Source organism: Vigna unguiculata, chromosome 6, assembly GCF_037176805.1.
Source record: "Vigna unguiculata cultivar grain cowpea cultivar isolate G323 ecotype 2 chromosome 6, ASM3717680v1, whole genome shotgun sequence".
Lineage (NCBI taxonomy): Eukaryota > Viridiplantae > Streptophyta > Magnoliopsida > Fabales > Fabaceae > Vigna > Vigna unguiculata.
The window spans coordinates 40,168,132-40,312,310 of NC_140797.1; the positions used below are offsets into that span (position 1 = coordinate 40,168,132).

General features: G+C 29.6%; 13 protein-coding genes, 1 long non-coding RNA gene and 1 pseudogene across 22 annotated transcripts; 11 read left to right on the forward strand and 4 right to left on the reverse strand.

Annotated features, from left to right (window-relative positions):
- The first annotated feature begins 4,346 nt into the window (after positions 1 to 4,346).
- Positions 4,347 to 6,065, forward strand: GT72B1 (UDP-Glycosyltransferase superfamily protein). Its single transcript, XM_028076439.2, has one exon. It carries the CDS (start codon positions 4,516 to 4,518, stop codon positions 5,962 to 5,964), a length of 1,449 nt encoding a protein of 482 aa, XP_027932240.2. The 5' UTR covers positions 4,347 to 4,515; the 3' UTR covers positions 5,965 to 6,065.
- An 11,773-nt stretch (positions 6,066 to 17,838) lies between these two features.
- LOC114186663 (NADPH HC-toxin reductase 1-like) lies at positions 17,839 to 19,621 on the forward strand. 2 transcript variants are annotated; one of them, XM_028074637.2, is made up of 5 exons: positions 17,839 to 18,000; positions 18,079 to 18,248; positions 18,339 to 18,554; positions 18,844 to 19,223; positions 19,306 to 19,621. In XM_028074637.2, exons 1-5 carry the CDS (start codon positions 17,886 to 17,888, stop codon positions 19,439 to 19,441), a joined length of 1,017 nt encoding a protein of 338 aa, XP_027930438.2. In that variant the 5' UTR covers positions 17,839 to 17,885; the 3' UTR covers positions 19,442 to 19,621. The 2 variants fall into 2 exon arrangements, with proteins under 2 accessions (XP_027930438.2, XP_027930439.2); XM_028074638.2 differs by having other exon boundaries at positions 18,342 to 18,554.
- Positions 19,622 to 27,037: 7,416 nt separating this feature from the next.
- Positions 27,038 to 29,125, forward strand: LOC114186665 (NADPH HC-toxin reductase 1-like). 2 transcript variants are annotated; one of them, XM_028074640.2, is made up of 5 exons: positions 27,038 to 27,209; positions 27,285 to 27,454; positions 27,570 to 27,794; positions 28,170 to 28,555; positions 28,815 to 29,125. In XM_028074640.2, the coding sequence occupies exons 1-5, from the start codon at positions 27,095 to 27,097 to the stop codon at positions 28,948 to 28,950; spliced, it is 1,032 nt and encodes a 343-aa protein (XP_027930441.2). In that variant the 5' UTR covers positions 27,038 to 27,094; the 3' UTR covers positions 28,951 to 29,125. The 2 variants fall into 2 exon arrangements, with proteins under 2 accessions (XP_027930441.2, XP_027930443.2); XM_028074642.2 differs by having other exon boundaries at positions 27,573 to 27,794.
- Positions 29,126 to 29,480: 355 nt separating this feature from the next.
- On the reverse strand, positions 29,481 to 31,747 carry LOC114186664 (putative WRKY transcription factor 46). The gene is made up of 3 exons (XM_028074639.2): positions 31,198 to 31,747; positions 30,982 to 31,110; positions 29,481 to 30,479 (listed from the first exon to the last, which is right to left on the reverse strand). The coding sequence occupies exons 1-3, from the start codon at positions 31,512 to 31,514 to the stop codon at positions 29,807 to 29,809; spliced, it is 1,119 nt and encodes a 372-aa protein (XP_027930440.2). The 5' UTR covers positions 31,515 to 31,747; the 3' UTR covers positions 29,481 to 29,806.
- A 6,098-nt stretch (positions 31,748 to 37,845) lies between these two features.
- On the forward strand, positions 37,846 to 40,441 carry LOC146885890 (uncharacterized). Its single transcript, XM_085674175.1, has 2 exons — positions 37,846 to 39,130; positions 39,238 to 40,441. The coding sequence occupies exons 1-2, from the start codon at positions 38,281 to 38,283 to the stop codon at positions 39,270 to 39,272; spliced, it is 885 nt and encodes a 294-aa protein (XP_085530301.1). The 5' UTR covers positions 37,846 to 38,280; the 3' UTR covers positions 39,273 to 40,441.
- A 12,345-nt stretch (positions 40,442 to 52,786) lies between these two features.
- LOC114187893 (endoribonuclease Dicer homolog 2-like) lies at positions 52,787 to 59,772 on the forward strand. Of its 2 annotated transcripts, XM_085674367.1 has the most exons (10): positions 52,787 to 52,945; positions 53,043 to 53,311; positions 53,989 to 54,416; positions 54,507 to 54,610; positions 55,203 to 55,396; positions 57,482 to 57,691; positions 58,088 to 58,504; positions 58,723 to 59,004; positions 59,169 to 59,498; positions 59,659 to 59,772. In XM_085674367.1, the coding sequence occupies exons 1-10, from the start codon at positions 52,933 to 52,935 to the stop codon at positions 59,677 to 59,679; spliced, it is 2,268 nt and encodes a 755-aa protein (XP_085530493.1). In that variant the 5' UTR covers positions 52,787 to 52,932; the 3' UTR covers positions 59,680 to 59,772. The 2 variants fall into 2 exon arrangements, with proteins under 2 accessions (XP_085530493.1, XP_027932097.2); XM_028076296.2 differs by having other exon boundaries at positions 59,169 to 59,772.
- A 948-nt stretch (positions 59,773 to 60,720) lies between these two features.
- On the reverse strand, positions 60,721 to 66,327 carry LOC114188222 (Glycosyl hydrolase superfamily protein). Of its 2 annotated transcripts, none has more exons than XM_028076789.2 (8): positions 66,042 to 66,327; positions 65,855 to 65,928; positions 64,644 to 64,724; positions 64,126 to 64,210; positions 63,056 to 63,153; positions 62,412 to 62,499; positions 61,644 to 61,998; positions 60,721 to 61,275 (listed from the first exon to the last, which is right to left on the reverse strand). In XM_028076789.2, exons 1-8 carry the CDS (start codon positions 66,279 to 66,281, stop codon positions 61,025 to 61,027), a joined length of 1,272 nt encoding a protein of 423 aa, XP_027932590.2. In that variant the 5' UTR covers positions 66,282 to 66,327; the 3' UTR covers positions 60,721 to 61,024. The 2 variants fall into 2 exon arrangements, with proteins under 2 accessions (XP_027932590.2, XP_027932589.2); XM_028076788.2 differs by having other exon boundaries at positions 60,721 to 61,281.
- Positions 66,328 to 69,788: 3,461 nt separating this feature from the next.
- On the forward strand, positions 69,789 to 75,249 carry LOC114186877 (alpha/beta-Hydrolases superfamily protein). Of its 3 annotated transcripts, none has more exons than XM_028074936.2 (6): positions 69,789 to 70,074; positions 72,449 to 73,167; positions 73,321 to 73,836; positions 73,926 to 73,985; positions 74,073 to 74,489; positions 74,608 to 75,249. In XM_028074936.2, the coding sequence occupies exons 1-6, from the start codon at positions 69,972 to 69,974 to the stop codon at positions 75,028 to 75,030; spliced, it is 2,238 nt and encodes a 745-aa protein (XP_027930737.2). In that variant the 5' UTR covers positions 69,789 to 69,971; the 3' UTR covers positions 75,031 to 75,249. The 3 variants fall into 3 exon arrangements, with proteins under 3 accessions (XP_027930737.2, XP_027930735.2, XP_027930736.2); XM_028074934.2 differs by having other exon boundaries at positions 69,790 to 70,080; XM_028074935.2 differs by having other exon boundaries at positions 69,986 to 70,120.
- An 846-nt stretch (positions 75,250 to 76,095) lies between these two features.
- On the forward strand, positions 76,096 to 83,202 carry LOC114187010 (uncharacterized). Of its 2 annotated transcripts, none has more exons than XM_028075111.2 (9): positions 76,096 to 77,059; positions 77,236 to 77,424; positions 77,923 to 78,015; positions 78,131 to 78,313; positions 78,389 to 78,491; positions 78,579 to 78,764; positions 79,157 to 81,579; positions 81,769 to 82,355; positions 82,636 to 83,202. In XM_028075111.2, exons 1-9 carry the CDS (start codon positions 76,826 to 76,828, stop codon positions 82,643 to 82,645), a joined length of 4,008 nt encoding a protein of 1,335 aa, XP_027930912.2. In that variant the 5' UTR covers positions 76,096 to 76,825; the 3' UTR covers positions 82,646 to 83,202. The 2 variants fall into 2 exon arrangements, with proteins under 2 accessions (XP_027930912.2, XP_027930911.2); XM_028075110.2 differs by having other exon boundaries at positions 76,098 to 77,059; positions 81,766 to 82,355.
- A 2,918-nt stretch (positions 83,203 to 86,120) lies between these two features.
- LOC114188765 (cyclic nucleotide-gated ion channel 1-like) lies at positions 86,121 to 90,885 on the forward strand. 2 transcript variants are annotated; one of them, XM_085675182.1, is made up of 9 exons: positions 86,121 to 86,491; positions 86,799 to 86,894; positions 87,430 to 87,982; positions 88,231 to 88,440; positions 88,540 to 88,820; positions 88,981 to 89,092; positions 89,198 to 89,434; positions 89,523 to 89,917; positions 90,262 to 90,885. In XM_085675182.1, exons 2-9 carry the CDS (start codon positions 86,866 to 86,868, stop codon positions 90,560 to 90,562), a joined length of 2,118 nt encoding a protein of 705 aa, XP_085531308.1. In that variant the 5' UTR covers positions 86,121 to 86,491; positions 86,799 to 86,865; the 3' UTR covers positions 90,563 to 90,885. The 2 variants fall into 2 exon arrangements, with proteins under 2 accessions (XP_085531308.1, XP_027933201.2); XM_028077400.2 differs by having other exon boundaries at positions 86,121 to 86,323.
- A 266-nt stretch (positions 90,886 to 91,151) lies between these two features.
- LOC114188552 (non-specific lipid-transfer protein 3 pseudogene) lies at positions 91,152 to 91,586 on the reverse strand (annotated as a pseudogene).
- A 6,644-nt stretch (positions 91,587 to 98,230) lies between these two features.
- Positions 98,231 to 101,115, forward strand: LOC114188146 (Ubiquitin-like superfamily protein). The gene is made up of 3 exons (XM_028076691.2): positions 98,231 to 98,975; positions 99,087 to 99,582; positions 100,713 to 101,115. The coding sequence occupies exons 1-3, from the start codon at positions 98,338 to 98,340 to the stop codon at positions 100,857 to 100,859; spliced, it is 1,281 nt and encodes a 426-aa protein (XP_027932492.1). The 5' UTR covers positions 98,231 to 98,337; the 3' UTR covers positions 100,860 to 101,115.
- A 1,787-nt stretch (positions 101,116 to 102,902) lies between these two features.
- On the reverse strand, positions 102,903 to 105,117 carry LOC114188726 (putative RING-H2 finger protein ATL21A). Its single transcript, XM_028077353.2, has 2 exons — positions 104,399 to 105,117; positions 102,903 to 103,629 (listed from the first exon to the last, which is right to left on the reverse strand). Exons 1-2 carry the CDS (start codon positions 105,066 to 105,068, stop codon positions 103,187 to 103,189), a joined length of 1,113 nt encoding a protein of 370 aa, XP_027933154.1. The 5' UTR covers positions 105,069 to 105,117; the 3' UTR covers positions 102,903 to 103,186.
- Positions 105,118 to 129,290: 24,173 nt separating this feature from the next.
- On the forward strand, positions 129,291 to 130,175 carry LOC114189026 (extracellular ribonuclease LE-like). Its single transcript, XM_028077724.2, has 2 exons — positions 129,291 to 129,587; positions 129,700 to 130,175. The coding sequence occupies exons 1-2, from the start codon at positions 129,318 to 129,320 to the stop codon at positions 130,117 to 130,119; spliced, it is 690 nt and encodes a 229-aa protein (XP_027933525.1). The 5' UTR covers positions 129,291 to 129,317; the 3' UTR covers positions 130,120 to 130,175.
- An 8,805-nt stretch (positions 130,176 to 138,980) lies between these two features.
- Positions 138,981 to 139,689, forward strand: LOC114189167 (uncharacterized). Its single transcript, XR_014995534.1, has 2 exons — positions 138,981 to 139,255; positions 139,352 to 139,689. It is a non-coding gene; the product is annotated as an uncharacterized LOC114189167 (long non-coding RNA).
- Positions 139,690 to 144,179: the final 4,490 nt, after the last annotated feature.

A 144,179-nucleotide genomic window follows, 5' to 3' on the forward strand; every position in this document is an offset into this window, starting at 1 on the left:
TGAGTGATATAAAATGATTAATTATCACAGTAATCAATTTAGATATTAATATATAAATTAAAAAGTATTAATAATTAAAATAATTTTTAAATTTATCTCTAAATTGATCATTATAAAATATTAGTCTCTAAATTTTTCACTACATAAACAACTAATGTTTTAACTACCATATACAAATTTGTATCTAAATTGATTACTAATAAAATAAATTTAGAAACAATTTTTTTAATAATAAATGTTAGTGATCAATTTAAATATTATTTTACCATTAATGTAAATGTTATTTGAGTGATCGATAGTTTTTAATTTATAAATTATTATTATAATAATTAATTTTTTTTATTCGTAAAATGGATAACTAATAACGTATTTTCTTGATGATGTAAGTCAATATCAGTTAGTGATAATTTGAATGATCTAACGTTTTGCATTTTCATAATTTTAGATTTTAAAATATACATTTATATGTCCTTCAGTTTATTCAAAGGTTAAAAGTTGAAACGTTTAAAGGTATACTATGATATTTTTAATTTTTAATGAATGTAATATGCTTTCTGCATAAAAATATAATTAATGTTTTTCAAATTGTTGCAACTGGTGAGATATACACTTTTGTTCTTAACTAGTATGAGATATACACTTCTGCATAAAATACTTTTTTTTTTTTGAATTATCGGTGAAAAAGTATACTTGATAATTTGTGACAATAACATTGTGACATTTAAATATCGTAATTAATTTACTTGTATAAAATGATTATATAATTCTCTTTGGAAATATATATCAATTACGATATTTGTTTCATAAGATTATATCTTCTTTCAATCTGATTGAGATTTTTTTCAGGATTTGTTCTTGGATATACTTTTCCTTCAGGAGTTGGTGTGTCTAAACAAACACTTCAATAAAATAGTGAAAAATATTTGAAAATAGTAAATACGCAATGAATAATACATTTACAAATGGCACTCTATTTATAGAATTATGATAATTTTTTCTACTTAAAATTGTTTAGACTAACATGATTAATTCAATCGTTTTTATATCTGAGCAATAGTTTATTTATTTCATGATTACGTTTGTAATTTTACTTATATCATTGTAAGTGACCGGTAAATTTAAAATTATTATATTTTTTAATATATTAATTACGACGTTCTTAAAAGCAATATATTCACTATGCTATTTATACTTACTGATAATTGCATTAAGAAGGTTTACTAGAGTGATATTTAATTTAGGCTACAAATTTATAATAGATAAATATATTATGATTATATTTTTTATTGTCATCTTTTATTTTTTGATGTAATTTAGTGTGAATTATTAATTAATGTACTTGTATTTTTTTACTTTTAAACGAATCAATGGTCTACATTAAGTTACGTTAGAAAATAAAGATGTAAATTAAAATATGGAAATCATAGTATTATTTACTTTATAATAAAATATAATTTTGAAATAACATCAAATCATCGTCGTGTTAAATATCATTATGAATTTAAGATCTCAATTACTAACATTTTAAAATATTAAAAGAAAAATAAAATACAAAAACACGAGAGATCGATATAAAAATAACATTTTATAAAACATAGACAAAATATATTTATTTTAAAAAATAATATAAATAAATACATTAAAATAAAATATTAGACCACTTTTATAATCCCTATAAATCAAAGTTAAATATTTGCTAACTTATCAACATACTTATTTTATTTATATAAAACATAAGTAACTTTAAACCTTTTATACTTATAAAAACGTAAGCATCAACGTCACTTGCCTCGAAGACCTAAAAAATCAAATAAAATATATTTTAATACAAATGAAAATTATAGTTATGCTGATATTGAATATAAAAGATGAATTATTTATTGTAGTGACCGTTGATTGAACTCATGCTTATTTCATTTTAGTAGAAAACTGTTTTATTTTATATAATATACATTTCAAAGTTCAACAAGGATAAAGATGAAAAAGAACATTCTTATATTCTATTTTTTTTCAATTTTTAAAACTAAATATATTTTTTGAAATTAAATAAATGAACGCTAACTCTTTCATTTTTAAATTTTGATATGTTTTATGGGAAATGCTATTCTCCTTCTATTTAATTTTTTGAATTAATTATGTTTAATTATTACAGTGGACTTAATCACACTAACTCATAAGCTTTTAAAAGTAGATATATTTTACAGTTATAGAGTGATGGATAATTGAACTCTTTTTTTCTTTTAAGTGTGGGAAATGTCTTATGTTTTTAAAAGTTTGGTTGTTTTCTCTTTGGTGTTTCTTTTACTATTATCTTTCCCTCTCTGTTTAAAATTTTATTGTTTCTTTTATAGATATCTTATGTGTCAGCACATGGATGTAACTATGTGATTAAGATTTTTAGACCAGGAAAGGTGGACGTTACTGTCTAATTAAGGCTTTGAATATGGAAACAAATTGATATGTTAGCTTTTCCGTGCATGAATGTTGTGTCCTACTTATTTTACACAAACTGTTAACTTTTGTTTCTGTCTAAGATGAAAAGTATACAAATTACTCTAAATTGTAATATAAACTAACAATAATTTCTTTAACAAATTAATTCAAATAAGAGTGTAACTATAGTATTAATTTAGTTCTTTTTTTTAATGACAACTTCGATACTAGAAAAATGTTTATAATTTTTCAATGAAAAGTATACCATGTTTATCACAAGATTATAAATAAGTATTCACAAATATTAGAGAAAAAAAAGTTATAGTTTTGTGTAGTATAAGTTACGTGTATCATTCGATACTTGGTATTTATTTTTCTCATACCAAGTAACAATATGATATGTGAACAATATATACCAATTATATATTACATTAAAGAACATAAGTTTATATTAGAAACACTCATACCTAAGATTACATGATCCTTTAATTTTACTTCAATTTTTTGTACTAATTTCTCACACATAACACGTGAGTATGTTCCACCAAACTATAATATATGGTTCATAAAATCACATTGTGGTTTGTTACACTTGCTTTATAATAGTATGATACACAAAATTTCTTGTAATTGATGTTTTATTTTATGTGATTCACACCATTAATGAAACTATAATATAAATCACATATGATGTAAATCACATATAATATTGTAAATCACACACAGACAGTTTCCTTGCTTGAATAACTTTATATTGTTTAGTAGATAGTTACTTGAACAATCATAATCATCTTTTATCATTCAAACATGACATCAATGTTTAAATGAGAAAACTTCATATAATTGCACAACTTTTAAAAAAACAAACTCATGTTTTCGTTCCATTACCAAGGGATAACTTAAAAGATATAATTTATACTAATGACATTCAAAAATGGATATAACTTTAACTACACTGAAACAATAATCCATTTTAATATGCCCATAACCATGACATTATGAATTCATATCACAATGATTATAGCTATCTTTTAAAAGCAAAATTAATATATCAATTCCAACCTCGATCCCAAGTTCAAAAACTATGCATAGTCAATATTTAACAACTACATTACTTTGATAATATTATTAATATGGCTGAATACATGAATAGACATACATGATTATCTACTTTAAGAAAATAACTTCCATAGTAAATGCATAAGAAATCAAATTATTTAATAAAAAGAGAGCATTCTATATATTAAACAAACAATTTTATATTAAATTAAATGAGCACAATGCAGTATTGTTAAATGTGATTTTATAAGGACAAACATATTTTGACATTTAAATTTTTTTCACAGCCTTTAATACCATCCTTCATTCTTTCTTTTTTTACAAATACAAAAATTTGCGTGATCATTTTATTTCTATAATAGAATGTCAAATGATTATTTTTTTAGAGTGAAAGAATCTTTTTATTTTTATTAATTGTTATGTTAATAATAGGATGTTAAATAATTGTTTTTAGTGTGAAAGAATCTTTTTGATTTTATTAATGGTGTTGCAGAGGAAGAGTTGGAATGTGAATGTATTCTAAGTTGGAGGGCCTTGACCAGAAGAAGGTGGACACCGCGTCTGTGTTGTAGAGAGGGAAGAGGAAGAATGGCACATGAATGAAACCACACCTTCCAACACCAAATGCAAAATACTTTTTTGATCGCATAAGCCTTACGTTTGAAGTGACATCATCCATCCCCCGCCACTTCATAAATTCACAAATTCCCCACCCAACCCTCTCCTTCTAGATACATATTAACTCTTCTTGCCTCCTTCTCCTCCTTAAATACCAACAAAACCATACCCCAATCATAAAACAATCACATAATAATAATAATAATAATACTTTTATTAAAATAAATACTGCTACCACTCTCCATTAGCCATCACAAATTTTAAATATCACAATTTTCACTCAAATTCAAGACCAATTACTACACCCTCACTATATATACACACTCCCTCTCTATTCTTCCTTCATCTTCACAACAACAACCCAAAACAGAGGAAACAGAACACATCATTTCACAAGTTGCTGCCATGGAAGTTCCAAAACAAGAAGCTCGAGTGGCACCCGCGCCTCCCATCGTGGCCATGATGCCATCACCTGGCATGGGGCATCTAATCCCGATGATCGAGTTCGCCAAGCGAGTCGTCCGCTACCACAACCTCTCCGTCGCCTTCGTCATCCCCACCGACGGTCCACCTTCCAAGGCCCAAATCGCCGTCCTCCAGGCCCTTCCCGACTCCATCTCCCACACCTTCCTCCCTCAGGTTAATCTCTCCGACCTCCCGCATGACGCCAAGATCGAAACCCTCATGTCCTACGTCGTCCTCCGCTCCCTCCCTTCCCTCCGCCAGGCCTTCCATTCTCTCTCCTCCACCCACACACTCGCAGCCCTCGTCGTCGACCTCTTCACCACCGACGCCTTCGACGTTGCCGCCGAATTCAACGCCTCCCCCTACGTCTTCTTCCCATCCACCGCCACTGCCCTCTCCCTCTTCTTCCACCTCCCAACCCTCGACCAGGAGGTCCACTGCGAGTACCGGGACCTCCCCGAGCCCGTCAAAATCCCCGGCTGCATTCCGCTTCACGGCAGGGAATTACTCGACCCCGTTCAGAACCGCAAGGACGAGGCCTACAAATGGGTCCTACACCACGCCAAGAGGTATAGAGAAGCCGAGGGAATAATCGAGAACAGCTTCTCAGAGCTTGAACCGGGCGCCTGGAGCGAGTTGCAGAAGGAACAACCAGGGAGGCCTCCGGTTTACGCGGTCGGGCCTTTAGTCAGAATGGAAACCGCTCCTGCGGAGTCGGAGTGTTTAAGGTGGTTAGACGAGCAGCCGAGTGGGAGCGTGTTGTTCGTGTCGTTCGGAAGCGGTGGGACCCTCTCCACTGCTCAGATCAACGAGCTTGCCCACGGGCTGGAAGCGAGTGAGCAACGGTTTCTGTGGGTGGTGAAGAGCCCAAACGACAAAATCGCAAACGCTGCTTATTTCAACGCGGAGAGTGCGGCGGATCCGTTTCACTTCTTACCCGAAGGTTTTGTAGAGAGAACGAAAGGCAGGGGCTTTGTGGTTCCCTCTTGGGCTCCTCAGCCTCAGGTTCTGGCCCATCCCTCCACCGCCGGATTCTTGACCCATTGCGGGTGGAACTCCATTCTGGAGAGCGTGGTGAGCGGCGTGCCCTTCATCGCATGGCCTCTCTTCGCGGAGCAGAGGATGAACGCCTTCATGCTGACCCACGACGTGAAAGTGGCGCTGAGGCCCCAGGTTGGCGATAATGGGTTGGTGGAGAGACAGGAAATAAGTAGCGTTGTGAAGTCCCTGATGGAAGGTGAAGAGGGGAAGAAGCTGCGTTACCGAATGAAGGATCTGAAGGACGCTGCCGCCATGGCTCTCGCTGAAAACGGTTCCTCCACCAACCATATCTCCCATTTGGCACTCCTCTGGGCCAACAAAACTGCCGTAACACCACCACCTCTGTAATAATATCTGCACTTAACTTATTTTTATTTTTAATTATAAATATGCTTGTATTTTTTTTAGTTGGATAAAACGGCAGAGGTATATAAATAAATAATTGGGTACATGTGAAGTGTAAAAGTTATAATAAAATTGAATTTCACGTGGCGCTTCACATCCCGATGATAATGACCAGGGGTGCTGGCCAAAAGGAGCAGGGTCCCAGTGGACACAAAATTGGTAGCTCCACCGTGAGGAGTCACAATATATCCAAAACTGGACGTGGCTAGCATTAGACATTGGAACTTTGAAGGAGTGTCTTGTGACATCCCAGAATGATTGTAGTAAGGAAATTCATTATGGTTTTACCTCATTCAACAACTTTTTTTAAAACGTCTTTCAACCTAACCTTAATAAGCCCAGCTAACGTGCGTTAATTTCTTGAGTTTGGTAAAATGCCTTCAACATAATAATATTTGTCTCGTAATCCAGGATTAAGTGGTTGAATCATGGTTGTGGAACAGGTGATAGACTTTTCCTTGTGTCTCTTTATTTTATAATTTGTTGGTGGTGTGAACTTTATGACATTGTTGTGGGAACTGCTCGTGAGTGCTCGTATTCTTTTGTCTCTGGCCCCGTCCCATGCGGATGCCATTTTTCTTGGTCAGCCACACTATGTCTGTGCTGCTTTCACCATCTTTACATCATCCACTTTTTATTTTTATTTTAGGGTTAAATATGTTTTTTGTCTCTTAACTTTCAGTAAATTTTGGAATTAGTTTATTTTGAAATTTTAGACCAATTTAGTCCTTCATCTTTTGAAATGTGTGGATTTAGTCCTTTTAATCAAATTTTGTTAAGTTTATTTGACATTTCAAGCGCGTTTCATAATAGTATTTGACTTAACATTAAAGCAAAAATGTGTCAAACAGTATAAACAACTCAAATACAATCCTGAAATGCGTACGAAACATCCAATAAACCAATCAAAATTTGATTAAAATGACTAAATTCACGTATTTCGAAAGATCAATGATTAAATTGGTTCAAAGTTTCAAAATAAACTAATTACAAAATTTATTAAAAATTAAGGAACCAAAATCATATTTAAACCTTTATTTTATTCCTGCCTGCTATTCATAAATTTTCCTCTTCCAAAAGGAACTTTATTTTCCTTTTGGCACTTTAGTTTTGTTTGCTTCATAATATTACTAACTCACTCACATTTTCCAATGTTTCATATTCCTTAAAACAGGGTACACCTGCTATAATACAGTACAAAATAATGGGTAATTTTATTTTGAGACTTGTAAATACAAAAATTAACTTTTTAATAACCAAAATAACCTTAAAAATAATTTGTCAACTAGTTCGAACGGTAAAAAACATATTTTCCTAAAGTTATTTTTAAACTGAGAATATAATTAAAACGTTGTACCCGAATTAATTCAACAACATGTTTTACATAAAACACGTATACATATTAAAAAAGAATTGTTAAAAGAAAGTGACACTTAAAGTTATAACAACACCATCTACCATCCGATGTTCGTACTCCGACTAGATATTCGTATATAGATGAGTCATTCAAAGACCGACTTAAATTTAATGAATTTATAAATTGGACTTAAGTCCATTTTATGACCGATTGATATTTTATTAATAAATATTATTGTATAAGAGAGATTTGGTATTTTATTATTATCTTTGTATTTTGTTATTGAAATATTCTTTTATTATTAAAAAAGTAGACAATTTGTATTTATTTTGTTTGTAAATAAAATATTAACTCACACGACTAAAAGATAAAACTATTTTGACTTAAAAGATGGTTATTAACTTAAAGTCAGAATTCACTATACTTTTGTTCATAGGTAGAAAATACCTAATTATTTTACTAAAATAAATATGATAAAACTAAATTTCAATCTCACATAACATAAACTCATTGTCATAAGAAATACAAGAAACAACTCCAACCACAAGAAGAAGATGAGAATGACAACACTGTGAATTCTGCCTCCATAATAATCACCTCTAACATGTACAAGTCATGAAAAGATGGTGGATTTCTCCTTGTTCTCCAATTACAACTCAATTATTAATCTGTTATGTGATTGACAAGGATACTAAATCGTACAAGTAATAAAGTGTAAAGTCCAATGTTGTTTCCTAATAGATTTGTGCAACAGTTAACAACTCTTACAATCATAACTCTATTGGACAACAAATTTTACAAAAAGAAAAACATTTTTTTTTTGTATTTTTATCAAACATATGGTGTACAATAATATACAATAAATGCTACATTGGAATTTAGTTTCATGATTCAACTCAAAGCAAAAGCACCAAATAATATACTTCTAGTTCATTTTTCAACATTCACACATTTTGTAACAAATCGTAATGTCTTATCGACAAGTCTAAAATTGAATAATAAAAATTCTATATCTAGTAATTTTTATTACAAGTTCACATTAATGATCAAGATTATGATGTTATGAATGACTAAATGTTTTATATTTATGTCTAGCATGTGAAATATATTAGTTATTTTATCCTAATCAAGTTTCCCAAAACTATATTTCAATCTACATGTACTCCCACATATACAATCAATCCAAAATATGTCGCTAAAACAAAATTAGAACACAAGGGTGATGAAAAAAACTATATTGAATAGTGGAATTCACAAAAAGTTAAGAATACATTACACCCAACTCCTATAAATAAGGGTTGTTGTCTCCAACCTCTGTCAGGCCTCTTATTTGTAGATTTTTCGAAACTAAGAGCTCGCTCGACGAGTTACAAACAAACAATCCATTGGGCGAAAGGACCTTCACTCAGCGGCTTGAATTGGATTGAGCTTGCAACTTTGTACTTGATATTGTACTAGAGTAACCAATATTATCAATATTTCCTTCTGCTGATAACTTTGATAACCAAATTTTGTTGATATTTTTCTTAATTTCTTTGATATTTTCATTTATCTACAAAATATAAAAATTGTAAAACCAATACTTATCCTTTTCCAATTTTATTAAATAAAACCTAAAATATCTAAAAAGATAATAATAAAATAATAAAAAATAATAAAAAATAAACAAAATAATAAACGTGATGAAAAGAAAAAGTATCAAGTGTCTCTATCTTTTGACGTCAATAAAAAGAAAGTTTGAGAGAAGGAAAAAAAAAAGACAAAAAGATAGATTAGAAACATGAAGTTAAAGAACAAGAAGACTAAAAAATACATTATCGTTGAATTTTTCATGTATCAAAGTTAGTGTCTCCCTATTATAATTTATGTTAATATGTGAAAATCGTGAATCTTAAAATTATAGAATAATTTTCTGGAATTGAATTAGAAATATAGGAAAACTAGAAATAACTTACATGTTAAATGTGTATCAAAGCCGAGTTATTAAATTTGTGATCGTCTATGATATTTGTTCCCAAATTTAGGTTTTTCTCCAAATTTATTTACCAATCCTAATTATAAGATTTGGGAATTTTATGATGAAATTATATTTTTAACAGCTGAAATTTTGGAATTAATCGAAAGCATCTTGTCACATGAATCGAAAAATTGCTTTGGAGTGTATGGCCTTGATTGAAAAAATGAAACAATTTCCTCTTATGCCAATTGAAAATTTTGGATATATCTTTTTGAATTAATTGAAAGCATCTTGTCACGTGAATTGAAAATTTGCTTTGGACTGTATGGTCTTGATTGAAAAAAAAAACAAACAATTTCCTCTTTGCCAATTGAAAATTTTGGATGTACCCATGTTATGAAACAAAATCCCTTAATTGATCATAAATGTTTTGGATTGATCGCATGGATTCAATTGAAAAATTATTGTAACTATTACTTGAATCCAATTTTCCCTTAAGTGAAAGGATTGAATTTCAAATTGAAATCTTAAATGCATGTTGAGTTGTCTTCATCAATCAGAAGAATTGAATAAAGAAAAAGATTTGAGTTTCGGACAAATTCATAAACTTTCAATTGAGTTTAAATTTAAAGTACGAAGGATTATATGGTAGAAGATTTATGGACAAAATATTATAGAAAAGAAAAATTTTATATAAGATTTTTTTGTTTTAAACTTTTTTAAATTTTATTTTCTGTTAATTTTGTGTGGTCTATCGAGTGTTCAAAATTTTAAAGAATTTTCAATTAATTTTTAGAGTTATATGCTTATGTTAATTTTTGGTGACTTCATTTGCACTGTCACTTAACTTAAATATTGTCATATAATATTTTTTTATAGGAGACTCATGATGATGAGATCTTGCTCAAAAATGTAGTGTATTTAATGAAAATTGATTTAAAATTTAATTAAAAATATAAAATACAAAATAATAAATACTTTAAAAATATAAAATATGTAACTATTAAATTATAAAATTACGAAATTATAAATTATAAAATATAAAATTAAATAAATACAAAATTAACACATTACTAATTTATAAAATTATAAAATTATATAATTTCATAATTACGAAATTACAAAACAAATAAAAGATTATAAATATATTATTATAAAACTATAAATTTACAAATATAATTTAAGAATTTCGTAATTTCATAATTTAATAATTTCATATTTTCATAATTTCACAGTTTAATATTTCATAATTTTATAATTACATATGTTTTCTTTATTTATATATTTTGTATTTTGTATTCTATAATTTTATAATGTTATTTAAATTTAAAACAATTTTTGCTAAATACAATAAATCTTTGAGGGAAATCTATTCATCATGGTGTCTTTAAAAAATATTATTTTATGACATCTCTAAGCAGAGTGACAGCAGTACATAATAACTGTCACATCACATGGTTAAAAGAAACAACTAATTGGAGGACTCAATTCAAAAGTTTAAAATTTGGAGGACTTAATAGGTCACAAAAATTTAATGGGAATTTAATTGAAAGTTCTCAAATTAACCGGAGACTCAAAACATATTTAAGAACAAAAAAACACTTATTTTTAAAGTTGTAAAGGGTGCAACTGGTCTTCCCATTCATTAAAGAGAATTACAGCATAACAGGAGCGAGTTCTATCTCAACTAAAGAAAAAGAGAATCTCAACATGGTTGTGAGCGGGTTCTCACCCAGCTAAAGAAAAAGAGAATTCTAACACGGTTGGGAGGGGATTCTCACCCAACTAAAAAAAAAAAGAAAATTCCAGCACAATTGGAAATAGGCTATAACTTGACCAAAAAAACAACATTATAGCTTGGTTGGGAATAAGCTATAACCTAACTAAAAAAGTAACATTTAAGTCCAGTCAAGAGCAAGTCATAGCCTGACTAAGAAAAACAACATTCCAACTTTGTCGGGACCTAGTCATAGATTGATGTAAAAATAGAAATGTCATCTCTTGTGGGAATATGCCATAATCTAACTAAAAAAATATTTCAACTTGGCGGGAGATTGACCTAAAAAGTCTGTTTAAATCAAGTCTAATACAGTTGAGAATTATTTATTGGTTTGCTAAAACAATTACAATAAGTTGTTTATTTTGTAAGTAAAATAAATCATGCATAAATTTTTACGTAGGTCATAAGCGGACGTGAGAGTGGAGCAAAGAGTGGAAGTAAAAACGATTACATGCAAAGTGAAGACACCAAATTTAAAACCAACAAAAAAAAAAGTAGTTAAAACAAAACAAGTGAAAAAATTTGAAAAAGAAATATCTAGAAATGAAATTTTATTAGCAAATAGTGAAATTTAATATTTTATTATTATCTTTACATTTTGTTATTATTTTTGGTAATTAAAATATTTTCTTATTATTAAGAGAATAGACAATTTATAACTATTTTACTTATAAATAAGATATTAACTCTAGTGATCATAAGACAAAACTATTTTGAGTAAGGTGATAATTAACTTTGATTCAAAATTTACTAAACTTTTTTTTTTCATTAGAAGACACCAAACTTTTTACCGGACACATTACATTAGAATCTTTCTATAAAAATGAATTTGTATTCTGCACCCGGAGTTAGTGAAAGGCTTTGCCTTTCTTTAATATTTCAAAAAGAGAAAAAGCGCAAAAAGAGAAAGGAATCTCAAATGATATATGCCATTTATATCCTGGGTTTATATAGGAAGGCCACTACTTCAAACTTTTCCTGTCAATTATTGACCCTGCAATAATTTTTTACTTTTATTTATTTTTTCCAAATTTCATTCATTTTTTAATGTCCTCTTGTTTGAAATAATAAGATTTGATTTTTACGATAAATGTTATAATTAAAAGCATTTAGATAAACAGTTGATTTTCATACATTAAGATTATTTTTAATTAATTATGTTTGAAGTTCATACAACGCGCGGTGGATCTTGCGATAGTCTTTCATAAGACTAGTTACGATATTATCTTGTTGGAAATAATCTAAAAGTTAATTAAAAATTTTACTTTAAATAAAATAAATAAAATTAAACACTATATAAAAATAAAAATCTATAATATCATTATTTTTAAGTTTTAGGATAAAATTAATATCAAATATCTTACATATATAAAACTAATATTATCTATATATAATCACAATTTCTCGATAACAATATAATCAATAATCCATATCAAATATAATCTATCATATTTTCGATCTATCTTTACCTATTTTACATATGTTTTAAAACTTTTATTATATATAAAATATTAAAACTTAAATAAATTCAATTGATAAATATAAGTCAGCAATTTTAATTTATCTAAATAAAAACATTGGTTAATCATTTAAAATTATGTAAAAGAAAATTATGACAGACTTGACAAATTGCACGAATGTCTGTTGGAAATATTTGATTGGATAAATGATATACTTGGACCCATTAGGTATCATAATTCGTCTGTCAATGCTCGTTTTCTTTTGGGTACGTGTTTCCTTCGTAGTACTCACCAGAACTAAATATTATTCGAAATTCGAACTATATATATCACCACATAATTTTGAAATATACTACTATAATATTTATAGTTAAGGATTTATTTTATTTTTTTCTAATTGCATGATAGCACAGAAATTAGAATGGATAAAAAAAAGTTAGAATATGATGGGTGTTGAAAAGTAAATTATAATGGTGGATGAGTTCAGAGTTTACCTACTCTGCCTCCAAGTGAAACTCTTGGGTGCCTCTCTTACCTACTAAATGCAATAATAAGGCATTATAGACATTTATAATAAGCTTTTTCGTTGAATCCTGAGCTTCAAAAATTTAAAGTAAGCCCAATTATTACTCCTAGGCCTGTTGTCCTCTTCGATCTGTCCATCAAATCTTATCAACCTCATTTCCATATCAAAATAATTGATTGCCATTAAAATCATAAATTTCCACATTTTTTCTCTCAAACAAAATAAGTTTATCTTTCATTAGGTGTAGAGAAAACTTGGTATATGTAGATATCAATGAATAAATATGTAATAAATATTTATTGATAGCAAATATGAATACTTAAATTCTTGTTTGTTAATGAGATCAACATGTGTATCATGATATTTAATTTGTGGACACCGGCTATTTAATTTGTTTTTAATATCTTATGGCATTTTATTTAAATTGTACTTTATATTCAATTTTGTATGGGAGTTCATATTTTTAAGATTTTTTTATTTATTTTATTTTAAATTTAATTTATAAATTTTAAAAGTATTTGCATGTAGATATATATGGATACAGAGAAACTTATAGACATTTCTCGAAAGATATTTGATAGATAACAAGTTGAATTTTTTAGACAGAGCAAGTAACGGATCAATATTATTTGTATCTGGACGACATGTTGTCATGTTAAAATTTATTTTATTTTTATTGAAATTTGGTATTGACTTTTACTTTATGAAATACAGTTTCTTTTAATCTTTCTAATTGAATAATGATAGGACAAATTTTTAATAAGAAATAAATGAAAGATATCTAAATTCATAATAATAAACTTAAAATGTAATTGTGTTTTTTCGTTAAAAAAAACGTTACTAATGATTATATAAAAGAAATATCGTTAATATAAAACGATATAAATTTATAGAAAAAATTAGAATTGAATTAAGTATGAAAATATCAATATGCTGGTAAATTCTGTAGACTTTAAATACGACATTGATTAGTCAATTGTGTATGCTGATGGAATGGATGGATGATTTGGAAGGATTAGGAAATTAAATTCCATTGATGGTAGTTGTACATGTTTAGTTCCGTGGGGTTGGAGGAAACTGAATGATTGGCTATTCTCACTTTATAAATCACACTCACATTCCAAATCTTGAATGCTTGAACTCCAACTTTTTAGGTTACATTTTAGATTTAAATCTCTTCAATCCTTGATTTTTTTTTTCAGACATTTAATCATTAACGTACGTGTGAAGTAGGGTGAAAATTTAAAACTTACATCTCGTTTTTCATGTTTTTATAGCGTCTGGTTTTAGGTTATTTGTGTAAGAGAGAAAATGTTTGTTAATTGTAAAAGGTCATGTCTGAGATGATAGTAAACTCAACGAGTTCTTCATTTCCCAACAATTATCATGACTTTGAATTTTTAAGCAAGTGCATTCAAACCAAATTTTCACGGCATCATAGTTTTGAGGTTTGTGTAATTGTTACTACAGCAGCTGCAATTTAGAACCTTAATTAAGTTTCCACTGTTATAAATTATGGTATTTTTCTTTTTGTGTGGCTGAAGTTAATTCATTTATAGCATGATGATTGAAGGTTTGGATGTGGCTGTTACACGTGTTGCATAATATCATATGTGCTCCACACTTTTTCAGCCAAACATGATGGTTGATATGAAAGTTTGGCTTTCCTCCACTTCTAGGAATTGGAAAAATATATGCTTTTTGTCACTAATTTGATGCAAATATCTATTTTTTTCAGCCTTTGTTAATCATCTATAAATGGAAAAGATATTCAAAATTTCTTATTTATATAAAATTCTCATTATTCTTTTAATTCCGTTAAGCAGAGGTCAAAATCCAAATCACGACCATATGAATTGTATCCGTTTACTGTTGAACTTGGAATAACTGTCTAATCTATCCCGGCATTATCTTATCGGTTTCATCGTAGTTTGCGTCTTTTTGCTTACATTTTTGTGCCTGTCTGTCGCCTTGTCCAATCTTTGGATAAGTTCATTTGAAGCATAATAATATCCGTCACTTCTACTGTGTGTTCATGTGCTGTGATTTAATCATTTATTTTTTATTTGTTTTACTTGTTAATTTAATGCTCAACATTGGAATAGAGTTCTTAGAACATGTTCCGATCACATTTCGGGAGCGTAACAAATTATTAATTTTCAGTAGTCAACCCATTATCATGATTAGATTCAACCAACATTCTATTGCTAACGTTTGTATTATCATCTTATGCATAATGGGCCTCTCTTCTTTTCTATCTACAAAAACCAAGTCCAACGTGGGTATCCGTCAGCTCACCCGTTCCCCATGGGCACTTCTTTCTACACGTCCATAGTTTCTTCCTGCACCTTCATAGATATACAAATTAATATGTTTACACTCTTTCCAAATCACATTTTGTGTATACACGTAACATCTAGCAGTTTGAAATTAATAAACTCGGATATTTTATTATAATGTTCAAATAATCTAATATATAAAGTATAATAATATAGTTTTTTAGAAAATAACATTATAAAAATACATTATTTATATATTAACTAAACTAATAAATTTATATAAAATTGTTTATTCACTAAATTTGTTGAGATCTTTCACTACACTAGCCGATAATTTGTTATTTAAGATTACAAATCTTAATACTTGGAGTTTTAAGTCTGCAACTTTGTCATACTCACCGATCACTATTTCACGCGTATTGCTTATATAACATTTTCTACAAGTATTGATAAAAGAAGAGAATAATATAAAAATTAAATAACCAAACACTAAAATTAGCTTGTGAGTGAGTTAATTCAATATAGCATGGCAACTTAGTTGGGATTTTAAATCACTGCCTCTTAATATAGGGAATAGTAAATCCGCTTAAGAAAACATAATGTTAGTATCTCTTGTTAGGAGAAAATTTTCTGAGCTAGAAATACTTCATTTAAAAATTTTATACGTATTGATATATGGATAGTTTTTCTTTATTAATATTAAATTAGCATTTCTAATTTTTTCGTTTTATTATTATATATTGTCACTTATTTTATATATATATATATATATATATATATATATATATATATATATTATTTTTTATTTTTTTTTCTGATATGAGGTGTCATCTAGTTTGAGGTGTTGATATATACTTTTATTTATTTTAATTTTATCTCCTGGGCAGTTTCGAGTACTATGGGTAACTGAACACGTGAGTAGATTACTGTCGTTGTCATACTAGGAAAAATTATGTCCACCAATATATTTATTGTTAGATTCTTAAGTTATAAAATAGAATGTCTTTTATAAACATAGGACATAATTCTAATAAAGAATTTCAGTTAGATTCTTTAAGTTATAAAAGAAAAAGATCTTTATAGAATGTGTTTTATAAACTAAGGATATAGTTCCAATAAAAAGTCCACTCGACAATTCATCATAAGAAAACCTATACAATGTCTTATTTTGCTATAAAAAATTAAGTGAATTAAATAATTCATAACTACTTCAATTTTAAATTTATATTGTTATCATAAAAAGTATTATATCACTAACATAAAAAATTAATATTACATCTTTTTAAAAGTTATTTTGCTGCATTTTAGTGTAAAAGATTTTTGGTCTATTAAAAAAATATAATCTCTTAGACAAATGTAACAGTTTTTAACAAATATATCATGTATTAGAAAAGGGAGATAGTCATATTTTTTCTATTTCCATTTTATTTAAAAATATCATATTGACTTCATATTGCCTAAATTTAAAAATATCACTAACATAAATGAAAATTTATAAAAAATAAATAAATGTTTTAATTTTCAATGTATTATCAGTCACTTTCAAAGTTTCAACTCCTGCCAAAGAAAAGATAGAGGGTTTTTTCCGTACGCAACTACATTGGTCCCCAAAGAGGGTTTTCTGAGAATATATAAATGTTAATTAATAGGATAGTGGTAATTTGAATATTAAGTTTTGACAATTTCTTTTTATAATATAAGGTATTATAAAAAATAATATTAAAAATGAAAAAAAAAGTAAAAAACTATTTTAAAAATGACACTTAAGATTTAAAAGAAATTATCAAAATTTATCGGTGAAAAAGTCATTTTCCTAATTAATATTAATTAATATTATCGAAGAATGCGCTTGAAATCTGTAATATTTATTGAAATATTATAAATGCGGCACACCTTTTAAGAGACTTAGTGAAAATAAATAATCTTAAATATATTACCATATTTATTGATTGAAATGTCAAAGTTCTCTCAAAAGTAAAGTCAGGATATTGAACGTATAAAGACTAGTCGGCATAGAAAATTACTCAGCACATTTACCATGAAATTGTTAATGCATATCTGAGTCTTTCAGTACCTAACTTCTTTTATAATCATTAAATTGCAAGAACTTTTGTATCGAAAAACAAATTATGAGTAATATAATATATACCTTAATTATAACATAATATTATTAGAAGAGAAAAGAAATATAAACATAATAAATTATCAGATATGATTAAAAGAAAGATAAAAATTATAGTAAATAATAGTAATGAAGTGCATAATATATAGAGACATCCATGTTTATCACTTTCCGAATTTTGCTTCGTCAAGTTTTAGGTCAAAATTATTGGTTCCAATATAAATCCAAATTTGAATTAGGACCATAGTTTTTAAATAAAAAAAAAGAAGTAATTCCGAAAATAGTGTATTTAAGGAGTGTTTTGGAAAAATTTCTTCAAAACCTATTTCAGTATCAAGTTTAACTGCTTGTGGTGTGAGTCTCTGTGAAGAAGAGAAAGAAAAATGGGGGAAGGGAGCAAGGTATGTGTGACAGGAGGAAGTGGTTACATAGGTTCCTGGCTCATCAACAAGCTACTGGCCAAGGGTTACACTGTTCATGCAACTCTCAGAGACCTGAGTTAGTATTTTCTCTCTCTTTCTCTTTCTCTTTCTGTCAATGTGAGTTTTGATTCATATTTTGGAACATAATGAACAGAGAACGAGTCAAAGGTAGGGCTGTTAAAGAGCCTTCCTCATGCAGAAGGCAAACTGGTTCTGTTTGAAGCTGATATTTACAATCCAACTCAATTTGATCCTGCAATTCAAGGATGTGAGTATGTGTTTCATGTTGCTACTCCCCTCGCCCATGAACCAGGTTCTTCTCAGGTTCGTGTGTTTAACTCAATCTGTTCTAAACATGAAATTCTTGAAAAAATAATTTTAATATGTTAATAGTTTACATGCATGCATATGTAGCAGTACAAGGATACTACCGAAGCAGCAGTTGCAGGGGCAAAAAGCATTGCCATGTCATGTGTGAGATCAGGGACGGTGAAGCGTCTGATCTACACTGCTTCTGTTGTAGCAGCCTCTCCACTGAAAGAAGATGGGACCGATTTCAAAGATGTAATGGATGAAACTTGTTGGACCCCTCTCCATGATTCCTTATACCTTCATGATCCTTTTTTCAAGGTTAGTTTTCAACTTTTCATTTTTATCCCTTTTCTATTTGCACATGATTCACTTGTCTGATCATGATAGATACCAACCCATTGAAACAAGACAGTGAGATGTATGGTTGCAGTTGATAGATAAAAGCAGAACTTCTTCTCACGTGTTTTGACAATCTTACAAGAGTACAGAAATAAATTAATTATATATCAAATATTTTATGCCAACTAAAATATAATTTTTAATTTATTTTTCTTAGTATCAAGTTTCTTGCTGTTTTTAAAAATCGTATCTGGTTTTTGTTTTGAAGGACTATATTTTTTCGAAGACAACGTCTGAGAAACATGTACTGAGCTACGGGAATGATGAAAATGGTGGTGGATTAGAGGTAGTAACACTCCCTTGTGGACTGGTGGGAGGTGACACCCTTCTATCTACACCCAGTACCAGAACAGTTTGCATCGCACAGATTGTGCAAAATGAAAGAGCCTACAAATCACTAAAATTTCTAGAGGGATTGCTGGGTAAGATTCCTCTTGTGCACATTGATGATGTCTGTGATGCTCATATCTTCTGCATGGAAACCCCCTCCATCACTGGAAGATTCTTGTGTGCAAGTTCTTACATCTCATTACAGGAGATGGCTAACCATTACGCTCTTTATTATCCAGAATTCACCGTCAAACAAGAGTAAGTGATTCTCTAGATTTATCATTTCATTTCTCTTCTCTTATTAGTTTTTTACAGTTTTCATCTGAAAATTGCATTTCAGAAATGAAGATGGAGAGAGGAAGGATATCAAGTGGAGCTCAACAAAGCTGTGTGAGAAAGGATTTGTATACAAATACGATGCCAAGATGATATTGGATGATTGTATCAAATGTGCAAGAAGGATGGGTGAACTCTAGTCTCATTTGCTCTATCTGCTTTGCCCATGTTATCTTTAATACTAGTGTTTATAGCTTGTTGATTAAAACTCTCAGTTCTAAATTAACTGTGAGAAATAATGCTACATTACTGAGAGAACAAGCGTTGTGATAATTGTCTACAGAATTCCTGTTTACAGAATATTTATTTTTTCTTATGTATTTACTAAGCATTTCCCAGTATTGCATATTTGAATTAATATTAATTGAGAAAGTTTTCCTTAAAATCAACCCAAAATACAAAAAAGTATTGTTTTTGAGACTTGATGCTCTTTGGAAGATCCAAAATACAACATATGTAAATATTCTATTTATACGGTAAATATTCATTTAATTTTGCATTCATTTAAATTTACATTTTATTTTTAGAAAGAAAATCTTTTAGATAAATAATATTGTTATTTTATTTTTAAAAAATTACGTAAATTCATTTCACTTTATATTTGGTTATATTTTATTATTATTATTATATATATATATATATATAAATATTTTTTTTACCATATTTTTTATATTTATCATATATTTTATATCTTTCATATGTTCAAAATTTTTACAAAATCTTAACACTCGTAATATTTTATAGTGTAATATTACTCTTAAAATTTCATAAATTCATATTTCAATTAAATTTGCATTAAACTATCAAAATCAAAATACACAAAATTAAATGAATATTTACCTTTTTTTTAAAAAAAACTAGTTGGGATAGAGGATGACTTCATCTTTAATATCGTCCTCCATCCTGACGACTTGATCTAATTTTGCAAAATAAATTCACCAAACTTATTTTTACAAATTTTACTTAATATATAAAATCATTTATTTATGGTTTGAGATCCATTAAATTCACGTTTTTTGGATTATTTGAAATAGTCTAAAATTACATAAATTTTAAAGTTCACAAATTATTTTATAAATTTTGTAATGTTTAAACAAATTCTTAAAATTACAAATATAAAAAATGTTTTGTGATATAGATATTTTAAACATTAGTATTGTCGTTAAAATAGAAAAAAATGGTTAAATATTGTCAACATTAATTTCGTTCGGATAAATAAAAAATGTTCTTTTAAAGACAACAACAAAAATAAGTGTTAATTAAAAAATAAAAATTAATTATAATAAAAAGGATTAAAAAAATGTTTCTTTAATTTATGTTTTTAAGTTAAGTAAAATAAGGTTTTTATTTTTAGATTAAAAAAATTATTATTAATTATTATTATTTTTTTCGTTTTGTTTAATTAAAATAAAATAAGATTTAATAAAAAATAAAAAATTAAAAAAAATTAAAAAGTTAAAAAATTATTTATTATTAATTACTTTTCGTTTTTCTATTAATTAAATTAAAAAAGTAAAGATTAAAAAACACAAAAAGAGTTTTTCTAATGGTTTCAACTTCCTTTCACGGTTCCAACTTCCTCTCACAGTTTCAACTGCCGCTCACGTAACAGTTTTTTATTGAATTAGTGAACGATTATTTTAAAAAGGGGAGAGAATTTTTGGAGAGAGTCACTCGTTACTGTTCCTGCAAGCACTTTCATCTTCCTAACATCCCTCGCCATCACCAAACTTCACATTTTCCATTCATCTTCGACTTTTGTATACGTGATTTATAGATATTCAACACGCACTTCCTCCAATCTTGGTTCATCCTCATCTTCATCAACACATTTTCAATTCATTAAGACCATAGTCATTCAACGGTGAGCAACAGAAGATATTCAAAGAATCAAATTCAATAATGAAAAATAATCTACTGATGTATTGAGATGAAAGTTTGGAATAGAGGAAAACGAGAGGTTTGTTGACGCTGGTGTGATGATTCCGACAGTGGATAATGGAGGCACGGTGGGTGGCAGTTGGCATGGTGACGGCATTAGAGGTCGACGCTGAGGTGTTTCGCACGAGTGGCATTGACGGCGACTTTGTTCGACCGCTGTGGCGTCATCGACAGTAACTGTGATTCGATGTTTTGACTTCGCGCGAGCATGGGAAGCTTAGACGCTGTGAAGAGTTGTACCGGTGCCGGTAAGGCTTCCGACGGTGGCTGGCGCTGTCATCGGTGGCCGTGCAAAGAGCAAACGTTGGTGGGCAGCGTTGGTGCTTTAGCGGAAGAAAGAAGATGAAATTTGGGTGAATTATTAAGTGCTGGGAAGGTAATTAGATTAGGGTTTGGACAGATTCCATTTTTTCTTCATGCACCCCCATGATTAACTATCACACCTTCCTCTTGTTTTTCTTATTTGGCAGATTCATTTTTTTTCACACACCCTCATTATTAACTATCACACTTTCTTCTCATTTTCTTGATTAGGCAGATTCATTTTCTGTTTTCACGTACCTCCATAATTTAAGTCGCACACCTCTGCTTTTAATTTGGGTTCTGGATATTTATTTACTTCATGGACTTCTCAATAATGTAATAATTTCACTCCTTTAATTTCCCTTTTTAGGCTAGTATATGTTTATTTTATAGTTTATTTTATACGCCATGCGTTTATCTATGTGCACCCCATTCTTATATGTGCAGTTTTTCTCATTGCACCCACATATTCACTTATGCACTCTTATTTTCTATTTCCAATTTTACCGTTTTTTTTAATTAAATCTCACATTTTAATCACATTATTTTCTAAAATAATAAAAGTATTTTAAATTGAAATAAAAATTAAAACAGTTTTTGAAACATGATAAAAATAAGAATAAAGAAAAATATAAAATTATTTTCTTTATTTGTTTTCTTTTAGTGTCTAATCGACCGTTTGCGTCCCACGATACTTCTTTTTAAAATAAAATAAATTATGAAAATTGTTTTGGTGTCTAATCTACCGTTCACGTCACAACACTTCTTTTTTAAAATAAAAATTATAAAAATAATTTTAGTGTCTAATCGACCATTCGCGTCGCATGACATTTCTTTTTAAATACAATAATTATAAAAATAGTTTTGGTAATCGACTGCTCGCGTCGCACGATACTTCTATTTTATATAAAATTATAAAAGTTGTTTTTTGTGTCTAAGCTACCGTTCACATCGTAAGACACTCCTTCTCAAACTAAATAAAAAATCATAAAATTATTGTTTTGGTGTCTAATCGACCGCTCGCGTCGCACGACACTCCCTTTCATAAATACAAAGAATAAAAAAATGATTTTTGTGTCAACCCAGCCGCATGTGTCGTATGACACTTATTTTCAAAGATGTCAAAAGACAACTTTTAAAAATTAAATATTCTAATCAAGTTTTATAAAGAACTACGTGATCCTTGATTCTTCATTGTGAATAGAGATACGTAGGAGCAAGGCAAGTTCTTGAGATACGTAGGAGCAAGGCAAGTTCTTGAGATACGTAGGAGCAAGGCAAGTTCTTGTCAGGTTCACTTCCCAAAAATCAAAAATTTTCCAAATCATTTTCAAATAGTTTGATAAAGAACTAAGTAGCATTGATTTCTCATTTTTTTTAATGAGAATACGTAGGATCAAGGTTAATCCTTGTCAGGTCCTTTTTACTAAAAAATGATTTTGTTCAATATTTTCTTATTTATGGGAAAAATAAATATTTAAAATAAACAAATCTCTTTTGCAAATTTAATTAAAGGTACCACCGCCTTTGGGCGGGCGCTGTAGGGTGTTAATACCTTTCCGTAATCGACTCCCGGACCCTAAATTTGATTTTCGTAGACTTTATTTTATTTTTATGGTTTTTCATAGTTTTCGAGAATAAACTATGGTGGTGACTTTTAATCTCTTTTTCCAAATGAATTTATTTATAGTTCGTCGTCCCGTCGCGATTTAGGTTGCGACAAATATGTTTTTGATCCTCAAGTTTAAGTGAATTTTGAAATTAGTCCGTCTTCAAAACTTTTGACCAATTTAGTTATTTATTTCTATAAATGCGTGAATTTAGTTCTTTTTACCAATTTTTGTTAAGTTTACATGGTCTTTCAAACACATTTTATTATATTATTTGAATTGTTTATATTGTTTAACATATTTTTGCTTCAATGTTAACTCAAATATTATCATAAAACGTGTTTGAAATGTCACGTAAACTTAACAAAATTTGGTTAAAAGAATTAAATTCACTCATTTCTATTGTTTGAGGACTAAATTAGGTCAAAGTTTCGAAATTGGCTAATTCCAATTTTCACTAAAAGTGAAGGGAGCAAAAACACATTTAATCCTAGAAAAAAAAAATATCACTTATATTTTATAGTATTTTTATCACAATTTTACGATTAAAAACGTGATAAAATATATCATTATTTTATTGTCTTTTAACATTTATAGAAACTTTAAAACTACCAAAAACTATTTGATATATATTTTAAAAATTTTAAAATTCTAAAAAGTATTTATAAATTATTTTTCATTAACTTTATAATCAACATTTTAATTAATTGTTCTATTTAAAAATATTTTAGAAGATGATAAACTACTAAATAAATTTTTTAATAATCAATAATTATTGAAACAATCAATTTCACAAAGTATTTACTACTCCAGTATTAGGATTAAAATAAAACAACTCCCATTATTTAATTTCATCATGAATTTCAAAATCATTTTGACCATAACACAAATAAATAAATAACTTCAACATCCAAATTTATCCTTCTTTTCGTATGTTATAATAAGTGCAATATATATTTCTTATCAGAAAAACTATGTCTCTCAACCCAAAATACAACCCAAAATACCAACTGCATAGCCTGTTTTTTTATCAGTTGTTATTCATACAAATGTAGAGTATCTGGAAATCCTAATGAACTAGGCATTGAACAACTGTTGAAGATTAAGCTCGTTTACTAATTTAATCAAATTTGTTTATATTTATTTTTATTAGTTAAATATAATATTTTATCATTAAAAGAGGTTATACATAGAAGTAAGATAAAAAGATGGATGTCATCCTTTTAACTATATAACTTGATATAGTAATATGTTATGCTATTGAAATGAGAGCAAGCTATTAAAAAATTCATATTTTGTTGCAGACTTTTTGGATCTTTTGTACTCGACTTTCACTACACATTAATTCTTAATATCTTAACTTAATGTACTTTTAAATTATCTTAGCACAATATAAAAATTAATACAACTTGTGTGAATACTAGTCAACGTATTTGTTTTATATTTCAAAGTCGTAGTTTTGATATCTGCCTTCGGAGATTTTTCACACTTTTTAATTAGCAGTTTTAGGTGTACTTTGTTTTTTTTCTTTTGTTTTTTACTGTCGTGTTTCAAACTATGCCGAATTAATTTTGTATTCTAAACACATCTCTTTATTAAAGTAACTTTTCTATTATTTGTACATTTGATCCTAAAAATTGAAAGTTGATCAATACACTCTGAAATAATGAATATAAATTTACCATATCTAAGTTTTTTGCTAAAAGAAATTCACATGAACATAACTTTTCTCATTTCAACCTCATTTATATATTTTATTTTTTACTACGTTGTGCATACATAGTAAAAATGAAACTTAAATATATAATACTTGTCCTTGTAAGATTATTACCTATTACTATTAGTAAAAAAAATTCTTATCATTATATACTAATATATTTATATATCTTTTGGCAGTGACTTTTATTATAATATATACAATAACAATATTTTTTAAATCAACATCACTGTATTTTTTTTATATACAAAAATCAATCTTAAAAATATAATCATGTAAAATTAATTTTACAGGCTCATTCAAGCAAGCCAAAGTCAAGAAAGTATTTTTTTTATTACAAAAAAAAATGTATATGGCATCCTCAATTGTATTTACTTGGGTATTACTTTCTTATTACCAATAAATTTTAATATAAATATTAATACTTAATTTTGTAAGTCATTTTAAATATCAATATTGTTGATGTCATTAATATTTTTTTGCTGAAAAAGACTTGAAACATTTTTTCAAAAATTGTGACTCAATTGACACTTTTTTTAAAATGAGTATCAAACTGACATATCCAAACAAAAATGGGTACCATATGACTAATTAAATCAAACTTTTTAAAACAAAAAAAAAAGATTTAAAACTAAACCTAACAAAATAGTGAAATACCACCTTTGAATAACTCTTTGTAGCAATTCTGGGTCAACAATCACATAAGCTGATTTTCTAAAATTAAAGGCTAAGAAAGGGACAAATGAGAAATATATTATACAATTTTTGTTTATGTTTTTGAAGAATGCGATTGAAATCTGTAAAATTTATGGAGATATTAGAAGTTTGGCATACATTTTAAAAATATATTGCTAAAGTGTTAGTATTCTCTCAAAAGTAAATTAAAAATATTGAATGAATTCAAGGGTATATGCTAAAATATATATTTTAGATATTGTCGACGAAGGCATGGAAAAGTACTTGTAATGGTTCCGACCATGCCAATTATTTATGCATATCTGTGTCTTTCTTGTGTGCATTAATTTCTTTTATAATCATTAAATTCCAAGACTTCTTGAATCTAAAAATAGTTTGAAATGGTGAACTGTGCTGTGATTGAATAAAATTATTTAACATTGCGTGTACCGAGGTTTTACTCATACTTAAAAAAATGAAAGCCATTAGAGACAAACACACTAAGAAAATCTAGTTTAGATCACTTTATCATATAATAAGAGTGGTTGAGATTCATGCACTTTTACTGAATCTGCAAGAGGATACCAATCCGAAGTATAACAGTGATGTTTAAAGCGTGTTTTTGGCGGATTTTTTGTATTTTAGGGTCTTTGTAAATATGTTTGTTAAATTTTGTTTGTCACACAAGATCAAGTTGGTATTGTTGAGGACGATATTTAAGGTGAAATTGTCTTCTACTCGACCGGTTTTTCTTTTTTCTAAAGTAATGTCATCTGTAAAAATGACAGTTTATGTTAATTGAAAAGTGAAGTCGTCCTCTAACATAATAATTTTACTTTTATTGGATTTTTTTTTCAAAATTTTCAGTTTTCAATTTTTTTTTCTTTTTTTTTTTAATTTTCAAATTTTTTAGTTTTCATTATTTAATTTTCAGTTTTTATTATTTATGAAAAAAATTAAAAAAAAAAAACTTGAAAAGTGAAATATACATATACGTGGACGACTTTAGTTTTTTCTTAACACACAAAGTGTCGTCTTCAGTGATGATATTGTTTTTTTTTTAAAAAAGAAAAGAGAAACCGGTCTGGTGAAAGGACGACTTTACCTCTACCATGATCGAGAAAAAAAATCAATGGACCCATATTTACAAATTTGACTTCTAACAGATTCTAAAATACAAAAAAGCCGTGCTTTGGCAATATTTGTGAGCAGATAACGATAGTTTGACTACTAAATTTTAACAACTTTTTCTTATAATATGATGTAACATATTTTAAATGATTGACTACTAAATTTTAACAACTTTTTCTTATAATATGATGTAACATATTTTAAATGATTTTAAAATATTGAGAACGAGAAAATAAAAAAAATAAAAAAATGATTTCGAGAATGAAACTTTGTAAGAAAAAGTCATGCAAATTTAATAGTGAACAGTCATTTTTCAGGAAAAGGACGAAAAAAAATCGACTTCAAAAGCTACTTCAACTTCATTTGAAAGTTGTAATTGTTTGTGGTGTATACCTATCTGTGTAAAGATAAGAAAAATGGGGGAAGGGAGCAAGGTATGTGTAACAGGAGGGAGTGGTTACATAGGTTCCTGGCTCATCAACAAGCTACTGGCCAAGGGTCACACTGTTCATGCAACTCTCAGAGACCTGAGTTAGTATTTTCTCTCTCTCTTTCTCTTTCTCTTTCTGTCACATTTTGATTCATATTTCGGAACATAATGAACAGAAAACGAGTCAAAGGTAGGGCTGTTAAAGAGCCTTCCTCATGCAGAAGGAAAACTGGTTCTGTTTGAAGCTGATATTTACAACCCAGTTCAATTTGATCCTGCAATTGAAGAATGTGAGTATGTGTTTCATGTTGCTACTCCCCTCGCCCATGAACCAGGTTCATCTCAGGTTCGTGTGTTTAACTCAATCTGTTCTAGACATGGCATGAAATTGTTGAAAGTATAATTTTAACATGTTAATACTATACATGAGTGATGTGATGATAAGATGCATGCATATGTAGCAGTACAAGGATACTACCGAAGCAGCAGTTGCAGGGGCAAAAAGCATTGCCATGTCATGTGTGAGATCAGGGACGGTGAAGCGTCTGATCTACACTGCTTCTGTTGTAGCAGCCTCTCCACTGAAAGAAGATGGGAGTGATTTTAAAGATGTAATGGATGAAACTTGCTGGACTCATCTCAATGATTCCTTGGAATACCTATTCCTTGATGTTCCTTTGTACAAGGTTAGTTCCCAACATTTTATCCTTCAATTTTGTTTCGAAGAAAGAATTTCGATTCCTACTTCTCCATGCTCTCATTTGCACTTTAATATAAAAGCAAAGAAACAAAGAGCGTTACAGAAATTGAGATGAAAATAAGAAAGTTGGACGCTGTATAAGGATGAAAATCAATAAAGCAATTGGTTTTGTCATTAACAAGGAAAGTCATTATTGATATCAATTATCATGTACTACAGATCAATCTTGGGAATTTTATCAGTTGATTTTCTTACATCATTGAGATTGTTTATTACTATTGTTCACTGTACAAGAATCAAATATGAACAGAGGTGCAAATGTACAAATGTTGACTTTATTGTATTGGTCTTATATTTAAAGGACTATACTTATTCAAAAACACTGTCTGAGAAACATCTGTTGAGCTATGGGAATGATGAAAATGGTGGAGGAAAATTGGAGGTGGTAACTCTCGCTTGTGGACTGGTGGGAGGTGACTGCCTCGTATCTTCTGCACTCAGCAGCAGGTTAATTTGCATTGCACAGATCGTGCAAAATGAAATGACCTACAAAACACTCAAGTTCCTAGAAGGATTGCTGGGTAAAATTCCTCTTGCACACATTGATGATGTCTGTGAAGCTCATATTTTCTGCATGGAAAGCACCTCAGTCAGTGGAAGATTCTTGTGTGCAAGTTCTTACATTTCATTACAAGAGATGGCTAACCATTATGCTCGTTATCATCCAGAATTCAATGTGAAACAAGAGTAAGTGGTTGGCTGTTCTTGTTTATTGCTAGTTTACTATTTCTTGGTCTTTTTTTGTTTGCTTCTGAAAGAACTAACTCAAAGGCCTAAATTGTAGAATCTTTTACGAACATAGATGCTAAACAAGGACATTTTCCATGGAATAACTTTAAGCACGATTAAGATCAAATTTGTAGTTGATTGTATAGTCTTGGAATACACAAGTTAAGTTTTCTTCCTATTAGTTTTTTACAGTTTTCATCTGAAAATTACATTTCAGAGATGAAGATGGGCAGAAGAAGGATATCAAGTGGAGCTCAACAAAGCTGTGTGACAAAGGATTTGTATACAAATATGATGCCAAGATGATATTGGATGATTGTATCAAATGTGCAAGAAGGATGGGTGAACTCTAGTCACCATCTACACCTTGCAGTATCTGCTTGTAATACAGAAAATACCAGACATCTGCGTCTGTTAGTACTGTTTCTTTTTTCTTTTTTATTAAAAATTAATCTGAGTTTCAAATCAACTAGAAAAGTGAATTATTCGACTATGAGAGTTACCAAATTGAAAGGGATTTGGATGTAATGGAGTGTCCAAGTTTCATATGGAATAGTATAAGAAGTTGTCTTGGTTAACAAAACAACTAGCTTTTAAAACTGGTTCTCTGCAATTTTCTGAAAGAAATAACTAAGAGGTTCTTCCCAACAAGAAAGTTGTGAAGTTAGTCATGAATTCAAACTATCATATGAAGATCAGATTGTTTGAATTTTAAATGTATATTTTACGTCAAATTTACAAACAAAAACATAAGCCCTCCAATCTTCAGCAAACAGTAATGATTGATTGAATTCCCTTACTGCCAGGAATCGGAATCCTTGGGCCAAATTGATGGCAATCTTTTTCTTTTGTTTGGTGATATGAAATTGAATATTGACCACAATTATAGACAACAGCTAAAATGAGAACTCATTCATTTCAGAAACTCAATGCCTGAAGAGCCCCAAGAAACACTGGAACCAATTACAAGTAACAAAATGCACCAGTACACAACTACATATTATTTACGCACTACACCCTAGGTAAAAACGTACATCACATACAGGAAAACTCTACTAAACTTGCATGACAAGGAGGTTTCATTGTCTTCGTTTATCAACATGACTCATGATTCCCTTCCATAGCCAGGATCTAAGACTCACCAGTTAATCCAGAACAGACTATGGCATTGGCTACGCTGTTCTTAGTTCGTACCTACTATTTAACTATCTAAGTGGAAGTGCAGGGAAGCTCAAATGAAGAGAAAAAATCAGGGTTGTTGAAAGGGAAATCCGTGTCAAAATCCCCTTTATGAAGCAAAATGTCCAAATCCAGGATTGGGGAATTGGTTACTGAAGTTGGGGCTGAAAATGTCTCAGTGATATCAGAATCTGAGGTTTGTATCTGTTGGCAGAACAGTTCAGTGTTGTTCAAGTAGCACGCTGACAAACAGAAAGGGTTTGATTCTGAAGTCTCTGGTGATATGAATGCAGGAGAAAAGCTTTCCGTGAAATGGTTTTCAAAATTCGACTCGGGTAACATGTTGTCCCCGTTTTCTGATCCATTTGATTGAGAATGAAATGAAAACCATGGAAAGATATCCTCCTTGATTTCCAATTCCTCTCTTTTAACTCTATGCTCTGTTTCAAAGGCGAAAATCCCCACTGGGGTTTGCTGTATTTTCTCTTCAAGTGGTTGATTAGTTTGATCATTGTGGAATTGATTTTCCCCCAAACCCATCTTTATGTTTGATGGGAATACCTTGTTCAAATACTTAGCTTGCGTGCACGTATGTCTTCCTCTATAGGTCACCTCAATCGTTGTCGGATCTTCATCCGACCTTTGAACTTGTTTAGTTGCCTGACAACCTTGAACATTTCTATGTGTGCATCTGTAATATCCTCTGCAATGCAAGTCACAAGTTGTAAGTTTTTGGCAAAACTATAAAATAGTACAGTCTGTGAAGTTTATAGTACAGTCTGTCCAAAAATAATGAGAAAAAGGGCCTTAATGTCCTGTTCTTGTCGATCATTATAAATTCGATTGCAATTTGCATGTTATAGCATTTAATAATGAATGGGGTACATGACCAGCCAAACCCAGAACAGCATGGCACTCTACAACAAGTTGTTCCATTTGATAAGAGTGCCACGTTTCTCACTGCAAGGACGTATATCCTTCGCTCAACTCATAAAATTAACCCCATTAATACAACTCCACCTTTAACACAAGGCACGAATTTAGGCTCATTTGAATTAGTTTACAGATTGCAATTAACGTGCATATTTTATTTCCCTGATCATCTAATTAACCACTGATTTTGCAGTAACCAGAAAAAATTTCAGTAATCAAACTTGCTTAATTTATAACAAGAAAGTTAAAGGAGAAGAGAGCTTGTAACTGACCTTGGAAACTTGGCTCCAAGAATATCCTTCTGCCCGTATTTCCTCCAGCTATATCCATCATCCAAAGACCCCTCAAGTCCTGTTCTCGAGCAAATCTTCACTTGCTCCGTCCATCTAGGCATGGTCTTTCTGCACGCCACAAATTGAAATCAGAACACCAGTCTCAACAATCGACACAATTGACAGAAACAAGAACTTGGTAACTCGTGACATTACCTTTTCTTGAGGACAGCTTTGTGCTCTAATTCACGGTCCACGACCTCACTTTTGGGACTCCCACCATTTGTAAAAGAAGAATGGGAATCCATCAAGGTGGCACTGGTGGTTTTGGCCTCTCCCACAGTAGCCCCCCAGTTCAGCATGGTGAGTACTTTCTCATAGGACGAGAGAATTTTATCAACCAACAGTTCATTGGTTTCATGGGACGATGGAGAAGAAGAAACCAGATGGTTACCGAGCTGCTTTGCCAGCTCCTTACCTTGGATAAGTTCATGAATCAGGCTAGAATGTTTTCTTTTCGGGCTCGCTTCCATTTCGTGTAAATGAACTAACAACAACAATAACAGATAGGGAATTGAATTACTCTCCTACTTGGTTGCACTAAGGCCTTGAATTCCTCAGTTCAGGGATTTGATCATTTTAAGGAGATTATCCAAGGCAAAGTGAAGTAGTAGTGATGTTGTGGCAAATGAAGGGGATGCTTAAGGGACCAAAGTATGAGTGAAGGTGAGTGTGAAATAGACACAAGACTTGGTTTGGAAGGTGAGAGGAAGAGGGATATATAAGAGTGAAAATTTGAACGGAAGGAGATACATTTGACTGGCCAAACCGAACGAGTTTTCCACAAATGTGGGTCCATGATAGTGGAGAGTGTAGTGTGTGCATAGATTTGTTGAGTCTCTGAGAGTGATCTTTTTTATTTGACGTGCTGACCCTTTCAAACCCCTTGTGTGGGTCAAGAGAGCTTCACGCGTTCTTTCGCTCCTATGGAAACAAGTCCGAAGATTCTTCTATTGCACCTCGTCATTTCCAAGCACTTTTCTCTTCTATCTTCTTTCTTATTTTGAACACAGACGTTACTTTACTCCTCGTAAAGTTCTCACACTTTTTTCTATCAGGGGTTAAAAAACATGGAAAATCCGAGAAATGCAAACACTTCGAAAACAATGTTAAGAATATGAGTAAAAAGTAGTTGAATGGTTTGGTTGCAGCTAGTGAGGTGAAAGGAAGGGAGCGACAGAAAGGGATGGATGTTGTTATGGTGATGTAATGTGCATCACATTGCTGATAATGTTAATGCTCTAACGTGAGTCTCATCCCTTCCTATTAATTGCCCCTTCCTTGGGTAGGTGTCTGTCTGTCATCTAGGGTTATCTGTTTTGTTATCTTCCCCCATTCAAGGAAAATTCTGCTGTCTTCATCTCTTCAATTTATGATGAGATTGTTTATGCTTATTTAATGGGTAATGATATTTTTACAAACAAAATTTAACAAAATGTTTGACAGACTACTTATTTAGTTAAAAAATATATTATTTTATTATTTCATTTTGATTAAAAAATAAAAAATAAATCTATTTAATTATATTTATAGAAACTTTGTTAAGTTTATAACAAAAAGTTTGTTAATAAATAATTTACCTTATTTAATAGACTAAAATACATTTGTTTTAAATTTTGTTTATTTTGTTCAATTTGATATATTGATTTAAATTATGGTTAATTTAGTCAATTTTTGTGACGACTTTTAAATTGTTAATAGAATATAATTCGTCACTGTCATATATCATTTCGTGTTTTTTTTTTATATTTTTTTTAGTATCATCATCATGTGTTTTTTATTTAATTCAGTTTCAATTTTCGTTAATTTTTTCAATTTAGTCTTAATTTCGTTAATTTTGTTTAATTCAGTCCTAACTTTGTCACTCTCCAAACTGACCAAATTTAAATTTTATATATAAATGTTATACCGAAAATTTTATTAAAATTTAAATTTACATTAAATATTTCTTTCATTATTTTTAGGTTAAATTATGTCTTTAGTCCCCATTTTTCGTAACAAAATATCAATTTAATTCATCTATTATTTTTTATCTCAATTCGGTTCCTATTTTGAAAAATTTGATGCAATCAAACCCTTTTGGTGCAGTAACAACGTTAAAGGGGTATCACGTGTCAGTCCCTGAATTTTTTTATTTTTTTAAATTTTTTAAAAAATTTGTTAAAGAAATTAAAAAGTTGTCACATGTCAAGTTGACATCGTGCCACGTGACAGTGACAGTGTGATGTGGTAGTGATAGTGTCACGTGTCCTTATTATGCCATGTGTCATTTTCTCATTCTCAATTTTAAATCAAGTTCAATGTAAAATATAAATTTAAATAAAATTAATCTTATTAAAAATATTTACCAAAAATATCAATTTTGGTAGAAATATTTGTGTACAATTATATAAAATTAAATTTGGTTTCAATTTGGAAAGTGACAAAATTGCTTAATTTTTACAAAAATTATGACTAAATTGAGATAAAAATAAAAATACAGGGACCAGATTAAGAATGAGGAAGTGACAACTGGCATAAGTATGACACATGGCACTATCACTGCCACATCACACTGTTACTGTCACGTGGCACGACGTCAGCTTGACACGTGACAAATTTTTTAAGAATTTTAAAAAAATATAAAAAAATTCAAAAAATCCAGGAAGTGACACGTGACACCCCTTTGATGTTGTTATGCACCACTAACGGAAAAAAAAAAAAACTTGATTGCATCAAATTGTATAAAATAGGGACCAAATTGAGATTAAAAGAATAGAGGGACCAAATTGATATTTTGCTACGAAAAGGAGAACCAATGACATAATTTAACCTTATTTCTCAACCAACCATAATTTACAACTAGTGAAGAATTTTCCTTATAATTTTAAGAATAATGAAGAATTTTTCTACTAATTTTAAATATAGTAGAGAATTTTCCTTCTAGTTTAAAAAAAATAAATTTCCTTTTAATTTTAAAAATAATTATAAATTTTCCTTATCATTTTAAAAATAATGAAGAACTTTCCTTCTAATTTTTAAAAATAATGAAAAAAAAAATTCTTCTCATTTTAAATTAACGTTAATCCTAATATCTACATGTAGCAAAAATTAAATATAAATCTAATAATTTTCTTCCAAAAGTATAGTTAGGTTTTCTTTAAAAATAATGAAAGAAATATTTAATATAAATGTGAATTTTAATAAAGATAATGTATAACATTTACGATTTTAACCTTAAAATACGTATTGAAGGGTGGAAGGAGAAAGAAATATTTAAACTACGTTTGACCTCGACTCTTAAGTGGTATGAAACTTATTAAGTATATCGGAACTTGACATGTGACACTAGTGGCTTGACGCATGGCACTTAATGCTGATTTAACACGTGGACAACTTTTTCAAAATTAAAAAAAAATTAAAAATTTAAAAAATTATAAAGTGACACGTGACCATCATTGTTTACCTTCATGTGAATGTCATCACCAAAAATGACTAAATTAACCACAATTTACAAAAATTATAACCTTTTTAAACATTTTAAAAAAATAAGAACCAGTGATGTATTTAAGCTTGTTTAATAAAATACACATGATATGAAATTCTCTAATTTATTTATATTAAAAACAAACAACTTTCTATATATTTTAATAACCAAATATTACTTTCTTGTTGCGTAATGAATTTTTGTATACTCCATTTACCTGCACTTTTACAATTTTAGTCCTATGTTTTAAAAGGAAATTAATGACTTTCACATATTTATTATAACATTAATACGTAGATAACTTATCTTTCAATATTAACTAAAGTAGAGAATTATCAGGGATGATAACATGAAGATGATGAAGAGTTTTATTATTTCATCATCGTCTCTAAAGTAAAAATTCATTATTGTCTTTGTTCTCATGTCTAATATCCTTATACTTAAAGTAAATTTTATCTTCAAACTTTATCGATGAACGAATATAATCTCATGAACAAATGACATTAAAAATTTGTTGACATTATAAATAATATTATCACAGTCCATGTATTTAGTTAGTTAATTATAAAATAATTTTTTATATTAATGTTATTTTTGGTTGAAATGCGACAAACATTATTGGTTTGGTTGCTTTAAACATGTCATAAGACGCCAAAATAATGTTGTTATCTCCTATTATTGAATTTGAATAATTTGTTTTCAGTATTAAATCTGCTGAAATTGTTTCATTTTCTTAATAAAATAATTACATAAAAAGTAATTTTTTAAATGTTGCATACTTGAATTTTATTTCAAATATTTATCATATATGGAGTTATGTGATGCGGTAAATTTATAATAACTAAAGGTTAATTAAGTTTGGTGAAAATGACAAAATGTGTAGAGATCAGAGAAAGATGATTATGAATTGTAAGAGTCAACAATTATTCTCCTTCCAAAAGAAATGTTCCTCGAAAAAAAAAATTAGATAATTTGAATATTTTTGTCTGAGTATACCAACACTAGTGATTTAAAAAAAAAAAAATTGTTTGATTATATCAACACTGGAACTTTTTGAAAAAAATTGTTTGAATAACTTTGTTTGATTATATCAATACAAATTCAGATGTCTCGCGATAGGCTTAATGGCTGCATCATAAAAAGACTCAAAATGAAAGATATATGACAATTTTTTTTACTTTTATAATAATTATCTTTAAAATAAATCAATTATAATGTTTATTTGATATTTAAAAAATATATATATAAAACTAGACCGATATAATTAAATTGAAAAGAATGTTACATCTAACTTGAATAACAAAATATCTAATATCATCACAATTTTTAACTCTTATAGTAACAACTATATATATATGTCAAGGAAATTTAAATGTTATATATATATATATATATATATATATATATATATATATATATATTAATGTTTACTCATAAACGGTACTTTTTTTTAACAAAAAAAATTCTGATTGATGGTATAAAAAGCATTTATATTCACAATACACATAACTTAAACATTTAAAAGAAATAATTTGAGAAAGTCGAGAAAAAGTAATATATGAAAAATTAATAGAATGAGAATTTTAAGTGTTAGAAGAGAAGAAAGAATCAGACAAAGTCAACAAAAAGTAATATATGAAAGATTAATAGAATGAGAATGTTAAGTGTTAGTTATACTTTAATTTTTTTATTAAATATAATATTAAAACTTTTAAGATGGTGGTATGACCAACATGATCTAGTTTTGTAGGTCAAGTTAAAAAAAATGATAAGTTGATTTGTATTTTAAAAGACGCATAATTTAATTTTTAACTCTTTATTAGACCAATATAGCCACGAATTAATGGACTATTATTTGTTTAGTTAAAAATTATATTAGATTACAACTTATTTATAAAAGAAATTATGATATATTATTGTTCAAAATTTTAAATTTCAATATTTAATAATAAAATATACTATAAAAATAATGAATTCTAATCTAAACATCAATGAACATAATTTTATTAATATTTTTATATTCACAATTAATTAAAATAAACAAAGAATTTAACATAAAAGAATAAATATAACAACTTATTAGGTTTATTAGGTGTGAGTCACTCTATTAGCACATTATTTTTCCTCTTAGGTCATTATTTTTTAAGTTTGACTTATTTGAATCATAAACCAGATTAGTTTGTTCATATTGACAATCATATAAAATATTTATATATTTTATTTTTTTTAAACACTATTTTATATATATTTTTAATTTCTTTTTTTTCTAATAATGGAAAAAATATGCTTATTATATATTTTAATTTATACATGTAATGCTTAATGTTAGAATTAATTGACGAATTAATTCTATTAGTGACTCATTTGAAATATTATGATGGGCCCAATTGTGATTTAATAAATATAGAGACTTATTGGTTATTATTATGGGAAGTGATAATAAAATAAAATAAAGATAAAGATAAAATAAAAACCAACTTGATGGACGTTGGTATAAAAAGGAATTGGGGTTCTGTCTCTGGCCATAAGGTTCTTTTCACTGTAACCCATCAAGTACGTGTGAGAAGAGAAAGAAAGGCAAAGAGATAGATTGGGAAACGGTGGTTGAAGAGCACACAAGATTATAAATTGAAGAACGCATATTCACAGGATCTCTCATGGATCAAGGTTAGTGCTCTATTATGATTTATCGTGTGAGAATTATAAATCTTAAAGATCCTTAATTAAGTTTTACATGTGGTATCAGAGCTTGATTGTAGGATTTATGATTCTCCTATCATGTGATGTTTCTCTTTATGATGTTTTCTCCTAATTTAATTTTATGAATGATGATATTGCTATTAAAATATTGTATCCACTGCTGCCATTTATCAGTATGCGTGCTTTACTGTGTGTGCTTTACTGTAATGGTTTTTATCTTTTTTTTGGCATTGAATAAAAGAAAAGAAAAAAAAAAACCCTGTTACGTATGAAAGTGGCTGTTACTGAAAGTGTTATCTTTCATTGATTGAAATGCTGTGTGAACGTGTACGAGTTGGTTTTTTTTTTTTACGTGGATTGTAAACCGCTGATTGCAAGCTTTCATGAGGTGTGCGGTTGTGAATTTAAAAGATATTTTCACTTTTACGTTTTGAGTTTTGAAATCCTATTAAGTTAATTGAATTTGAGAGCAATATTTTTATTGGTTTATGTTACCAATAAAATAAATATTAATTATTTTATTTATATAAATAATTAATAATTTTATTTTAATTTGCAATAATATTTATGTTTGTTATTGTTAAATTAAAATTAATGAGGATGTTATATAAAGTCTATAGCAATTAAATGTTTATTTATTTATTTGAAATTAAGTATGATAAATTTTGTTAGTCACCAAAGTGGCCAAAATTTTAAAGTTTATATGATTTCAAATTATTAATGTTTTTTATTTTAATTACCCATAGTATGGATGCTAAATTATGAATAATTAAATTTATGGGTTAATTAAAATTCATTAATTATAAGACATTTAAGGATCGCCCAAAGGTTGATTAATTGTTCTCATAATTAATGAACATGATTGTAGATAATTTTGTATGCGTCACTAGTTTTATTTATATACCCAAAGGTAGTAGGTGATTCTAGTTGATGCATATTTTAATTATCAATAATGTTATAATGTGATTAGCATCATTATGTTTATGTTTGTGTATTAGTGGATCTCCCAAAGGAGAACATTAGTATGCATAGAATGATTGTTTATATCTGAATCTGTTTTTACGTTTAGTTTTATGACTCAAAGCATTAATGTTAGGCATGTGTTAATTGCAGTCTCTGTTCCGGTATCTTTACACGCGCTTGCTTCGTCTGTTCCAGTCTTTAATGGGTTGAATTTCCCTGACTGGAGTGAGCAAGTCCAATTTCACTTAGGTGTGTTGGATCTTGATCTAGCTCTTCTAGTTGAAAAGCCGGCTGCTATCACGGATGCTAGTAGCAATGAAGAGAAAGCCCATTACAAAGCCTGGGTAAGATCAAATAGACTTAGCTTAATGTTTATGAGAATGAGCATAGCAAGTAATATAAAGTCAGCTCTTCCCAAAACTGATGACGCAAAAGAATTTATGAAATTTGTGGAAGAGCGCTCCCAAACTGCTGATAAGTCTCTCGTTGGGACACTGATGAGTACGTTGACCACTATGAAGTTTGACGGTTCGCGTACTATGCATGAGCATGTGATCGAGATGACAAATATCGCAGCAAGACTTAAGTCTTTAGGAATGGCAGTGGATGAAGGTTTTCTCGTGCAGTTCATTCTGAACTCATTACCGTCTGAGTATGGTCCGTTCCAGATGAACTATAACACCATGAAAGACAAGTGGAATGTGCATGAATTGCACAGTATGCTAGTTCAGGAGGAGACCCGACTGAAGAACTTAGGAAGCCACTCTATTCAATATGTGAAGAATCAAGGAGCTGTTGGAAAGAAAGTTGCTAAGAAACATGGAAAGGGTAAAGGACCACTGAAGATTGACGAGTCCTCAACCAAAATCCAGAAGAAAAATGACAAATGTCATTTCTGCGGGAAGTCTGGACATTTCCAGAAGGACTGCATAAAGCGTAAGGCTTGGTTCGAAAAGAAAGGTGAGCATAATGCTTATGTATGTTTTGAATCAAACTTAACTGAAGTTCCCCATAATACGTGGTGGATTGATTCTGGATGTACGACTCATGTTTCTAATGTGATGCAGGGATTTCTTACAACCCGAACCATAAACCCAAATGAGAAGTTTGTCTTCATGGGCAATAAAGAGAAAGTTCTAGTGGAAGCGGTCGGGACTTATCGTCTAATCCTCGACACTGGATATCACTTAGACCTTATGGATACTTTTTATGTACCTAGTATCACTAGGAATTTAATTTCTTTGTCTAAGCTTGATATTGCTGGATATTCTTTTAAGTTTGGGAATGGTTGTTTCAGTTTGTTTAAGCGTACTTTTATGATTGGATCTGGTACACTTTATGATGGTTTATATAAATTGAATTTGGATAATTTATATGCTGAAACTCTTATGACTTTGCATCACAATGTTGGCACTAAACGTAGTTTAGTGGATGAACAATCTGCTTACTTGTGGCATAAACGTTTGGGACATATTTCCAAAGAAAGAATGCAAAGATTAGTAAAGAATGAAATCCTTCCGGATTTAGATTTTACTGATCTGAATGTGTGTGTGGATTGTATTAAAGGCAAACAAACTAAACACACAAAGAAAGGAGCCACGAGAAGCACTCAGCTTCTTGAAATCATACACACCGATATATGTGGTCCGTTTGATGTAAATTCTTTCAATAAAGAGAAGTACTTCATCACCTTTATTGATGATTTTTCGCGTTATGGACATGTCTATTTACTGCATGAGAAATCTCAGTCAGTAAATGCCTTGGAAGTTTATATAAATGAAGTGGAAAGGCAATTAGACAGAAAGGTGAAAATCGTAAGGTCTGATAGAGGTGGTGAGTATTATGGAAGATATGATGAAAGTGGACAACACCCTGGTCCGTTTGCTAAGTTCCTTGAGAAACGTGGTATTTGTGCTCAATACACAATGCCAGGCACACCACAACAAAATGGTGTATCAGAAAGGCGTAATCGAACCTTAATGGATATGGTTAGGAGTATGTTAAGTAATTCATGTTTACCCGTATCATTGTGGATGTATGCTTTAAAGACTGCCATGTATTTGTTGAACAGGGTTCCTAGTAAAGCTGTTCAAAAGACTCCTTTTGAGTTATGGACGAATAGGAAACCCAGTTTGAGACACCTGCATGTTTGGGGTTGTCAGGCAGAAGTAAGAATATACAATCCGCAAGAAAAGAAACTGGATGAAAGAACAATCAGTGGATTTTTCATTGGTTATCCAGAAAAATCAAAGGGGTACATGTTTTACTGTCCTACCCATAGTACTAGAATCGTTGAAACTGGAAATGCTCGGTTCATTGAAAATGGCGAAACCAGTGGGAGTGAAGCTTCACGAAATGTGGAGATTAAAGAAGTTAGAGTACAAGTTCCTATAACTAGTACTTCTTTATCAAGAGTTGTTGTTTCACATGTTGTAGAAACTCACAACAATCAAGAAGAACAACAAATTAATGATCCCGAGGTTAACAATGAACCAATAGTAGAACAACCACAAGAAATAGTATTAAGAAGATCTCACAGAGATAGAAAGTCTGCTATTTCGAATGATTATGTGGTTTATCTACAAGAGTCAGAAAATGACTTAAGTATTGATAATGATCCAATTTCTTTTTCAGAAGCCATTAATGGTGATAATTCTGATAAGTGGTTAGATGCCATGAAAGATGAGCTTAAATCAATGACACATAATGACGTATGGGACCTTGTGGAATTGCCAGAAGGATGCAAGAGAGTTGGGTGTAAATGGGTCTTTAAGACTAAGCGTGACTCTCAAGGCAATATTGAACGTTACAAGGCCCGTCTTGTTGCCAAAGGTTTTACTCAAAAAGATGGCGTTGACTATAAGGAAACTTTTTCGCCTGTTTCTAAGAAAGACTCTTTTAGAATTATCATGGCATTAGTAGCTCATTATGATCTTGAGTTGCATCAAATGGATGTTAAAACTGCTTTTCTGAATGGAGATTTAGAAGAGGATGTCTATATGGACCAACCGGTGGGGTTCGCTGAAGAAGGAAAGGAGCACATGGTGTGTAAACTTAAGAGATCGATATATGGACTTAAACAAGCTTCTCGACAATGGTATCTTAAGTTCAATGATACTATTGTGTCCTTTGGATTTAAGGAAAACACCGTTGATCGGTGTATATATCTGAAGGTCAGTGGGAGTAAGTTTATATTTCTGATTCTGTATGTTGATGATATCTTGCTTGCGACAAATGATCTTGGTCTATTAAGTGAGACTAAGAGGTTTCTCTCTAATAACTTTGAAATGAAAGATATGGGTGAGGCATACTATGTGATAGGAATAGAAATATTTCGTGACAGATCACAAGGATTGTTAGGTTTGTCTCAGAATGCATATATTAATAAAGTTTTAGAGAGATTCAGAATGGATAAATGTTCAGCATCTCCTGTTCCAATACAGAAAGGAGACAAGTTTAGTCTCATGCAATGTCCAAAGAATGATTTGGAACGGAAACAGATGGAAAATATCCCTTATGCATCTGTTGTTGGGAGTTTGATGTATGCTCAAACCTGTACGAGGCCAGATATTAGCTTTGCAGTTGGTATGCTTGGTAGATACCAAAGTAATCCAGGTCTGGAGCATTGGAAAGCTGCAAAGAAAGTTTTAAGATACCTACAAGGAACAAAGAATCACATGCTTACTTATAGAAAATCTGATCACCTTGAGGTGATAGGTTATACAGATTCAGACTTTGCCGGCTGCGTGGATACAAGAAAGTCTACATTTGGTTATGTGTATCTTTTAGCCGGAGGAGCGATTTCATGGAAAAGTGCGAAGCAGTCTGTCATTGCTGCATCCACCATGGAAGCTGAATTTGTGGCATGCTTTGAGGCCACAGTTCAGGCTAATTGGTTGCGAAACTTTATTTCAGGACTTGGAGTAGTCGACAGTATTTCCAAGCCGCTGAAAATTTATTGTGATAATTCCGCAGCAGTCTTCTTTTCTAAAAACGACAAGTATTCTAAAGGTGCTAAACATATGGAATTGAAATACTTTGCCGTTAAAGAAGAAGTTCAGAAACGTAAAGTGTCAATAGAACATATTAGCACAGATCTTATGATTGCTGACCCTTTAACAAAAGGGTTACCGCCCAAATTGTATGCTGGTCATGTAAAGAATATGGGCATTATGTCTACTAGTGAATGTTAAATGTTGAATGTTAATGTTTTTAATGTTGATGTGACACTTTGAGCTCCCTAATGTATAAATTTCTGAAATCTGTGTTTTCTTCTTTATGTTTATGCATGCAAATTATGATGAAGAAAACAAATTATGTTATGTTATTGCTTTGTAAAATGACATTGTGTTTGAACCCATTATGGACTTCTCGTTTTTAAGGTCATATTAAGGAGAAAGGGATGATATAGTAGTACATGGAAGGGATCATGTCGATCAAATGATGTGTGACCGCCATGACTCTTATTATTTCTGTATCTTTAATAATGATGGAACCAATTTATGCAAGGTCTTTTATTGCGCATTATGTTTATGTATTAAATCACATAATGTTATGACATCGTATGAGTCAAGTGGGAGAATGTTAGAATTAATTGACGAATTAATTCTATTAGTGACTCATTTGAAATATTATGATGGGCCCAATTGTGATTTAATAAATATAGAGACTTATTGGTTATTATTATGGGAAGTGATAATAAAATAAAATAAAGATAAAGATAAAATAAAAACCAACTTGATGGACGTTGGTATAAAAAGGAATTGGGGTTCTGTCTCTGGCCATAAGGTTCTTTTCACTGTAACCCATCAAGTACGTGTGAGAAGAGAAAGAAAGGCAAAGAGATAGATTGGGAAACGGTGGTTGAAGAGCACACAAGATTATAAATTAAAGAACGCATATTCACAGGATCTCTCATGGATCAAGGTTAGTACTCTATTATGATTTATCGTGTGAGAATTATAAATCTTAAAGATCCTTAATTAAGTTTTACACTTAAAACTCTATTTATAGGATTCGGTATAACAACAAGAAGAAAAATAGGTGAAGAAAAGATATCAGTTAACTATGTAAGAATAAATATTGATATATAATATTGGACGATAATTCTATTTATGCTAAGTTTACGAGATTATTAACACTTTGGAATATATTTGAAGGAAAGATTTTAGATATTTTGGTTGGATAGTATATTTTTTTAGTTTGTCATAGATTTTAGATGAATAAGTGATTCCTTTAAATCGTCTTAAACGAAAATAATATTAGTGTTCGTATTTTTTTTAAGTATATGTAGTTTAAAGTTTTTTATGTTTTTGTAAAAGAAATAATTGTGATAAGTTAATTAATTTATTTTTATATAAAAAATAATATAAATAATTTAATGTTTTACTCTTTGTATTTATTTATATATTTTTTATATTAGGTATAATTTATCTATTGAAATATAACTTATAAAGATTTAGTGTAATCATCCATATTTTGTATTAGTTTATTTTATTTATTTATTTTAATAAATTTTTAGATAATAACAAATGCTTGATTGGTTTTGGAATCTAAGATGTCAAAGTTTAATAATAATGTCTGACAAAAATCTTAATTAAAATATTCATTCATGTGCATGAGTTTTTATTTTTTTTGTTATCTAAAACGATAGAATTATTTTGTTGTTGTTGTGAATATTTTTATTTATGATTTGAAAGAAAGTTTTATTGTTGGAATATTTTTCAGCATATGTCACTTCAATTTTTCAATTGGTATTTATTGTAATTTTTTTCTTAATATTTATGGTGATATTTTTTTTGTTATTGACATCAATATTATTTATTATCAATCATTTATTAAGATGTTCTTTCACTGAGAAACAATTCTACTAACACTATTTGAGATTTTTGTTGTCTAAACATCAATTGTGATATTTTTTCAAGTGAAATTAATTACAGAGTTGATAACAAAAACCTTAACCAACAGCATTATAAACATAATGTATAATTATAATTAATATTGATATTAGCCAAAGAATAAAATTAACTGTGAATTAAAAAATATTATTAATATTAGTATTTTTAATTATTAATTAATATTTTGTTTCAGTACGCCAAATAAATTTCACATTGTTTAGGAGTCGAGGTCAAGTACAATTTAAATACTTCTTCCTTTTCTCTATTCTCAATACATCTTTTAAGGACAAAATCGTAACGAAACCTGAACACTACACTCCAAAGCGGACTATATCTCAAGAACGTAGTCGCTGTCCTTAACAATCCTGTTGGACAAACTTTGGTTGTGTCGGAACAATATTTCATCTATCCTCCAAGACACCTTAAAGGATAAAACCGTAAACAATATCTCGACGAAAACGTAATGATTGTTCTAATTATGCAGGACAGACTTGGGTAAGATCGAAAGATATTTAAATAATGTTAATATTAATAATAAAAATTCAAAATTACGTTAAACATTTAAAGAAAAATATAAATTCAAATTGAATATACTTGAAATAATAAAATTCACACAATATTAACGAAAAGTTTCCTCAATAGTTGTTTCTTTGGGGATATTGATATTAATAGGATTGAATAATGGCCGCATGTTTGGGCATTGAAAATTTCCACAATGAGCTCGGAAACGCGTTTGTAGTACAAATCAATGATTATTGATTACTCAGCCTCAAAAGCAGCAGTGCAAGCTTATTTCCACGGTCCACAACGTGGAAAATATTTCATTCAAACGTTGAAAACGATACCTCATCTTCAATTCTCTCCTATCCCATTTAACAATTTTACGTTTGTGCTACAAATATATGTATCTAAAAATAAAAAAAGTTATTTTTAATATTTCATTGAGAACTGAAAATATTAATTGGTTTAAAATTTAATGGTCCAAGACCATTCGTGATATATGAAGCATCATGTTTTTTTCTGTACTTAATGACATATTGTTTTGAAGTCTTTGCATGAATTACCATAATAGTGTTAATAAGAACAAAAGTAGTAATAAGTTTATTAAACTCATAAGCAACTTACCTATATTTATTATTTTGCAATTATATAATAAATTAGTTTACTAACTATATTAAATTTTATAATTTTTTCAATATATTTTTTAAATGTACTTGTTCTTAAATCTAAAATTAAATGTTATGATATTATAATTAAAAGCAATACCTTAATCAGAATTAAGGTATTTTAGAAAAAGAAATACCATTAAATGAAGTAAAAGTAGTTAGGAAGTTGTTTATATTTAAAAAAAAAATATTCTTGTCTATAAATAAGACCATAGATATTAATAAAGTTATATATTTATACTTTGTTTGGTAAAAGTTAAAAAGGAAGAAGAAAAAGAAGTGTGTATCGGACAACTGTGAAAGTTATTTTATTTTTATAATCAGAAAACATATAAATGAGTATGTGTGTTTTACTTTTCATAATGATAACTAATTAGATTTAAAAAAATAATTAATTTTAAGTAGATAGTTGTTTTGAAAAATAAAATATTAATAATTACTATATAATTACTTTAGTTTAAAAGTAATTTAATTTAAATTAATGATTACTTAAAAGATAAAATTAATAAGACAATTATTTTATTTTAAAAAATAAAATTAAAAAAAGGAGATTATTAAATTTAAATTAAAAAATATTTAAAGAATAAAAATAATTAAATAATTATTTTTATTTTTATTTTAGAAAATTGTATATACTAAAAGAAAAATCGCTTTATATAATGATATTAGTTATAGTCCGAATAAATTTTGGATCAGGTAACTTTGTTAAAAAAATGAAGATAATTAAGTCTATTTGAAAAACAAAAGAAAAACATATTACACATAGTAATTTTTTCTTAAGAAAAATATGTAGTTGTTTATCATCTTACTATATTATTTTCCATTCAAATGCATGATAGTTTAGAAATTACACGTTTAAAGGTATAATAAATCGCTCCAGTTTAATTAAACAATTGGACTCTAACGATGTAACAAACTATATTATTTTTCAGGAAGAGGTAAAGTAAAAGATGAACTTTTATATATTCATGAATATTGTTTTATTCTTATTGACTTAATCGTTATAGTATTTTGGTTAAAATACTCCTTTGGTCCATGTTTTTGTTGAAAAATCTTAAATAAGTTCTAAGATTTTTTTTAGTCTCAATTAGGTCCATATTTTTGAAAATGTGTAATAATTAGGCCCATTCCATTAGTATGATGTTAACGGTGTTAAGGACATGCCACGTGTCAGCTCCTATTTTTTTGAATTTTTTTTTTTTTTTAATTTTTTTTAATTTTTTTAATTTTTTTTTAAATTATTCATGCCACTGTGTCACAAATGTGCCACGTGTCAAGTCAGTAAGGTGACACGTGTCAAGTCATTGTTTGAATCTCAATTTGGTCCATATATTTGTTATTTTAATTATATTTTAGTCCATTCTTTTTAATTTTCAATTTCATCTTTTCCAAATTGAGATCAAATTTAACTTTTATATAAATTTTATAATAATATTTTTATTAAACAATTTTAATAATATTAAGTTTATTTTATATTTTGTTTTAAAATTTTAAAATATTTATTTTAACTTGTTACAAAATTGTTTTAAATAATTTATATACAAATGTTAGAGTTGGTTTAAAAATAAAAATTTTATAAATTTAAATATAAAATTTTAAAACAATTTTGTAAAAGGTTAAAATAAATATATTTAAAAAAATTTTAAAAAATAGACTGAAATGTAATAAAAATAACAAATATATGGACCAAATTGAGATTCAGACAATAATTTGACACGTGTCACCTTACTGACGTGACACGTGGCACAATATTGACGTGACACGTGGCATGAATAATTTTCAAAAAATAAAAATTTAAAAAAAATTAAAAAAAATTAAAAAAAATCAAAAAAATGTGGAGCTGACACGTGGCATATCCTTAACACCGTTAACATCATACTAACGGAATGAGCTTAATTGTTATACATTTTCAAAAATATGGACCTAATTGAGACTAAAAAAAATCTTATGACCTATTTGAGATTTTTCAACAAAAACATGGATGAATGGAGTATTTTAACCTAGTATTTTTGACAGGTATTACGATGTGGATTCTTATTGACTTATATATTATGATGTGGATTGAAGGTTTCATAGTATAGTAAGATTTAAAACAAACACTATTTCCAAAAATAAAAATACTATATTATAGGTGATTTCATGATTGAGATTAAGTAGATCGAGTTACAATCGAATTATAGTAATTGAACTATTACGCTCTTAAGTAAAATGAATTACGCTATGACTAACATCTATAGTATTTTGTCTATTGATAAGCACTCAATCCAACAATTGGTATTAGAATCAGGTTACGAGTTTGATTTAATATTAAAATTTCTAATGGAACAATTATTGACAGAGATTGTTGCAGATGACATCAATTGTTTCGTGGTGGAGACTAAGTGGGTCGATGAGTCATAATCGAATAGTGACACTTGAATTATTACGTCCTTAAGTAAAAATTGTTGATGTCTTAAAAAGTTCCACATCGCATATACGCATATATAATAAACTCTAAGTCCAAAATATTTTTTATTTTAATTAAAAACACTTTAAACTTTGTATTTAATTTTTATTATTATTATATTCTTGTAATAAAGCATCGAGAATGTCGGTACAATTCTCACGTAATGTAAATGTTATTTTTTGGTTATCTTTAGATAATTATTATGATTTTTTCTTTGATATTAGAATTTTTACATTATATTTTTATGTATTCTTCTGATTATTTTATTTTTCTCTTAACAGGATAATTCTTGAAGTTTTTTCCAACAAAAATAATTATATCTTAACTAATAATTATAGTCTAGTGATAAACTATGGATTAGAAATAAGAAGTAAAGACACCAGAGCCTTAAATATTTGAAATTTGTAGAGGAAAACAGAGAGACATAGTGTGATTTTGAAATAAAATAAAAGGAAATGACCGAAATGGAACCACCAAATTTGCATTATTGCAAACATACCACGTACGGAAGTTTGAATTGGAAAGGTGGTGAAGTGTTGACAAAAAACAAAAACACGGGAAAATCTGTATGAAACGACGAGGATATTTTGTGGAAAATGATGATGTCATGTGAGGGACACTGGAAGTGGTTGTTGGTGGTCCTTAGCATCGTCTCTTCTCCTCACTCATAAATCAAGATTAGTATCGGAGACGCGTTTGGCTAGGCCCTCCAATTATTTTTGTCCCTAATGTGTCTTTCTCTTTCTTAAGGAATTATTATTTGGTTTACTTTGTGTTATTTAAAATTAACTAACTTTTACCAAATAAAAATAATGCTATCATTTAATAATTTATATATTTTTTAGGTTAATCTCTCTCCACATTAAAATATATAAATTTATATACTTTGCCACCTAAATTTTGGAAGGTGGCTGTTATTACCTATCAATTATCAGTTCCCAAACCATTGATCTGTTATTGTTTCGGACAGAGGTCCCAGAAAAGCTAATCTATTACTGTTTCTGTCTTCTTTATTTTAATAAAATACTTATGATTTTTTATTTATACTTTATAAAAATTATAAATATTGAGTTAAATATAATATAACTTAATTGAATGTTGGATCAAAAAAATAAGAGCATAGTTAATAAAAATTAATTAAAGACATCTTAAACTTTAAAAAATAACAATTAAACTAAACCAAAAATCTTCTAAAATTTGATAATATAAAGGAACAGATAAACTTTTTCTTTAAATAATTACAAATGCTAAAAAAGTGTGAAAAAATAGCATTTGTTGAAGTTGATTTAAGTGGATATGTGAGAGGAAGTCGAAGTAAAATGCTAAAATAAGATAATCAAATGTGTCTTAAGAATAAGAGAGTGAAAAGTTGAAAGGTGCATGAGAATTTATTTGTATCTCTCAATCGATTCTTGTTGTTATATATGAGTTAATTCTAACAAAATTTACACTAATTTTTTTTTATTTTAAATTATTTTTATGATCAATGATAAAATGATAATATTCTATTTTTATCAATTAAAATACATTTTTAATCCATCAAACATATTACATCATTAATTAAATTTCATAAATCTTTATCTCAAATTCCACTATTTCTTATCTCATTTTCCTATTTCTTTGTTAAATTCATCTTAAAAAACAAAAACATTGGACAGTAAATTAAGTATATAAGTCTAAGGAGAAAATAAGTGAGATTCATTATGCTTTTACTATACTTTAATAAATCTGAGAAAGATTATTTGAAAAATGTTTTAGTAGCATCTTTCTCTCGAATTTATTGACTATTTTTTATAATATATTTTATTCACTTTCCTTTAAGCTATTTAAAATGTATGACATTTCCACTCCAAATACCATATGTTTGATAGTGTTGGCTCTTCCAAAAACTTGTTTTAGAGTATGAAGCAGTCAAAGAGAGAATTTCAAGAATTTCAAGAAATGAAGAAAGAAGAAAAAGAACAGAGAAGAGGAAAGAGTGAATCATTTTATCAAGTTGTGATGATACAAATCAACATATGATAGACCTCTATACCCCACTCTCAGAATTGCAAATTCCATTTTTTTTTTCGTTTCTTGTTTTGCATTATTAGCATCATTATCATTAAATGATTTTCAATGAATTATTATAAATGTTAATAATTTATTATACAGTATAAAATTTTTCGCTTTTACTCTTGTAATGATTTTTTTTATTTATTTCTGAAAGAGAAAGTAATGTGTTTCGAAATTTAGGACATTGATGAGGAAGAAAGAGTAAATGAAGGGTTTAATTATTCGTTACGTAACGTTGGGGTTGAAGTTGTTTATTTATATAGTATAATTATACAAGAATAATTTTTTTCTAAATTTATCATTTTTATATTTTTTTCTATTATACCATAATATATTTTTTCTTTTTTGGTGTCATTTAATATTTTAGGAATATACATATTATTTTTTCCTACTTATAACTTTCAATTTTCAGTTTTCTGTACCCGTAGGTTTCCTAATAAATGAAAGGCGGATTCACATTACGCTATGAATTGCCATTTTTTGTTCTGCTTGTCCTTTTCTTAGTTATTTTGAATTTTTATCTATAATTATTTTAAGGCTTAAATTTGATCCTCATTTTCGTAGTGTTTGTTGTGGATGGTCCTCATTTTGATAGAATGTGTAAAATGGTCCTCGTTTTTACCCAATGTTTAAAATAGTCATCATTTTCGCAATTCGTGTTTTATTTGGTCATTTTCTGTAACGCCGTTTAAATCATTAACAGAGCATTTGTACAATGTTTCGTTAATGATTTAAACGACATTACAGAAAAAAGACTAAATAAAACACGAATTGTGAAAATGAGAACCATTTTAAACATTCGGTAAAAATGATGACCAATTTAAACATTCTGTCAAAATGAGGACCATCCACAACAAACACTACGAAGATGAGGAATAAAAAGGTATTTAAGCCTTATTTTAATGGAACAACCCATTTTGGTATATACTTTCAGACAATTTTATTTTTATTTTGTAATAAATATATAATAAAAAATAAAATGTAAGTATATTTAAAATAAGATATTTTTATTTGATGCACTGAATTTATCTTTCTATATATCACCGATTATTTCATGCTGCTTAGGGAGAAAACATGTCAGTGAAACTTTGACGGATCCAAGTTTAACATATTTTATAGTTACCTAATCCGAATTCGTATAAATTATTTTAGTTTTCTAAAAATTAATATTAAAGGAAATGATAATGTTTCTACAAATAATAAGACATTGTCTTAAAGATGGGTTATCTTCAAAAATTAAATAATTAAACTCACTTGTTTTAGCTAACAAATAATTTTAATTATATAAACACATAATAGAATATTATTATCAAATTAAGTAAAGAAAAATATTCATAGCCAATTATTGTTTACGATCAAAAATCGTAAATTAATCATAATTATTTTTTAACCTTAAAAAAAAAAAAAAGTGGATCCTTTTTTTCCGTTTATCTCCACCATTGAATTATGCTCTCATTGGATGCATGTAATGTAAGCATTATTGGATGGGAATCTTTCCTCGTAATGAAACTTACCTTTTGTGTTTTTCAATTAGTTCTCCTCGTCCTTTCTCATCAATCGCAATTTATCTAACCCAAGTTGAGAAATAAATAATAGAGTTTGCTATTTAAATGCAATTCTTTTTCTTTTTCTTTTTTTTTACACCATTACTAGTACTATTCATAGAAGTTTCACTATCCTTAATGGGATTAATGTATGATGTTTGAAATGAGGAACTGGAGAAGGATTTTTAAAATTTGGATAAGTGCAGTAAATTAGGATGAAATAGTTAAATATTTGAATTAATCGATATTTAAATTTCTTATAAATTTTAATATTTTTAAATGATTTTTGTGAGAATTAAAAAATCATACTAAAAGATAATTGTGTTTAAAATAATGAGATCCTAGTATTATTTTAATAATAAATCGCTTATATATAAATAGAAATTTCATAAAAAAATTTCATTAATTAGAAAACACTATCTCTCTAAAATTTCTCTCTCTAAATTCTTTCTGCACTCTCTAAAATATCTCATTATACTTTCCTCCCTTTGAAGATCAAAGATCGCCAGAGTGATCACTGTGGCGAGATCTTCAAGTTTGTCCGATCAAAACCTTGAATTGAGTAAGTAATAATTATGCTCTTTTCTTGGTCTTCTCTTAAAAACCCTCCATGTGATATTATCTGTATTGCATGTGAGGTTGGAGTGTCTTGTAAGAATCTCTGCTGATTAGTGGCTCTAATGATGTTCCCTGATCGTGTTTCTGCTAATTCTAGGTTGAATTGTGAGCATCGACAGTAGAAGAGGATTTTAGGTTATGTTCTAATTGTCTGAGTCAATCGCAGGTAAGGAAAGCTAATAATTGATTCTACTTAAAGAATTCAGAGGATGTAATTGTGTGTAATTAGAATTGACTGTTTGATTGCTGTAGATTGTGAACTGATTGATGCTTTGTATAAGTGAGATGTGAATGCATTGTATGAATTGGGATTAAACTGAGAAAAATGGATACTTGAGTCATAACTCTAATTGACATCATATTCCTCGTTTAAAAACTAATTTGAAACCAAATAAATCTGCAATATATGTGCAGTCATGAAAACAAGTAGCAGATTCCTCAAGAAAATCAAATCTATACTGTTTGTTTGTGTGGTGCTAAACCTCAGAATCAGCGCTGAGCGTGGGAAAATTGTGAGAGAATCAATGTTGAGCATCGCCTAGATTATGAAAAATTTAGTCTAAATATTTTTAATATTTTCATAATCTTTTATACTTTTTTGAATTTTTTGAATATTTTATATTAGGTCAAATAACATTTTTAGTTAATTAAATTGAGTCTGACATATTTTATAACCTAGAATTAACTAAAAGTATTAATTCACTTAACAGAAAATATTACAAATAGTTACCTATTCAGCAAATTTAATGAATATTTGTGATTGGATTTTTCTTTTTTTAATTCATTGGATTTTTACCACAGTCACAGAGTAGAATGGAATTGCTTGATATCGAAGTAGCTTGCAACCTAAGGTACTAAAAGGAAAGAGCACCATCACCCAATCATTCATTCCCTTATTTGGCCTTTTTCCTTTATCATTCCTCGTAAATGGAAAGTGGGTCCTACAATCGCTTCCAATTCTCTCTCTACATATACATTGGATGTTAATGGAGGAGACGATCAACTTGCAAACTCTTTTATTCATCGTCTCGTCAGCATGAAAGGATCAGGTAACTTCTTTTTCTTTTTCTTTTTCTGAAGTTTCCAGAAGTTTTATCTTTATTAGTTCGTTCTTGGTGGTTGAAAATCCGATTTGTTTCTGACTAGGGAACGAGCACCCCTGCTATGTCCCACCAGAACTGGTGAATTGTTCATCAAAAGCTTGCAGTGTGACGTACCAATACTACTGCTATTTGATGGAGTTGAAGCAGGACTACAAGTATGAGGTGTGTGTTCGTGACATTGTACTTGCAATTAGGTCTGAACTTGATCCCCAAATCGTAGATGCATTATCAGGCACATCATTTGTTGTTGAAAGGGGAAAATTGTCACTCAACCTTACATCTGCCAAACCCGTTCGACTTAGCCCTCAACAGGTGTGTGTGCCCTTACATCTTCTGTCCTTTTTTATGTCATATTAAATTTCGATTGCATAGATTATGTCTGCCAAAATGTATATTAATTTATAATCTATAATTATTAACGTTTATATTCTGAAAATTTTAAATATTTTGATCACTATTTAAGTGTTGATATATTTTTTTTATGAAACTTGATTCAGTGAGCTTTACTTTTATAACCGTTTTTATAAAAATGAATTATACTAAATGACAGCGATTCTTTTTCAAAACAATGTGTGATGTGTAACAACCATAAATGCAAAATTAAATTAAAAAAAAATTTAATAGTCATATTTATTTCGTACTCTTAATCCCGCGTAATCTAGTGATTTATATTTAGAATCTATTTGCGTACAAATTAAAAAAAAAAATCCTGATTTTTTTTTTGCTATATTAAAGAAAAAGCTTAAAAATCTCATTTGCCAAACTTGTACTCATACTCAGAGTTATTGCATATGGTTCCGTCAATTGAAAAGAGTTGTTTTTTTATTTTATTTTAAGAAACTTATAATTATTGCATATGGTTCCGTGAATTAAATATTGTTTCTATTGATTAAAAAAATTAATATAAACTGTTTTTTCTGTAATGTTTATTGATATCATTTATCTCCATATTCAAGAACACTTACCTATACTGTGTATTTTTATTTAAGGTTGAGCAATGTAGAAGATTTCAGACTACCCTGTTTAGGATCCTGCTGAATCGGGACGATAATAAGTTAGCAAGTGATTCAGATAATTTCTGTCTAGGAGATAATCCTGAATTTGATTATCTTCTGCTCCCAGCCACTGTTGAACACCTGAGACCTTCAAATTCAATTATTGATTGGGAGTCTGTCAATTCTTGTCCTTTTTCATCTGAAAGTACCTGTGATTCCAATTGCAAGGATCATGCATGTGATGTGAAGATAAAAAATGGTTCAGTTTGCTCTTGCAAACTTGAAAACTGTGTTGTCTACACTCCTCACAGTAAGTCTTTCTATACCATGACTCCTATAATATGGGATTTGAATGGCAACTCAACACTACGATACCTTGGTCGTGATAGAACTGCCACTTACAAGGAGCACTTCAAAAACAAGTAAATTTTTGTAGCTTACTTATATACTTGTGTCTTAGATTCCAACCATTGAGCACCAAGAATGATTTCGACTTTTGTTCCAAATTTCAGGCACCGGATTGAATTGGATTTTCCACACCAATCTCTACTTCGTGGAAGGAAAGTTTTTGAAGTCGGGAATTACCTTTTGAAGGATAGGAAAAATAAGAAAAAAGGTTCAAGTTATTTACTTTTTTACATATTCGTTTTTCATATACTCTACTTCCTGGTATTGCTATGTGACTCATATAACCCAAAAGTTTTACAAGGTTTTGTAGTTCTAGTTGTTCTGCATGGAGGAAACAGAAAGAATATGTCTTCATGTTGTGTATTGTATGCGCACACTTGGTTCTTGTTTATATTCATGTATTAAGGTACAACAGAATCAATGATCATCACTGTAACAGAGGTATAAAAGCTGATCCTATTAAAAGATTTGAAAAACTATATAAAAGGACTTCTGTGAGTTAGTTCATAAGAAAATTTATTTGATTTATTCATTTTTTTTCTCTTAAAAATCTTTGTGGAAAAATTTGTCTAGCTATCCTCTTACTTTCCTCAGAGGTATTAAAACATCTCTGCATTGTTTTCGGGATGTGCATACCATGATGTTTTTATTAACAATGTATTAGCATGATACTATTTTATGTAGTTTAAGTTGTCGCATTACTTGCTCGTGTATAATGTTGAAGCCGTTATAGAGGCATTTGAGCAAGTTTATTACAAATATCAAGAAATCTGATCAAACTTTTTGACCCCTTTCACTAGGAGAAAAAATGGGTTCTGAAGAATTGCCGCCAGAACTTTGTTCCGTAATCATGTCACCAATATCAATTGGTACCGTATATTCATTTTCTTTTATTCCATCAATCATGCATTGGCTTGAGGGCTTGCTCGTTGCTTTCAACTTAAGAAAGATGCTCTTGGATCATTGCACAAAAAATGATATCCCAATCATCAAGGTAAATCACTTCTTTCTGTGAAAATGCTTATAATTTGCACATGATTATATTTTTACATTGATCACCACGATTCACTTATAGGAGACAATTTCATGTTTTAGTTGATGAGAACAAATTATATAGTTTCACTACTGAAAATTTTACATTACATGAGATTTTTTTCAAATTTGTTAAAAAAATTTAAAAAATTTTGTAAGATTTTTTTTTTCGTCATTTTTTCTAAGAATTTTAATTGATAAATAATTTCTTTGTGGATAATTATTTCTTATAAAGTTATAAAATTTACATATATTTTCTACATTTTTTATAGAAAATTTTTATACAAAATATTTTGTAAAATAATTGATAATAATTTCTTATAATTTTTTTCATAACAAAATTTGTAAATATTTTATATAAAAAAAGAATTTAAAATGAAAAGATTAGTTCTAATTTAAATGAAAATATTGATATCATTTCTCATTATGAGAATAACTTAAATTTACAGAATAAAACAGTAAATAAATATATTGAATATAAATGTTAAAAGTGGGTCGATGTGATTCTCAGATCTAGAAAGCTAGACTAACTCATTTTAGTCAACTTAATTTTGATTCATCTTATAATAAATTAAAATTCTTTTTAACTTAGTATGACCTATTAGGAGTTGGTGAATTCATCAAACTTAAAAGAAATTAAAAAGGTATATAACACAAGAAAACCAATTATTAAGGTTAAACTGAACCTTTTATGTGTGGAATGTTAATAGATTTGGTGACTTTTTTAAAGAAAAAAATTATGTGACTTTAGTTCATCTTCATGAATGACATATTTTAATTTTAAAAAAATAATAATAAAAAATATATGAAAATAAACTAAAGTTATATGATTTTTTCTTCTAAAAAATCTAAGAATCTGGTGTGGAATAACATTTGAAAAGTTAAACTTTTAAAAAGAGAAAAGAATAACAAAAATCTTAATAGCGTAAAGTCTTGTACTAAGGTGCAAATTTGAAAATTAATGGATTAAACAATGCAACAAGGTGTACTTTTTTCTTATGTTTTGTTGATACTTTTCGTAATCTTTATGGCTGGATTTTAGTTGTAATTAGGGTTTATACATGATGGTTGTAATGGATGAATGATAAAGTTAAAGCCTGGAGGTATAATATGGGAATTGATTCTAACAATATTATTAGTCTATCTTCTTTATTATCTACTGTATCCTATTTTTTACAAAATCAAGAAAACAAAATATTTAATAAAGTCAACTTAATTTTACTCACGTTTTAATTAGTATGATCTGTTATAATTGTTGGCAAATTAATTTATTTAATTCTCCTAACTTTTTCATATTTTTCTATTAAGTTATTTTATATTTTAAATTGTATTATAATTAAAGTGGATTGACTTAATCTTTTTGTATAAATTAAAGTGTTCACTTATTTTACTAAACACTAACCATAATTAAGAAGAAAAATTATAAAAGTAGGAAGCAAACATCAAAATATTAAATTATATAACTAAAAAAATGAATAGATCACGCATACGAACCATTCCATAATTATAATCTTAAAAAAATATATATACATAATTAAAAGTAGTAATTAGTTATAATAAAAGAATAAAAGAAAACTAGAAGCTGCTGTTTGATGGATTAAGGATGAAATCACCTTCAATCCGATTTGAATCTATATTAATATGCATATCAGTGTGGATCAAGTTAAATTTATCCCATATTTAAAATACCTTCTTTCTTTTTTTTTTTAATTCAACCTATGTCTAACCGATTGTGAGCTAAGATGATTCAAGTATTTAATGTTTTTTTTGACAACCCTAATTTTATTTATATTGGAAAAGAAACAGAAACATATTTAAAAAAAAGGTATATATATAGATTACTATTCTATATGTTGTGTTATATTATTAATTATTAATATTGTTCTTCAACAACTGGGTTTAAAGTTTTACTTTGATAGCACATTATATATTTAATAAAATTATTTATCATATAGATTATTAAATGGGAGAAAATCTAAATATAATTAGAAAGTACATAAGTATTTTGCATGAAGTTTTGAGTTAAAGTTTATCATGCTTATGGTAGGTATTCGAAGCAATAACTGCAAAGGGATGTCAAGAGGCATACAATTACGAAAACTTAGAGACACTTGGAGATTCTTTTCTAAAATACGCTGTTAGTCAACAGCTTTTCAAGACCCATCAAAACGATCGAGAGGGTATCCTTTCCAAGCTCAGGGAAGGCCTCATCTCCAATGTTGCCTTGCGTAAATTTGCTTCTGACAAAAATCTTCCGGTACACTATTATGTTTTGCCTCTTTTCTTATTCTTATACTTTCAGTATAAGCTTCATTTCAAGCACTTGCACTTGTATGTTAGTATAAAAGGGAAGAATCCATTATAGTAACAATAGTTTCTTGTTTAACAATTTGTATTGACTTTCTTTATCATTGAAGTTTCTTATATTTCAGACTAAGCCAAACGAAGTAAACTAATTTACTCTTAAGGAATATACCTTAACATACTTTTAGATCGGCCAAACTATACAAATCATTGAACAGTGCTTGTGTCTGTATTGTCAAAATAACCTTTTGGAATCTCATATAGGATAACTGGAAATTATCCCTGGTTCTATTTTTCGGCACTGTTTTTGAAAAGAATTTCAAATGGAAACCTTTTTCACATATTGCAGGGTTTCATACGAATGGAAGCATTTGATCCAAAACAGTGGATCATACCTGGCGATAAGACAAAGAGTCTCTTGCTAGAAGAAGGGTTGGTTTCCAGTGGAAGAACAAGCATGTATGTTGGTAGAAAGAGAAAAATAGAACTCAAAAAGGTTGCTGATGTTGTTGAGGCACTAATTGGTGCCTTTATAAGCACAGAAGATGAAGAATCTGCTTTATCGTTTATTAATTGGATTGGAATCGAGGTTGACACCAGCATTATTCCATATGAGAGGCACCTAAGCACCGACCCTGAGAATCTTGTAGATGTCAAATTTTTAGAATCTCGGCTGAATAATTATAAGTTTGAAGACCCTTACCTTCTAGTAGAGGCTCTCACCCATGGTTCTTACAAAGGACCAGAAATTCGGACATGTTATGAGGTACTGTCATGATTATTTATTTACATACTAACTAGAAGGATGATATACTATGACAACTTTAGGGTATATAAGAGGATGGAATAAAGGTTTCATTTCACCACATTCAATTCTACATTTTATTGTAATTCATTCCACATTTTATTCTATCTGTTTCCATCAAATTTGGAATTCCTTGCAGTACTGTATCTCTGGTAAATTCTTAACATGCTCTTCTGCAGCGATTAGAATTTCTTGGCGACGCAGTGTTGGACAATTTGATCACGATGCATCTCTACAAGGAATATTTCAATGAAAAAATTTCACCGGGATTTCTGACAACCATGAGGTCTATTTCTGTGAACAATGAGTGCTACGCACTGTCAGCCATTAAAGCTAAGCTGCACAAACACATACTCTGTGACTCAGTAGTAAGAAAGAACATTGAGAAGACAATGAAAGGCGTTGAGAATTTATCTTTGGAATCAACTTTTGGATGGGAGCTAGAAACATATTTCTGTCCGGTCAGTTGTTTAAAATTTCAGTTCATAACTTCTTCCAATCCCAACATTTTTCATTATTATTCACATTACTTTATTACCACATGCAAAATGTTACAAGTCTGTATTGAATAGAATATGAAGTTTAATGCTGTATTAGGTGCATTTTTTTTTTCAATTTTTGTCAGGTGCTTGCGGATGTTATAGAATCTATAGCAGGAGCGATTTTTGTTGATTCAGGATACAAGAAAGAGATTGTTTTCGAAAGCATAAAGCCCCTATTGAAACCACTTGTCACACCTGAAACAGCGAAGCGACATCCTATTAGTGAGTTGCAAGAACTGTGCCAGAAAAATCAATACAAATTGACAGAGCACGAGCACCCCTCTGTCCGTGAAAACGATGAAACTTTGTTTAAAATTGAGGTGAAAGCTAACAGGATCACGCGAACTGCTAAGGCTTCTAATAAAGATACAGCTCGCAAAATGGCCTCCAAGGAAGTTTTAAAAGAATTGCAGGTAACAGAATCGAAGTTATCAATGAATAGAACACGATTTTTGTTCCCTCTATTATGCGCAGTCTTTTTGTTTTGTTGGTTTGTGGATGAAATGATATTTCATGTAGTAAGTTATTTTTTAAACTCGTTTAAGTTTTGAAAACTTTTATTTGTAATTGCAGATTTGCAAGTCTCTTGGCTAATTCATGTTGTACGCCCAAGGAATGCTATTATATCAAGGTTTTGTAATAATATTATATGGCATTTGGACTGAAATAAAGTAGATTGATGAACCATCTGCATGCGTATTCATTGAAATCAAATAGACATATAATGGAAAATACCCAACAAGTTAGCATTAAAGCTAAAGAAAAGTTAAGAGATAAATAGATATTCTTCATTGGTAGATTGGAAATAAAAAATAAAAACAACTGCACGAACTACAATCTTTTGTTTTTTTGTAAATTTTGTATCTGGTTTTCAATTTTTAAATTGGTTGATTCTTCAACCTTTAATTTCCTAAAGTTTGTTTTGGTCGAAAACACTCAATTTTTTTATCTAGGTTTTAACATATTTCTTTCAAGAAGACTTATAGAAAAAGAAAAATAAATAAATATACTTTTGCAAAAGTTAAAATTATGTGGTGTATAAGCTCATTTGTGAAAATAATTTTCTCGTACATCTTTAAAGTAATTTTAATTTATGAAAATAAATCGTATTTATTCTTCTTTTCCTTCTAAAAATCTGAATAGAAGAAATTGCGCAAACAGATCTTATAAATTTGAAACGTTAAAAAATTGTTAAACTTTTTCTTGGCTTAAAAACCCTTTTAAAGTAAAAATGTTTCAATAATATTTTCTGTAAACATGTAGTTCTATTTAAAATTAAGTATCCTCTCCAATTGAAGATAATATAATTAAGATAAAAATAGTGAAAATAATAATTTTATTTTAATAATTATAACTAACATTAAGTGTAATAAACCCTAAACCTTCAAATAAATGTTAAAGATCGATTAATGATTAATTAATGAAATCATATTTTAATGATATTTGCAAACAAAATCAGAATAATAGTTCCACTTGTTGAGTACTAACAATGAATTCCCAACAACATAGTTCAACCATATTACCTTGACCCCCACATGCCTCATTTCTTCCTACCTCAATTCAGGATGATATAACAACTTACAAACGTGTTATCAATTTGGGAATTTAATGGGAGACCAGGGCCATTAAAGACAATTATTCCAACTCAAATAATGTAATTATCACAAGCAGATTACAGAAGTCAAACCTAGTCATATTTGCTCACACTTAAATAATCTCAGTTGAAACAACTATTGAAAAAGATATATATTTTGTTGAAATTCAAAAAAGATAGATTATATATAATTGAGACAACTAATAAAACAAAAGTAAATATGTTTTTTTTAGCATAATTCTACCCAACCACTTTTGATATGACATCATCGTGTCTTTGCAAGTTGTATCTGACTAATGGCAAATTTCCTCAAACAAAACTGAAAGTAATGCCGGTACGCGGGCTTCACAGAAGATCAAAAAAATAATCCAAACCTTGGCCAATTTCCCAAATCGAGATGCCACATCCCCATGAACGAGCTTCCTCTAACCGCAAAGAAATTGACTTCAAAGATGGATAGAATACGGCGTGTCTGATATCCTTGTCGTCATTGTAAATGAAAAAATGTTCCCCACTATTCTTATCCCACTGCAGTTCAGGCCTATGCTTCTCCAAAAGTGCCAGGTAATCTCTCCCAATAATAGCTCCACCACCACCTGCATCTGCACTAGCAAATTTCACTAATGTGCAAAAACAGAAAAAAGTTTTTACATGATAATACCTCCGAAAAACTCAGAGTTCTCTAAGATCTCAAAGCATCAAAATGGATAAAATAGGTGTTCTTGTTAATAAGAAATTCATATAAATATCACTCTAATCTAATGGAGCACATTACTTTCTCCATCCTCTCTCCTTGGTTTCCTAGTGGGGTTCTCTTAAGCACCACTTTAGCGGTTATAGTACTTTTGTGTGTGTATTCCACATTGCCACCGTGAAATTAGACATTTTAAATTTCAATTCTGGTACCCAAACTCCTTTATTCCCTCCTACCAAAAAATGCAGGGATAAGAAACAAAGCAATTACCTCTTGAAAGGGAGAAATCATTTCCATAGAAGTTGATGCCGAGAAGTATCTTCGGAGCAAGACTTTGGGCTCTACTGCCAGAGTTACCAAGAAGCAGCTGCAGAACAATCTGAATCCATTTCAAAGGTGCATTAGGACCAGGATTATGAGGATTAGAAAAGTCGTATGTCATTAACGAAAATCCATCCACAGCGTCACTTAAAGTCTCAAGATCTTTAGGACCAAAGTCATGCTCTTGCAGCTTCTCGGAGGACGGTGGACCTATAACATAGACTAACTGCAGCTTCTGCCCACTAATTTTCTCTGAGCCTATAGAATGCAGTGCATCTCCAAGCTGTTTTACAAACCGCAATGCCTGTGCTAGCAAAAGAAGAAAGCACCATATGTATTACTAGAGTGCCTTAATACAAAATGAATGTATTGTCACAGAAACACGATGATTGAATTTACATTTTTCCCAGTAGCAATTTATCTATGCTAATAGAGTTATCAATAACAAAACTATCATACAGGTGCAGGTGACAAAATTGTAATGTTGTGCTTCCGTTGAAGAGAACTTAATCATGTGACTCATGTTCCAAGTGGTAAAGGAACCACCTCAGTCCTTCATTACTGAAGTAATGACAAATTTTATGTAACCATTTAATGACTGACCTTGTCATCTTTAAGCAATCACAGAATGAAAGAAGGCTCAATAGCTTAGTCCGTAACATAACTTTGCTGTATAAAAAACAGTATTGAAAAAGATTAAACAAATCAACTGCTCACCAAATTCCGCATGTTTGGATCATGCAAGATACCATAGGCTGCCCACCTTGACCAAGATTCTAAAACGATACCATCATATCCCATTTCCCTACAGAAGAAAAACATTCACATGAAAAGCAAATCATAGCACAACATAGTGAGGAAGGAAATGCTTCATATATGGATCTGATTTATCTGAATACTTGCTTCCATGACAACTGCTGACACTCATGCAATTCATTCGTAATGGGTTTGATATAGGGGAACAAACTCTATCATAACGCCTTTAGCTGGGTAAAGGAAGCAATAAATACACTACAAACCTTTTTAGATAGAAATTACAAGCAAAAACCAATTATTGGCAAAAATAGTCCTGGTTTAAAAACAAATTAATTCAATGGTTAATTAGTGTTGTGATATCATTCACCAATTAAGTGGTCAGTTGACTATTTCCTAAACTCGATATCAATATCAAGAGTTCCTTTTGCACATGGCACCAAGAGACAAATCCAATTATTTATCCTCAGAGTTGACGATAATAAAAGATGTACAGCTAAATTAGAGACCTTAAGCAAAAGCAAGACATTTTCAAACATTCAGGAAATAACTATGTTCCCATGATGCCAAAGCCAACGAGTTATCTAGAAAAATATTTAGAGGCTTACTTGCACTCTGTTACTATAAGGTTAATGGCTTTGTTCCTTTGTTTTTCCTTCCCCAACAGCACCTCTGGTGATGCTTCCAGAACAATTCTAGGCAAAATCTACATGTAATTGAAAAGAAATGGACAGACTGATAAGGCCAGTTACAAAGAAAGTATAAAACAATTCCAAGACAATTAAACAAGTGATAAGTCCAACAAGTTCGAGAAAAAATGGGATTAGCCACATTGTAGCCAGTACAAGGTCCAAATCAGACTGTCCCAGAAGCTTTTACTTGGGATGAGTTAAAGTACTCAACAACCTCACTCTTTATTTACTTTAGATGAATGAAAGTGAGGGGAGAGAGAAAATGGAAATAAAGAAAATTTTGAATTTTTTGAAAAATTCTCTCTTTAACCAAATAATAGAATATGCATTGTTATCCATGTTTTTTCTCTTCTCTACTTTCTTTCCAGTTGTCAGCCATCCCTCTTAACTCGTCAGTCAGTATATGCTAGACAATAGAGGATATATATTTTCGTTCAAATTAGATTGCCACCCACACATCCCGGAGCTGCATTACATGAATTTCATCATAAACATACATAGCATTAAGCATTCATCATGCTCCATATCATGTGTACTGTAGACAGATCAAAGGATTGAGTTCTCTGAGATTTAAAAAATATAAACAAAGAAACCAAGTTACTGGCTAAGTGATAATAGCGTTCTCGTAAAGAAGCAAAGGAGAAAAGCTAAAGGGAATACACATATAACATATTTCATTGCTAGCTGTTGATGACTTGAGGCAACATTCTGTCTGGAATAAACTTTACAGGATTAGTCGAGGTCTAGTAATAAATCTGGGAATGATTGAGCACAATAATCCAGACACAAAGAACCCTAAACCCTATACATAATTCTCCAATTTAGCTCTATTTTCTGGTTTATAAATCTAAAATAAAAATTTATTAAGTAAAAAGTTTTCGAAGTGAAAATAAGACCTGCCAAAAATTGTGGATAAAGGGGCATTTAATTTGCCAGCAATGAATGAAATGAAAATAAGTTTAAAAGTTGAGAATAATTCATTGTACCAAAGCTTCTCCTGTCGTTCTAAGCGCTGAGATCCATCCTCTGTCAGCATTATGTCTCCCCTCTAGAACTAAGCTACTCTGTTGGCTGGCAATAACAACTGATGAAACAAAACCATAAAGCAGTATAATAAAAGCTTACTATATAACAAACCCAGGGCTTTATAATCAAGTAGTCACCAGAATATCATTGCAGTGAAAAAATTATAAAGCAAGTGAGGATTAAAATATTCTGCTGATCCTCAAGGAGGCAGTGATGTCGGTTAACATCAGCCCTGGATAATTTTTCTTCTCCCAAAAGGAAGCATATCAGGTCATAATTTGTACAAAAATGAATGGTAGAATAACGCATAAAACTTCAGAAACCAAAACTTGTAGAAATATTTTAGTGCTTGCAAAATACAGTTGAAAGCTTTGATGAAAAGGTACAAGGAGAATTATGAATCACACGGGTCATAGGTCTTAACTATGCACCCACCCCTCTATTTCTTCAAAATGTAATTTAGAACTGATGTACATACCTCTTTAGATCATACCAAACGGGTGATATATGTGTAAATTTAGAGTTGAACCTCTTTGCCAATTCGTAACCTCGAGAATTCCTGTCATAATTAACATTTTTTAACATACAAAGGATTGTAATCACAGGAAGAATGACACGAAGGAAAAGAATCTCATCCAAACAGATCAGAAAATTGAATTTTCATATTAAACACTAAGCAATATAACTATGAAGATGTTAAACTTTGGGAAACAGGTCAGACAGTAGAGGACATGAATTGGGTTTTACCAAAATGAAGAATCGTGATACTGTGACAAACAAAACCATAACTTTCAAATTGTGAAATTTCACCAAGGTTTTAAAATCAATAAGGGTTGGGTGAAGCAATTTCCTATTATACTTACTTTTTTCTACCAAAAATAAAAGATGGGGCAGAAAATTTAAGAATCATCCAGACTAATGAACTATATAATAAGAATACATGTCTCTTTATAATGTATAAAGATAATACCCCTGCATCCAAAATATTTTAAAAGTGCTGACGGTTGTTGAGTGAATAAATTACTTAACATGCGCATTTGCATCAACTAGCCAAAATCACAGAGTTGATATTTTATTTAATGAGCTGTATTATGGAAAAACATGTCCATTTCACCCGTACACATCTGATGATCTATATCTCACTTAAATGATAACTAAAATTATAAGTTTCCACCACAACCAAGCCTATTCTCTTACAAATCTCAACTCCCTTTATTTATCCCACGCACTCCCTCTTTTCAGAGACCTTTAAATGAATTTTTACAAGATGGGACTGTTTAGTAGATTTATGCTCAAGGATAAAAATAGGAATAAGTTCTTATGCGATCAAACGTTAAAATAAACTTCAAATGTTCGTACACCTGCTTCGGAGGTGCCGGTGCCACTAGTTAAAAGTTATTCATTTGATTATTGTGTACTAATTAGTTTCATTCATATTAGCATACCATCTCAAACCAGGATCAGATACGGCCAGTTTCACTATTAGCACTCGACACTTGAAATTAGGAGATCAAAAACGTCTTGCAAATTATATCATAATCGGAAAAAATAAACTATCACATTACATCAAACCAAATTGTTTCTTTAGCAGAAAATATTCCATGCCAAGTACCATATTATATTCAATTATTCGTCAAAGAAATTGCTAAAATTTGCTAAATTAACATACAAAAAAAAAAAAATACATACCAGGGAGTAATGTAGCCAAGCACAGGATAATTATAATGGCGCTGAGAGGTATTTTCTGATACTTTGGAATTTTCCTAATCCATTGTAATTAACAACATCGGGTACCAAAATCAAAACTGGAAAGAATTTAGTTCTTTATAAGTAAAAAAATGTGTTATGTTATGATTTGATTTTGGGCGGTACTTACGGTGAGTACATGTTGGTAATTAGCATGGGTTGTTACAAGGCCTTGCTCATACACATACGATTCTTGATATTGCGACGGAGAAGATTTTCTGAACCGGTAAGCGACGATAGCAATAATGGACGATATGACGAAGAAGAAAACGATATTTCTGCGACCGGAAGATGAGTTGACCCGTCTTGTAGACGATTCCACTCGGTTTTCCCGACGAACACCGACTGGCGCTGATCGCTTCTTCGCCATCTCCTCCGTCTAGGTTTTCTAACACTGCAAACGACACCGTAGTGTGCTTCTGTTGCATATTTATGTAATAAAAAATGGGAAATAATTTATAATAATATTTTTATTTTTATTTTCTAAAACATAGAAAAACTTGTAGAGTTATTTCAATTTTAGTTTAATTATTTTCAACTGAGTTTATAGTTTTTTTTTTTCTATTAAGCATTCGATAGTTTTGTACTTTTTCAATATAATTAATTTCAATATTTATAATTTTTCTATTTATATTTTAAATGATATAATTTTTATTAGTCATATATATAAAATAATAAAATAATATTATAATTGATAGAAAATAATAATAAAATTATTATTTTTATTGAAGATGTGTTAAATAGTATACTCTCCACGCTGTCGTATAATTTTTAGATCTTTATTATCATCACTTATACTAATTAAAAGTCCTTACCACTATTCATATATGTGATACATGATCTATTATTATTATTTAATATTTTGTTATGAAAATAATAAAAAATTATTATAATTTTATATTAATAGAAATATTTTGCTTTTTAATACAATGAGACGAAATAAATAAAATGATGAAATAAAATAACACTTATGTTACATCGTTACAAAAATTAAATAAAAAAAAACTTAATTAAAAATATAAACAATAAAAAAATTAATAAAAGCTTAATTGAAGTTTCTAAATTTATGAATAATAAAATAAGCGTTGAATTTGTTACTATTTTAGAGTCTTAAAATTTTTTCATTCACATTGTTTAGGCTATGAAAAATGTATGTCATCGATAAAAATATATGAATTAAAAATTTCAGCGTGTCAAACTTAATAAGCAAATACACCATCATGTGCATGAAGTAACATTTTCAAATATCATTTCAACTTATCCTCCTTTAGAAAATGTAAAAACCAACAAAGGGAACACCAAAGTTAAAATAGCTCATTAAATATGTTGGAGTGTGCATTTATAAGTGTCTCTATAACGTTAATAACGAGTAATTAGTCGTTTTCAATTAAAAATCTGTTAATTTTTTCATAATGGACTCTTAAAATCTTTCAACAATTCATTTATTTCAATATTTTTTTTATTTGGTTATTTAGTGATTTTGTGTAATGTCACTATGAATTTATTTTATTTCCTAATACAACCGTTTATTTGCCCAGTACGATTATTCCAAACACTTTATTTAAAAATAAATATAAAAGTCATTAGGACAAATTCAACTTGCGTTATCGAATTTTTATTTGAGAGACAATTATGATTATAACTTATCTCTATGCAGATGATCTCCTTTCTTAGTTTGGGGTTTGTACATACTCTTAAAGATATCATACTTCATCATCAACAAAAGTATGTTACTGAGATAATGAAAGAAAAAAAAAATCTTGAAGGTGCAAAACGCATACTCCCACAGAGGCGAACGAGTTTGAGGAACTATGACAATGAAGTATCAATGGGCCTGACTTAGCATGATGGAATGATTATCAGATTCATGGAACACAGCAAAAGAACCCTATGATGACAATTAAAAGAGTATTGAGATATATGATTTTAGCAATTTTAATAAATTAAAATATATTCCAACTACTTATAATTAAATTATCTTATTTTTTAAAAAATTTTGTTTGAGTGGTAATTAAGATATTTTAGATTTCAAATTTTCGTGGATAAAACTATTTAATTTATTTTTTAAGGCAAAATTATGTTTTAAAAATATTTGGATAATTCAGTTCCATCTTTCAGTCCAAATTAACTTAGTTTGATTTTTAAATTAGTACGATTTGTTGTGATCTTTAACTCACATCAATTCATCTAGATCATCGGTCTAAGACAATTCTATCTGGGTTGACTCGTCCTGACCCTCGACATGCATCTTAATCTGGGGTTCGGGTTGATTCATCTTGACATATGGTCCGAGTTGAATCTCGTCTCAATCTTTAACTCGACTAACTCGTTTTGACTTTCAACATGACGAATTCTTATTGACCTTTAACCACAAATGACTCAACTCATCATTAGTTTCAGGATAAGTTGATTTGACCTTCGTTATGCACCAAATGACATTTTCGTGTCGAGTCAACTTAACCTGCATCGACTTATCTTAACCTTCGGCTTATATCGACTCATCTTAACCTATGACCTAGACAAACTCTTTTCGATCTTTGGCCCAGACTAACTCTTTGACCATCGACCCAAACTAACCCATCTCATCTTTCGACTCAAACTGATTCGTCCAGGTTTTTGACACGAGCCAATCCGTCCGACCTTTAATTCGAATAGCCTTTCTTGACAAGTTAATGAGGGAAAAGTTGAATTTAGTATTTTGGAAAAGGGAGATTCAACTAAAATGCTCTCACAAAAGCATTGATATATGATAAATTTGTAAAGTTAAAAACTTTGACGAGTTGTTTATTTCAAACTAAGAGAGAGTGTTATAATTAATCTAAAGTTATTTTATTTATTTTATTGATGGTAGTAAATTTGTTGTAATATATAAATACAAATATAAATATATGTCAGTACCAGTTAATTTAATTTTCTTCTTGTTGCTTAATATTTTTGAAATGCACTTTTGTACATGAATAAAATGGAGTTTATCAATTTGGATTCCAGAAAAGAGAACACAATTTATTAGCACTGTGTATTTTTCCCACCTCATCATTTTTATGTTAGACTGTTTATTAAATAGTTTTCTTTTCAAATTTGTTTATTTCAAATTATTAAGTCTGCGTAAAATTCATACTAGTGAGTCAATTTTTTTGTAGAAAAAAGTGATTTCATTTCCTGTAAATAATACCAAATTTTTTATTTATTTATTTGATTCTAAGTTAAGTACATGATAAAGTGAAATTGACTTTAACTTTGATAACTCTGCATGCATATAAGAATGGTAGCGAGCAACACATGTGAAACTAAAAGACAAAGATCTGAATGCGAAGAACGGAGTGAATGACGCGTGAGAATAACCGAATCTAAAGAGCAGGTGATGGCAGCTGCTACCGGTGTCAAGGGATGTGGCTGCCATTGACGCTCCTTGCTTCATGCAACCGCACATTTGGCCCTCCCTCTCACCAACCACTTCTCACTCACTCATCATTTCTCTTTCTCAAACGTTGTCTACCTTTAACACGTGCCACCACCTTCTGCGCAACATAGTACCGAGGACAAGGTTCTTATGTTATCATGCCAGTGCCCCGCACAACATAAATTGATCCGAACCTGTAAAAGTTAACTCAAACGCACCGCAAACTATGCATAAAGAAAGAAAAAGAAAAGAAGAAGGGTATTTTCGTCATTTACTATGTTTCTCTTCACCGTTTCTGAACATAATGCAGTAAAACACTGCTATTCCTTTGTTATCGAAGAAATTTATTAAATCTCATTTTTTTATGCTTTACTTTTTTTAACTCAACAAAAAGAAAAAACTATTATCATTATTTCATTCTTTCTTCCTTTACTTTTTTTCCCTTCTTGTCCAAACTCTCTGGACGTGCTGGCAGAGGAATCACAAAAAGAACAGAGAGAAGGGTCCCTGCCCCTGATCTAAACACAAAAAATTATACTATTTTATTGACTATGTTGGTTTTTTCTTTCTTACTCCCTTGAAAACAATTGTTGCACTATAAAAAAAAAGAGTGAGCCTCATGTTCTAATTATAATACTATAAAATGCAAGATTCCCCCATATGCACACCATTGGCAGAAACCATACCTGTCTTCTCCAGCTAACATCAACAGCCACCATTTTCAGAGCTTCATCATGGTTCTCTTCTCTGAATCTTCTTCCAAGTAAAGGTTCTGTTCTGAAGACTCATTGCTTACTTTGCTTCTCTGGGTATATCAATTACCTGCATTTTCATATCATTCTCTTTTTTTTTTTCTTATTAATAATCTTGTTCATCTCCTTAAATTTCCTAACCATGCAATGCAACAAGTGTCAAACAATGGAACCGGTTTGACAAATTTTTAACATCGGTTATTTACTTTCCACATTACACATACTTTTGCTCCTTTGATCTCTTAAGCTTTCCAATTTTACGTTTCTGTTATAATTTATATAAACTGAAGTTTTTCTCTCCATCTCTTTTTTTTTTGTTGGGAATAGTCCAAGTGTGAGTCAAAAAGTTCCACATTGGATAGAAAAGACAAAGTTAAACACCATATAAGAATAAAGACCCATAACAACATTGCCTTAAGGTTTTGGTGTAAAAGTGGTGTCTAAGGTCTTATATGTGTAAGACTAATGTTATATAACCATATGCCCATAACCGTATATGAGAAATATATATAACTTATCAGTGGTATCAGAGCCGATGGTTCGGAGTGACTGACCGCATAACCATAACCAAAGGGGTCACTCATACACACCTGAAGGGAAATATACCATATGAAAAAAAGAAAAAAACAAGGGACTCACCCTTGAGGGGAGATGTTGGGAATAGTCCAAGTGTGAGTCAAAAAGTCCCACATTGGATAGAAAAGACAAAGTTAAACACTATATAAGAATAAAGACCCATAACAACATTGCCTTAAGGTTTTGGTGTAAAAGTGGTGTCTAAGGTCTTATATGTGTAAGACTAATGTTATATAACCATATAGAACCACAATCTCTCAATGACCATAACTATGCCATGACCATGACTATAAACCATATATGAAAAAATATAACCTATCATTTTTTATTGTAATTTTTGGATCTTTATTGTGATTTTTGGTTTGATGTTATACTTGCACGCATGTACTAAGCCCTGGTTGTGATTCCTCAATTTCTTTGGGTTTGGTCATTGTTGTTTGTCCGTTTTACTGATTTTCTTCTTTTTGAAATAAATCTGTTCATGAATCTTCTTTTCCTTCTCCAGATTCCCTTTCTTCTTTAAACAAGTGATGGGTTGTCAAAATATTTTTCTTAAAATATTTTTTTATTCTCTATAACTTAAAGTTTCATTCATATACATTTTGCACATTATTTGACTTTTGAAACATTGGCTAATAAGTAGGTGAGAACTAAGAAGAGCTTTATACTTTCTATTAATCTGGTTAAAGTTCGGCATACTTTGGCACCAACAATGGTATAAATTCACCTGTATTTTTAGTTGGCATGTTAAAGATCGTGATTTTTTTCATTATCACATTAGTACACTGGTACAGTGCTAAATGATTAATATATATAGTATTTAGTGACTGTTAAAAAATATTAATTTTTAAGAAAATAATTAAGGAATATTTTACAACTTTTATTTTACCTTTTTGAGAGCTCAGTCTATTTCTAACAAGAAGAATATATCGGTAATATTACTTCGGCAATTCCGAGATACTTTGCCTTGTAAAGTGGTTTTATTTTGTTTGGTACTTTGTGTGTGGAGTAGGGGTTTATGGAGTTTGGTATACCACTGTTCATTAGGTTATTTCAAGTTGAAGTCTTTTTCCTTTTAATTATCCTTCCTACAATGTCGGTTGAAAGCTTGGTCTCTTAAATATGCGAGAATTCCAAGAAATTTAATTTACAAATTCAGATGTAACCCTTACTGACTAAATTAAGGAATTTAGTTGGGACGCTATTTAAAAAAAAAAAAATACTAGTATAAATTTCAATGAAAATATTTTAAACAGAGTACACAAGTGAAGCATCTAAATTAATTCACGTGCCTTTTGTTTTCACTTTCAAAATACAAGGAAACTTTTTTTCCCCTTTCTTTATCCTTGTTTGATATAGCTTTTTTTCCCTATTGATGTCCCCATGTGCGCGTTCGACATATAGAGAGCTAGTATATGTCTTCATTGAGAATCATAGAGTTCTACGAACATGACATGTCTTTCCCTTATATTAATCTGGTCCTATGGTAAATATTTTCCGAAAAGCAAGGTTTCGAGCTTAACTATGTCTTGGCCTTGGTCTTAACACACACCACTTAACGATGCTTTCGTCTATACCTTACTATAGGAGTTGCGTTCATTGATAGGTAAACTAATTTAACAATGAGTAGATTTGAAGTTTCAACATCTTTAAGAAGATCCTCGTTGATAACAAGAAACGTAGTTGTTGTCATTTTTCTTATAAAATCTATATTCATATGTTTGGACTTGTTTCAATAAGCTCACCACACCACACCGCACCGCACCGCAACATATCAAGCTTTAAGGTTCAATTATTTGTAATCTACAGAGACCAATTACAGTGAAGGATTTAGCTATCCGAGCATAACAATTACAAGCATGGCATACGCTGCTGTTGCTATGCCTACTTCTCCAGCAGCAACCACTGCTACCATGGACATTGCAAAAGAGCACAATGGTCTTCGTCGCTCCCAATCCAGCAAAGAACTATGCACACGTTCCATTATGCAGAGGTCTTATTCTGACAACCACCTATGTTGCTCCATCAATCGCATACAAGCCACATCAGTTACACCAAAACTTAAGAGCAATCGGTCAACGGGAATTTCCCCATTTCCGTTTTCAGGCTCCATTCTCCCAAATTCGCTGCGCTCCTTTCTGTTTGATCCAGAAACAAGCAAGGATATAGGTGTGAGGGAGAAGGGGGTAAGTATTGAGGAAAACATGGTGGAAAGCAGCAAAGAAGAGAGAGTCAATAGAGCCAACTGGGTGGAGAGGCTTATGGAAATCAAGAAACATTGGCGAAATAGACTGCCAAAAGAAAGCATGGATCCAAATGTGATATGCAACGACAACAATTACGAGGAATGTGAATGTAATGGAGATGACGGTGTTTGTGTGGTGGGTGAAGACGAAGATGAGGAGGAAGCGACATACGATCGTGACTCATTCTCAGAATTTCTGGTTGAAGTGCCATGGTCTGATACCCAACTGTACTCTCAACTCGCTTTCCTGTGCAACATGGCCTATGTAATACCTCAAATCAAGGTAAGCATTCACCAATGGTTAGATAACATCAATTTATTTTCAAGATCTGCATATTCTGAGAGAGTTCGCATGTGCTTTTTCATTTTCTCTTTTGTGTATGAATAATCGATAAAGAAACAGAAAGAAACAACTCCTCTTGCCAATGATTTGCAGGCTAAGGACTTGCGACGATACTACAACCTTCAATTTATAACATCTTCTTTGGAGAAGAAGGCCACAGTGGCAAAGTTAAAATTGAAACTTGACCAGGACTCCACTAGCGTTCCTATAGATGACTCTGTAGCCTCTCAGGGTACCACAAAGAAAGGCAAAGGAAATGCACAGAAGCATCAAATCCAACTTGCTTATGATATCGCTACCTCAGCAGCCTCTTATGTTCAATTACGAGCTAAGGACCTTTTGCACCGTGCTGCTAAGTCACAAAAGAGTGAAAATGAAGAATCTAACCTAGGAGGAGAGACACCTCGAGAAGAGTTGGAAGGCACTTCGCGAGGCTACAAATCAGAGGTTGCTGCGTATGTAGCAGCATCCACAATGACTGCAGTGGTTGCAGCAGGGGAGAAGGAAAAACAAGAAGCGGCAAATGAACTCCAGTCACTTCATTCCTCACCTTGTGAATGGTTTGTTTGTGATGATCCCAGCAATCACACACGATGCTTTGTGATTCAGGTAATTTCTTAAACACTCTTTGCTATTTTGGTTTTGTACACATTATTGAAGTTTGACCCGGGAAATTTTGTTCTATGTTTATGTTGCAGGGGTCAGATTCCCTGGCATCTTGGCAAGCAAACCTCTTTTTTGAGCCCACAAAATTTGAGGTGAGAATAATTCTTATGTCATGGAGATATTCACTCAGTGTTCATCTGAAACTCATGGACAATAATACCGAATCACTTCTTTTGCAGGGTACAGATGTGTTTGTTCACAGAGGAATTTACGAAGCTGCAAAGGGAATATACGAGCAATTCATGCCCGAAATAATGGACCATTTGAAGAGACACGGTGATAGTGCAAGGCTTCAATTCACTGGGCACTCCCTCGGTGGCAGTCTCTCTCTTTTGGTTCATCTGATGCTGTTGACAAACAAGGTTGTGAGTCCCTCCACTCTTCGACCAGTTGTGACTTTTGGCTCACCATTTGTGTTCTGTGGAGGCCATCAAATTATCCATGAGCTAGGCCTAGACGAGAGCCAAATCCATTGTGTGATGATGCATAGAGATATTGTTCCCAGGGCTTTCTCCTGCAATTACCCAAATCATGTAGCTGTAGTTCTTAAGCGCTTGAACAGCTCGTTTCGGTCACATCCTTGTCTGCTGAAAAATGTAAGCTTCATCATTCTATCGATTCTCGATAATCATACACAAAATCCAAATTTATTCACATCATAAACTCCTAATGAACTTGCCTAATGTAAAATAATTTTCTTTGAAAAATTTTCAGAAGCTGTTATATTCACCACTGGGTAAAATATTCATTCTCCAACCCGATGAGAAAACGTCTCCTCCACATCCTTTGCTCCCTCGAGGAAGTGCCTTCTATGCCCTGGACAATACTAAACCTGGGTATTCTCCGAGTGTTCTTAGAACCTTCCTGAATCAACCACACCCTATTGACACACTGAGTGACCCAACAGCATATGGGTCAGAAGGCACGATTCTGAGAGACCACGATTCCAGTAACTACCTTAAAGCCGTCAATGGAGTCTTGAGGGAACATTCTATGATTCTCCTTCGCAGAGTGAGGAACCAAAGGATTAATCAGTTGTGGCCACTTTTGACATCACCCTCTCCACACTCATGGAGCCATGAACAGAACTTGGAGAGACGCAGCTTGATGACAAAGGAGATAGTCACAGGGGTTTAAAAAAAAAAAAGCTTTTCATCTGAGGTTCCCATAGATCATGATCAAATTAATTAAGATCAAGGAATTAATTAGAAAAATACACCACTTTGTTTCATGTATATTTCTAAATCTTAAAGAACTAGTGTATGTGTATCTGTTGCTCCATATCGGAAAACCTTGTGCATACAAATGTCCATAATTCCTATAGAAAATAGAAGAAAATTTTCCATAGCTTTTTCATGCGTAGCATCCTCAAGCAAGATAATACTACTGGATAAAATGATAGGCAAACAACTAAGACAAATGCAAATTACCCTCCCTGAATGGAAAAAATAATATTACTATTATTCATAATAATAATAATAATATTATTATTATTATATAATAGGAGGCAGTACTCGATGGAAGCTAACAGAAAAGATTAACCTTTCGCAGAACGTGACGCATCAATTTTCAAAATTTTATTCAAAGAGGCTACATCTAGTATTTGACTTTATCTCGATTCAAAAGAAAATCTAAGTGAACAACTAACAGAAAAACTGATGATTACGTGCAACAATCCATTTCTAAAATGCAACGAAGCAAAACAGATATCCTAATCAGAGGCAGAAAAACAAACCAAAATCCGTGAATTATAAAACAATTACTTATTTTCTTGGCTTATTGATGAAATAAATAATATAAAAAATATTAATATTTCTCTAGAAAAATGTTTCAAAGACGTCATCTCAAGTAGTGTTTTCAACTCATAGCAAATAAATTTCTTTTCTAAAAAAGACGTAATTAAATTCAGCGAAATTAAACTAGGGAGAAATGAACATCAAGCGAATGCCAAAGCACCAATTCGAAAATTTTGGTATTAGGGTTTTCGTGACGTGGTGGGAATAAACATAAAACACGTGTATATATATAAAAAGAAGGGATAGTTTGCTTGCAATGCAATGCTAGAGTTGACTTTACTTGTCAACTTTCTAATTTTTAATAAGTCCACAATGAGGCCCATTAGACACCAAAAAAGCCCATAAAGAAAAAGAAAGATTTTTATTATATTTTTCTTTTCCATTTTCAATTTTCTTCTCCCTGTTTCTTGTATATCTCTCTTTCTTTCTTCATTTCATTTCCCTGTTTCTTCTTCGTCTCCTCTCTCTCTCTAACCTCAGATTCTGTTTTACCATCCTCTGCTTGCCAATAATTTCTCCATTTTAAAGAACGAGAAGGAAAGGAGCACAGCACCCCGAACTATTAATCTGCATTTCGAACCGCTTCTCTCTCCGACGCTCTGTTTTTGATCGGCGCCCATCGGATTTGATGCCACCATTGCATTTCCATTTTTGCCCCCTGCGTTTCTGTCATCGCTGTTTCTACGCCCACACTCCAACTCTTCCGGAAATTGGATTCACCACTTTCCGTTAGGGTTTTAATCATCTCAGCTACTATACTGTTATTTTCAAAATATCAAGATAAAAAAGAAAAAAAAAACCCTTACATTTTTTATTCATTTACTTTTGTTTCGGTATTTATTGATTACTGGCTTTTGCCCTTTTTGGGATTCAGTTGATATTAGCTGTTGTGCACTCTGATGTCGTGTTTGTGTTAATTTGGAAACGTACCAAGAATTGGATAAGTCTTACTTTGCTGCTCCTGCTATTGAGAGGGAACAAAATTCCCGTGTTGTGTTGTTTGTTCTGCTCTAGTTCTAGCTCATTAGCAAAATTTCCTCTCATGAGTTGCCTCCATTAGTGGTGTGGTAGTGTATTGTTGGGTTGGGTTTTTAGGTTTTGTGGGAAGAGTTTTCAACGGGAAAGCTTAGGTTTGCATGGGCGAGCATGAGGGTTGTGCACAACCACCAAGTGGGATATTGCCTAATGGCTTGCTGCCCAATGAGGCCGCATCGGTGATGCGAGTGCTTGACATGGAGCGATGGTTGAAGGCTGAGGAAAGGACCGCAGAGCTAATTGCCTGCATTCAGCCGAATCCGCCCTCCGAGGAGCGCCGCCATGCAGTTGCAGACTATGTGCAGCGGCTGATCATGAAGTGCTTCCCTTGCCAGGTGAGTCTTAATCATTTCATGTCTGCAAACTAATAAATTCTGCCAACTTTCCAAATTGGAAGTGATTGTTTGGTCATGAACTTCTGATTATGTATGCCTCTATTTAGCTGCATTGTCGAATGATATTTAAAGTGTTGATGGCTGCTAGCACCAAGCATGATCGTTCATGATTACAGGTGTTCACCTTTGGGTCAGTACCCCTCAAAACTTATTTACCTGATGGAGATATTGATCTGACAGCATTCAGCAAGAACCAAACTCTGAAGGATGCGTGGGCACACCAGGTTCATGACATGCTCCAGAATGAGGAAAAGGATGAAAATGCAGAGTTTCATGTCAAAGAGGTTCAATACATCCAGGCGGAAGTAGGTTCTCTTATGTAACACAGCATTTTTAGAATTGTTTATGTGTGGCCGCTATATTTATAAATTATAGATAGATGAAATAAAAGATACGAGATTTTATTATGTATACGATGAGACTTTTAGTGGTTCTGTCTTGAGATTGATTGTTGAAACACTTTAGGGTTTATTATGAGATACAGGGGAGTGAACATTTGAGTTCTTAATAAATATCGAGTCAAGTGACTTTGCTAGGTAAACTGTTCCTGGCCAGAAAAACCTGTTACTTGATTACGAGTTGCTAAATTAATATTGAACTTCCGAGTTTTTTTGTCGTGACGTGGTTACCATATGTTTCTTATTAATGAAATCCAAAATGTGAGCTATAAGTATTTTGTTTTATAGTTCTTTTCATTTGCCTTGCTTTAATTTCAGTTGGTCTAAGATTTTATGTTGATTTTGGCCAACTACTGGATTGTAGAATTCGTATTTTACTTGCATTTCATTTCTTTATTTTTGTAGGTGAAGATTATAAAGTGTCTTGTTGAGAATATTGTGGTGGACATTTCATTTAACCAACTTGGAGGATTGTGCACACTTTGTTTTCTTGAGGAGGTATTTTGGTGAATTCTACTATCCTAGAATTCTCATTTTATCTATATTTTTGAATTTTAACTCTGATACTAAGTTTTAATGTATTTACTGGAGTTTAATGTTTTTTCTTTTGTAGGTTGATAATTTGATTAACCAAAACCATTTATTCAAGCGTAGCATTATACTTATAAAAGCCTGGTGTTACTATGAAAGTCGTATACTTGGTGCCCACCATGGACTTATCTCAACTTATGCATTAGAAACTTTGGTTCTTTACATATTTCATGTTTTCAACAATTCCTTTGCTGGACCTCTTGAGGTAGCAATTTATAAATAGTGTTATTTTATGTGTCCTTTTGGTGGTTGAATTTACTTGGTGTCCTTGCTTTTGTAGGTGTTGTATAGGTTTTTGGAGTTCTTTAGTAAGTTTGATTGGGATAATTTCTGTGTAAGTCTATGGGGTCCTGTACCCATCAGTTCACTTCCAGATGTGACAGGTAGTTACAATCTGATTTGTTCTTTAATAATGATATAGCTCCATTGCTTATCGTTTCCTTCGTTCCCCTCATCAACTTTTTCCACAGCTGAACCTCCTCGGAAAGATGGTGGAGATTTATTGCTCAGCAAGTTATTTCTTGATGCCTGCAGTTCAGTTTATGCTGTTTTCCCTGCTGGCCAAGAAAATCAAGGGCAACCATTTACTTCCAAACATTTCAATGTTATTGATCCTTTGCGTGTCAACAATAACCTTGGGCGTAGTGTCAGCAAAGGTTTGTTAGGCTGAAATTTTGGATACAGTTCATTTTTCAAAGTGTTAAACTTTCTCGTATGATAACTCAAGTTTGCCTTTATATGGACCTGATTCTGCTGCTGGTAGCATGTATACATTATAAGGTTGGAGGAATCGGTTAAGGATACATTGAAGCTATTGTTACCCTCTTTGAATCAGCATGCATGCTCATTTAAGACTTACGTATTTTTCTCTTAACTATTGAACTACACTGTATTTATCTGATTATAATGCATGATGGAAATTATGCATGCTGTGTAGTATATAACTAGAATAATTATATTGATATTATTAGTTTATAGATTCCCTGAACCATCTGTCTGATTTGATTATGGCTGGCTAATACTTGCATTTATGATGCGCATGAACCAGGAAATTTCTTTAGAATTCGCAGTGCTTTTGCATTTGGGGCCAAAAGGCTCGCTAAATTGCTTGATTGCCCGAAGGAGGATTTGTTTTTGGAAGTTAATCAATTCTTTATGAACACTTGGGTCAGACATGGAACTGGGCAGCGACCTGATGCTTCGAGCAATGACTTATGGCGTTTGACGTTATCTAGTCACGACCAATCACGTGGGTCCGACAATCTCCTGAAAAATAGCAATAAAACTGAGAATACCTGTAATCATGAATTTCAAGTGAAAGGGGTGCATGCTTCACAGAGTGTTCTATCTCAACACAGTATATTGTCCTCTAAAAGTTTATCTAAGAGTAGTGGTGATTCTACAGCTAACCAAAATAATGCAAAGAATTTTGAACAGGTCAAAAGGGAAGCTAACTGCAATCAAGGTGCTCGGGTTGATAAAGGACAGAGAAATGCTAAACCAAAGAGTGCATTCAATGATGTCCCAGGAAGACTTTTATTTGCAAGAACATGTTCTAGTCCTGAGTTAACAGACTCTTACGGTGAAATTCCTAGGCAAGGAAGACATGCAAAAGCCCCAGAAAGTGGGAAAGGACCAACATCCTCTGCAACGTTGGAGAATAGTCACAGGAAGCATCTTGAATCTGACATGCCTGCTAGTTATACTGTTAGAATTGATGATTCATCTGGTAGGAAAATAATCTCACATCAGGTTCCTGACAGCGGTGCTGATTCAAACAATGGCTCAAATAGTTATGATAATGAGTCTGGCCACGGCATTGTGGGTGAGGAGTTTGCTTCTGTTGCTGGAGTAGGTGGAACGCATATGATGCATCAGGAGGAGCAGGACCTTTTGAACATGATGACATCGCCCACAACTGAAGGTTTCAGTGGTCAGAATCAAATACCAGTGAATTTAGCTCCAGGTCACATACCACTTCCACTTTCCCCTTCCATTCTTGCATCAATGGGATATGCTCATAGGAACGTGGGTAACATTCCCTTAATTGAGTCCTTCAATTGGGGTACTAATGTGCAATTTCCCCAAGGTTTAGTCCCTTCCCCATGGACTCCATATTTTCCTGGCATGGGATTGACCTCAAATCCTGAAGATTTAATCGAAACTGGTAATGAGAATTTCAATACTGTTGAAATGGGTCCAGCAGAAGCTGATAAAGATTTTTGGCATGAGCAAGAAAGGGCTGCTGCTAGGGGGATTGATGTTGATAATGTAAATTTTGAAATGGTTCCAGATGATAAGCGACAGTCTACTTCTGGTGGTTATAACTTTATACCATCATCTCATGTTGGCAGCTCTAGTAATTCTGCTATACTTCAACCAACATTTACTAAAGAAAATCGAGTTTCTACAAAAGAAGAGCACATTGATAGTCCTAAATATCAAGATGGCAGAGGAAATGGTGCATATTTTGATGAAAGAATTGCAAATCCTAGGTTGCCCAGTGAACCATCTTCAAGCTCATTCAGGAGTAAGACGTCTTCAGAAAGCTCTTGGGAGGGACCATCTCCAAAATCTTCAAAATCAACTAGGGAAAAAAGAGGGAAGAAAAATACTTCCTCAGTGACATCGGCTGCTTACGGTAAGGGCAAGAATGTCTCAGATATTTCCTCTAATCTTGTGGATGATGAAAACAGACAATGGACACCTCTGTCAACTACAACATCTGATATGTCAGATAGAAGCACTGGGCCACTTGCTGTTGCTCCTATGCATGTTCCAAGGCAGCCAGTGTCTGGTTCTGAAGTGGTTCGGACAAGTGGATCAGATTCTGTGTCACCCATGGCTCCAATGCTTATAGGTCATGGTTCTCGCCAAAGAACAGGGGATAATTCTGGGGTTGTTCCATTTGCGTTCTATCCCACAGGTCCACCAGTACCATTTGTTACCATGCTTCCATTATATAATTTTCCTACTACTCAATCTTCTCACACACCAGCAAGCAATTTCCATGTGGAAGATGCAGATAACAATGACTGTGGTCAGAGTTTTGATCCATCTGAGGTGCATGATCTGCCTGAGGTGTTGAGCTCTTCCAATTCTATGGGAAGAGCTGCTATTGACACAGTAGAGCCCAAGCTTGACATTCTTAATGGTGACTTTGTTAGCCATTGGCAAAATTTGCAGTATGGGCGAATTTGTCAAAATTCACGCCATCCTGATTCGGTTAACTATCCTTCATCTGTTGTGGTACCTCCTGTTTATTTGCAGAGTCGTTTTCCCTGGGATGGTCCTGGAAGACCACAGTCAGCTAATGTGAATCTTTTCACTCAGCTTATGAACTATGGGCCACACCTAGTGCCTGTTGCTCCCCTCCATTCAGTTTCCAACAGACCAGCCAATATTTACCAACGATTCATAGATGAGATACCACGGTATCGAAGTGGGACAGGAACCTACCTGCCAAATCCTGTAAGATTATTTCTTATTCAACTTGGTACTTTAGTTGTATACTGTAATTTGTTTTCTTACTATAATAGACTTACAAGTGCGACAATATGTTTGTCTTCTACGATAAAGTAGTGGTTCTATTGCCAAGCCTAAGGTTAATCTGCTTCTAGCATTGCTTATTTTACGTTCTTTCCTAATTTATTTCAGAAGGTTTCTGTTCGGGATCGACATTCTACAAGCACCAGAAGGGGTAATCACAACTATGACAGAAGTGATCAGCATGGTGACAGAGAAGGGAATTGGAATGTTAACTCAAAGTCGAGAACAAGTGGGCGTAGCCATTACCGCAGTCAAGCTGAGAGATCTAGCTCAAGGCCAGAAAAGTTGGCAACGAGTGAGAGCCATTCTGAAAGACCATGGGGTTCACATAGACCTGATTCTTTTGTTTCGCACCAGAGTGGTCCTGTCCGGTTAAATTCCTCACAGAGCAATCTATCAAATTTGGCTTATGGAATGTACTCTCTACCGGGCTTGCGCCCCAGTGGGATATCATCAAATGGACCAACAATTCCTCCTGTTGTAATGTGGTATTCATATGATCATAATGCTGGCTACAGCACACCCGCGGAACAGCTCGAATTTGGAACTCTAGGACCTATGGGTTTCCCTGGTGTCAATGAAGTTTCATTGATCAATGAGGGAAGCCAACCTGGTGGAGCTTTTGAGGAGCAAAGGTTTAATGGTGGCACTGCTCAACAATCGTCACCTGATCAACCTGCTTCACCCAAGTTCCGAAGGTTGTAATTTTGTGTCCCAGCTATCACTTTTTTTAGGAGAATAATAGATGTGTGTTGCAGCTTGCCACATTGAATTAGTTATATTATTTTTAGGATGGTTCGTATCCCAGTGCCTAATCTTTTAATCCTATTATTTATCCAAAACATATTTTCACTATTTAGTTCAAATTTCCCAGGTGATGAAGTGCCTTGTTTATTTAAAGCTTTTTGTGGTGGTTCTTAATATACTTCGACTGGACTCCTTTTATATGATATCTGAATTTTATGATTTTTTTGACAGGGGGCTTTGATTCTATTGCCAGATCAGTGGTCAGGTGGAATTATTAACCTAAAGAGGAGGAGGATTATCTTCCCTCGCATATCAAGGCAGCCAGGCGGGGAACGAGTGGGGAAAAATTTTATGTGAAACCCACCTATTTTCATTCAACGGGTTCTTTTTCGCACCCCACACTTCAAAAGCAAATTACGTTTGCTCTTCCTCTGAATCTTGTTTCTTGGAAATGCCCTTCGTTTATGCCCTGCCTCATGTACACTTACAGGTGATCAACCCACCTTGTTTACATTTTTTCATCGAAGATTTGAATTTTGTTTAGGATGAGGAACAGTAGTAGTAAAGATGATGCAATACTCGGTGATTAGTTTTCACATAAGGTTTGGACATGCTTCAGAAATATCACAAAACTGGGTTAGGTTCACAATTCAGAAATATCACCGTGTTAGCAGTTTTGTCAGCTTCTCATACAGTGTTGTAGTGTAGGTCCTCCCTCTGGTAGATAGTCTTTAACTTTTGAAAAGTATTAACTGTGTAACAATAACAATATCAAAATGATATTAGATGTCATTTTTATCTGGCTTCTCACCCTTTCTTTCTGAAGAAGCCTATCACTCAAGTTGGAAGATGGGGAAATCAGTTCAACAATGCTGTATGTAACAGAATTATCCCAACGGCAAAAAATGTAAAAATATGAATAAGCTTAATATTTTTTGTTGACTTAGTAAGCACAATGTCCACGGCATTATACTCACATCATTTGAAATTTATGTTTTTCTGGATACACTTCCCTCCATTACTCTACAAACCTGCCTTAATTAAAGCAAACCCCTCCTTATTTATTATACATCTATATACATCAAGTAGGATCTCGGAGAGTGAGTGCAACTTATGTTTGCAATCATCATTACTTATTTTCATCTGCATATGGCCTGTCTGGTACTTAAGATTTTGATTTATGCGAAAATCCATGTCATGTAAAACTCGTAACTTTGTTAGGAATTACACGTCTAGTTTTATCTTTTAGTCTAAAACGAGACAAGCCGCAGAAAGGCTATTGAAGTTGATATGTTGTCCTCCGAAAAATTTGCCTATTAAGTTTGGCCAAGGTTGGGTTACATTAGTTATCGACTTGTTGCACGACTAAGTGCATCCATTCAACCGTAACCATAATTTACATGTTCACTCTGTTGCTAGTGGTCACAACCACTACAACACTGTCTGCTATTATGTAATCACAGCAAATTTTTGTGAATAAGACTGGCTGATTCTTCTTCCAGACTTTAGCCCTTGCCGGAAAATCTCTGCATTTATATTGTAGGTATAAGTAAGGTAGCAGTAGGAAAATAGTTATTCACTTTTATTCCTAGATAATGTCAGTGTAAATAATAATGTATAATACAGGAAAATAATTGAAAAATAAGTGGTGAATTTGATGTTACTATTTAAATAGTTTACAGTATTCTTATAAATCCTAAATAACTCGTAATTAATCATGGATGTTTATAATCGACTAAGGGCTCAATTACGATACCACCGCATACTCAATTTAATCTATAAAATATTTGAGCTATTGCTTCCTGCACCTCCATAATTATTAACTGCACCTTTACAATATTTGAAAAATACTCAAATATTTTTCATCACTACACTGCCATTGTTTCCACGACAATCACCACCTCACTGCTGCTGCAGAGGGAGAATGCTGCACAGGAGAAATACCTAAGGATATTTTCAAAACATATTTCATGTATTTAGGAAAACTCTTTTAAAAAAATTTGTTTTGAAAATTTCGTTCCAGAAATATTATTCTGACAATTCCAAAAAGTTTGTTCTGAAAAGTTCTTAGAAGTCTTTTCTTTTTTGGAGGGCAAAATGGTTATTTTGAAAATTTGAGAAAGTAGTTAAAGACATTGTGAGGATACAAGAAGTGAAAGTTAAATATTTGATGTTACATGGCATAAATCGCTTGCATATGTAATTAGTAACTTTTTTTTTGGATATATGCTTTCTGCACCCATGATTACTAGCTGTATTCCCATACTAACAACAAAATATTAAAACTCCTTGTTGGACCACAATGGTGTTGCTACCACAATCATTACTTTCTGCACTCCCATGATTTCTTGCTACACCTCATAGATATGATAAATGACATTTCACGCTTAATAAAATGATTATTAAAAATCTAAATTATTTTAAATCCATAATTATATTTCGGATTGTAAAGTACATTGTATTATTTTTTGAGATATATTTTGGATTGTATAATTCAAAAATTTTCCAAATTACATAATCTAAATGTATTTAAAAAATAATACATTCCGAATTATATAAATTATAAAATAAATTCTTTTGGACTACATTTTGGATTCCCCGATTCAATATTATTTATTTTAAAATTATTTAACATTATGAGATTTGGAATACATTATTTAGAAATAATTCTAAAATGCATAATTTAAAATGTTAAATAATATTAAAAATGAATAATACTGATTGTACTATCTATAATATAACACCAAAAAATTTAATTTTCAAATTATATAATTCCAAACTTTTCAAATCACTCGATCTGAGAGTTTTCAGCAAAATTGCATGAAGGAGTAAGTTTGAAATTTCCCAGGAAAGAGCGCAAGGAAAATTGCTCCAGAAAAGATATAGGTAAAAATGGGTTGTAGTTGTTGGGTTTATATATATATATATATATAGTTATCGTTATCGAGAGATTATGATTTTATATAATTGTATAAAAAATATGAGATCTATGAGAGATATATGCTATAAGGAGGAATATGTTATTTTATTGATATATCCTGTAAATAGAGTAAAATATAATAAAATATCAAGTATAAAATATTTAAAATATTTTATTTTTAAAATTAAAATATAATTCTAAAATAGAAAAATTTTCTAAAAAACTAATTTAAATAAAAAAATTCTCGTCGGTAATGGCACAGGATAAGTCTACTAGGCCAAGGTGTAAAAGTGGGCAAAATTAAATAAAATTTTATTTGAGAAGAACTTTATAAACAGTGTAAAAATCTAATTCTTTTCATTTCCAAAAAGTGCACTGTATGTAGATTGTAATTTCATTCTATTCTAGAACGAAAAATAAGTTGCCATGAAATGAAATGGTCTACTATAAGGTTACATATTTTCTAGTCCACAAACATCCAGCGGGCCAAATCACCATTTATTTTTTCTTAGAGCACTTTCGTTACCTAAAAAAAAAAATTAAATTCTGATTAATTATAATTGAATAAACATATTTCGGAGCTCGTTTTTGTTGTATTTTTTAAAGGAAATGTTGTCATTTTCGTCATCTCTTGTATTTTCTGAACCTGATTTTCTAGGCGAGACCACAGCCCTAATATAGTATTAGTATTAATATATAATAATATTGAACAAGAAATGTGATGTTATGTATTATTTCTTTTTTCCTTTGCATTCAATGCATTGGAATTTTTTTGCATGTGTTGAAGAGTGATGACTTGACTCTTCTCACAGTACAACGTAGACTTGGTCTAACAAAGCTTTTCTCCCTCTCTTTCTTCGTTCTTTCTCCTTCTCTTCATCTTTTCACAGCCACATCATTAAAAGCACCATCATTCCCTCTCTCAACTCTGAACTCTCCGAACGCTCCATCCGAGGCTACAACATATTACTGCATTTAATGAAACATTCCATGTTTAAGGTTGTTGTTTCATCCTTTTGTGAAAAAAAACAGACAACTTTTATTATCTACCTTTCTACTTTAGAAACTTATTCTTTCCCTTGGTTTTTCTCATGTTGATGTTTATCTTCCTCTCTCAACTTTCTTGTTTCTCCTTTTTGTTCTTCTTGTTCTTCTTCATTTCATATGGTAAAGTGTACCCTCTTCTTTTTTCTCTCTTAAAAAATTAGGGTGTCCTTTTGTTAGCTTATTTATATATTTACAACAGTCATTTCTGACCTGGTCGAGGTTGGTTGTTATGGCCGTACTTGATTTTGGAGATTGACTTGACTTATATCTGCATATTTTATATCCAAGTCGTTGGTGGCTTCACTTTTCTAACTTTAATTAAATGATATTAATATTACTTTAACGATAAACCATTGACCCTTGCCTTTTTTGTCACACAACTTTTAGCTCGAGGGAATAAGTTTCAAATTTGATGTGGATTTTGCAGGTCTGAATAATCTTCTGTTTCTGCAAAGCTTGAAGGAGGACGAAAATTGCTGAACTAGAGCCTAATCATGAATGGAAAAGAACGTAGATTTGTGAGGTTCGGTTATTAAATCCTGGATTTGTCGCATATTTCTGTTGTTTAAATTTTAGTACTCTTGGTACACACGTTGCGAACTTCTGCTTCATCTATTTTTAATTTCATTATGCTTCGTTCAGCTACTTATTTTCTTTCAAAATAGGTTCATCTGCCTCAGAAAATAATAAAATTTAACTATTTTGACAGATTCACTTTTATAATACATGATAGATTGACCCCAAACTGTGCATTTAATAATCCAAATTACCATACTGCAGCTGTGGTTCTCCAAGTTGAGTTATTGCCAATTTTAAATCAATAACAAGATTAAATCACTGTCTGAGTGGTTTCTTTGTGTTCTCTGTTTTTGTGTTCTCTGAGTGGTGTTGAGATTTGATCATGATATCATTTTGAATTTGGAGTATGTTGTTGCCAAACACAACCATTGAGGGGTCCATTTGGAGACTTGATCATAATTCATATGATATTTTCAATAGTTGGAAGCTAATGAATAAATATCTGATGCATGACTAAGTTAAAATTTCTCTCCATCCAGGTTTGAAGACTGGAAATCGGAGTCATCTTTTAGCATAGAGCAAAACGATGAAAATCACAGAAGAAGACCAAGTGTGATTGAAGTTTTGAAGAGTATAGGAAGAAAGGTTGAGGGTAGTTCAGAGAAGATGAAGAACTTGAGAAGAGTTTCAGTTGTTCATCCCTTAAGTGATGGACAGAAAAAGTTGCCACCTAGGAAGAAAATTCTTGATCCACAGAGTTCAATGCTTCAGAAATGGAACAAAATCTTTGTAATATCGTGTGTGTTGGCAGTCTCTGTGGACCCGTTCTTCTTTTACATTCCAGTGATTGATGATGATAAAAAATGCCTTGATTTGAGTGGGTCATTGCAGATCACTGCCAGTGTTTTTCGCACCTTCTTTGATCTATTCTACATTCTTCACATAATATTTCAGTTTAAGACTGGGTTTATTCCCCCTTCTTCTCGAACTTTTGGAAGGGGTGAACTCATTGATGATCCTGTGGCTATAACCAAAAGATACTTAACTTCATACTTCATCATCGACATTCTATCAATTATTCCACTTCCACAGGTATTTCCCTCACAGTCATATTTATTTAGAGTTAAATATGTTTTTTCTCTGTGAAAATTGAAATTAGTCTTCTTGAAACTCTAAATCAATTTCTTCATCATCTCTAAAAATGTGCAAATTTAGTATTTTAACCAATTTATGAGTATATTGCTAAGAAGGAAAAATAAAGGCATTCTATGTCAAGTAACATATGTCATTTTCCTTTATGTGAAAGACATAATTATTTTACGTTGTGTTTATTCATTTAGGTGATTGTTCTAGCCATACATCCAAACATGAAAACAGATCCATTTGTAGCAAAGGATTTGTTGAAGTATTCAGTATTAATCCAGTATGTGCCAAGGCTTCTGCGGATCCATCCACTGTTCAAAGAAGTAACTAGAACTTCTGGCATATTGACTGAGACAGCAGGGGCTGGAGCTGCTTATAATCTTTTTCTTTATATGCTAGCAAGCCATGTAAGATAACTTTTATTGCTTATTCAAATCCAATTTATACATGTTCCTAGTTAATCACTATGTTGAATTCATGATCACCAAATGCATGTGGTTTATCAGGTAGTTGGAGCTTTCTGGTATTTGCTCTCAGTAGAGTCAGAGCTGCGTTGCTGGCGCAGACAGGTGAAGGGTGTAAGCTTGAGTTGTAGAAACCGCACCCCAGATGTCATTACAGCTCTTAATCAAACTTGTTATTTGGTTGACCCTGATGATATCAAAGACAGACAAAGCTACAACTTTGGAATCTTTTTTGATGCTTTACATTCACGTGTGGTCCAATCAACCACAAATTTTCCTGAGAAGTTCTTCTATTGCTTTTGGTGGGGTTTGCGTAATTTAAGGTTGGTCAAATACTCTTATTCTTGCTTTTCATATAAATGCAAATGCCACGTACTTGTAGCATAAAGTGTAGAACTTCTACATAGTTTCGTTCGTAAAATTTCTACACATTTATTATTAGTGTTTGTAAACATACCAATATAATTTTGTCATCTTTTGCAGTTCTCTTGGACAAGATCTCAAGACAAGTACTTATGTGCCAGAGATAATCTTTGCAATCTTCATTGCCATCTTTGGATTAGTTTTATTCTCGTTACTTATTGGAAACATGCAGGTAATTCATTGTCTGCCAAAAACTAGTTTTTGAAAATTTGACTTTTGTGAGATGAGAAGTTGTTAACCAAAAATTCTCCCACTACTGTGTTGAACATTGTTACAGAAATATTTGCAATCTACAACTGTTAGAGTGGAGGAGATGAGAGTGAAGAGACAGGACGCAGAACAGTGGATGTCCCACCGTATGCTACCTGAGAATTTGAAGGATAGAATTAGACAATATGAACAGTATCAATGGCAAGAAAATAGGGGTGTTGAGGAGGAGGCATTGATTCGTAACCTTCCAAAAGATCTCAGAAGGGACATAAAGCGTCACCTTTGTCTAGCTTTGGTTAAAAAGGTTAGTGTAATCCAAAATCATGTCTCCCCACATAATTTTTTTATCTGACTTTTGTGTAGTGAACATTTTCATGTTCTTGTTGTTTTAGGTGCCGATGTTTGAGAAAATGGATGAGCAGTTGTTGGATGCAATTTGCACCAGACTGAAGCCAGTTCTTTATACTGAGAAGAGCCACATTTTTCGTGAAGGAGATCCAGTTGATGAGATGCTTTTCATTATGCGTGGAAAAGTGTCTACTGTGACGACAAATGGTGGAAGAACTGGTTTCTTCAACTCCTTGTTTCTGAAAGCTGGTGACTTCTGCGGAGAGGAGCTTCTGACATGGGCCTTGGATCCTAACTCCTCCTCGAATCTTCCCATTTCAACTAGGACAGTGGAAACCATATCAGAGGTTGAAGCCTTTGCTCTCATGGCGGATGATTTGAAGCTTGTTGCCTCCCAATTTCGCCGTCTTAGCAGCAAACAGCTCCAACACGCTTTCAGGTAAGACTTCAAAGTTTATTTCACGTTATTTTCTCCTTTTTTCTTCTACCATCCATCATTACGTAGAACAAGTGATAGAGGACTATCTCTTGATCCTATACCAGAAGAATTCATATTATAATCATAATCTTTCCTGGATAGGATTAGACCAGTTGGAGATTATTAAATTTTTAGCAATAACAGCATCAAGAAAAACCATGTGACAACAATCAACCTGAAGTGTTTTACATTAGAGCACATATGTGATCATGGAAAAGATCTTAGAGTACAATATGCTCTCTTATCCTTTTCACAGAAAAGCTTCATAACTCATGAATTGTGCAATAAACTTGTTTTCCATGCAGGTTCTATTCCTCACAGTGGAAGACATGGGCTGCATGTTTCATACAAGCAGCTTGGCGTCGATACTGGAAAAAGAAGGCTGAGAGGTCTTTAAACGTAGAAGAAGACAAGCTACAGGATGCTTTGACAAATGATGACGGCGCTACTCTGAGCCTTGGTGCAACCTTATATGCATCAAGGTTTGCTGCCAATGCACTGCGAAACCTCAGAGAAAACAACAGACAGAATAGAATGCAACAGAGACTACTGCCTCTGCTACCTCCAAAACCAGCCGAGCCAGACTTCACTTCTCTGAAACACTAACACGGATATAGGATTAAGGACATGTTATCCATACTGCATAGCTGTTGTGTGTGCATAGCTTAAGAATTCATTCAATAAATTAATGTACATGTCGTAGCCAAAGCCTTTCATATGATGTATTTAAATATAACAATATCTATGCAGAATACGCACAAGATGATTGAATTTGAATTTTTTAAATAGCAGATATTATCATCTCAAAATACAACCTCATCCTGCATATTGTAGTCTTGAATTTTGTAAACTATGCTGATTATTTTCAGACATGTATAGTTAGTTCATTTGTTATTCATTTGTAAGAAAGTTTGTCATTATTACTTTTCCTTTTCAAGTGGTTAGTTATTATTTATCTATAATATTCTTATATCAAAACAAATATGCAGATTAATCAATCAGATCAACTTTAGTTAACATATGACAGTGCTGGTTCAATGGAGGCAAATTACAGCTGCATTCTTGATCACAATAGTTGACAAAGCAATATTTTATTTATTCATGAGTGAGTACAAGCTCATTATCAATTTATTTTTCTACTCCCTATATAATATATTGATCTGATCATCTTGCACTTGCAGCAACCAAATGAACCTCATATCCAGTGTACACTGCATTACCAAAAATAAAAAATAGTCATATTGAAAGTTAAGTTAAGTTGGAAGCATAATAAAAAATTGAATTTGAAAAAGAGTAGAGAAGCTTACTTTTTGCAATCGGTTTTGTCGTCAATAGGAGGAAGGTCAACAGAGAGTCCACACTCTTTGGGAACTAGAGGTATGCGTTTGGGATCATAATCTCCAACCGATGCCAATCCTTGCTTGAGGCACAAACATATAGCTTCTCTATTTTCTTGGCTACCAGCCTCACCATTCAGTGTCTTGATACCTTGGCAACAGTCCTCAGAGGGGTGCTTTGTGTTTGATTTGAGGAAGCTAACACAAGGTGCAACATCATCAAAAACTTCGGGGCAATTTATGGAACCCTGAGCTTCACATCCAGTAATTAGGAGAATCACCATGGATACCATTACTGCTCTTGACATTTTCATTGTTAAACAAACAACAACAGCTTTAAAGATACTTGGGACTCAACTGTTTTTAGTACATGACCAAATCACATGCATATATATACCTACAGAGACTGAGAGATTGTGCTGTAGTTTGTTTGTTCTGTCTACTTGCAATGCATGCAAACTTCATGAGTGAACAAAAGTGAACCCTACTGGTACAGGCAACCACTGTGCACTGTGAGCGAAATGATAGGAAGAACGGATTGCCTTTACAAGTTCTTGGCTATATAAATGTCATTCAAAGGGTGTGATTTTTCAAGCATTGCATATGATATTTAATATCAAGGACTTCTTATAGAAAAATAAACATTCTGATATATATATATATATATAAAATAATATTTTCAAAAGTATATAAAGTTTAGACTATGCAGAAAAAATGTAAAGAGTAGTTGATCTAAAACTGTGCAAAATGTAAAGAGTATAGATTATATAAAAATACAAAGGTCAGACGATTGCAAAAAAGATATAAACATATATGATCTAAAATTAAAAAAGGTAGACCATGAAGAAAATATAGAAAGTAAATCCTTTAAAATTATAAATATTAGACGACGTAGAAAAAATGTAGAGAGTATAGATGATCTAAAAATACAAATGATTGAACATGCAACAAAAGGTAGAGTAGACTCTCTTAAAATAATAAGGATAGACGATGCAGAAAAAATAAAAGAAGAGTAAACAATTTAAAAATACAAATGATAGAATCAGTGTATCGTTTCATATGTATTTGACTGGTATGATATTTCATGTTATATTTGTATAATTAATGTATGAACAAATTTTTTCTAATTAATGTATCTAGAGACTCATTCGTTTGTTTAATAATATGTAGTTCATTTTGAATTTCAAACTATAACAACAATGATTTAGACATGAATATTCCAACTGATTTAGATTAAAACTCATAGCAAATTTATACAGACTCATTCATTTAATATGTAGTTGATTTTGAATTTCAAACCTATAACATACCACGATAGTTTAGACATGAACATTCCAACTGATTAGATTAAAACTCATACCAAATTGTTTCATAAAAAGAAAATTAAATAATTTTTTTATGAAAAATTTTATTCTTTTAGCATTTTTAGGTGCATGTAAAAATTTATCAGTGCAAAAAATTTAATTGAAAAAAAAAGGTTAAATTATTAATTTAATAATTAAAAAATATAATAGATTAATTAATTAATGGAAAATAATGGTTTATTTAATATTTGATAATATTTTTGTTAATATAAAACGGTTAAATATGTTTTTAGTCCTTCAACTTAGAGTCGAGATTAAAATTTGTCCATGTCATAAACTTTGATAAATTTGATGCCTAAACTTTAAAAATGAATAAATATAGTCATTTTAATCCAATCATATTAGTGTTGGGAATAGTCCAAATGTGAGTCAAAGTCTCACATCGAGTAGAAAAGACCAAAGTTAAACATGGTATAAGATTTAAGGTTTTGGGTTAAAAGTGATGTCAAATGTCTTTTATATATAAGACCAATGTCATATATATCTAGAACTACAATCTCTTAATGACTATAATCTCGTTTGAAAAAAATATATAAACCCAACAGTGGTATCAGAGCTGATGGTTCGGTGGTATCAGAGCTGATGGTTCGGAGTGACCGACTACATAACCATAACAAAAGGGGTCATCATAGACCTGAGAGGAAATATACCGTCAAAGTCCCATATCGGGTAAAAAAGACAAAATTAAACACTATATAAGATGAAAGAACCATAATCTCATTGTCTTAATGTGTTGGGTTAAAAGTGATATCAAATATCTCTTACATGTAAGACCAATGTCATATATATCTAGAACCACAAATTATAACCCATATGAAAAATATATAAACCCAATAATTACAAATTTAACTTAATTAGCAACAATTAAAATAATGAATAATAAAAGGATTATGATAAGTTTGTTTTAGAACAATATAAATTTTTTTGAGATAGTTTTGTCCATAATCATTCGATATAATGTGATATATTGAGTTTAGAACAAATTGAATAAATAAAGTATATGTATGAGAAAGGTATTATATATTAGTTGTGATGAATAATTCAATATTATTGTATAATAAACATTTAAATTTTGTTGTGTAATAATTAATTCAATTTTCCAAAATTCAATTCAAAGGTAATGTAATTCATTACATCTTAATTTTCAATAGAATTTAAGGATCAAGGTTACTGTTATAAGCGATTTCAGATTAAATATAAATAAGGGACATTCTCAATTGAACAAAGAGGAAAGTGTTCTTGGTTCTATGCTTTTAAGAAAATGTTTATTATCTCTGAACCTCTTTGGAAAGCATTAAATATTTATCTATTTTGCAAGTGGAGTAAGTTACGAGTGAAACCCTATGTATTCATATTGTACATTAAACATTCAGCTTAAGTTTTTCTATTGATGTGGGAAATTTGATAGATAATTAATTGGAATGCAGAATTATAAAGTTTTAAAAATCATATAATTATAATATAAAATATTAGGAATTCATATAATTAAATATGAAATATTTGGGTGTCGTGAACTTTTAGGAGATATTAAAATATGATACATATAAGATATATCTTATATGGAGAAACTTGTAATTTTATTTTATTCATATACTATATTAAATAAACCATGAACGAAATCGTCTTATAGGAACCTACTATTAAATCTGATGATAGTGAATTTAAAACTGGTATGGAGGAAGTTGAAGTTGACTAACACGATGTTATCTTCAAATCATTAGAAAGTGTTATCATCATCATTTATGTCAATATGAGAGAGTTGAAAGATATCCCTTATTTATTCTTGGATTAGTTAACTCAAGTTCAATGTGCATTCTTCATCCTTGGTCGCATTTTACAAAATTGTCAATCTACAATCACACGTGAACGAATCGAAAATTGTCGTCAAGTGATTTTATGTGATTTTTTATGAAAATAAAGTCATAAATTTATTGATTCAAGAATTTTCACTTTCCAAATGCAGATTTAGACTAGATGTAGACCAAAATAAGTACGAACATAAACGAATGTCTATTGTACCATGATTTCAATTTAAAGTATTAAGAGAATTAAAAGATATAACAGGATTAAAAATTAATATCAACAACATTTTTATGAACAAGAAGTGTAGAATTTAACTACTTTAAGAGTTCCTTCAAACTTTATTATCAATTCCTTCACATGACATGATTGATCTCCCTCCAAAAGAAATTTACAAGGAAACAAGAATTTGATGTTTGGGCATAAGATTTAACTTTTTGATGCTTGTGTCATAAGTTATAAAAGATTTGTGCACCACTTATATGTTCTTTTTGGACTTCATTACTTGATTTTTTTTCATAGGCAAATCTACGTCTTTAATTACGATAATAGGTAGATTATAAAAAAGTTACTAAAGTAGGTAAATCATGCTTTTCTCACACATTTTTTTTAATTTTAGAGAGTCAAACGGTCAAATGAAGAAATTGTGTTGTTTTAGGTCCTGTAGTTGTGTTGGAGGAAAACATTTTTGCTTTGTAATCGATTACAATATGTTGTAATTGATTACTGATGTCTATTTTGTGATTCTTGATTACTCTAATCGATTACACCTATTTGGTAATCAATTACAACAAATAAGAATTATTATTTTTTTACTGAAATGATATAATTTATTAACAAAGTTACCAAACATTTTTTTTAAATTACCTAAATAAGTGAAGTTGTGCTAATTGAACCCATATATTTTCTTTATAAACTTATCTTGTAATCTTAAAGTATTTTTCTAAGATATTTTTCAAAAAGAAAAAAAACCTGTTTTCTTAAAATTTTATGGTGATCATATATTTTTTTTTTTATAGAATTTTTACTTTGAAATATTTGTTAATAAACCATAAATAATATTTTTTATTTCTTATATGAATATATTTTGAAATTTTTAGTTTAGTTTATCATTAAAATTATTTATTTAAATAAATAAATATGTATATTTTTAATTTTAATTTACTTATCAAATTAGTAAGTACATAGTATTATATGATTTTAATAATATATAAAATTATTCATCAAATTACTAATAAATCTGAATTTAAAATTAAAATTATTGAAATTACATAATAATAATTTTTTATTTAATTTTATTAATATGTTAAAATAAAAATAAATATTTTTTTTGTTAAAAAAATAAATTTAGTATACATTTAAAATAAAATTATCAAAAAATTCAAAATAAAAACTATTTTCACATAAAATTAAAAAAAAATAACATAAATTTTTTTAAATACTATAGAAGAAATTAAAAACATTATTTTAATTCTTTAATTAAATTATTAACAAATATTTCAAAGTAAAAAATCTATAAAAAGAAGACAGTTTATATTGGTGGAAAACGCATTTAACTACCTCCACCCTAATAGAAGATCATGTTATCCAGTGATAAGAGCATAACATAAGATATTAAAAAATATATATAAACAGCTTACAACAGAAAGAAAATAAAAAGAGGAATATTAAACTCATTTCGCAAGTATATTTTCACGTAGTTATATGTAATCAATTATTAAATAGGTGTAATCGATTATAGCAATCCAGAATCACAAAATACACAATAATAATCAATCACAATATATTGTAATTGATTACAAAACAAAAATGTCTTCTCTCCACTTAATTTAAGATCTAAAAACGTGTGTCCCCAACACTATTTCTTCATTTGAGTTTGACTCTCTAAAATTAAAAATGTCAAAAAAATGAATGATTTCTTCATAAAAAAAATGTGTGGAACAACACAATTTGCTTACTTTCATAATTTTTTTTTAAAACCGTCTACTATCATAATTAAAGACATATTTGCCTATCATGAAAACAAAATTCTCATTACTTACCACTGATTTATATGCATGTATATTGATTATTGATATAATATTAAATGAAGGAATTACTTTCGTTTTTTTTTTAGAATATCATTAGTAATAGTTTACACCAATTTAAATTAGAAAAGTATTCATTCATTTTACATATTAAGACAAAGCAACTTATGCCATTTTCCTACAATTGTGGTGATGACTGTAAATTGACGGCCACTAAATTAGTGAGGTTATGAACAATAATATTCTAAGGTTAACTAATTAATGATGCTTTATTTCTTTTTTTTACTACGATAAACACTAATATTTCCTAATTACTGATACATTATTAAATGAATGTTAACAATATTCTGTTAACAACTAATTAATTACGCTTTATTTCTGTTTTGAGAATATTCTGTTAACAATATTTGATAATAATTCATAGATACTATTGTTGAAATGAAATCTTACCGAAAAAGAATTCATGTTCACATACATATATGAAATTTATATTACTTAATCCATTTTATAATAAGAATATTTTATAAATTAGTCATGGATATATATTATCACATATGTTTTATTCAAAATGAAAGATCAACAAATAAATATTTAAATCGTGCAAATATTTGAATATGATTAAGTAAAAGAAGTTCCGTAATGAATATTCTTTGTTTCAGTCTTTAATAAATATTCAAGTGCAATATTATAATGTATATATGCAATATTACTTTTGTGATTTTTAGATTTTTATATAGAGACCAAATTATTTTGTATAAAACTTCCTGCTTATATTCATATTCAGTGCCAATGGACAAAATAAATTATCATGTTGGAATTGGTACCACCATAGAGAGAAAAATGACAATATATAGGCCTTATATTCTTATCCTCTTCAAAAAAATAAAAATAAAAAATCACAGGCTTAAACATCAATACTGGCAACACAATTTTAGGTTCAAATAAATTTTTCTCCCTAAAATATTACCATTTTGGCTCGGTGTGTATACATATTGATTTGGTTACATATTTAGAGAGAGAAAAAAAATGAAAATATTTGTTAATATATTAAGAATAATAATTAACAAAATGTACCATTCTCCAACCCTCCAACATATTAGAAATTGTATTCAAGTTATTAAGAAAAAAAAAATCTAATACTTATAAATAGTAAGTATGTTATAATATAATAATTAATTATCTTCAAAAAAAATTTAAAACAATATTTTATGATACAATAGTTAATTATTTTTATAAAAGATGTCCATTAACTATATTTTATAATATAATAATTAATTATCTTTATAAAGATTGTTAATATATATCTAGTATATCTATATGATTTATTCATAGGTTTAAAAAACCTATAAACAGAATATACTTATTCACTTAATTCTTTCGTTCTTCTACTCTTTAACTTTTTAATGTGGCAAGTCCTTTACAAGTAAATCTCTTTTTTATCTCTTCGAAAATCAGAAAATTTTCACAAGATGGCAACTACTCGGATATTGCGAACCGCGTATTCCGGAATTGTTTGTTTATACAACATGCACAGTTTATATACGTATTTCAGTTATTAAAAGAATTAAGTCATTAAAAAAATAATTTTTTATTTATAAAAAAATTAAAATTTAACGTTAAAATAGTGATGTCAAAGCAACGCTATTAATAAAGAAATAGAAGATAAATCACTATATGATAATTCAGTTATACATGGTATATTTAACATTTAATATATTATCAAAACGCTCAACTATATTTAGGCGAGGGGTTATTGAATCTTACTCCTCTTATTTGTCTGTGGATCTGTTATTCCCAATCTCCCCAAACCCTAGTTTTCTAAATCCTCCAATTTCTACGTTTGGAATTCAAGAATGGAGCATCAGGACAGCAAGATATACAACCTGTTCGTGAAACACTTGGATGGAAAAACCCTAACCCTCTTATTTCCCTCTCCGATCCTCTGCGTGAGTTTCATCAAGGATCGCCTTTTCGAACTCACTGGAATTCCCGTGCAGCACCAGCGCCTCGTCACCGGATTCCGAAACCTCAACGACGTAATCCAATGCTCCCCAGGAGATGGCAACATGTTCCCGTCCGTGCGGCTGCTGCTGCGTCTCAAAGGCGGAAAGGGAGGCTTCGGGTCGCTTCTTCGTGGCGCCGCGACGAAGGCCGGGCAGAAAAAGACCAACAATTTCGACGCCTGTCGGGACATGAGTGGTCGGAGGCTGAGGCACGTCAACGCCGAGAAGAGGTTAGAGGAGTGGAAGGCCGGAGAAGAGGAGAGAAAACTCGAGAAGGTGGCGGAGGAGTTTCTCAAGAAGCAAATGAAGAAGGGTAAGGGTAAGGGAAAGGCTCAAGGTGATGGTGAAGCTCACAAATACGTGGAGAAATATCGGGCGGAATCTGAACGATGCGTTGCGGAGGTTGCCTTGTCCGTTAAGGAGGCTCTCACTGCCAAACGCAAGACACCTTCACAACCCCAACACGATGCCAAGAAGTTAAAGATATGGTATGTTGACTCACTCATGTGTTGTGTTGTGTTTAATTTATTATTATGGAGTTCCCTTTGATGATTGTTTGACCTTTGTGTATTATTGATATTGGTATTTGTGTTTTGCAGGATGGGGAAGAGGAAATTGAATGAAAGTGACAGTGATTATAGTGATGATTCTGATGTAGAGGGGAAAATGGAGAAATCAGATTTATTGAATGACCAGAATAAGTCTGAGTCAACTATGGCTGAGGGCAGTCTGGGTTCGGTGACTGGTGGAGGAGGCGCCTCTGGTTCTGGCTCGTGTGAAAGTGGCTCCGAGGAAGAGAAGGAAACTATTGTACAAGGAAATGTGGGATCTGTTGGGTTGCTAAGTGATGAAAGTATTCAGCCCGTGGACGAGCCTATGGTAAGCAATGAAGCTATTGATGGTGCTGTGACTCAGGTCTCAAATATTACAGGCTCTGAAACTGTGGCCACTGGCGACTCTAATAATGATATGGAAATTGATGGATCATTTGAGCATAAAGCAGCAGTCAATGAAGAGAACTCGCCAAGCACTAGTGTTCCCGCGATGGATGAGCCCCTGAATTTTGATGCATTTAATTCCTCTTCCGAACTTGAGGTGTGTTTTCAGTAGCATCCTGTACTTGTGTGGTATCCTTCGCTATTTTTAATTATATTCTGCTTCATTAATATGTCGAATTGGATTTGAAGGCAGTGGCTAAGAAGAAATCCATTATTCTAGTTTAGAAAGAAATAAGGGGTTTTCTAAGATAAGACATTAATGATAAATTGGTAAAACAATTTATTTCTATGTTCTTATTAAACATGCATTCTTATTTTACCTTAAACATGGTTTAAAATTGACTAGAAATATGTCATTATGTTGAGGCTTAGCTGGAACTTTAGTCCAATCAATATAATACAAATTAAGAAAGAAGCATTTTAAAGAGAGCTTTAAAATGCAAGTCTGATTTAGGTGTTATGGCTTGTTGCGGAGCCAATAAAAATTCCTTACTAGGTCGACTGGTTAGTTATAAGATTTGAGGACCCTCTGACTTGTACATCGTTGTAATCAAAGCATTATGTATGTACTATTAGAGGAGGTGGTATACATAAAGCCACCGAGACCCCCTTTTTTGTTGTTAAGTTGTTGGATATATCTTCGGTTTTGAAAAGTAAGCAAAACTGAATGGTTCAATTTGGGTGGAAATCACACCACTATTAAATTTACTGTAATCAGTTCAGTTGTTACCATTGTTTAGTGTTTTTGTATTGCTCGAACATTAGTTGAAGGTGGTTTAAGTAATGTGAATTATAGTAGTTATATTCGTCTGTCGTGTCTGCAGTTGTTGAGGGGATAATTCCAATTTTCGGCACCACTAATCTAAAGCTACTAACTAATTATAATGCTACATGTTGTGTGTATCATATCTAGTTGCTGCTGCATTTTGGATTTTTCTTGCTTGGGTAAAGAATTAATAATTATACCTTAATGTTATGCTTTTATATTTAGCAATGCTTTTCATTCTTGTGGACTGCTAAGTTTTATGTGGAAAAATTAGAAAAATGTGTGTTTGGTTTGATATTGGATCTAATCAAACGTGGATCAATGATCCACATTCAAGATGAAGCTACTTTCAGTAGTTTCCATTTTCACATCTAGTATGTGGATCCGAGGTTCTAAACATAAAATCTAATACTGTTTATTAGGCTCTGAAGTTTAATGCCTATTCTATATGTTCTTGACAGGTTCTTGGCTTGGAAAGGTTGAAGTCTGAACTGCAGTCACGTGGGTTAAAATGTGGAGGTACTTTGCAGGAGCGGGCTGCCAGGCTGTTTCTTCTAAAAAACACTCCTCTGGATAAACTTCCAAAGAAGCTGCTCGCTAAGAAGTAAAGAGTGTTCTGAGATGGCAGTTACTTTTTCTGTACAGTATTTCGTAACTATTTGCACCTTTTACTTAGGTGTCAACTGTATCCTCTGACATGGGGAGCTGACTGATGCATGCCTTTTTCTGTTCGTTTTTAGTGTTCATCGTGAGCGGTATTTTATGAAGTAATAATACCTTTTACCAGCACCTAAAGGAAGCTGAACACTGTAAAATCCAAGAATTATGCATTATGAACAATTCCAATTTTTCCTTTTTGTTTTATATTATCAGAAAACTTTATCATCAATGGTTGAATATTACTTTTCCTATTTATCCAATAATTATTACAATCCATAATAAGTTCAGAACCGCTTAACATTCTAGTCTTCCAAATATTGATATCCATGTAACTACTATCTCTATCAAGGGTCACTGAAAGCCAAATGATATTGTGTAACGAAGATGTGGAGTTAGCAGAATTAGATAACCAATTGCCATTGTTTTGTCAAGTTAGCTGCAGACTCGGCATATTGGGCAATTGTTAAAAAGCCGCAGATGATCCCTGATAATCATTCAAGTATTTCATCGAATATACCATTATCAACGATAATTATGGGGTAAGTACTCTGGACAGAAAAACAACGAAAATCAGCCCTATCGGTGAATTTATAATCTATATCAATATTCAAGTGTATGAAGAGAATTTTCAGTAAAGAATGTACACATTTAATATTTCAATTTTATTTTTAAATATATTTAAAACTAAAAAAAATAAACTATTCATTTGTTAAAAATAATAGTACATCAAAATATAATACATTATATAAATTACTAACTTCTTTCAACACCACAATAATTAAAAATCATTCAGTACTTTTCTTATCTCCAATAGAGCTACATTGTGCCTCTTTTCCACATTATTCACTAATAAAAAAATACATTTACCAATGATTCAATGGTCACACCATTAACTAATCTGTTGGTAATTCCATGAGGTTTTTTTTTTTTTTGAAAGAAGGGCATGATAAGTGGGTTTCGTTGGGCTAATGTAGATGGGTTCTGGTAAGTGAGAGGGGGTGATTGTGGGCAGGCTAGTCCTCCACGGGTTGACCCTGGATCCATCGAATTTGGGGGTTTCTTCCTGCACCCCCATAATTTTTAAAAGGAATTCATAGTGTTGAAGTGCTTGTCTTGTGGTGGTAGGGGGTGATTGTGTGTTGTGGTGGTTGTTGGTGGTAGTGGGTGGTGCATTGTAATTTTAGTGAGTTTCTATGCCTTTTGTTTTCAATTTTTAATTTTGGATTATATAATATAAAAATCTTTCACATTATTTTATACAATATGAAAATCTTAAACATTATTTATACAATATGAAAATCTACGAGAGGAGAGAAGAAAAGCACTCGTTCCTTAGGTTTTTTTCAAAAGAGGACACATAGAGCCTTTCTACCTTTTCTATTTTCAACGAAGCTAAGAAAAGAAATCCGAAATGCAAAACTTAAATCCTCGTGCTCATTGTATTTTATATAATTTTATTTTATAAAATTGTTATTCTCTATTTTATTATCACTGTAGATTAACATTAATTAATACATTATATTATTTGTAAATATTAATTATATTGTATAATTGTTATTAATTTAGGATAATATATTGAATTTTTATGAACGATCCGAGTTAGATTGTTTAAAGAACGGTCGATGATGAATTTGATAGTTCAGTAAAACTATTAAAAGTAATGCTATTAATAGGTTCATGATCTTTGCTAATAGAGATATAAAATTGATATTTCATAATAAAGATACAAGATATTAGATACGTGTTCTTGTCAAACATTCAATCTTTTTGAGCACACTCTATCACAAGAAGAGCAGTATTCTCTCACATGCTTTTATATATATTATTTCTAACTGCGAATCAGGTAAACTTCCTCTATTTAAGAATTTGATATTAGAACTGCTCTGAATATATTTGGAATAATTTATTATATGGAAAGGATTAATGTTCTTCGTGATTCTTTATTTAAAATTCATAATCTAACACTGCCAACTCACTGGATTAAAATGAGGTACGAGAAAGATGGAGTTAAAATATCATTATTGTTTACGCATACCGGTAACATAAGAACATACTTTTCTGGCTCACTCAAATCACATGGCTTTTGGTATTCCTTTTACGACTTCCTTCAAGCCGTGCATGATTATTCTCAGACAAAAACATTTCTCACTGCATCACCATGAATGGCACCATTCTGAGAGTGATCACAGACTTCTTCAGTTCTTTATTTGCTTAAATTTCTTACGCTGAGCATTTATCACCTATATGATATGTATTCGAAGTAAAAACAACAATATCAATGATCAGTGGACACAGGTAGAACTGCAGAGGGAGAGTTGCGGCAGAGAGGGCATGTAGTGTTGATGCGAAGCCATTCATCGATGCAGTGAGCATGGAAGCAATGTGCACATTCAGGAATGCATCGTATCGTGTCTTTGGTTTTATACTCTGACAAACATATGGTGCAACATCCTTCATTGGGTCCTGGAACTCTTCGGCTTTCCCCTAACTCCAGTTTCTGATACGACTCGATTGTAGACTCATCCAGACCCATCCTAACGGTGCCAGCTTCGGCTATTTCAGTTGGTGCAGACCTCTGTGCTGCAGAAATTCTGGCTGTGTTGCCTCTTCTGTACTTGAAGGAGGCGTAGCATGCCATTGCAATGGCACACATGATAGCTGGTCCAACGATGGATAATGTGATGATTCCAAAAACTCGAAGACCATGTTCTGCACCTCCTGAAAATTCAAAACAATAGCAATTAACTCTTCAATGTAGTGTTTGATCCTGTGCTAGGGCAAAATATAATTAGTAATGTAATATTTTATGGTTTTTGTTTCACTCTATGTAGGTATATATATATTCGTGTATCAAATATTTTAAATAATAATTACCGAGTAATTTTTGAAGTAATTAATGCGATAGAGTAACCCCTTAGCCATATGCATTAGAATATGATTGATGACTTTGAATTTGCAAGCAAGCCACGACTTCAGGATGATTTTAATGCATTTTTGATTAATTAAGTCTCAACTTGCAAACCAACTATTAAAGTCAAAGGACGTACCCAAAAAATAAATCATATGATAACGTACATTGACTTTTATAATTTTTCTTGCAATTTATAGTACTAAGAACACGATGCAAACTTATGGCCCACATAGCAATGACATCTCCATTGAAAACACGAACAAGTCAATATAGCTCCTTTTGTTTCTTTCACTACTTTAAACACGTTGGATTACAAGTTTCTAACCTACTATGGAAAGAAGAACACATTGAAAATCAAATAACATAATATCTCTCCATTTTTTCTCCATTTTGTTTTATCTCTATTTATAGTTAATTCTCTTACCTAATTATTTGTAATTTACAAAGCAGAAATAATTAATTGAACAATATTTGTATAGAATAATATATATAAAATACAAATAAATAACATTCAATTTGAAAATTATCAAAAAAAGCTTAAAAAATAATAAAGTGAAGTAGAAGGAGTATATTTACCCGTTTGGTAATCAAAGAAACAACTAACTTGATCACTGTTTATGCTCTGAAATCCGCACAGAGCTTGTTGTGATTCGCAATATCTACAATCAGGTGAAGACCATGTTAATAGAAGATCCCCACTAAGGAGATCATCACTGAAATTTTGCTGGTATGCAACTGGAAATGATAGTTTCTTTAGAACATGGCAGGAGTCGGGCAACGAAGTGGTGAAGTTGAGTGAAGGAATAGCCGACACAAAAGACGTTGAATTGCTGAGACAATCAATGGGAATGAATTGCGACCCTGTGTGCGGAGTTGGGCAGCTGAAGAGGGTGTAGTTGCGGAGTGAAGTAACAATGAAGGGAGAAGCCGAAAGGTTGAGGCTTAGAAGACGTTTTGGAAGGCAATCATCTGGGTCATACACTTGCATCTCTTGTCTGAGGTAGTTAATGTTGCGGACAAAGAACTTTCCCATGTAAGGAAGTGTTATAACTGTTTTGCTATCATTGGAACATGTTAGTTGGAAACCAGGGTAGCCGCAATAAGGATGTTGCAGACCTTGTATTTGGAAGGGAAAACGAATAAGGATGTTGTTGTCGCTGCACCAAGAATAATATTGGCAATCAGATGATGCATATGCGACAGCAAAAGGTATGAAGCAGTGGAACAGGAGCTTCAAGAAGTTCATTTGCTTTGCAGAAGAAGAAATCTGGTGTGGGAAAGGAACCAAGCAAAGAATTCAAGTTAAAAACGAAGGGCCTGAAAGTCAAATGATATTATATATGGTATATGCGTAGTGTAACAAAGATGTGGAATTATGACTGACGCAAGAATGACTGAAATAATTATTGGTGTTTTTATGTCATGTCAGCGCTCAGCATATTAATTTGGAAATAATAAAAAGCCTTAAATCATCTTTGAAATATTCTTGAAGCTTCTATTAGTTTAATACTTCGTGTAGATAATCCAGTTTCGATGATATTGATCACAGAAATAGTGGGAGAGTTTTAGTTTGTCTTGCTGCATGATGTCACAATGCTGCAACCTTGATGGTTGGTAATAAGTTTATTGAAAAGTGCCAATTAATTTATAGACGGTACTTATTTTATTGATTAATTTCTTTCAAAAACTCAAAATAAATGTAGCTTTTATATTAATATATTTTATTTCTATGTATTTCTTTTTAAAAAATGAAAAGGTTAAATGAATTTATATTTACATTCAAGTAAGGAAAAATCAACTCTATATAAATTTGTGTTCAAGCATTTACTTAGAGTTTGAAAGATGAATATCACTTGTAAAATAGAGGAAACCATGTTAAAGTAATTTGATTACAAGAAAACCGTGTATTATCTACAAACATAATTATCAGTAATAAAAAAAATTTCTCAATAATTCGATTTTATCTATAAATTATTGACCGTAAAAAACTTATTAGTAAAAAATTTTACCGATGATTATAAATTTATCGATGAATAATATGCGTAAAAAATCACTATTAGGCCTTCTTCTTCCTCTTAATTTTTTTTTCTTTTCTTCCTTTTACTCCTTCACATCTTTCTCTTTCTTTTCCTCTTCCTCTTCCTCCTCTAATTCTAGCAGTCACCGTCACTGTCGTCAAACATTTGCATCACTGTCGCACTTCCGTGTTCCCATTGAGCCACTGTCTTGCCACCAACTCTAACCTCCTCCTCCCCGTCCACCTCTTTCTCCTCCTTCTCCTCACCCCCTTCTTCTTCTTTTCTTCTCATCCATTTCTTCTAAATATATATAAAAAAATTCATCAGACAACAAATTTATTGAGGAAAGAATTCATAAAAAATCGCTATAATTTACCATAAATTGATCGATGATAAATGTCGTCAATAATACAAATTTTAATTTCTAGTATATGTAAAAGACGAATTTTGTCCACAAATTTGATATTAACGAAAATTTTCGTTTGCAAATTAAATCTAAAATATGCCGCTAAAATCCATTAGTAGATTTGCGTTTACCAATAGATTTATTTCCATGGGTAACAATCTATCCGTAATTACAAAATTTCTTGTAGTGAACTAAAGAACCTAAAATCATTCTAAATTTAGATGACAAAATATAATTCTCACCTAAACTAACATTAAAAAACATGTAGAATGATTTTGCTTCAATAACCAACGTTCAAAAATATATTTATTCTCGATGAAGATAAAATATTTCACTCAGGTGAAGATGAATAGTTAAAAAGGTTATAAAAAAAAAATAGTGACACATTTTTACACTCATTTGATACATTATTTTTTATTCTATTGTTAAAAAAAACATGTCAAATGAGTATAAGTGTGTTATTGTCCAAGTTATATATAGGATGTGAAACTTCTTATTGAAGATGTGTATTACAGTATGTATACATGTTTCTCCTTGAAGAATTATGAAAATCTTGAATTCTTAAAAGTTTTTTTTTTCATGTTTCCAAATAAGTTTACGCTAAAAATCGTTATGAATTTTAACATGTAAACTATATTAACACCTCCGTAATTCAACAATCATTTGTCACCATGCGAACATTTATTAAAATTAAAAGAGAAAAAATAAATACAAATAATGAAAAACTTTATCAAATTTATGATAAAAATTACACTTCATCTATAACAATATATAAAGAAGATTCTCTCTGCTATGTACACATTTTAAAATTCCAATTTTATCTTTTAAAATATAATCATTTATTAAATTTTTAAAAATTCATCGTTATTTTTACAAGTTTTTCTTATAAAACTGTCTACTTTTTTTTTATTTATCAACCGTTATTCTCTCATATTTTTTTATATATTTCACTTTATTTTTAATAAATATAATTTTATTTTATATATTAATTTAATAAAATTACAATATCATTACCTACTAATATATCACGTATATTTAAAAAATACATACACACAGGCACGATAACACCTGTGTTTACGCTAGTAAAACATAAACAAATTATAGTTATTCTAAAAATTATATATATATATATATATATATATATATATATATATATAATCAGGGATTTTTTTTTTATGTTTAACCTTTTCAATACCTCATGTGCGATTTTAAGAACATCTCACGTCTATTTCTGACTTGTATAAGAAAGACAAGATAAAATTGATGAAGTGCAAGACCAAAAGAATCATATTCTTCACTGTAACATTTATTTTTATATCTATCATAAGTGTTAGTTCTCTCTCCTTTTAAATTTAAAAGGACATAATCATAAAATAAAAAATATAATCAAATAGAGTTTAAATCCGTTAATCAGCTATATTATTTATTTATGATGGATTATTTGTGAGTCCATTTATTTTCTCATGTTTGGACACTTAAAATACTTAGAATAATCAAATTACTCTTTAATCAACGAGAACGTTATTAGTTTTCCAAAAATATTTAAAAAATAAATAAAAAATGATCACATATAAAACCATATCACTTATGCAACCAAATTAAAATGTAATAAAGAAATTCAAGCTTTAAAAGAGATAACATGTTTATATGTATTAAAAGAGATAAACATAAATTTTGGAATACAATCAAAATACAATCTTACCAGCAAAATATGTAATTATATATAATTACATATAGGACCTTCCATATGTACATAAGTTGTATTTGAGTGTAATGCAAAACATTATGTCTAGAGAATTATATATCGGACCTTCCATATGTCTAATGCAAAAAATTATGTTTATCTACATAGGTTGTATATTTGAGTAAGGGTTTACAAATTTATTAATGACTTATTTTTGCATATGTTTTTGGAAAAAGAAGTATTTTTTGAATTTTAACTGCAACATTTATTAATGATATGACATTTAGTGGTTCACACATTAAGTATCATCAATATTGTGGTAGTATATAAGATGTATTAATTATATTAAATAGGTAAATCCAGGCTATTGCCATTATTTATATAAAACAAACACTATTTATTACAAATTTTAATATATGTGGGTATAGATTAGGGATGGCAACGGGGCGGGGCAAGGACGAGTTTTGCTATCCCATATTTATTTTCGTAGAAAAAATTTATCCTCATTCTCATTTTCAAACCTAACGGGTATCTAACTTTTTTTTCATCCCATCTCCACCGGGTAACGGATATAATCTTGTACCCATACCTATACCCGTTTTCTTACTACTTCAATATTAATTTTTATAAAATAATAAAAAATTACGGTAAAGGAAACATAATATTATCAAATATAGGAGGATGATTGTTTTTTTGATAACAAATACTTTGAAATAAATTATTATTGTTTAAATTTTATATTAGAATACCAAATAAAATTTCATCAAAACAAAAACATTTATTAAATTTGTAAACTACAAAAACCTAGTTGATAAAATTTAAAAATATTTTAAAAAAATATATAAAAGGAAAACAAATATTCAAATTAAAATATATTTTAAATGTTTGTTTACTTCAATTTTTAAAATTTTAATGAAACTCTTTTTTATACACTAATAAAAGTTATAATACATCACTTGATTAAAATGACGCAAAGAACAAATAATAAACATAATAATAAAATTTTGACATAGATCTTATACCTTTTGAACTTCAATGTATGTTGGATGGTGGTAAAAAAAATTTATGGCAATTACATTAAATTTTTATATTACAGTAAATAAACGTTATTTATACAATTATAGTAAAAAATTACAGTATGAATGATAATGAGTTAGAAAATAAAAATAATTAGATAAAATATATCGAAATAATATTGTACATGATTAAAATAAACAACAAGTAAAAATATTAAAAAATTTTCAAATGTGTGTCTTAGAAACAATTTGAGAGACTATTGAAAGAAATCGCACAAAGAAAACACAAATGTATAAGTACGGGTATGGTAAGATCAAAAATACCTTAGAGATCTAAGAAAACTTTTAAAATATCAACATATATACTCAATGGTTGAGAAATAACGAAAATTGTTTTAGCAAAACAAAAGTTTTTCATATGAAACAAAAATTAATAACAACAAGTAAATAATTTTTTTTATATTACATAGTAAATAAAAAAGTTTATGTTATTAAACACTTAAATTGAGAGTATTAAACATTCCCATGTGAAAGGAAAATATACAATAAATAAATATATTAAAAAATAATAAAAATATTCAAATGTGAAAGATAAATTTATTTTAATTCATATACATCATTTTAACATAATCACATAAAAGTTATGATAAGATGAAAAATATATTGGAGATGCGAATAAGTTTCATGACAAACCAAATAATTAGAAGAAATAAAAAATAGAATATATATATATATATATATATATATATATATATGGTTACTTAATTAATTATGAATATTTTAGTAATTTAAACGGACACGGAGATATGGCGGGAACGGGTATTGTGACGGGATATGTACATCCTCATACTCATCTCCATACCTAATTGAAAAAGTCAGAAATTCCCCATATCCATATTCAATCAATGCGGCAACATTAAAGTTGATGTGCATCCAGAACTCTTTTGTTTTCTTATGATCTCAATTCCTATAAATATCCTTTAGCTTCTCCACTTCTAAATCAAACTGATTATGAGATTTGGTTTTCATTTGAATATCATGTCTATACTTTTTGTTTTCTCGCTTCTTCTTCTCTTAGAAGTACCCAAGTTGTGCACAGCTGAAGAAAAAGAAGATAAGTGGGATCATTTCATGTTTGTTCAACAATGGCCGAAAGGCTATTGCGATTCCCCACATCCTGGAACACGAAAATGTCGTATAGTACCAGAAAAATTTGTTATTCATGGACTGTGGCCTCAAAAAGATAATGGTACACATCCTAAATGCAGAACTAAGACTCCCATTTATAGGAAGGTGAGTATATCTTTTTTTGTTATGGTTAATTAGAAGTTAGAACTCTAATGTGTGGTTTAGTTTATACACTGTGTTCCCTGTATCACTAAAAAATAAATTGTGTTTATTTAGGATTTAAAACCCTTGACAAAACAACTTGATGAGGATTGGCCAAATTTAACTGGCATAAATTTTTTGTTTTGGAAAGTGGAGTGGATAAAGCATGGAGGATGTTCAGAGGCAACGATCCCAAAACTGGAATATTTCAACCTGACTTTGCATCTTTATGAGCAAAATAACCTATTGAATATTCTTGAAAAGGAGCAGATAGTCCCAGATGACAAAAAACTTTATAATGTTAGTTCCGTTGTTGCTGCAGTTCACAACCACACTAGCCATGATCCTGCGCTTTTTTGTTATCATGATCCAAAACTAAATGCTACTGCTCTCTATCAAATTAGTATTTGTTTGACCAAAAATGGAACCTCATTCGTAAACTGTCCCAACTCTGATGGTACTTGTGGTGACCAGACTTTATTATTACCAAAATGAGTTTATGCACCAATAATATTTAATAAATAAAATACAAGTGTTCATTTTCCTTGTAATTTCTTTCGTATAATGTCATTGTGCATTTAGAGATGTATTTTGAATCCATATATGGCACTGAAGTACAACATGCATTACGATCAGAAATAATAATATTTTTTAATAATAGTAATAGTAAATGAACGATCGATTGAAATTTTTTCTTATGCTTTGATGTTTGTTTGGAAGTGTTGACTTCTTATTTTGACATTCTTCCACATTCTCTCATTATAAAAAGAACTAGTTGGTGGGTTTGTATGATAATGACCCTTTTAAATTTTAATCATTCATTCTAAAATTAATTTCATAAACCATAAAAGATGAATTGCAGTTTTGTTACAAAAAAATATTATGAATCATAAGAGGATATATATCATTTAATTGTGTTTGTAGTTGGTGTGTTTGTGTAATTATACAGTGTTTTTAATCATTTTAAAAGTAATTTCACAAAGGAAATAAAAGATGAATCGTATTTTGTTAACAAAATAATGAACCATAAGATATCATTTAATTGTGTTTATCCGTTTAACTTCATGTTTTCAACTTAAATATGCTTTTCACTCCTTATAAAAAAATAGTTTTGAAGATTATCTTTCAAATATTATATTTGACTACTTAAAATTAGGAGTGTCAAAGTGAGTCAATACGACTGACACTAATTGGTTCATCATGGATTGAGTTAAAAAATGTCAGCTTAATCCGATTTACTTTTTTGTGAGCCAAAAAATTTACAACTCAACCTAACCTACTGCAGGTCGGTGAGTTAGTGGGTTGACTTACTTACAAATATTTTTTTATTTTTCAATTTATTTTATATATTTATTGCATTACAATCAAACTTAATTTACTTTTATAATAGTAGAATAAAGTATTCACCTAATTCTCAAAATATTATTATAAAAATAATAGTTAAAGATTAAGATATCAACGTATATAACTTGACAAACAAATTATTAAACATTCAAATAATTCAAATATTATTGAGCAATATTCTAGTATTTAAAAATATGAAATTATGAACCTATATAATTAGAAATAGTAAATAATTATGACAAAAATATTAAAGAAAAAATTGTAAAAAAAAATGTTAGTAGATTAACTTGATCAACATATCTTCAACCCACTCAAATCCATTTAATCCAAGAGTTAAGTGAGTTGAGTTCAGTTTAATCCACTTTTTAAAAAACTTTAATTTTTCTCTATTCAACTTGGTTAAAACATATGATGAGCTAAGGTGACTCATGTCTTAAAACACATTTTGACAGGTAAAATAAAGTGGTCAATTGATTAAAACTCTCTCAACAACTGTTAGAAGATGTTCAACTTTGTATTTAAAAAAAACAATTTTAAATAACTATCACAACAAACAATAATAACCAAATGCAAAAATATAAAGGATAAACAATAACATAGATAAAGGTGAACTGATTAAAAAATTCTTGTAACAGAAATTACTACTTTCAAAAGTATTACTCGTCTAATTTACTATTTTACAAAAATAAATGAAAATATTTTATTTTTTGTTTTAAAATAATTTTAAGTGAATTATATAATACAAATCTTTTAGTTTTCTTATTTCAACATATATGTAAGTATCATTATACGTCTTCTTCGTTTTTTTCTGTCGTCCCGATAAAATTAAAAATATAATTAAAAGAAGCCATATATTGTTGCCCTAAAAAATTAAAAAAAAAATAGCCAATATTGTTTATAAAAAAACTGGAGAATTAAAGGGTAGATAAAAGATATAGAAAAACTTTGTTATAATTATTATTTTGAATTTTTTTTCCGCACTTGTAAAACTAGATTTAACAAGGCTTGAATGAATAGAGATTTAAAATGAACGTGATTACAAGTTTGTAACCTACTATGGAAAAATAACATATTGAAAATAGAATAAAATAATATCTCTCCATTTTTTCTCCATTTTGTTTTATCTCTATGTATAGTTAATTCTCTTACCTAATTATTTATAATTTACAAAGCAGAAATAATTAATTGAACAATATTTGTATAGAATAATATATATAAAACAAAAATTAATAATATTCAATTTAAAAATAAAAAAATAGCTTAAAATATAATAAAGTGAAGTAGAAGGAGTATATTAACTAACTTGATCACTGTTTATGCTCTGAAATCCGCAGAGAGCTTGTTGTGATTCGCAATATCTACGGTCATAAAGATGTGGAATTATGACTGACGCAAGAATGACTGCAATAATTATTGGTGTTTTTGTGTCATGTCAGGGTTCAGCATATTAATTTGGAAATAATAAAAAGCCTTAAATCATCTTTGAAATATTCTTGAAGCTTGTATTAGTTTAATACTGCGTGTAGATAATCCAGTTTCGATGATATTGATCACAGAAATAGTGGGAGAGTTTTAGTTTGTCCTGCTGCATATGTCACAATGCTGCAACCTTGATGGTTGGTAATAAGTTTATTGAAAAGTGCCAATTAATTTATAGACGGTACATATTTTATTAATTAATTTCTTTCAAAAGCTTAAAATAAGTGTAGCTTTTATATTAATATATTTTATTTCTAAGTATCTCTTTTTAAAAAATGAAAAGGTTAAATGAATTTTATTTTATATTTACATTCTAGTAAGGAAAAATCAACTGTTTCTATAAATTTGTGTTCAAGCATTTACTTAGAGTTTGAAAGATGAATATCACTTATAAAATAGATGAAACCATGTTAAAGTAATTTGATTACAAGAAAATTGTGTATTATCTACAAATACTATTATCAATAATAATAAAAAAACTTAATAATTTGATTTTATCAACAAATTAATGATTGTTAAAAATTTATCAATAAAATAGTCATGATAAATTTTATTAACAAATACAAATTCATTTATAGAAAATTATTATAATTTATCATAAACTGAGTGATGGTAAATGTCGTCAATTATACAAATTTTAATTTATTTCTAGTGTTTGTAAAAGACAAATTTTTGTCGACGAATTTGGTATCAATGAAAATTTTTATTGCAAGTTAACTCTAAAATATGATGTTAAAATTCATTAGTAGATATGCATTTATTATTATATTTATTTCCATCGGTAACAATCTATCCGTAATTACAAAATTTCTTGTAATAAATTAAAGAGCCCAAAATCATTATAAATTGAGATGAAAAAATATAATTCTCACCTAAATTAACATTCGAAAAAATTGTAAAATGATTTTACTTCTATAACCAACGTTCAATAACGTATTTATTCTCGATGAAGATAAAATATCTAACTCAAGTGTAGATGAATAGTTAGAAAAGTTTTAAAAAAAATAGTGACACATTATTTTTTATTTTATCGTTATCAAAAACATATCAAATGAGTGTAAATGTGTTATTGTCCAAGTTATAAATAGGAGGTGGAACTTCTTATTGAAAATGTGTATATACCTATTTACAGTATGTATACATGTTTCTTCTTGAAGAATTACGAAAATCTTGAATTCTTAAAAGTTTTTTCTTTTTTTAATGTTTCCAAATAAGTTTATGCTAAAAATCATTATGAATTTTAACATGTCAATTATATTAAGACCTCCGTAATTCAACAATTATTTGTGACCATGTGAACATTTATTAAAATAAAAAGAGAAAAAATAAATACAAATAATGAAAAAATTCATCAAATTTATGATAAAAAATACACTTCATAAAATATAAACAAATTATATTTATTCTATAAATTATATATAAATAAAATCAGGGATTTGTTTTTTATGTTTAACCTTTTCAATACCTCGTGCGATTTTAAGAACATCTCACGTCTATTTTTGGCTTGTATAAGAAAACAAGATAAAATTGATGAAGTGCAAGACTAAAAGAATCTTATTCTTCAACTGTAACATTTATTTTTATATCTATCATAAGTGTTAGTTCTCTCTCCTTTTAAATTTAAAAGGAAATAATCATAAAATAAAAAATTTAATCAAATAGAGTTTAAATCCGTTAATCAGCTATATTTATTTATTTATGATGGATTATTTGTGAGTCCATTTATTTTCTCATGTTTGGACACTTAAAATACTTAGAATAATCAAATTACTCTTTAATCAACGAGAACGTTATTGATTAGTTTTCCAAAAATATTTAAAAAAAATCATAAATGTTCACACATCAAGCCATATCATTTATGCAACCAAATTAAAATGTCTATTCTTATGCATGTATTAAAGAAATTCAAGCTTAAAAGAGATAACATGTTTATATGTATTAAAATAGATAATCATAAATTTTGGAATACGATAAAAATACAATCTTACCAGCAAAATATGTAATTATATATAATTATATATAGGACCTTCCATATGTACATAAGTTGTATTTGAGTGTAATGCAAAACATTATGTTTATTTATAGAATTATATATAGAGCAATTATGTTTATCTACATAGGTTGTATATTTGAGTAAGGGTTCACAAAATTATTAATGACTTATTTTTGCATATGTTTTTGGAAAAGAAGTATTTTTTGAATTTTAACTGCCACATTTATTAATGATATGACATTTAGTGGTTCACACAAATTAAGTGTTATCAATATTGTGGTATATTGAATAGTTAAATAAGATGTATTAATTATATTAAATAGGTAAGTTCAGTCTATTGCCATTATTTATATAAAACAAACACTATTTATTACAAATTTTAATATATGTGGGTGTAGAGAAATGAAAGCCATAAATTTTACCAAAATGAATGTGATTATTAAAGTTGATGTTCATCAGGAACTCTTTTGTTTTCTTATGATCTCAAATCCTATAAATATCATTTAACTTCTCCACTTCTAAATCAAACTGATTATGAGATTTGGTCTTCATTTGAAGATCATGTCTATACTTTATGTTTTCTCGCTTCTTCTTCTCTTAGAAGTACCAAAGTCGTGCATTGCTGAAAAAAAAGAAGAAAAGTGGGATCATTTCATATATGCTCAACAATGGCCGAAAGGCTATTGCGATTCCCCACATACTGGAACACGAAAATGTCGTATAGTACCAGAAAAATTTGTTATTCATGGACTGTGGCCTCAAAATGATAATGGTACACTTCCTAAATGCAAAACTAAGACTCCCATTTATAGGAAGGTGAGTATATCTTTTTTTGTTATGGTTAATTAGAAGTTAGAACTCTAATGTGTGGTTTAGTTTATACACTGTGTTCCCTGTATCACTAAAAAATAAATTGTGTTTATTTAGGATTTAAAACCCTTGACAAGACAACTTGATGAGGATTGGCCAAATTTAATTGGCAAAAATTTTAACTTTTGGAGAGTGGAGTGGACAAAGCATGGAGGATGTGCAGAGAAAACGCTCCCACTACTGGAATATTTCAACCTGGCTTTGCATATTTATGACCAAAATAATCTGTTGAATATTCTTGAAAAGGAGCAAATAGTCCCAGATGACAAAAAACATTATAATGTTAGTTCCGTTGTTGCTGCAGTTCAGAACCACACTAGCCATGTTCCTTCGCTTTATTGTTATCATGATCCAAAACTAAATGCTACTGCTCTCTATCAAATTAGTATTTGTTTGACCAAAAATGCAACCTCATTTATAAACTGTCCGAAATCTGATGGTACTTGTGGGGAAGACAGTTTATTATTCCCAAAATGAGTTTATGCACCAATAATATTTAATAAATAAAATACAAGTATTCATTTTCCTTGTAATTTCCTTCGTATAATGTCATTGTTCATTTAGAGATGTATTTTGAATCCATATATAGCACTGAAGTACAACATGCATTACGATCAGAAATAATAATATTTTTTAATAATAGTAATAGTAAATGAACGATCGATTGAAATTTTTTCTTATGCTTCCATGTTTGTTTGGAAGTGTTGACTTCTTATTTTGACATTCTTCCACATTCTCTCATTATAAAAAGAACTAGTTGGTGGGTTTGTATGATAATGACCCTTTTAAATTTTAATCATTCATTCTAAAATTAATTTCATAAACCATAAAAGATGAATTGCAGTTTTGTTACAAAAAAATATTATGAATCATAAGAAGATATATATCATTTAATTGTGTTTGTAGTTGGTGTGTTTGTGTAATTATATAGTATTTTTAATCATTTTAATAGTAATTTCACGAAGGAAATAAAAGATGAATCGTATTTTGTTAACAAAATAATGAACCATAAGATACCATTTAATTGTGTTTATCCGTTTAACTTCATGTTTTCAACTTAAATATGCTTTTCACTCCTTATAAAAAAATAGTTTTCAAGATGATCTTTCAATTATTATATTTGACTACTTAAAATTAGGAGTGTCAAAGTGAGTCAACACAACTGACACTAATTGGTTCGTCATGGGTTGAGTTAAAAAATGTCAGTTTAACCCGATTTATTTTTTTGTGAGCCAGAAATTTTGCAATTCGACCCGACCTACTAAGTTTGGGAATTGGTGGGTTAACTTACTTACAAATATTTTTTTATTTTTCAATTTATTTTATATATTTATTGCATTACAATTAGACTTAATTTACTTTTATAATAGTAGAATAAAAGTATTCACCTAATTCTCAAAATATTATTGTATAAATAATAGTTAAAGATTAAGATATCAACGTATATAACTTGACAAACAAATTAATTAAACATTCAAACAATTCAAATATTATTGAGCAATATTCTAGCATTTAAAAATATGAATTATGAACTTATATAATTAGAAATAATAAATAATTATAACAAAAATATTAAAGAAAAAATTGTAAAAAAAATGTTAGTGGATTAACCTGGTCAACATATCTTCAACCCGGCTCGAATCCATTTAATCCGAGAGTTAAGTGAGTTGAGTTCAGTTTAACCCACTTTTAAAAATATTGAATTTTTCTCTATCCAACTCGGTTAGAACATGTGGTGAGCTAAGTTGACTCATATATTAAAACAAATTTTGACATCTTTAAGGTAAAATAAAGTGGTCAATTGATTAAAACTTTCTCAATAAATGTTAGAAGATCTTCAACTTTGTATTTAAAAAAACAATTTTAAATAACTATCACAACAAACAATAATAACCAAATGCAAAAATATAAAGGATAAACAATAACATAGATAAAGGTGAACTGATTAAAAAAATTCTTGTAACAGAAATTACTACTTTCAAAAGTATTACTCGTCTAATTTACTATTTTACAAAAATAAATGAAAATATTTTATTTTTTGTTTTAAAATAATTTTAAGTGAATTATATAATATAAATCTTTTAGTTTTCTTATTTCAACATATATGTAAGTATCACTATACGTCTTCTTCGTTTTTTTCTGTCGTCCAGATAAAATTAAAAATATAATTAAAAAAAGCCATATATTGTTGCCGTAAAAAATTTAAAAAAATAGCCAATATTGTTTATAAAAAAACTGGAGAATTAAAGGGTAGATAAAAGATATAGAAAAACTTTGTTATAATTATTATTTTGAATTTTTTTTCCGCACTTGTAAAACTAGATTTAACAAGGCTTGAATGAATAGAGATTTAAAATGAACGTGATTACAAGTTTGTAACCTACTATGGAAAAATAACATATTGAAAATAGAATAAAATAATATCTCTCCATTTTTTCTCCATTTTGTTTTATCTCTATGTATAGTTAATTCTCTTACCTAATTATTTATAATTTACAAAGCAGAAATAATTAATTGAACAATATTTGTATAGAATAATATATATAAAATACAAATAAATAACATTCAATTTAAAAATGATAAAAAAAAAACCTTAAAAAATAATAAAGTGAAGTAGAAAGAGTATATTAACTAACTTGATCACTATTTATGCTTTGAAATCCGCAGAGAGCTTGTTGTGATTCGCAATATCTACGGTCATAAAGATGTGGAATTATGACTGACGCAAGAATGACTGCAATAATTATTGGTGTTTTTGTGTAATGCAGCGCTCAGCATATTAATTTGGAAATAATAAAAAGCCTTAAATCATCTTTGAAACATTCTTGAAGCTTGTATTAGTTTAATACTGCGTGTAGATAATCCAGTTTCGATGATATTGATCACAGAAAAAGTGGGAGAGTTTTAGTTTGTCTTGCTGCATGATGTCACAATGCTGCAACCTTGATGGTTGGTAATAAGTTTATTGAAAAGTGCCAATTAATTTAAAGATGGTACTTATTTTATTGATTAATTTCTTTCAAAAGCTCAAAATAAGTGTAGCTTTTATATTAATATATTTTATTTCTAAGTATCTCCTTTTAAAAAATGAAAAGGTTAAATGAATTTTATTTTATATTTACATTCAAGTAAGGAAAAATCAACTGTCTATATAAATTTTGTGTTCAAGCATTTACATAGAGTTTGAAAGATGAATATCACTTGTAAAATAGAGGAAACCATGTTAAAGTAATTTGATTATAAGAAAACGGTGTATTATCTACAAACACCATTATCAACAAATTAATGACGGTCAAAAATTTATGAATAAAATAGTCATCAGTAAATTTTACTGACAAATACAAATTTATTAATAAAAAATTGTTATAATTTACCATGAATTGAGTGATGGTAAATGTAGTCAATTATACAAATTCTAATTAATTTTTAATATATGTAAAAGACGAATTTTATTGATGAATTTGATATCAACGAAAATTTTTCGTTTGCAAGTTAAATCTAAACTATGCTATTAAAATCCATTAGTAGATTTGTGTTTATTAATATATTTATTTCCATTGGTAACAATCTATCCGTAATTACAAAATTTCTTGTAGTAAATTAAAGAGCCTAAAATCATTCTAAATTGAGATGACAAAGTATAATTCTCACCTAACTAACATTCGAAAAAATTGTAAAATGATTTTGCTTCTATATATAACCAACGTTCGATAATGTATTTATTCTCAATGAAGATAAAATATCTAACTCAAGTGAAGATGAACAGTTAAAAAAGTTATAAGAAAAAAAATAGTGACACATTTTTACACTCATTTGACATATCATCTTTCATTTTATTCCGATTTTTATTTTGATAATCTTCTTTGTAGAAAATGAAACATAAGAGTTAAATAAAATAAATCAGACAATTAATCAAGTAAAACATCTTTAATTTGTTTGTTTTTGTCAAAGATTGACATAATTTAATAATGATAGACAAATCCTTCAAATTTGAATGAGTATGAACATCAACAATGAAATATTAGAGTAAAATTTTAAACTAATCATATATTTATCAATATATCTATTTTTTTTTTAAGTTTAAGACAAAAAAATAATTTATCATAATCTAATAAAAATTGAGATGTAATTACTAATAAAAATATATAATAGTAATAATATTATATATTACAAATAACAGTAATAACTTTACTACTAATAATGTTAATAATACCAATAGTAATAATATATAATAGTAACATATAATAATAATAACTATTATTATTATTATTATAATACTAATATTTGTTATAATTTTACTACTATCATTATAAATAATATTTATAATAATATATTATTAATAATTTGAAATATTAATACTTATAAAAATAATACAAATAATAACATATTATTAATAATTTGAAATATTAATACTTATAAAAATAATACAAATAATAATATATTTATAATTAATATTATAGTTGAAATCATATAGTAAAAAACTTTGAACTCATCAATAATTTATTCGGAATAAAAATCTCCAATTATTCCTTTTTGAATGTAAATAACCATATTGCGTTCAAGAAATTCATCTTTCATCTTATTCCGATTTTTGCTTTGATAATCTTCATTGTAGAAAATGAAACATAAGAGTTAAATAAAATAAATTAGACAATTAATCAAGTAAAACATTTTTAATTTGCTTGTTTTTGTCAAAGATTGACATAATTCAATAATGGTCGACAAATCCTTCAAATTTGAATGGGTATGAACATCAACAATGAAATGTTGGAGTAAAATTTTAAACTAATCATATATTTATCAATATACCTATTTTTTGTTAAGTTTAAGACAAAAAAATAATTTATCATAATCTAATAAAAAATGAGATGTAATTACTAACAAAAATATATAATAATAATAATATTATATATTACAAATAAGAATAACAACTTTACTACTAATAATATAATGTTAATAATACTAATAGTAATAATATATAATAGTAACATATAATAATAATATTAATATTTGTTATAATTTTACTACTATCACTATAAATAATATTATAATAATATATTATTAATAATTAGAAATATTAATACTTATAAAAATAATACAAATAATAATATTATTTATAATTAATATTATAGATGAAATCATAAATAAATGAAAAAAATAAAAATAAAATGACTTTTGTAGGATTTGAATCCAGGTCCTTTTGTACCAAAGTTTTAAAATGACGAAAATACCAATTTTTATGATACATGTCAATAAAAAAAAATGTATATTATAATAATTTTGGTAGTATCTTCTTTTCTTAATATGTAATAGATAGATGTGCGATTTTAATAACATCTCACGTCTATTTTTGGCTTGTATAAGAAAACAAGATAAAATTGATGAAGTGCAAGACTAAAAGAGTCTTATTCTTCAACTGTAACATTTATTTTTATATCTATCATAAGTGTTAGTTCTCTCTCCTTTTAAATTTAAAAGGAAATAATCATAAAATAAAAAAATTAATCAAATAGAGTTTAAATCCGTTAATCAGCTATATTTATTTATTTATGATGGATTATTTGTAAGTCCATTTATTTTCTCATGTTTGGACACTTAAAATACTTAGAATAATCAAATTACTATTTAATCAAGAGAACGTTATTGATTAGTTTTCCAAAAACATTTTTAAAAAAATCCTAAATGTTCACACATCAAGCCATATCACTTATACAACCAAATTAAAATGTCTATTCTTATGCATGTATTAAAGAAATTCAAGCTTAAAAGAGATAACATGTTTATATGTATTAAAAGAGATAATCATAAATTTTGGAATACAATAAAAATACAATCTTACCAGCAAAATATGTAATTATATATAATTATATATAGGACCTTCCATATGTACATAAGTTGTATTTGAGTGTAATGCAAAACATTATGTTTATTTAAATATTAAATATAGGACAATTATGTTTATCTACATAGGTTGTATATTTGAGTAAGGGTTTACAAAATTATTAATGACTTATTTTTGCATATGTTTTTGGAAAAGAAGTATTTTTTGAATTTTAACTGCCACATTTATTAATGATATGACATTTAGTGGTTCACACAAATTAAGTGTTATCAATATTGTGGTATATTGAATAATTAAATAAGATGTATTAGTTATATTAAATAGGTAAATTCAGGCTATTGCCATTATTTATATAAAACAAACACTATTTATTACAAATTTTAATATATGTGGGTGTCGAGAAATGAAAGCCATAAATTTTACCAAAATGAATGTGATTATTAAGGTTGATGTGCATGAAGAACTCTTTTGTCTTGTTATGATCTCAAATCCTATAAATATCATTTAGCTTCTCCACTTCTAAATCAAACTGATTATGAGATTTGGCCTTCATTAGAATATCATGTCTATACTTTTTGTTTTCTCGCTTCTTCTTCTCTCAGAAGTACCAAAGTCGTGCATTGCTGAAGAAAAAGAAGATAAGTGGGATCATTTCATATTTGCTCAACAATGGCCGAAAGGCTATTGCGATTCCCCACATCCTGGAACACGAAAATGTCGTATAATACCAGAAAAATTTGTTATTCATGGACTGTGGCCTCAAAAAGATAATGGTACACTTCCTAAATGCAGAACTAAGACTACTATTGGTAATAAGGTGAGTATATTTTTTTTGTTATTGGTAATTAGAAGTTAGAACTCTAATGTGTTGTTTATTTTATACCCTAATGTGTTCCCTGTTTCAAAAAAAAATAAAAATTGTTTATTTAGGATTTAAAACCCTTAAAAGAACAACTTGATTCGGATTGGCCAAATTTAATTGGCACAAATTTTAACTTTTGGAGAGTGGAGTGGACAAAGCATGGAGGATGTTCAGAGGCAACGATCCCAGTACAGAAATATTTCAACCTGACTTTGCATCTTTATGAGCAAAATAACTTATTGAATATACTTGAAAAGGAGCAGATAGTCCCAGATGACAAAAAACTTTATAATGTTAGTTCCGTTGTTGCTGCAGTTCACAACCACACTAGCCATGTTCCTTCGCTTTATTGTTATCATGATCCAAAACTAAATGCTACTGCTCTCTATCAAATTAGTATTTGTTTGACCAAAAATGCAACCTCATTTATAAACTGTCCGAAATCTGATGGTACTTGTGGGGAAGACAGTTTATTATTACCAAAATGAGTTTATGCACCAATAATATTTAATAAATAAAATACAAGTGTTCATTTTCCTTGTAATTTCTTTCGTATAATGTCATTGTGCATTTAGAGATGTATTTTGAATCCATATATAGCACTGAAGTACAACATGCATTACGATCAGAAATAATAATATTTTTTAATAATAGTAATAGTAAATGAACGATCGATGAATTGCAGTTTTGTTACAAAAAAATTATGAATCATAAGAAGATATATATCATTTAATTGTGTTTGTAGTTGATGTGTTTGTGTAATTATATAGTATTTTTAATCATTTTAAAAGTAACTTCACGAAGGAAATAAAAGATGAATCGTATTTTGTTAACAAAATAATGAACCATAAGATATCAGTTAATTGTGTTTATCCGTTTAACTTTATATTTTCAACTTAAATATATTTTTCACTCCTTATAAAAAATAGTTTTCAACGTGATCTTTCAATTATTAGATTTTATTACTCAAAATTAGGAGTGTCAAAGTGAGTCAACACACATTAGTTGGTTTGTCATGGGTTGAGTTAAAAAAAAGTCAGTTTAACCCAGTTTACTTTTTTGTAAGCTAGAAATTTTGTAATTTGACACACCTATCACAGGTTGGTGAGTTAGTAGGTTGACTTACTTATAAATTTTTTTTTATTTTTTAGTTTATTTTATATATTTATTGCATTACAATCGGACTTAATTTATTTTTATAATAGTAGAATAAAAGTATTTACCTAATTCTCGAAATATTATTATAAAAATAGTAGCTAAAGATTAAGATATCAACGTATATAACTTGACAAACAAATTAATTAAACATTCAAACAATTCAAATATTATTGAACAATATTCTAGCATTTAAAAATATGAAATTGTGAATCTATATAATTAAAAGTAGTAAATAATTATAACAAAAATATTAAAGAAAAAATTGTAAAAAAAATGTTAGTGGATTAACATGGTCAACATATCTTCAACCCGGCTCGAATCCATTTAATTCGAAAGTTAAGTGAGTAGGGTTCAATTTAATTCACTTTTAAAAAAAATGAATTTTTCTCGATAACTCGGTTAGAACATGTAGTGAGGTAAGTTGACTCATATATTAAAACACATTTTGACATCTTTAGGTAAGATAAAGACGGTACATATTTGATTGGTAATAAGTTTATTGAAAAGTGCCAATTAATTTAAAGACGGTACATATTTTATTGATTAATTTCTTTCAAAAACTCAAAATAAATGTATTAACATATTTTGTTTCTAAGTATTTCTTTTTTAAAAATGAAAAGGTTAAATGAATTTTACTATATTTACATTCAAGGAAAAATCAATTGTCTCTATAAATTTGTGTCCACGCATTTACTTAGAGTTTGAAAGATGAATATCACTTGTAAAATAGAGAAAACAATGTTAAAGTAATTTGATTACAAAAAAACAGTGTATTATCTACAAATATCATTATCAGCAATGATAACTTTTATCATTAATTTAATTTTATCAACAAATTAATGATTGTCAAAAATTTATCAATAAAATAGTTATCGATAAATTTTATCAACCAATATAAATTTATCAATAAAAAATCATTATAATTTACCATGAATTGATTGATGGTAAATATCGTCAGCAATACAAATTTTAATTTATAGCATATGTAAAAGACGAATTTTGTCCACGAATTTAGTATTAACAAAAATTTATGTTTGCAAGTTAAATCTAAAATATGCTGATAAAAGCATTAGTAGATTTTAGTTTACTGAAAGATTTATTTCCATCGGTAACAATTTACCAGTTATTACAAAATTTCTTGTAGTGATCTAAAGAATCTAAAATTATTCTAAATTGAGATGACAAAATATAATTCTCACCTAAACTAACATTTAAAAAAATTGTAAAATGATTTTGCTTCAATAACCAATATTTAAAAATGTATTTATTCTCGATGAAAATAAAATATGTCACTCAAGTGAAGATGAGTAGTTAGAAAAGTTATAAGAAAAAAAATATTCACATATTTTTACACTTATTTAATACATTATTTTTAATTCTATCGTTACAAAAAACATGTCAAATGAGTATACATGTATCAACATACCATTATGCAAGTTATAAATACGACGTATAACTTCTTTTTAAAAGTGTACATACCTGTTTACAGTAGTATGTATGAACGTTTTTTGTATTTTCCTTAAGAATCGTGAAAATCTTGAATTCTTAAGATTATTCTTTTTTGCGTGTTTTCCAAATAAATTTATGTGAAAAATCACTATGAATTTTTACATGTCTATTATGTTAACACCTTCAAAATCTAACAATCATTTGTCGCGAACATTAATTTAAACAAAAAGAGAAAACGATACAAATAAAAAAATTCATCAAATTTATAATAAAAATTACACTTTACAAAATATAAACAAATTATATCTATCGTAAAAAATATATAAATAAAATCATAGATTTTTCTCATGTTTAACCTTTTCAATATCTCATGTGTGATTTTAAGAACATCTCACGTCTATTTTCCGCTTGTATAAGAAAAACAAGATAAAATTGATGAAGTGCAATAGGACTAAAAGATCATATTCTGTAACATTTATTTTTATATCTATTATAAGTTTTAGTTCTCTCTCATTTTAATTTTAAAAGGAAATAATCATAAAATAAAAAATTTAATCAAATAGAGTTTAAATCCGTTAATCATCTATATTTATTTATTTATGATGGAATATTTGTAAGTCCATGTATTTTCTCATGTTTGGACACTTAAAATACTTAATATTCAAATTACTCTTTAATCGACGAAAAGGTTATTGATTAGTTTTCCAAAAATATTATAAAAAATCATAAATGTTCACATATCAAAACTTATGCAACCAAATTAAAATGTCTTTTCTTATGCATGTATTAATTTAAGCATATAAAAGAGATAACATATTTAAATGTATTAAAAGAGATAATCATAAATTTTGGAATACAACCAAAATTAGGGATGGCAAAGGAGCGGGGCAGGGGACAAATTTCGCTATCTCATACGCATCTCCGTAGAAAAAATTCATCCCGATCCTCATACTCAAACTCAATGGATATTAAACTTTTGTCTTATCCTCATCCCCACGGGTAATGGGTATAATCTCGTACCTATACCCGTACCCATTTTCTTACTACTTCAATATTAATTTTAATTAATTTTTATAAAATAATAAAAAATTATGGTAAAGAAAACATAATATTATCAAATATTTAATATTAGGAGGATGGTTGTTTCTTCGATATCAAATATTTTGAAATAAATTATAATTGTTTACATTTTATATTAGAATACCAAATAAAATTTTATGAGAACCAAAACATTTATTAAATTTGCAAACTGCAACAATTAATGAAACCTAGTTGATAAAATTTAAAAATATTTTCAAAAAATATAAAAAGAAAACAAATATTCAAATTAAAATATATTTTAAATGTTTATTTACTTCAATTTTTTAAATTCTAATGAATCTCCTTTTTATGCACTAATAAAAATGATAATACATCAATTCATCAAAACGACACAAAAAACAAATAATAAACATAATAAAATTTTAAAATAGATCTTGTATCTTTTGAACTCTAATATATGTTGGATGGTGATAAAAAAAATTTATGGCAATTACGTTAAATTTTTATATTATAGTAAATAAAAGTTATGTATACAATTATAGTGAAAAAATTACAGTATGATTGATAATGAGTTAGAAAATAAATTAGATAAACTATATTCTACATGATGAACATAAACAACAAGTAAAAATATTAAAAATTAACAAATGTGTGTCTGAGAAACAATTTGAAAGACTATTGAAAGAAATCACTCTAAGGAAACTAAATGTATAATTTAGGGTATGATAAGATGAAAAATACCTTAAAGATCTAAGAAAACTTCTTAAATATCAATATATATTTTCAATGGTTGAGAAATAACAAAAATTATTTTAGTGAAACAAAAGAGTTCTTTAAATGAAACGAAAATTAATAATAATAAGTAGAGAATGTTTTTTATATTACCTAGTACATAAAAAGTGTATGCTATTAAACACTTAAATTGAGAGTATTAAATATACTAGTGCGAAGGAAAATATACAATAAATAAAAATATTAAAAAAATAATAGAAATATTTAAATATGAAACATAAAAAGTTTTTAATTGATATACATCATTTTAACATAATTATATAAATGTTATGATAATATGAAAAATATATTGGAGATGCGAGTGCGTTTCATGACAAACCAAATAATTAGAAGAGATAAAAAATGTGTGTATATATATATATATATATATATATATATATATATATATATATATATATATATATATATATATATATGGTTACTTAATTAATTGTGAATATTTTAATTTAAACGAGGACGAAAATATGACGGGAACGACTAGTATGACGAGAATATGTACATCCTCATACCCAATTGAAAAAGTTGGGGATTCCTCATACACATACCCATACCCAGTCAATGCGGGGATTTTACGTCAAAATGGAGACGGGTTTGGACAATACCTACGAGGCGAATTTATTTGTCATCTCTAACCAAAATACAATCTTACCAGCAAAATATGCATTTATATATAATTATATATAGGACCTTTACATATGAACATAAGTTGTATTTGAGTGTAATGCAAAAAAATATGTTTATATAATTATATATAGAACCTTCAATATGTGTAGTGCAAAAAATTGTGTTTATCTGCATAGGTTGTATATTTGAGTAAGGGTTCACAAATTTATTAATGACTTATTTTTGTATATGTTTCTGAAAGAAAAGGAAAGAAGTATTTTGTGAATTTTAACTCCCTCATTTATTAATGACATGACATTTAGTGATTCACAAATTAAGTGTCATCATCATTATTGTATATTGCATAGTAAATAAGATGTATTAATTATAGGAGAATCGTAACCGGTGCACTAAGGCACGATTAAGGAAGATTAATTTGCATTCATTTCTTTATTTTTATATTGAATAATTAAATATATTAATTAAGATATTATAAATACATATAACAAATTTTATAAAAACAAAAATACATTTTTAAGTATGTGGACAATAACATATAAAAGAATGATTTTGGAATTTTTAAGTCTCTCCTAAAAGAAAAAATTTCTGGTGGCACTTCAAGAGTCTCTTAAAGTGAAACTTTCAAATGTGAAGACGGTAAACTTTTGAAAGATATGTCTTTAAATTTTACAATAAAATTGATACTTTAGTTATTTTTTTATAATTTTTTTATATTTTTAACACTATTTTATTTATTTTTTATTGTTATGTTAATTTAAACTTCCTTATATTTAATTATATTTAATTTTTAACAACATTAAAACATAATTATTTTATTATTTAATTATATTTTAACTTTTATCAGTGACAATTAAATAAAATATGAAACTCACATGTACAATACTTATGCACAATTTTATCTTTTAAATAAAATAAAATTGCATTAATGATGATTAAGTCAGATTTAATTTAATATTACACTTACCTACATATTTGTTATATAAGTCAGATTTAATATTTTTTATATAAAACAAAACCTATTTATTACAAATTTTAATATATGTGATTGTGGATTATTTATATAAAACAAACACTATTTATTACAAATTTTAATATATGTGACTGCGGTGAAATGAAAGCCATAAATTTTACCAAAATGAATGAAATTATTTTATTTTGTTTTTAAAAACAATTTTAAGTGAATTATATAATATAAATCTTCTAGTTTTCTTATTTCAACACATGTAAATATCATTATACGTCTTCTTCGTTTTTCAGTCTGGCCTGATAAAATTAAAAATATAATTAAAAGAAGTATGTTATCTTAAAAATAAAAAAAAAAACCAATATTATTTATAAAAAAATGGAGAATTAAAGGATAGATAAAAGATATGGAAAAACTTTGTTATAATTATTATTTTGAATTGTTTCAGCACCGGTAAAACTAGATTCAACAAGGGTTGGATAAATAGAGATTTGAAATGAATGTGATTAATTAAGTTATACGTTGAACATGAAAGTTGATGTGCATCAAGAACTCTTTTGTCTTGTTATGATCTCAATTCCTATAAATATCATTTAGCTTCTCTACTTCTAAATCAAACTGATTATGAGATTTGGTCTTCATTTGAATATCATGTCTATACTTTATGTTTTCTCGCTTCTTCTTCTCTTAGAAGTACCAAAGTCGTGCATTGCTGTAGAAAAAGAGTGGGATCATTTCATGTTTGCTCAACATTGGCCGAAAGGCTATTGCGATTCCTTAACTGGAAAAACATGTCATTCAATACCAGAAAAATTTGTTATTCATGGACTGTGGCCTCAAAAAGATGATGGTACACTTCCTAAATGCAGAAGTAAGACTCCTATTGGTAATAAGGTGAGTATATCTTTTTTTTGTTATTGTTAATTAGAAGTTAGAACTCTAATATGTGGTTTATTTTATACACTAACGTGTTCCCTGTTTCAATAAAAAAATTGTGTTTATTTAGGATTTAAAAACCTTGATAAAACAACTTGAATCGGATTGGCCAAATTTAATTGGCATAAATTTTAACTTTTGGAAAGTGGAGTGGATGAAGCATGGAGGATGTACAGAGGCAACGCTCCCAATACCGGAATATTTCAAGCGCGCTTTGCATCTTTATGAGCAAAATAACCTATTGAATATACTTGAAAAGGAGCAGATAGTCCCAGATGACAAAAAGCTTTATAATGTTAGTTCCGTTGTTGCTGCAGTTCACAACCACACTAGCCATGTTCCTGCGCTTTTCTGTTATCATGATAAAAAACTAAATGCTACTGCTCTCTATCAAATTAGTATTTGTTTGACCAAAAATGCAACCTCAATTATAAACTGTCCGAACTCTGATGGTACTTGTGGTGACCAGACTTTATTATTGCCAAAATGAGTTTATGCAGCAATAATTTTTAATAAATAAAATACAAGTATTCATTTTCCCTGTAATTTCCTTCGTATAATGTCATTGTGCATTTAGAGATGTATTTTGAATCCATATATTATGTGTGTTTGTGTAATTATAAAGTGTTTTTAATCATTTTAAAAGTAATTTCACAAAGAAAATAAAAGATGAATTCGTATTTTGTTAACAAAATAATGAACCATAAGATATCATTTAATTGTGTTTATCCGTTTAACTTCATGTTTTCAACTTAAATATGCTTTTCACTCCTTATAAAAAAATAGTTTTCATTATGATCTTTCAATTATTATATTTTATTACTTAAAATTAGAGATGTCAAAGTGAATCAACTCGACTGACACTAGTTGATTTGTCATGGGTTAAGTTAAAAATGAATAAGCTTAAACGAGTTTACTTTTTTGTGAGACAAAAATTTTGCAATTCGATCCGACTTACCATAGGTTGGTGAGTTAATAGATTTACTCACTTACAGATGTTTTTTTATTTTTCAATTTATTTTATATATTTATTGCATTATAATCAAACTTAATTTACTTCTATAATAGTAGAATCAAAGTATTCACCTAATTCTCAAAATATTATTATAAAAATAATAGTTAAAGATTAAGGTATCAATGTATATAACTTGACAAACAAATTAATTAAACATTCAAACTATTCAAATATTATTGACAAATATTCTAGCATTTAAAAATATGAAATTGTGAACCTATATAATTAGAAATAGTTAATAATTATGACAAAAATATTAAAGAAAAAACTGTAAGAAAAACATGTTAGTTGATTAACTAGGTCAACATATCTTCAACTTGGCTTGAACCCGTTTAACCCGGGGGTTAAGTGAGTCGGATTCAGTTCAACTCACTTTTGAAAATACTGAATTTGTCTCAACCCAACTCGGTTTGAACCTGTGGTGAGTTAGGTTGACTCATATATTAAAACACATTGCAACATCTTTAGGTAAAATAAAAAGGACAATCGATTGAAACTCTCTCAACAAATGTTAGAAAATGTTCAACTTTGTATTAAAAATAACCAAATGCAAAAATATAAAGGATAAAAAATAACATAAATAAAGGTGAATTGATTAAAAAAATTCTTGTAACAGAAATTACTACTTCTAAAAGTATTAATCGTCACCAGTGCAGTAAGGGCTTTTGGCCCCGGTTATTTTTGTCATTCTGCCTCGGTTTTAGACCCGAGGCATATTGGGACGAGACCAAAAGGATCGGTTGCAAAGGAACCAGAGCCATAGAGAGATTTTTTTGCTTCGGGTATATGAGAACTGAAGCCATCTTCACGCATCCAATCATCATCTTCACGCACCCGTTGCAGTCCTGCTTTCAGCCACCGCGCCACCAACTTGCAATAGACGCACAGAACAGCAGCGTCGCCGGCGCGCAGTCCACAACGGAATCACCGTTCATGCACCTAAACATGCAGCAGCAACACCTTCATCGCGACGCACCTGCGACAGCACACCACCGCGCCGCTCGTCACCGCGCCACCATGCTTCACTGCACCTGTCACGGCGCACCTCACCATGACAGCCACCGGATCAGAACCAGCAGCAACCACTACCTTCACCATGTGCGAAACAACAACGTTACCCACACCTTGACAATCACCGCGAGCCTCCACACGTGAGCCAGAAACAGATCTACAACAACGAAACACCATGGACCTCGCCTAAACCATGGCAGCGGAGAATGCAGCTGCAGTCACGACTGAAGCAACTAGTCATGGCAGCGGAAGCACCTGCACACGCGAACCTGCATCTGCACCACGCTCACGGAGAGGAGAAAAATTTGGGTTGACGCAGAGAAGTTGTATAGGCCTCGGTCCTATTCCACCCGAGGCCAAACCCTATGTTGTTAGTGGCAATTTCAAAATTTTGGGGAACACTGATGAATTATAGACCTCGGTTGAGTGATAACCGAACCATGAAAGCTCTTATAGGCTTCGGTCGGATAGGGACCTGAGGCAAAAAAGTTCGAAAATTTTCAAAAATGTCATCGCGTCCTTATAGGTTTTGGTTTCGTACCTTATAGGTTTTGGTTTCGTAGTAACTGAAGCCTATAAGGCGAGTTAAAAACGCGATTCTGCACTAGTGTGTCTAATTTACTATTTTACAAAAATGAATGAAAATATTTTATTTTTTGTTTTAAAATAATTTTAAGTGAATTATATAATATAAATCTTTTAGTTTTCTTATTTCAACATATGTGTAAGTATCATTATACATCTTCTTCGTTTTTTTTTCTGTCGCCCAGATAAAATTAAAAATATAATTAAAAGAAGCCATATACTGTTGCCTTATAAAATTAAAAAAATAGCAAATATTGTAAGGCCCACTTTCTTTTCTGCCCTTAATGTTTAAGGACCTAACCTTCTGTTGGGTCTAAGGTTAGTCCATAGAGTGTCCCAAAACCCCACTTCCAGCCTTAACCTCCTCATTCTACTATTTTTCAAAAAATTGTTCCCTTCCTCCCTCTTAGAGCTGCAGCAACAAGCTCTGCTAGGGTTTGGCCCCATTCTTTGTCAAGCTAGCTCAACCCCATTTTTATTCCATGTAAGTTGGTTCTTGACTCGTACTTTCTATTCTCAAGCTTGTTTTTCGTGGTTCCAGCTAGGGTTCATCGTAGTAACCAGTCTTTGTTCTCGTGTTAGTGTTTATAGCTCACAAAGTTGTTCCTGGAGCTGTAGTACCATTCAGCTTGTACCTAAACCCCTCATAGTATCTTTTGTAGAGGTAAAGGAAGCTAGGGTTTTAATGTTTTCAAGTTATTCTGCCTGTTTGGTTTGTTTCACGTTTTGGGTGCTTGAAATATGTTGTTTGTTGCGTGATAACATATTGCTTACACTGCTGTTATGATTTGAATCTGGTTTTGCACGAGTAAGAGTAGTGAGTTCTGTTGAACTCGCCCAGACGAACTGGGTGGTCGCCTAAAACGAAAGCTTTCGCTTAAGCGAGGAGCTCTCGCCTGAGCGAGAACAGCGGCAGCTCACACCCTATCTGTTTCGAGAGGTCGCCTAAGCGAAGGCCACTCGCCTGAGCGAGATGGGCTAGCTTGAGCAAGACCTCGACGTGCCCTCTGTTTGCAGTCTCGCCCAAGCGAGGGCTGGTAGCTTGAGTGAGGGGTTCCTCTCGCCTGAGCGAGATTGACAGAGTTTATTGTATTCGTGGGTATTTCACATCATTGGAGGATTTATGCTTTAAACAGTTCAAGTGTGATGCCATGTATGCTCTATATGATATATTGGGATTGGAAATTGATGAGCTTGATATGAATATGCGTATGAAACATGATTAGGTGGTTGGTTGTATATTGGCATGAGATTGGTATGCATGATAAATCTATTGTTGGTTGGTGAGATATAACTATGGTATGAGTTGGTCGTAATTCCATGAACCTCGTGGTGAGATCTCATGGTAGTGTCGTATGTGATGTGATGGACGTAATTTCATGAACATCTTGGTGAGATCTCATGATGGTGCCTTATGTGATGGACGTAATTCCACGAACCTCTTAGTAAGGTTTTGTGGTGGTGCCTTAGTGTATATAATTAGGTAAGTATTCAAGTAAGGATTGCATCTTGAAACTCTAAAGAGTTAGTTAATCTCACGTAGAGCGGACAAACTTAAGTGGTGAGAGTAGTAGGATGCCCTAGTCTTTGGCAGGATAATGACTTAGATGTTTGAAGACTAACCTTGTGCATGGTAGGGTGAAACTCATTGGCAATGGCTCTGCAGAGTAGTAAAGGCCACCACAAGTGCAAGCATCCAGTGAATTCGACCGATTATATGTATCCGGATAAATTGAGTCTCAGAGTCTTGTTGTTTGTTATCACATGCTTCGTTGATTTATGTGTTCTTGACTTCTAAATTGTATGCTTAATTGTATGATAAAACTTTTTTACTCTAGATTACCCTTTTTGTTTGCTTGTGTGCGATTTTTCCTTTTTGCAATGATCATCAATCTATTGATGTGAGCAAATGTGAAAACCCCTAATGGTCACAAGGGTGATGGAAACTCCACAGCGTAGCTAATCTTGGGTTGGATTCCCTTACTCTGAGTACTCTTTTAAGGTATTGTGGCCTATGTACTATCTTGCTCTATGAGCAAGCGTGTTGGATAACTGCCAAACTTTTATTTTTGTTTTGATCATGCCTTAGTTCCTCTTTGAATATATTTTGGATGACTATAATGGTTGACACAAATATATTTCACTGTGTGGCTCTCTATATTATATTGTATGTGATATCTCATTTAATTAAGTTTATTTATTAAATGGGATGTTACAAATATTTGTTTAAAAAAAAAACTAGAGAATTAAAGGGTATATAAAAGGTATAGAAAAACTTTGTTATAATTATTATTTTGAATTTTTTCAGCACTTGTAAAACCAGATTTAACGAGGCTTGGATGAATATAGATTTAACATGAATGTGATTAATTCAGTTATACGTTGAACATTAAAGTTGATCTGCATGAATAACCCAAAGTAGTTAAAAATGAGATTATGAGTTTATTCATTGCACTAACTAAGGGGTTCATACGGTCATAGATTGTGAGATCATATACTAGTAGATTTCACTTTTTATAATATATATATATATATATATATATATATATATATATATATATATATATATATATATATATATATATAATTATTTGATTTTACAAGAAATAAAATTAGTTTTATTTTATTTTTTGAAATTTTAAATAACACATACGAAAATAATTAATATAATAAAATATAGAAATACAAAAACAATGAAAATAAAATAACATAGGAAAAAAAATCAGAAACACTAATCTATTACCCGTCTTTAAACATAACATTAATATAAATTTCTTTAAACAAGAAACAATAAATAGTAACGTTACAAGTAATAAATACAAGAAATAATAAATACACACGTTATAACTAATAAATGTTAAGTGTTATTATGCTTTGAGTTTATACAAAATTGGAGTTGCAAAATTAGGAAATTAAAATTGTATTAAATTTTAATTGTAGAGCATTGGGGTCAGTGGCCGAGGATGCAAGGGCAGGCGGGGGCATGGTCCCCCTCCTCCAATTTTTTTTTATTTTTTTCACGATTTTATATTTAATTTTTTAAAAATTATATAAATTATATAAATTTTTAAATTTTTTAAAATTATTTCTACTTTTTAAATTAAATAATATTATATTCAAAATTAATAAAAATTAAATTAAGTATTTTTTTTATTTATTTTATAAACTACAATAATAAATAATAAAATATAAAATTAAATATATAAAGAAACAAAATTATTAATATATTTTTTATTCTCTTTCATCATCTTTTGAGTTTTCATTAGAGCTGTCAAAATGGGTTGGAACCCGCAAGCCAACCCAGCTCATCACAGTTCGGGCCAGGTTGGGTTGAAATTGTTTTATAAATTTCAATACAGATTGATTTTTGATTCGGCTCATATAGAACACGGCTCACCCGGGTTGAACCCATGGTGAGCCGGGTTGAACCCATGGTGAGCCGGGTTGGTGAGCCAACCTGTAGATAAAAGGGTCACACAAGTGTTTTTTATTTTTTTATTAAGTTGGGCTTTATATTTGGGTCATGTTAGATTGTTTTTTATCCAACACATAAATAATTTGTATTTTTTTTATTTTGGTTTGTATTTGGATTGTATTAAAGTTTATTTAGATTTTAATTAGAAATACAATTTAGTTTTGACTGAAAAAAATAAAAAAAATTGTATTTTTTTAATTAAATGAACCATGAGCCAACCAGTTTAACTCGCCAACCGTGGTGGCCCGGACCGGGTTCGAATTTTTTTTGGCTCGCTAAAAAGTGAGCCGGGTTAGGTTGACTCACTAAATCATCAACTCGTGGTGGGTCGGGTCGGGTTATCCATTTTGACAACTCTAGTTTTCATATGTTGTATTCTTCTTTCATGCTTATTTATTTTCTTTTGTTACTAAAAAAAAGTTAGACATAAACTCAGTATTTCTATCCTCATTTTTTCATATTTTCTCCTCATTATTAAATAAATAAGGTAATTTTATCTTGTTTCACTTGATAGTGAACTATTTGTTTAACATTTAGCATTATTTTTTATCTCGATCTTTTTGTATATTCATTTTTTTTATTAATATAGAAGAAGAAACAATGTACTATGTGATTTTTCATAATCTATTTTTAATTGTAACTTGATTATCATAGTGTTTTTTTAGTAATTATGTCTCTCAACTTTTGATTAGATTATGATAAATTATTTTTTAGTTTTAAACTTATTTTTTAAATAGGTATATTAATGAAAAATAAAAGAATAAATTTATTTTTTAAAATTGATAGAGAAACTACTGGTGAAGATGAAAACATGATAATATGGTTATTTATCGCATAACAATAAAATGAAAGCTTGTGAATATTTTTTGAATCAAATACATGTTAATAAAATGGAAGATGCATATTTTACAGATAATATGGTTAATTACATCGAAAAAGTTAACTGAAAAATTTAATTATAATTCAATTACCATGAATTCAAAAATATGAAAAAACGATATACATTCCTTTAGATATGTGTAATTTCTTTGATAATTATAAATGTACTAGATTATGTATTCATTTTTATTGAATTAGTCACAATAATATTAAATAAATAAATTTTGAGTATATCATTTTGGTTCCCCCAAAAATTTTGGTGAAGATTTGCCATTAGTTGTGGTGTAATGAAGTTTGATTTTAATTGAATTATTTTTTTGTTGACAATTGAATTTTAGTTGTATCAATATTTAATTTAATTTGTGGCTGCAAAATTGAAAAAATAGAATTGTATTAAATTTTAATTGAAAAGTGTTGTGGTGTAATGCAGCTGAATTTTAATTGTATTAATTTTTTATTGACAAATAATTTTTAATTATATCAATATTTACTTTAATTAGGTGAGAGGTGGTTGTGTGACTGAGAATACAGATAACATGTTAAAATTGTAATAATCCTAATAGGTGGTGCAATAGAAAATTCAAAAAAAAAACACGACAATTTATACTAATTTTACGATTTTGTTCAATGATACCGATCCTACTATATTACGATTATGAATTATGATTATGTGTGGGATCTAACTCGGAATCACCCTATAAATAGGGAAATAAGATAAAAACACTCTCAACCCTTTGATCCTAAGTACACCCACACCCTCCAGAGCAAGAATTTCACTACATCTCACAACACTCTATTAGAAAAGAATAAGAAAAACCAAACACTAGCTCAAAGTGTATTTGACTTGGGACCAGGAACATCATTGGACTTAGAACTCATTATATAGTCACTAACAATCATCCCCTTAGTTATCCTAGACGATGTGAGACTTTTCAAGACGTGTTATTTTAATCAACACAACATTCTCCATCCTGATTAAAATAAACACATTTTCATTGTCTATACCAACAATCATACTCCACCATAAGGAGTATCACTTGGAATCAAGTCATCCCGAGAATTTATACTTGGAATCAAACCATCCCAAGAATTTCAACTTGGAATCAAACCATCCCAAGAATTTCAACTTGGAATAAAACAATTCTAAGAATTTCCAATTCGAATCAAACCATCCAAGAAATTCACTTGGAATCAAACCATCCAAGAATTTTCACTTGGAATTAAACCATTCCAAGAATTTCACTTGGAATCAAACCATCCAAGAAATTCACTTGGAATCAAACCATCCAAGAATTTTCACTTGGAATTAAACCATTCCAAGAATTTCACTTGGAATCAAACCATCCCAAGAATTTCCACTTAGAATATGTTAGAAATCCAAGTGTGAGTCTAAGTCTCACATTGACTAGAAATGAGAAAGTAGAGCACTATATAAGGATAAAGACCCATAAACCCATCGTCTTAAGGTTTTGTGTTGAGAGTGGTGTCAATTTCTTATGTGGTTGGGCTCAGGTCTCATTGGTGTTGTATCTTCCATTGAAACCCCTCTATAAAACCTAACAGAATCAAACCATCACAAGAATTTCCACTTTGAATTATGTCATCCTAAGAATTTCCATGCACCATGCATCAATGTTAACCAATGTTCGTGTATACGCAAAACCACTGAACCTTGTGAAAAGCCACATATTGAACGTTCACACTTTGCAGCCACTACGCCATTGCCTCCTTTGTCGGAGACGCAACACCCGTCGACGTAACACCTACTGACGTAGCACCACCATTGCATCTCGTCGAAACAAATTTGTAAACCGTAGAGCATTTCCTCCACGCATATGCCGCAAATTCCTTCCATCAAATTTCTCATTGCAACTTTAGTAACCAATAATGATTCTCCAACAAGGAATTAATTTTTTCTAATGTGGAAGATCATACAACGCTGCAACCATATAGCATACTAAGAAAAATCCTACCAAACCATAACTATGATACCACTGTTGGAAAAAACACATCATCAATTAAGAACATTACCGTCTTTACCTCAAAGAATCACCTTATAAATAAAGAAATAAGATAAAAATAAGGAACACAAGAATATAACGTGGAAACTCCAAATACGGAGAAAAACCACGACCACATATAATAATCACTATGTGCAAATTTGTACACCTATTATATAGTCACCAACACCCACCCCTTTATTATCCTAAGGGATGTGAGACTTTTCAAAATGTATTATTTTCATGAGTTCAATAATAAGATCTTATGATATTATGATTTAAATTTCGATTTTGACTACTTTATCGATAACTCTTCTGTCTTCTTATGGTCTCCATTCCTATAAATATCCTTTAGTTTTTCCACTTCTAAATCAAACTGATTATGAGATTTGGTCTTAATTTCGATATCATGTCTATACTTTTTGTTTTCTCTCTTCTTCTTCTCCTAGAAGTACCCAAGTCGTGCATTGCTAAAGAAAAAAAAGTTAAGTGGAATTCTTTCAAGTTTGTTCAACAATGGCCAAAAGGCTTTTGCGATTCCCCATTCGGAACACGAAAATGTCGTATAATACCAGATAAATTTGTTATTCATGGATTGTGGCCTCAAAAAGAAAATGATACACTTCCTAAATGCAGAAGTAAGACTCCCATTCATAGGAAGGTGAGTATATCTCTTTTTTTTATGTTTATAATGTGTGGTTTATTTTATACACTAATGTGTTCCCTGTTTGATAAAAAATTAATTGTGTTTATTTAGGATTTAAAACCCGTGTCAACACAACTTGATTCGGATTGGCCAAATTTAATTGGCCAAAATTTTTTGTTTTGGAAACGGGAGTGGGTAAAGCATGGAGGATGTTCAGAGCCAACGTTCACAACCACACTAGCCATGATCCTGTGCTTTCTTGTTATCATGATCCAAAACTCAATGTTACTGCTCTCTATCAAATTAGTATTTGTTTGACGCCCAATGGAACCTCATTCGTAAACTGTAACTCTGTTGGTAGTTGTGGTGACAAGAGTTTATTATTCCCAAAATGAGTTTATGCACCAATAATATTTAATAAATAAAATACAAGTATTCATTTTCCTTGCAATTTCCTTCGTGTAATGTCATTGTGCATTTAGAGATGTATTTTGAATAATGTCATTGTGCATTTAAAGTACAACATGCATTACGATCAGAAATAATAATATTTTTTAATAATAGTAATAGTAAATGAACGATAGATTGAAATTTTTTTCTTATGCTTCGATGTTTGTTTGGAAGTGTTGACTTCTTATTTTTAACGTTCTTCCGCATTTTCTAATTATAAAAAGAACTAGGTGGTGGGTTTGTATGATAATGGTATTTTTAATCATTCATTCTAAAATTAATTTCATAAAACATCAAAGATAAATTGCATTTTTGTTGAAAAAAATTATGAATCATAAGATGATATATATCATTTACTTGTGTTTGTTGTTGGTGTGTTTATTTATACAGTGTTTTTAATCATTTTAAAAGTAATTTTACAAAGGAAATAAAAGATGAATCGTATTTGATTAAAAAAAATAAGGTTTAAATATATATATTTGGTCCCTATTTTCATTATTTTTGTTCAATTTGATCTCCACTCGTTGTACGTTCAATTAGGTTCTCATTTTTCTCAAATTTTAGTAAATTTGGTCTTTTTTACTAATGGTGTTTAAATAGTTAAAAATTCGTTCTGCAACCCGGTCGACCCACCACGGGTTGGTGAGTTTGTGGATTGACTCACTTACGAACGTTTCTTCTTTTTTTATAATTTATTATATATATATATATATATATATATATATATATATATATATATATATATGCATTACGATGGGAGTGAATTGACTTAGTTTATATTTTATAATAGTAGAATCAAAGTGTTCACCTAATTCTCAAAATATTATTACAAAAAGAATAGTTAAATATTAAAGTATCAACATATATAACTTGACAAACAAATTAATTAAATATTCAAACTATTCAAATATTATTAAGCAATATTCTAGTATTTAAAAATATGAAATTGTGAACTCATATAATTAGAAGTAGTAAATAATTATAAAAAAAATAAAAAATTTGTAAAAAGATATTGGTAGGTTAAGTGGATCAACTTACCTTTAACCGGACTTAAACTCATTTAACTTGTGGATTAAGTTAGATGGATTCAGTTCAACAAACTTTTAAAAAAATTGATTTTTTCTCAACCGAACTCGGTTCGAACCCGTGATGAACTTAGTTGGCTCATGGGTTAAAATCTATTTTGATATTTTTAAATAAAATGAAGAGGTCAATTGATTGAAACTCTTAGCAAAGGTAATGAGAGGTTCAACTTTACATTAAAAAAAATATAACTATCAAAACAAACAATATGATAACCAAATGCAAAAATATAAAGGATAAACAATAACAAAGATAAAGGTGAACTGATTAAAAAAAAATCTTGTAACAAAAATAACTACTTCCAAAAGTATTTCTTGAATAAAATAAAAACAATTTTTAAGTGCTATCTTGATTGTCTTTAAAGTGCCAAGAATATAAACAACAACCGCGAACACAAAAAAGAGATTAAGAAAAAAATAAGTTTTAGATTAATTTTATTCTCTTCAAATTTACATCCACCTCAATTCAATAAACACGGGATGTATTATTATTCTTGAAAGGCCACACATTTACATTCTATTAATTTCTTTCTCTCTAATATATTAATAACTTTATTTTGGGAATATAAAAAAAAGTATGTTATCTTAGTGACTTATTTTTGCATATGTTTCTAAAGCAAAAAAAAAAAGATATTTTTGTGAATTTTAACGGCCATATTTATTAGTGATATGACATTTAGCGGTTCACAAATTAAGTGTCATCAATTTTATCGTATATTGATTAATTATAAGATTTATTAATTGTATTTAATAGGTAAATTATGGCTATTACCATTATTTATATAAAACAAACATTATTTATCACAAATTTTAATATATATATATATATATATATATATATATATATATATATATATATATGGGTGCGGAACCGTGACAGATCTTGCTAAAAAAATTTAAAAGGTCAAAATAATATATTCAAATTTTATATATTTAATTATTATTATTAATATAATAAAAGTATATATAATTTAATATTGAAATTCTTGTATGTTATTTTCTTAGAAAAATTATAGTTTTGAAAATATATTTGATATGAAACTCATTTTAAATTAATTTTTCTAATTTTATCTCTTTCTTTTAATATTCTCATATTTGAGCACATTTTTTTATAATAAGTTTCAAATAATTAATATAAAAAATTCTGCCCATAATTAAAAAGAATTAATATGAAATTTCTCACTTTTGATTCTTTAAATATTAAGAAATGGTTCTCTAATTCAATAATTGAATTCCTAATATCATACTTGCAAATAGGTGAAGTAAATTTGTATTGTTTTTATCTTCAAAAGTATCTTCCCTGATATCACTTTACAAAAAATGAATCTATTATTTTACTTTTATCAATATACCTATCTTAAAAAAAATTAAGACTAAAAAATAATTTATCAAAATCTAATCAAAATTTGAAAGACGTAATTACTAAAAAAATATGATAATCAAGTCACATTTAAGAAATGGTTACGAAAAAACATGTACTACATAACTTTTCTTTTTATATTCATAAAAAAAAATATACAAAAAAACTCATAAGATGAAAATAAAAATAAATATCAAACTAATATTTTTCTATCAAGAGAATGGAGATAGTTACCATTTTTTTATCTTGAAAGATAACAGATGAAAACTAAGAACGAGAGAATTAATTTATATCTAACTTTCTATTTCTTTTTTAAAACAAAAAATAAAAACAAAAAAGATACAAAAGAAATGAATGAATACATTACGTAAAAAACTTAAAATGGAAAAGAACAAAAAAAATATCTCAACGAAATTTATTATTTTTTATTATGTTTAATTTTTTATTTTATTATTTTTTAATATTAAATATTATATTTTATAGAAAAAATAAATATTTAAAAAAAATCTTTTTGGGGCTGCAGACCTTCTAAGGTCCGACATGGTGTGGAAGAATGAAAGCATGAGTTTTACATTCTCTGATTCCTCTTCCGATACTCGTCTAATTTATTATTTTACAAAAAAGAATGAAATTGTTTTATTTTTTGTTTTAAAATAATTTTAAGTGAATTATATAATATAAATCTTTTATTTTTCTTATTTGAACATATGTGTAAGTATCATTATACGTCTTCTTTGTTTTTTTTCTGTCTGTCCAAACAAAATTAAAAATATAATTAAAAGAAACATGTTATATTAAAAAATTTAAAAATAAAAATAGCCAATATTGTTTATAAAAAAATTGGATAACCAAAGCTAGATAAAAGATATAGAAAAACTTTGTTATAATTATTATTTTGACTTTTTTTCAGCACTTCTAAACGTAGATTTAACCAGGCTGGGATGAATAGAGATTTAAAATGAATGTCATTAATTAAGTTATACGTTGACATCAAAGTTAATGTACATCCATAATTAAACAGTTAAAATCAAGATTAAGAGTTTATTTATTGTAATAAGCAAGTTATTCATATAATTATAAATCGTGAAATCATAATAAAATTAAATTTTATTTTTTATAATATATATATATTATAATTATTTTATTTTATAAAAAATAAAAATTAATTCAATTTCATCTTTTAAAATTTTAAATAACATGTATAAAAATAATTAAGATAATAAAATATGAAAATACAAAAAGAATTAAAATAAAGTAATAGAGAAAAAACAAATCAGAAAAACCAATCTCTTATTCGTCTTCATAAATAGCTTTATATAAATTTTATTATACAAGAAAAAATACATAGTAATGTTATAACTAATAAATACAAGAAATAATAAATATTAAGGTTATAATTAATAAAAGAGAATGCTAACCAGTGCCCTAAGAACATTGGTTATGGAAAATTATTTTGCATTGATTTTTTTCATTTTTATATTAAAAATTTAAATAATTAAATTAATTAATTAAGATATTATAAATGCATATAACAAATTTTATAAAGACAAAAATATCATTTTAAAATTATAGATAATAACATGCAGAAAAACGACTTTGGAATTTTTAAGTCTCTACTAAAAAGAAAAAAAAATATATACCTGGTGATGACACTTCAAGAATCTCTCAAGGTGAAAGTTTTAAATGTGAAGATGGTAAATCTTTGAAAAGTATGTCTTTAAGTTTTACAACAAAATTGCTACTTTAGTTATTTTTTTATAGATGTTTAACACTATTTTATTTTGTGTTGGTTGTTATGTTAATTTAAACTTCCTTATGTTTAATTATATTTCACTTTTAACAACATTAAAACATAGTTATTTTATTATTTAATTATCTTTTTACTTTTATCGGTGAACATTAAATAAAATATAAAACTCACATGTACAATACTTATGGACAATTTTGTCTTTTAAATAAAATAAAATTACATAAATGGTGATTAAGTTAAATTTAATTTAATCTTACACTTACATATGTATTTTTATAGAATTCAACCCATGTTAAT

Coding starts and splice junctions, on each gene's coding strand:
- GT72B1 (XM_028076439.2), top strand. CDS start 4,516: ATGGAAGTTCCAAAACAAGAAGCTCGAGTGGCACCCGCGCCTCCCATC.
- LOC114186663 (XM_028074637.2), top strand. CDS start 17,886: ATGGGGGAAGGGAGCAAGGTATGTGTGACAGGAGGAAGTGGTTACATA. Junction 18,249..18,338: donor ATGAACCAGGTTCTTCTCAG/GTTCGTGTGTTT, acceptor ATGCATATGTAG/CAGTACAAGGATACTACCGA. Junction 18,555..18,843: donor TTCATGATCCTTTTTTCAAG/GTTAGTTTTCAA, acceptor TTTGTTTTGAAG/GACTATATTTTTTCGAAGAC.
- LOC114186665 (XM_028074640.2), top strand. CDS start 27,095: ATGGGGGAAGGGAGCAAGGTATGTGTAACAGGAGGGAGTGGTTACATA. Junction 27,455..27,569: donor ATGAACCAGGTTCATCTCAG/GTTCGTGTGTTT, acceptor ATGCATATGTAG/CAGTACAAGGATACTACCGA. Junction 27,795..28,169: donor TTGATGTTCCTTTGTACAAG/GTTAGTTCCCAA, acceptor TTATATTTAAAG/GACTATACTTATTCAAAAAC.
- LOC114186664 (XM_028074639.2), bottom strand. CDS start 31,514: ATGGAAGCGAGCCCGAAAAGAAAACATTCTAGCCTGATTCATGAACTT. Junction 31,111..31,197: donor AAAGCTGTCCTCAAGAAAAG/GTAATGTCACGA, acceptor TGTGGCGTGCAG/AAAGACCATGCCTAGATGGA. Junction 30,480..30,981: donor CTTGGAGCCAAGTTTCCAAG/GTCAGTTACAAG, acceptor CTTGCATTGCAG/AGGATATTACAGATGCACAC.
- LOC146885890 (XM_085674175.1), top strand. CDS start 38,281: ATGACTCAAAGCATTAATGTTAGGCATGTGTTAATTGCAGTCTCTGTT. Junction 39,131..39,237: donor GGCTTGGTTCGAAAAGAAAG/GTGAGCATAATG, acceptor AATGTGATGCAG/GGATTTCTTACAACCCGAAC.
- LOC114187893 (XM_028076296.2), top strand. Junction 53,312..53,988: donor TTCGACTTAGCCCTCAACAG/GTGTGTGTGCCC, acceptor TTTTTATTTAAG/GTTGAGCAATGTAGAAGATT. Junction 58,505..58,722: donor AAATTCGGACATGTTATGAG/GTACTGTCATGA, acceptor GCTCTTCTGCAG/CGATTAGAATTTCTTGGCGA.
- LOC114188222 (XM_028076788.2), bottom strand. CDS start 66,281: ATGGCGAAGAAGCGATCAGCGCCAGTCGGTGTTCGTCGGGAAAACCGA. Junction 61,999..62,411: donor ATCCAAACATGCGGAATTTG/GTGAGCAGTTGA, acceptor TTGCTAGCACAG/GCATTGCGGTTTGTAAAACA. Junction 61,282..61,643: donor TGATTTCTCCCTTTCAAGAG/GTAATTGCTTTG, acceptor TTGCTAGTGCAG/ATGCAGGTGGTGGTGGAGCT.
- LOC114186877 (XM_028074934.2), top strand. CDS start 69,972: ATGCACACCATTGGCAGAAACCATACCTGTCTTCTCCAGCTAACATCA. Junction 73,168..73,320: donor ATGTAATACCTCAAATCAAG/GTAAGCATTCAC, acceptor AATGATTTGCAG/GCTAAGGACTTGCGACGATA. Junction 73,837..73,925: donor CACGATGCTTTGTGATTCAG/GTAATTTCTTAA, acceptor TTTATGTTGCAG/GGGTCAGATTCCCTGGCATC.
- LOC114187010 (XM_028075110.2), top strand. CDS start 76,826: ATGGGCGAGCATGAGGGTTGTGCACAACCACCAAGTGGGATATTGCCT. Junction 78,016..78,130: donor CACTTTGTTTTCTTGAGGAG/GTATTTTGGTGA, acceptor TTTCTTTTGTAG/GTTGATAATTTGATTAACCA. Junction 81,580..81,765: donor GAACCTACCTGCCAAATCCT/GTAAGATTATTT, acceptor AATTTATTTCAG/AAGGTTTCTGTTCGGGATCG.
- LOC114188765 (XM_085675182.1), top strand. CDS start 86,866: ATGAATGGAAAAGAACGTAGATTTGTGAG. Junction 88,821..88,980: donor TGGGGTTTGCGTAATTTAAG/GTTGGTCAAATA, acceptor CATCTTTTGCAG/TTCTCTTGGACAAGATCTCA. Junction 89,435..89,522: donor GTCTAGCTTTGGTTAAAAAG/GTTAGTGTAATC, acceptor TTGTTGTTTTAG/GTGCCGATGTTTGAGAAAAT.
- LOC114188146 (XM_028076691.2), top strand. CDS start 98,338: ATGGAGCATCAGGACAGCAAGATATACAACCTGTTCGTGAAACACTTG. Junction 98,976..99,086: donor GCCAAGAAGTTAAAGATATG/GTATGTTGACTC, acceptor TGTGTTTTGCAG/GATGGGGAAGAGGAAATTGA. Junction 99,583..100,712: donor ATTCCTCTTCCGAACTTGAG/GTGTGTTTTCAG, acceptor TGTTCTTGACAG/GTTCTTGGCTTGGAAAGGTT.
- LOC114188726 (XM_028077353.2), bottom strand. CDS start 105,068: ATGAACTTCTTGAAGCTCCTGTTCCACTGCTTCATACCTTTTGCTGTC. Junction 103,630..104,398: donor TTTCTTTGATTACCAAACGG/GTAAATATACTC, acceptor TTGAATTTTCAG/GAGGTGCAGAACATGGTCTT.
- LOC114189026 (XM_028077724.2), top strand. CDS start 129,318: ATGAGATTTGGTCTTCATTTGAATATCATGTCTATACTTTATGTTTTC. Junction 129,588..129,699: donor AGACTCCTATTGGTAATAAG/GTGAGTATATCT, acceptor GTGTTTATTTAG/GATTTAAAAACCTTGATAAA.